Source organism: Lygodium microphyllum, chromosome 1 (genome assembly GCF_053477565.2).
Source record: "Lygodium microphyllum isolate KBCC chromosome 1, Lygodium_microphyllum_v1.1.10, whole genome shotgun sequence".
NCBI classification, from domain to species: Eukaryota; Viridiplantae; Streptophyta; class Polypodiopsida; order Schizaeales; family Lygodiaceae; genus Lygodium; species Lygodium microphyllum.
Window position 1 is genome coordinate 152,706,040 of NC_141135.1, and position 144,179 is coordinate 152,850,218.

General features: G+C 40.4%; 1 protein-coding gene and 1 pseudogene across 1 annotated transcript; one reads left to right on the top strand and one right to left on the bottom strand.

Annotated features, from left to right (window-relative positions):
• Positions 1–47,373: 47,373 nt before the first annotated feature.
• On the bottom strand, positions 47,374–51,796 carry LOC148041833 (E3 ubiquitin-protein ligase SINAT3-like). The gene is made up of 4 exons (XM_087683046.1): positions 51,481–51,796; positions 50,132–50,455; positions 48,227–48,613; positions 47,374–48,081 (listed from the first exon to the last, which is right to left on the bottom strand). Exons 2-4 carry the CDS (start codon positions 50,354–50,356, stop codon positions 47,761–47,763), a joined length of 933 nt encoding a protein of 310 aa, XP_087539172.1. The 5' UTR covers positions 50,357–50,455; positions 51,481–51,796; the 3' UTR covers positions 47,374–47,760.
• LOC148041834 (3-dehydrosphinganine reductase TSC10A-like) lies at positions 51,098–116,443 on the top strand (annotated as a pseudogene).
• The last annotated feature ends 27,736 nt before the right edge of the window (positions 116,444–144,179 follow it).

The following is a 144,179-nucleotide window of genomic DNA, read 5'->3' on the forward strand; positions in this document are numbered from 1 at the left end:
TCAATATTTCCAGGACGGATCTGGCTTGGAAGTGGACCTCCAGCAGGAGGAAGAAGGGCTTGTTGTGCCACTGGGACTTCTATAAAGAGTTCCGCAAGGGCGTCAAAGGAGGCATCTCCTGCTAGCTCATTCTCAGCTTTGATTCTTGCTTTTTCTCTTCTCATGTACCTCTGAAGTCGTTCTAGTGCTTGTCTCCTAATGGCGTCATTCATGAGGCAGTTGGCTCCACTATGTTGTTAGTGCTCCACAGAGGGATAACAGAAGGCTTCAGTCTTTGGAGGACTCTCTTGCCAACATTTCTTCTACTTCTTCCTTTTCAATGTCTCTGAATTCTGCTTTCATGCCACTACACAGAGGAAGGTATTCGGTTCTAAAGGTGTCAAAATACATACGTCTAAGCATTGTGGTGGTGCCATCATCGTAGTAATGCTAGCTTCTGATGGTTTCAACAGTGTATGCTGTAAAGAACACTCTGTCTACCAACTTCCAGTGGGTTTCCAATTGGACAAAACAAAAGATTGTCGGAACACCAAGCATCCCACGTATCTTGCTATTGAGCATCTACGAAGAAGTCCCAGCTCTGTTCCTTCTTATTTTTGTGAACCTCCACAGACCACGACTCCTGAAGCTTCTTTACTATTTCCCACTTGATGATGTTTGGAAATTCTTCAATGAAGGCCAAATCCTCCATGGATACTCATTCTCTCTGTTCTACTCTTCAGTTTTGTGGGAGGAACTTTGCACTGTGATGCAACTTTCTACAGCTTCAGAGGGTAGTGAAAACAGACTGTCATAGAGGGACTTCATCAGAATGGCATTGTGCTTTCTCCATTGGGGAATGAATCTTTTGTAGAATGCTGCCTTGGCAATGAAGGCTTGCAATTCTTCAACAGTGGCAGGAACTCTACTATCCATTGATTTACTTCTTTTTCCACAGTGCCACTTCTTCCATTTTCAGCCTCTGTTTGTGCTTGTTGATGGCAGTTTTCCCCGGCTGCGCACCAAAAACATGGAGCCCCAAGAGAGACACCAAGGAAATAGGGTTTCTACTGCAAGAAAATCTATCTTGTCATCATCAACAAGCTTTTTTTATTAGGTTTTGTATGATCACAATGAAGAAAAGAACACCAGGCACAACAAATCTTCATGCAGCATCATGTAGATCTCCCACGGATTTTATAAAATCAACCATATTCTTCATAATCTTCATAATCTCCATCAAAAGAACAATAAAACACCAAAGAAAGACACCACTTTTTCTTGGAAATACATCACATAGTATTCTTCTTTATTTTCTTCATAGTCCTTCTCTCTTCTCTCTCATGTAGATGCATTGTTTTCATGCATAAAATTGACTATCTCTCACTTCTCTCTCTCTCAATGATACTCTCTCAAATGTACATAATCTCCTCACTACAATAATCAATAATCACACATAATACCCCTCTCTTGGTCGTGGATACACCTTCCAAAAGGTATGTGTGGCATGAAGGGGCACCAGAGACTTCATAGTGTCCTGTGAGATCTGTCTTCTGTAACCTTCTATGAATCTTCAGCATTTACTTCTTCACTTCAATTAGCTTGGATAGAGCTTCCATTCATCCTTTCCTAAGACAAAAACACTTCCCAAAATATCCACACATCCATCATAACACTCAACAGAAACAACAGAACTGAACCACAGAGCAACAGAAGTACAAAACAACAGAGCTACAGAAGCTTACAGAACTTCACAGAAGATCAACAGAACCCATAAAAATCATAAAAACCAAAACAAAACCAATTCAATCTTTCATAAACCTCTTCACACAACTTCAATCATCTCTCAAAACATTCATTCAACCATCTCTACTACCAAAACAGAAACAAAATAGAAGAAAATAGAAGAAAATCAGACCTTACAGAACCAAACATCCTCATCAAAAACCATCAAAAACCCTTCAAACTTATCCAAACCTTTCCAAACACTTCAAAATATCTTCAAATTCAAACAATCAGTCATCAAAAACAACCATTTATCATCAAAAACAACAAAAAATCAGCCCAAAAACCAACATATTTCACGCTCAACAATTTTCAGCCCAACAGAGGCAGCCTTGTGTCCTGGTGCAAACACGCTGGCAGCCTGGGGAGTTCACAGCAGCAAGCTTCTTCACCAATAATGTTCAATGCCTTCTCCAGGATGTTCAATAGAGCCTTTGAGAGACTCCAACCAAGCCAGGAACAACTCTTGAGCAAGATCAAGACCAAATGAAAACAATGCATACCCTGTGTGAGCAATGGTGAGAAATGACAGGCAGCCCTCTTCTCTTTTTAACCTTGGCAGGTCGGTCTTCAGGTCTTCTTCCCACATGCACTCCACAGAGCCCAGTCATGGGTGCCCTGATACCATGTTAAGATTCAGAGACAGAGACAAGAGTGAAGAACTAAATGCTCTCTACTTCTTCCATTATCTCATAGACCACACACATAACATAAGTGTATACAATAGTACTAAGGTCCGTAGGACCATTCACACTGGGTCTAAGACCATCGACTTATTTAATGTCCCACACTTGAGCTGATACAGCTAGACACAGCTAATGTCGGTCATACATACTGACTGGAAAATAATGGGAGCTTGATATTCTAACAGAAAGCCTGTGCGAAGTAATACAGAATATCCATCTAAGCAGCAGTCACATCCACATTCGGATTTATGATCAAACTGGGGATACACTTGCGAGTGTTCAAATTAGACTGCTAATGCATAAAAGCAAGATACCAACAAAAGTGTGATGGGACCTCAAATGGGCCGGCACTGGCTATGGTACTAGCCGGACCTCATGCTCATAATAGACAAACCCACCCACATGGCCACACGGGCCAGGAGCGTCTATTTGCTGCTAAAGCACAAACTGTCCTAAAGCCTAATCTATGCGTTTATAGTTTTGTAGTCCAACGTTTCCATTTCTATAAACTCCACAGAGGGAGAACCCATACATATTGGCAATAAATGCCACGATAATCACATACATGGGAGGCAACCTCTCGGTGGAATCATTGCGGCCCCGCTGCAGCTCTCCTACATCGCAGGGATTAGCCCCTTGATGCGCTGCTCAACATATAGAACAAACGAACAAACTCCGCTCTTTCATTTTGAAAGTATTCCAAGAGATACCATGTGTCCTTACCAAATGATCCCCCAAGAAATGAACGTCTATCCTACGGCTTAGGTTGCCTTTCCACACTCAAGCATGGGTCATCGTAATCAAAAATAGGTGCCATGCATCCAGTCCTTTGTATTCTGATACCATGGTTGACATGCACATGAAAAAGTGGATGATCCTAAAGTGCTCAAACATAATTTTCAATCAGAAACGTGTTGTGCACAACCAGGCTTTCCAATGCTCATTCACTAACTCGTTGCGGCGATGCAAGGATAGCACCGAGATAACACTCGTGCTACTATCCTCTTAATTAAAATACAACAAACTCTATATCATGATATACGTCAGGAAATCAGCAATAATCAGCATGCAAATCGCACCATTCAAACATCCCAATCCCCTACGTTTAGGTATTGCTTTCGTTGCATAGGTGTAGAGGTTCATTTTGTCATGTTTTGATGTATGAAAAGCGATAAATCACGAACTTTGATGAAGAGATAGAGCAAACTGAGGCTAAACCTCATGCTTTTCCACTACTATACATCCACAAACAATCATTATGTTTTTTCTTATTTTTGTGATTCGTATTTCTATTTTTTCCCTTATTTTTTTCATTTTCTTGATTTATTTGTCAATAAAATATAGTATTTTTTTATTTTTCTTGTTCCAATCACTTCAGCATACTAATACTCAATTTATTATCCATTTTTTCCCCATAGGAACACATTTCACCCACCCGAAACGACAAAACTATCATTTTACCGCTTAAAAACCCCATTTTGGGTTCTACGGAAATTAAATAGCCCATGTAAATCATTGCAAAATCAAAATTTTCTGATAAACAGCAATTAATCATGATGCAACCAGCACTCACATAAATTTTCATCCAATAAGAACATCATTACCATCATAAAATACCAAAAACCCTTCATTTTCTTCATAAAAATTGTTATACCGTGTTTTTATGAAACCCGAGACGCATTAAATGATTGCATGACCAGCGGACGGAGCCTCCATTTCTCTCAATCCAATGCTGCACATCAATCTTCAGCATCTCCATCCATCTCCATCACCGTTTGCTTCAATCTCCTTCCCGATTCCTCCTTCAAGATAGTGCACATGAACAGCCCATAGACAGGAGAGGGAGGAAGGAGAGAGAAAGACTAGATTCTGATCTTTTCATTTAGCCAGCCATATCTTACGCGAAGACTGATGATATGATCAGGGAAGAAGGAGAATTTTCCGGGCATTGTGTGTTAGATAGGTTGCTTGTATGCTCCATTCATGATTTGTGAGAGAGGGGGGGGGGTGCGATTTTTTCGACACCATTTCTGGCGTGAAGATGCTGCCGCCACGTGAAAAAATGGGGGGGATGGGGGGGAGGGGGGGGGGGGGGGGGGGGGGGGGGGGCGGCCTCCTCCCAAAGGGCACCCCCTTTTGGTCTAAGTTTTATCCACCTTTTCAAATTTGGCCAACTTTTGGCCTATTTCGCATCCGGACTCCGATTCGTCCTCTGAAAAATCATGCACGTCCGTCTCGGCATCCCGCACTGACTGGCAGCTCTTGGCATCCCGTACAGCAATCAAAAAAATTATCAAAAATCCACAAGTGTCGCTCGGGCGCCTTTTAAAAGCCGTCTTTTACTTGGTGCTTAAAATCGTCCTAACTGCACAGCCGCCGCCTTCGATGTCGAATATTTTTTCCCCTAAATTCTGGATTTTTTGGCAAATTTTAGGCACATTCCGGGCTCAAAACTCCGCTCTCATTGGCAACCACGGGATAGGGCGACTCAGCCCGTCGAATCCCACAACAGATCTACACAAAACAACCAAAGGAAGCATCAAGCTAATACAAAATAGATACCTATTAAAACACAACACAATGCTCACCCTATTCTTGATAAAACCAAGGCATGAAATCCACAAGGAGTAGCCTAGCATAATCTAATCGACGGTCTGAGCTATCTACCTAACTAAGGACAACACACCCTAGAAGCTCCTACTAGGTGAGGACTCCTATAGCTTGATCAAGGAGTATTTTCTTTTAGCACATTTCTTCTTTTAGGTTTTTATTTTTCCATACTCGGGCATGTAAAAAGGAGGGAGCTGAGCATAATGACCCAAGGAGAACAAGGCATCGGCCTCGGGTCCTGTCTCGATACCCAAGAACCTACCAAGCCCTCGCGAGGCGACACTTAATCCTTTTCGAATGCGCACTTTTATTTTCGCTCCAACCTTCCTTACTTTCTTCTTTTCCAATGAGATGCCATCCCTAGGAAGACAAGGCATCGGCCTCGGGTCTGACTCGTCCCCAGGAACCTACCAAGCCTCTGCAAGGCGATGATCAACTGCTTATAATTTTTTCTTTCTTTTCTTTTCTATTTTTATAGGGGTTAGAATCCCTTTTTGCACACCTTTGTATATATTTATTGTCTTTGAGATATTCAGGGTTTTTTTTCCCTCTCTATCATCATCATTTTTTCCTCTGGCAGGCTTCTCTAACTGCCTCACAACTAATAAGAACTCCTAGAACGGCTGCCTAGCAGGCTTAGCAGAACAGGGTTACTAGAACTACCTTCTGAAACAGGTCTCTCGATGCCTGGCAATGTCTTTACAGGAGGCAACAACTACTCAGACCTCCCTCAAACATACCTAACCTAAACCTCGACTTCATGCCTTGGACGCCGGTCCCCAATCAAGAAAGAAAAATCCCCTATAAGTACACAAACACATATAGCATAAAAAACACGTTACTCGTAAAGGAGAGATATCACCTGGATAGGGCCATGAGAAGTCTCCGCGCGACATAGGCTCCTTCCAAGCTCTTCTTTGAACCTGTCTAGCATAGGACTAAAACAAGAAACCATTAACCGCACCCATACTAAACAGACGACTCGCCCTCTTGGCCTAATGAAATAAAGCATTTCACTACAAAAACTGATCGGCCCTCCTGGCCTAACGAAATAAAACATTGAAAACCTCGCAAAACTGGCTCTCTTGGCCTAACGAGATAAAACAGAATAGCACCTACACATCCCTCCCCGAAATAGTACAGATATACAATAATATGCTCCTTTCCAAGGAGGAAAAATAGGACTCGCAGCCCTAAGCTAAATGCATAAGATTATGACCCATCCCTTCTGCATACATAGTAAGAGACATATGCATAACATGCTCTCTAATCAGCCTATGGGTCCAGGATAACAACGGTCGATGGGTCTTGGCTACTCTTTGCATCACCCATATCAACCATCGCGTGCCATATATTGCATGCTCTGATAACATTCCCCACAAACGATCGTGTCCTGTCTCATTATTGATAGCAATATCCAAACTAGGACCACAGTTGAAGAAAAGGTCTTCTTCATAAGCAAGGTTTTCCAATGAATCCGCAAACTGATTCCAATAACGTGGAATTAGCTGAAGAGACACTCTCTCAAACTCCTCAAGTAGGGCCATGGCAGTTCGATGATACATACAAAGGATGGGATTCTGGACTATGTATGTCCCATCTAGCTAATTCAAGATCAAATGGGAATCCCCTTTTACTAACAACCGCCGAATACCACCTTGCTTGGCAATATGCAGTCCCATAATCAAGGCTTTATACTCTGCCATGTTGTTAGTGAATCCTACCCCGAGATAAGCAGCTAACTTCATCGTAACTCTACGACGGGGATCTCGGATTACTACTCCAACACTCCCTTTTTTATTAGGGCCCCTGGACGCTCCGTCAAAATATAATGTGTATATCCACAATGGGTTTACACAGCCTGCCATCACAAACTCCCCTATTCGTAATTATGATAGTCAAAATTTAGCATGTTTAGAGAATGAACTGACGGCTCCATCCCACCTTCTTCATTAAACTCAACAGGGATACTTGTCAACATTCATAAGCAGTGATGGCAGAAGACTTTGATCTCCCACACAAAGGTTCCATCCTCTTGCTCAATCTCTTTGTATCCTTTGCTCCACCAGATAAGTTTCCCTTGATGATATCTCTGGTTCAGATATGGGTGCTCCAAATAAGGAATTAACTGCCCCATCAACAAGCTTTAAGCTCTTTTGCAGGTCTCAAATCAGCCCCAGCATGGACCTGCAATGCATTTCTCTGTGTTAGCATACTTAGAAATAATAAGGTTTAATCTTATTAAGATTAATCTTATTTTTAAATTCTACTCCCTGCAGATCAGCTAGTAGAGTTGTAGACCTATTTTTCCCTATCCTGACAATCTTGTAGGGGCCATCCCATCTAGGTTCCAGCTTCCCAGGAAACAGCTCCCTACGCGCATCATAATACAGAACTAATTGCCCTTTTTTAAAGGTATACTTCTTTGCTTTAAGGTCGTGCAATTGCTTCATCCGACGTTTAGCTACCTCCTGGTGTAATAAGCTCTGCAATTTCAGCTCATCCAGGTGGGCTATGGTCATGAAACGTTCAAAGAGTGCATCCTCATCTCCCAAAGAGTGGTTAATTGCAAACCGTATGGTTGGCAACTTGATTTCGAGGGGTAACACACACTCTTTCCCATAAACTAATTTAAATGGAGTATGGCCGGTAGCTCGCTTGAACGTTGTATTGTACGCCCATACAGCCACATATAACTTCCTGTCCTAGTCTCATTTCTTTTCAGAGACTATTTTAGACAAGATACCCACAAGCTGCTTATTAGTACTTTCGACTTGCCCGTTGGCTTGCGGATTATAGGGGGGCATTTTGTTGTGCTTGATTTTCCAGGCTTTTGATCACTTTATTCAAAAAGTGGGTTCCACGGTCCAACACTAGTTCCTTCGGTGGACCGAAACGGCAGATAATCTGCTCTAAGAGGAAACTTGCAGTCTCTTTTGCATTGTCCTACCTCATCGCCCGTGCTTTTGACCATTTTGTAAAATAATCAGTTGCTACTATAATGTACCTCTTCTGAGTAGTAGATGACAGGGTGATAGGACCCACAAAGTCAATGCCTCACTTCTCAAATGGAAGGATAGCCATGATAGGCGTAAGTGGGCGTTTCCTATTCTCTCTACTATCATGTCTTTGACAGGTATCACATCTCTTAACGTACTCAAAGGAATCTTGGAAGATGGACGGCCACCAATATCCAGCTCTTAAAGCTTTTTGTGCCGTCAACCGTCCAGTGAAGTGCCCTCCATATGCAGAGTCATGGCACTCCTCCAAGATGAAAGGAACCTCGTCAGGGGGACTTACTCTTAATCTCATAATCAAACTCCTGCAAAGTGATTAACCACTTCGCTAGACGATCAGGCAGTTGTAGCTTGTTCATAAGCAATCTAAGCCCTTCCGCCTTTGTATAGAAAACTACCTTCTCATAGAGAATGTAGTGCCTAAATTTTTTAGTCGCAAAGACCATCGCAAGGCACAACTTCTCCATGTATGTGTAGTTAATTTTTTATATGCCCAATTTTCAACTAGCAAAAGCTATAGGATGATACCACTTTTCCTCCCAGATTTGGGCTAAACAGCAGCTAATGCTATGCATGGTGGCTGCTGAAAATATGTAAAATACCTCGCCTCTTTTAAGTGCTTTTAAAACTGGTGCTTTTACTAGCTCCTGTTTCACATCCTCAAAAGCCACCTTACAATGGTCGCTCCATACAAATAGACAGCTAAAGGATAATAAGTTCGTTAATGGCAACGTCCTTTCTGCCAAGGCATTTATAAACCTCTGATAGTACCCTACCGATGACAGAAAGCTATGTACCTCTTTCGGAGTTCGTGGTGAACTCATAGCGTTTATAACCTTGATATTTTCAGGGTCAGTTTTGCGATCCCTACTGAACTGACCACATGGCCTAGCAATAGCCCATAAGGTACTCCAAAGACACACTTCCATGGGTTAAGAGCAATACAAAATCGTTTGCAGCATTCAAAGCACTTTCTTAAGATAATCAATATCCTTTCCCTTATAGTGGCTACCCCCAGGTCATCAATAAATACTTTCAACTCATCTAGGGAGATGTCACCAAAGGTCTCGTCTGCTGTTCGTTGCCATGATCCAGGTGCATTGCACAATCCAAAGGCCATCACATGGTACATAAAAGTACCAAAGACAGTAATGAAAGTTGTTTTCAACTTGTCCTCTTCTGCAATTGCCATCTGGTTATATCCTTCAAAGCAATCCATAAAGGAATATATTTCCCTACCCGCTAATTGATCCAAAATATGGTCAATAAATGGCAACGGGTAGTAATCATTAATAACCGTCTGCTTATTCAACTCTCTAAAATCTACACATAGTCGGATCTAGTTGTTTTTCTTCTTCCTGATGACAACTGGTGAACACCATTCTGTGTGCTGTACAGGGAAGATTAAACCTGCTTTTCGTAACTTTTGTAACTCCTCAAACAGCCCGTCCCTCAATTCAAAAGGCATACACCTTACTTTCTAACGCACAGGACGATTTCCTTCTTTTACAGGAATAGTATGAATAGCCAGGCTAGGAGGAATGCCTCTCAGCTCATCATAACTCCAAGCAAAAATGTCGCGGAATTCTTGAATCAAGGACACATAGTCCTCCCTTTCTGCTGAACTGAGCATGGAACCTAATTTAATTGGCCGCGAATCATTCGGCGTGCCAAGGTCCAACTCAATCACATCTGCGTCCCTTATCCTATCTTGCGGCTCTATCGACTCATTTAGAGTTATCTGATAAATATCCTCTATAGTGGACCCCTCTTTAGATTCATCGCTGGATGATGTCTCACTACCAGATGGATCATCTACTGTTTCTAATTCAGTAGAGGATAAAGGAGCTCTCTCACTCTGAGGAGACTCAGGGTAAGCATCGACTATTACTCGATTAGCACCTCTACCTAGAACCACTCGACTGGCAGGTATATCAACTTGACAGTCTGTTCGTAAAATGCAAGGCCTACCTAGCAAGACTCGATAGCTAGAACGTCCTGCAAATCTTATTACCCTAAAGTTCAAGAAGCATTCTACACTTGCAACTATAACATGGACTTTAGTAACGCAACCTTCTGGTTGCCTTAGACTATCATCAGCCATTCTAAGAAGGGTGGAGCCATCTTTTTGGATGCCTAGACCCAACCTCTCCATCAACTCTGAACTCATGATATTGACGAAGGACCCAGTGTCTACAATAGCATGCTCCACTAATATTCCATCCACGTATGTTGGAACCCTAGGGCAATTCTTTTCAGCATGATCAAACCAATCTTCCCCTACTCGTGCTATGCCCAAAGGTTCTACAATATACCCAATACGCAGGATCTTCTTGAATTCCTTGCGTACTCCTGGAGATAATTTAATCAACTATAAGAGGTTTAAATCTGGTTTGACTTCGCAAAGAGAACTTGCTAAATCAAAATCATGATAGGTAGCCAAAGCTCTCTTTTCTCGCCAAACCATCCTTTCTTTTGGTCTCAGAACCGGCTTTGGTGCTTCTCTTTTAGCTCTTGCCTTCTTTCTTACCACTTTCTCATCCTTCTGAGGATCGACTTTTTTGTCAACAGGCCTTAGAGGTCCACCTTCCACGCCAAGATTCAGGACTTGCATCCCCTTATCCCCTTGCTTAGGGTTTTCCTCAACCGGTTTTGCATTATCTTTGTCAACCTCTTTAGCCTTTTGGCCTCTTGTCACGGCTCGTAGGTTAGAGGTTTCAGCACCACTGACACGTATAGTCTCAATAAGGCTGACTCCATTGCCTTGTGGCAACTCCTCTATTGTGGTCTTTCCCCTTTGCAGTATTTGTCTTGGTCCATCATTTTGCTGGAGGTTACTGCCTTGCGCTCTATGATTAACTAGACCTAGCTATTTACTCCCTTGTTGGAGGGAACTAATCTTACTCCAACATGTAGCAGCTAAGTGGCCTGACTTCCCACAAATATCACATTTAATATTTGGATAGTTTCTAGGGAAATGTTGTCCGCCACACCACTTACAGCTGAATCTTGAGGGACCACCCTCTTCAGGACGTCGACTTCCTATCAGATTCTGCTGCTTCTTCAGGAAATTGACATCAACAACTACTGACCGATATTGTTCAGAAATCATGTCAGTGTAGTGCTTCATCATATCCTTAACTTCGCCAAAGACATTAGAGGCACTCGACTCATAGCCTTGATCATCTATCCGTCGTTCCATTGGCCTAACAATTTGATTGGGCATTGGTTGTTGACTCACAGGAACAACATTAGGGTTCGAAGCTTGGCCTCCAACATTTGGTGGAGCCAACTGGCTAGCCATAGGCATAGTCACACTGGGAGGAGCTGGCAGCAAATGTACATTTGGACCATGCTTCCTCTCCCATTAGGGTTATTCATAGACATCCATTGACTTCCATTCATCAATGGTAAATTGCCTCCAGGTAGTACTAGACCCGCATTAAGATTTATTTGAGAGGAGTAGGCCATTTGTAATCGTGACTCTACTCCTTCTGCCCTCGTGATGGCAGTGTCTATATCAGCCAAAGCCACATTGCTCAATTGTACCTAAATATTGAAATCCAATCCATGCAAGAAGTATTGCAATTGGGTAGCCGGCGGAATGGGAATGTAAGTTTGTAACTTACGAAACACTTCCTTAAGCTTTCACATTCTCAACAAGGGCGTGTTACATTCAAAACGCTTTCATATTCTCATGGGGCTCTTGGCGTGTTACATTCAAAACACGCAACCAGTATTAGCCACCTCTTTCAAGGGCATACTCTCCTCGGAAAGCTGCATAAAATTGGTCGATTGTAGTGATGGTTCCAGTCTCTATGCTATGATACCATACTGGCCCTACCTTTTAATGTCATGTTAAAGAACATCATAAGATGTCCCTCATCTTGGATGCGGTAATTAAACATTAGTCTTTGGAATTCACAAATGTGAAACTCCGCATCTTCTTCAGCTAACCCATTAAAAATGGGAAAAGGAACTCCTAAAGCTGGCAGATCCAGCGTCCCTGCAAGAATTGCAATGGGTTGTGCCATGACGACAATCAGATTGACAATAGGAGTTTGGACTGATGAGATCACACCCCCACTTGAAGTGGGTTGACTTGGTGGAAGAGAGGAAGGACTTACGCTTCCTCCTGCACCTAAAGGACTATGTGCAACAGTTGGGTTACTAAGACCACTGCCTGTTATGCGTATCGGGCTGCTCCTTTGAGGAGAATAGTGTCTTACAATCTCCAACTGCCGTCTAGCCCTCTCAGCACATTCTGCTTTTTGTATTTCGGCTTGACGGTCCTTGTCAGAGGACATAAACTAACTTTTTTGGTCAGTAAAAACCCTAGATTCGAGAACCGCCACTTGTTGGCAGCTCCCAGCAGACGCACCACTGATGGGACCTCAAATGGGCCAGCACTGGCTATGGCACTAGCCAAACCTCATGCTCATAACAGACAAACCCACCCACATGGCCTCATGGGCCAGGAGCATCTATCTGCTGCTAAAGGACAAACTGTCCTAAAGCCTAATCTATGCGTTTATAGTTTTGTAGTCCAACGTTTCCATTTCTATAAACTCCACAGAGGGAGAACCCATACATATTGGCAACAAATGCCACAATAATCACATACATGGGAGGCAACCTCTCGGTGGAATCACTGTGGCCCCACTACAGCTCCCCTACATCACAAGGATTAGCCCCTTGATGCGCTGCTCAACATATAGAACAAACGAACAAACTCCGCTCTTTCATTTTGAAAGTATTCCAGGAGATACCATGTGTCCTTACCAAATGATCCCCCAAGAAACGAACGTCTATCCTACGGCTTAGGTTGCCTTTCCACACTCAAGCGTGGGTCATCGTAATCGAAAACAGGTGCTATGCATCCAGTCCTTTGTATTCTGATACCATGGTTGACATGCACATGAAAAAGTGGATGATCCTAAAGTGCTCAAACATAAATTTTAATCAGAAACGTGTTGTGCACAACCAAGCTTTCCAATGCTCATTCACTAACTCGTTGCGGCGATGTAAGGATAGCACCGAGACAACACTCGTGCTACTATCCTCTCAATTAAAATACAACAAACTCTATATCATGATATGCATCAGGAAATCAACAATAATCAGCACGCAAATCGCACCATTCAAACATCCCAACCCCCTACGTTTAGGTATTGCTTTCGTTGCATAGGTATAGAGGTTCATTTTGTCATGTTTTGATGTATGAAAAGCGATAAATCACGAACTTTGACGAAGAGATAGAGCAAACTGAGGCTAAACCTCATGCTTTTCCACTACCATACATCCACAAACAATCATTATGTTTTTCCTTATTTTTGTGAGGTGTATTTCTATTTTTTCCCTTATTTTCTCCATTTTCTTGATTTATTTGTCAATAAAATATGCTATTTTCTGATTTTTCTTATTCCAATCACTTCAGCATACTAACATTCAATTTATTTTCCATTTTTCCCCCATAGGAACACATTTCACCCACTCGAAACGATAAAACTATCATTTTACCGCTTAAAAATTCCATTTCGGGTTCTACGGGAATTAAATAGCCCATGTAAATCATTGTAAAATCAAAATTTTCTGATAAACAACAATTAATCATGATACAACCAGCACTCAAACAAATTTTCATCCAATAAGAACATTATTACCATCATAAAATACCAAAAACCCTTCATTTTCTTTATAAAAATGGTCATACCGTGTTTTTATGAAACCTGAGATGCATTAAATGATTGCATGACCAGTGGAGGAAGCCTCCATTGCTCTCAATCAAATGCTGCACATCAATCTTCAGCATCTCCATCCATCTCCATCACTGTTTGCTTCAATCTCCTTCCCGATTCCTCCTTCAAGATAATGCACATGAACAGCCCATAGAGAGGAGAGAGAGGGAGGAGAAAGAAGGACTAGATTCTGATCTCTTCATTTAGCCAGCCATATCTCATGCAAAGACCGGCGATATGATCAGGGAAGAAGGAGAATTTGCTGGGCATTGTATGTTAGATAGGTTGCTTGTATGCTCCATTCATGATTTGTGAGAGGGGGGGGAGCGATTTTTTCGGTGCCATTTCTGGCATGAAGATGCTGCCACCATGTGAAAAAATGAGGGAGGGGGGGTGCCTCCTCCCAAAGGGCACCTGCTTTTGGCCTAAGTTTTGTCCACCTTTTCAAATTTGACCAATTTTTGGCCTCTTTTGCATCTAGACTCCGATTCGTCCTCTGAAAAATCCTGCGCGTCCGTCTCGGCATCCCGCACTGACTGACAGCTCCTGGCATCCCATACAGCAGTCGAAAAAATTATAAAACATCCACAAGTGTCTCTTGGGTGCCTTTTAAAAGCCGTCTTTCACTTGGTTCTTAAAATCGTCCTAGCTGCAGCCGCCGACTTCGATGTCGAATATTTTTTCCCCTAAATTCTGGATTTTTTGGCAAATTTTAGGCACATTTTGGTCTCAAAACTCCGCTCTCAAAGTGAGCTGCAAAAGACATATAGAGGTATCCTTGGAATGAGCATGCACCTAAGAAAAATGAAGAAAAGACATCGAACATGAAGCAGACGTCTCCCAAGACCCAAGAATGAGAGGCCAGTTAAACACGAGTCCTATCCAAGAATCATGCAACGTCCATTGCCTTCAACGGAGAACATCAGTGTCATACCCACGTGTATCCAACACTTATTGAGGAGGAGGAAGGTTAATAAAATCAGTAGAAGGTGGAAGTGAAATGAGAGGGGAACATTGCAAAGGCGGATATGATAAATCATAAAAAGAAGGGAAATGAAGAGATAAGGAACATGGAAGCGACAGAAAATTCAACAAAAACTTATGAAGGGAATCTATTGAGAAAACAGAAGGAACATGAGAAACTATAGGAGGAGGTTCAGAAGGGGTAGGCGATGATGTCGGATCAGCAATGAAATGACAAAAAGTAAAGATATGAATGTGAGGGGAATCAGGATTAAAAGACAACAGATGAATAGTGTCAGGGTTGGAAGTAAGGAGGGAGATATACAACAGAAAACAATAGGACATAAGAGAATAAGACAAAAGATTGGTGGAATCTAACGGATAAAAAGAACAAGATAGGCAAGATCCTGGAAAAAGGAGTGAGTGAATAATGGATGATCAGCAATATGGCTCAATATTTGAGTTTGCAAATGTCGAATATCAAATTTGTGGAATACACCCCTGAGACAACGAGGCTCCAAAGCATCACTAATGCCAAGCATATCCTCTACACCAAGACGTCTGCTGATGAAAATTTTTCAACCCTTCAGCTAACAGAAGCTCCACTGAATGTACATACATCACAGCTTGTATCACCACATCTTCCACATAAAATTTGATATCTTTCTCATTAGGAATCTGCAAATGCCCCGTAAGATACATAAAAGACAACAATTGTACTTCATGCGATATCAGCTCATCAACAAATCTATCAAACAAAGACTTCAGAAAATCTGCAGACCACAAATTCTGCCACACCCATCATCTGGAGGTTCTAAATCCACTTTGCTCAAAGAGATATACAAGGCAAAACACTGTTGATTATACTTGATCCAGAAAGATAGTGGGGGTAACACCATCTCAGCATAATGAGTAAAATCATCCTACACACAATTTATACGTTGTTGAAGGCATTCTACCTTAGTAGAAAAACCATTACACAACTTCACCTTCTGTTGTAACTGGTCAAGCTCATCTTTGGAAGCTACTATAGAAGAAACCATAGGAGGTGGATGAATAGAAAGAGTAACAATCTTCTGGTTAAGCTCTGCAATCATCTTTTTCTATGACTCAACAGTTTCCTGAGAAGATTGTAGCTGACCGTCACAAGTACCCAGCCTACTGGCTAAGTCTATCATCTCCTCGAGGGCAGAATTCTTCTCTTTAGTCAAAGACAAGTTCTGTACTTCCAGGGTAACTATTTGAGTTTCTAACTTCTGAATGGTGGCCTTTTGGGAATCCATCAGAGTAGTAGCTTGAGTCATTTTTTTCTGAATATCAGTGAGGGCGGCTTTCTCAAATGCTAGATCCTCCAAAGCCTTACTCAACTAACTAGTCAAGGAATCCACTTTGTCTTGCAAGGAAGTATACACCCGTGTGTAAATGGACTGAAGACAAGTTGTGAATGAAGTCTCCAATGTAGCCTGGACACCAAAAACTAACTGGGGAAGCAAAGGTCCAGCTAACATTGTTTGTAAGGAAGCAAGGATCTGTTTATCTAGCTGCCCATCCCTTTGTGCTGCAAATAGATTAGGACATGACAAGAATGAAGGGAGAGAACTGGTACAAACAGGAGGAATGAAGTCCTTTATAGGAGAATCAGAAACTGAAACAGAAATAGGACTAAGTGGCCCTTTAGTACATAATCTTTTATTGCGAGAGAATCTCGTAGGGAGCTCATCCTTTGAATTAGAATCGGGTTGTAATGGAGGATAAGTTGGAACAGAAGGTGGAGGTTGCTTTGGAAGAGGAGCAGGATCAAGAACTGGCACACCACCAAGAGGAGGTGCAAGGGAGACAATCTTCTGAAGAAAAACATTGTAGGAGACATTACTGCCCTGACCTTTCCTAACTCTCTGAAAATGATGATCCATCTTCGCGAGCATGAATGCTACCCAATTGAAGTTGGCTCCCTCCAAGATCTGAATAGAAGTAGTGAATAGCTCCTTGGATAGACATTTGGAAGCAGGCTTCCCTAACATGAACCTGTCTTGCAGAAACTGGAAAAATTGTTTCCATATCGGGGAGGAGATGTGAGCTACAGAAACCCCAGAATTGGAGGAGTCTCTTATGACTTCGATGGATGTGGATCCATTATCTTTTTGCACTCCATACAATTTCAACACCACTTTATTAGGTCCTCTGCCTAGGTTTAGGGTGCCTTTGAACTAGTCTGTTCTGGCTCTTGCTTCAAAAAGCTAAGGTCTTTCCAAAAATAGAGAGTACGAGGTTTCGTAAGAATTTGGTTTGACCACTAAATATGACAGCCAATAGTCTCTTCCTGCAAGGGTTGTTTTTATGTATGGGAGAATGCCCAACGGTTTGATTGTGCTTTGGTCTGCCAATCTAATAAGCCATTGTGTAGGTTGAATTCCTTAGATCCTTCATTGTCACATCCATCATTATGTTTACTGATGATGAGCCTCCATCAATCAATGCATCTGAAATAAAGTATCCTTCTATCCATACACTAATCTCTGGGGTTCCAGGATCTAGGAAGGCGTTAGCCACATCCACTTCCTTTATAGGTTCTCAGGCTCTGTTTGACTTTGTTGTTGTTGGGGGAGCAATCCTTAGGCCCCGTCTTCTTGTCAAAATGCTTTTGAATCTTTTTCAACAACTAGGAGATAGCATCAGCACCTGTCGGGTTAGGTTTGGTTTAAAGGTGTCTAGGTCTTTGACCAAATTATACTCTCTGATAGGATCCACAAGCTTTTCCAATCGACTAGGAAATGGGGCCACGCCCACTTTCATCTTTCCTTTTTCTTCTAGGAGTGGCAACATCTGGGCTTCTTGATGAGGAGGGACTTCCGCATCTTCTATTTCCTGGACCTCTGGTATTGTCTTTACTTCTGTCTCTATAGCTTTCTATGGCTCTATAGTGCTCTGTACTTCCTTACTCTGGATTGCATTGTTCTGCTTTTCTCGAGGGAGGTTGAACTTCATAGTCTTGGTAGAAGGAACATTCTCTTTTGGAACTACGGGTTCTCCTTTCTTTGTTTATGTTATTGCGACCACTTCCAATTCCACCAAGCATTTTCTTGGATCTTTTGTTGGGTAGCAGAAGTAGACTTCATAGGGGCTAGACTTAGACAATCTTTTGCAGTGTGGCCTTCTCCTTTGCATTGGCTACATAAGGGCTTGTAATCCACAGATCCATTCCACCTCTGATCTCTGACCACCACTAGCAGATTAATGTCCTCTGTAACTTTGAGAGGGAAACCTCCTTGGACCAAAATTAAGACCAAACTCCCTAGGCTTTGGTCCAATGTCCTGCATTGTCATTTTTTATTCTAGCAAGTTAAATCTTGCGTTTTCATCTTTCTGTTCATTCATGCATCTCTTTCAGAGAGCAGATATCCTCTGTATGGTTCTTTCTCAAATAGTAGAAACAGAAGGCTCCAGGAATGGTTAGTTTTTGGGTACATTCAAAGGCTGAATGTCCCGCTTGATGGCACTTTTCACACCATGTATTAGAACTCATCACATTTCTCCCACCTCCCGTAGGAGTGGATATATTGTTGATATTCACCTTCAATGTCTGTAGCTACTCTATAATCACATCCATAAGCTCTTTCTTGATACTTGCCACTGAATTGGATAGGTAGTACTTCAGAATTTCACCTCTTGAAGTAATGGTAGTAGGATTTTGGGAAGCTTCTGTGATTACTGCATACACTGGTTGGGTTGATCCAGGAGGTCCTCTGTTCTAGTTTTGATTCAAAGCTCATGTTGAGACTTGGGGTTGCTAATTCCAGTGGGTAGGGTTCCACTGTTGTTGAGTCACCATTGGAGGAACTTCTTGAGGCCACTGTTGTTGTGGTTGAACCATCATTTGAGGCATTGTCATTTGCAACCATTGTGGATTAGGTGCATTGTACCAGGACACTGTTTGCATCTGGGGATAGGGATAGGGATAGGGAACCATCCCTAGGACTGCATTTGGTGGGTATGCCATTCATGGCATGGGAGGAGGTAAGACTCCTCTTCTTGGAGTCATTGACAGCCTTGGTTCAACTTCATCATATAGTCTTGCACCTTCCACTGCAGCTTGCAGATTGATTGGTCTTCTCAATTCCACAAACTTGCAAACTTCTGGTTGTAGGCCTTAAAGGAACACTCCTTTCTGGATGCCTTCATCCAAATGATGATTGGTCCATCTCTTTAGGATGGATTCCATTCATGAAACATAAGCTTCTACTCTTTCTCAGAGGACTGACTTAGGTTCTGACTTAGGTTCATGAACTCCTCTCACATATGCTCTTCAAAACCTTCACGCCTAAATTTAGTGAGGAAGGCCAACTTCGAGTCGTCCCATGTGCCAAAATTTCATGTTGCTTGTCTCTCATGCCATTGAAACACCACACCCTTGAAAGTGGCGGGGAAGATTGCTAACCAATGCTTGGGGGTTCTTGCATTGTTAGCCACATATGCTACCATAAACCCTGTTACATGAAGATCGAGGTCTTCATTGTACTCTCCCTTAAAGATTGGTAATGAGACAACATTTGCTAGCCTGCCATTAATATTTCTAGGATGAATCTAACTAGGAAGGGGACCTTGAGTCGCCATGGGGACTTCTGTAAAGAGTGCTTTTAGGGCGTCAAAGGAGTCTTCTGCTACAAGCTCGTTCTCAGCCTTGATTCTTGCCTTCTCTCTTCTCATGTATCTCTAGACTCATTCTAGCACTTGTCTGTTGATTGTGCTATTCATCAGGGGGTTGGCTCCAACTAGTTGATCTATACTCAACAGAATAGAATCAGAGGGGCTTCAATCTCTAGAGGACTCTCTGGCCAATATTTATTCTACTTCCTTCTTTTCAACGTCTCTCAATTCAGCTTTCAAACCACTACTACAAAGGGGGAGATATTCCATTTTGAAAGTATCAAAACTCATTCTTCTTAGGATCGTTGTTGTGCCATCATTATAATAATGCCAGTTTTTGAGAGTTTCAATAGTATATGTTGTAAAGAACACTCTGTCTACCAACTTCTAGTGGGTTGCTAATTGGACAAATAGGAGGTTGTTAGTGTACTAAGCATCCCACGTATCTTGCTGTTGAGTATCCACGAACAAATTCCAACTCTTTTCTTTCTTGTTTTCGTGAACACTAACCACGACTTCTGAAGCTTCTTCACGATCTCCCACTTGATGATGTCTAGAAACTTCTCAATGAATGCCAAATCTTCCATGGATGGTCATTCTCTCTGTTTCTACTCTTCAATAAATAAATTTCCACCAAGATGCACGTCTTTGTTGCTTCAATAGGAAGAGGAAATAGTCCACCACATAGAGCTTGCATCATGATAGTAATATGTTTCCGCCATTGTGGGATGAAGTTCTTGTAGAAAGTGGCTTTCGCAATAAGAATCTCCAACTCTTCAGTCGAAGAAGGAAATTTGCAAGCATCCATTGAATTATTCTCTTCTTGGCAATGCCATTTCCTTCATTTTCAGTCTCTTCTAATGCTTGTTGATGACAAGTGTCCCCGGTTGCGCACCAAAAACATGGATCCCCAAGAGGAACACCAAGAAAAAGGGGTTTCTACTATAAGAAAATCTATCTTATAACATCAACAAGCTTTTGTTTAATTCTTTTGAGAACCACAACAAGGAAAAGAACAAATCTTCACACAGCATCATAGTAGATATCTCCCACGGATTTGATAGAATCAACCATAAACTTCAAAATCTTCATAGAATCCATCAATAGAAGAAGAAATATAAAAGAATACACTATTTTTGAATGGAAATAATCACATAGTATTCATCTTCATTGTTTTCATAGTTTTCTCTCTCAATCTCTCATAGATAGATACATCGTTTTGATAGAATTGGCTATCTCTCTCTCTCTCTCTCTCTCTCTCTCTCTCTCTCTCTCTCTCTCTCTCTCTCTCTCTCTCTCTCTCTCTCTCTCTCTCTCTCTCTCTCTCTCTCTCTCAATCAATCAATAGTACATCATCTCCTTACTACAATACTCTATAATCACTCTCAATAATCCTTCTTAGGTCATGGTTGCACCTCCCAAGAGGTATGGGAAATATGAAAGGGCACCTGAGTCACTAAAATAACCCTTCATATCTCGCTTATGTCTCTGTCACTTTAGTCTGCACTTGAGTCTTCAGCAGCTACTTCTTCCATTTTCTTTAGCTCTTTTGAACTTAGATTCATACTTTTCAAAAGTTAGAAAATTTTTCCAAAGTACAACCTCATATCACAAAACACTTACAGAAGATCTACAGAGGATTTACAGAACATAAACAGAAACAGAGTAGGAATAGAGGCTCTACAGAAGGTCTACAGAGGATCAACAAAGGGTTACAAAAGTTCATAAGAGAACATTAGAACCTCATAACTCATACTAAAACCATCCCAAAATATAAAAACTATTCAATAAGATTTCAAAATATCTCAACCTTCATCAATCATCAATCCATGCTTCATACAAAAGAAAATCAAAACAAAACAGAAGCTAAACAGAAGGTATCAGAACCAATCAAAACCTCAATAGAACCTATTAGAACGTCACAGAGCCTCATATTTCTATTGAAAATCATCATGAGCTTCCAAAACATAATCAATATCATCCAAAAACACTTTCAAACACTTCCAAAACAACCAATAGCCTACTACCTTCATTTTGCCTAGCTCTCCTAGAGGATATGAGCGATAGCCAATTCACTAGGTGTAATCACCCCTTCCTATCCACCACCTCTCTCCACGTCCGCATGAACCTGAAAGGGTATATGATGCAGAGCCACCAATTTTTACGCAAATCCATCCGCCCTCCTTCCCCCCTCATTCCGACGATGAGAACTAAACTTGGATGTCCTGCTCCTGATGTAATACTATCCCTAAATGTATCAAAGAAGAAGAAGAAGAAGAAGAAGAAGAAGAAGAAGAAGAAAAGAAACGAAGCAAAGAAACGCACCATCACTGCACCTAGGGGTCCTTAAGTTAGGCATGTCCGGTGGCTTCGGTCGGTCGGCTCCGCTCCTAACCTCCTAGCCCTTTTTGATCCCCCACATCACGCTTAGGGCACCTCAAGGGCAGGACACACCTAGGGAGGTCACACTCACCTATGGCTAGACATGTCACCCTAAGCCACTGGCACCACACCCCCTTGGCACAAATGGGGTCCTCAAGTGTGGGATATCACCCGGCTGTGATTTGACCCACCTCCCCATTCCACTAACACGAGCACATTGCACCAACACACTGAGGACAGCAATCCCCCTAGGTAGAGCACCACACCTTTGTCTTCAGGTACACCAAAAGCGCCCAACCACCAACTTCGGAGGCCCTCGTCCACCCATGCAATCCAGTGAGCTGCTCTGACGACCATCATTCTTGAGCTTCCACAAGCACCTGAGTCTACATGTGGCCCTCACCCTTACACCCACGCCAAAGTGCCATGGGACTGGCACCCGTCTAGGAGGGGGTAATATTAACCCCAAGTCGAGATGGCGAAAAAATAGAGGAAAAAGTAAAAGGAAGATAGAAAAAGAGCAAAGACACGCAGGCGGCCTCTAAAGATGAACCGGGGCAAAAAGCGCAACCTTTAAAAAAAAGGTGCCTCAAAAAACTCGGAAAATTCTTGTAAAAGAGCGCCAGGCTCCCTCATATGCCAATTGTAAAATATTAGATGGGTGTAGGCTAGAGGCACAAGGCTAAAAGAGGAAAATGGAAAAAGGACCTTGCCACAATGGCCGGTCATGTAAAAAAGGGATGGGTGCCCATGGGATTTTAGGGTTGTGAATAAGAGATTATTCTTTGGTGTGTGGCAAAAGGAGTCCTCTTCTTCTTCTCTCCTTGTCACCTTCTTGCTTATGTGTGCTCTTGAGAGAGGAAGTGTGAGAGTGTGAGGGAGTAAGTATATGTGAGAGTGAGGGATCAAGAGGGTGAAGCTCTTCACCATATCCTCTTCTCTTCTTCTCTTTCCTTCTCTCTTCTTGCGCGCACGGCTATGGAGGATGGAGCTTGGAGGTGGAGGAGGCTTGAGGATGCTTGAGCTAGCATCTAAGATCGTGGAGCTACCGGTGTGTGGGAGAGAGGAGGCAACTCATATCGGCACTAAGGTAAGCTCACTACACTCGTAGGATCGACGGCGCATCGGCTAAGTGAGAGATAGCCATTAGAGCTCGCTTGGAACGCTTGAAACAATAAGCGGTCCATGGGTCTTGGCGGTTGAGCGAAAGCTCCCACACATGGGAAGTCACGTAGCAAATCCTGTGGCAGGAATGCAGATGTTACTTGTCACCATTGTGGGAAAAAGGGCCATATTAGGCCACAATGCCATGAATTGCGCAATGAAAGGCGCAAAGATAAGGGGAAAGACAAAGTGCAGGATAATTCTTATGATCGTAGCATAGTACCTACAAAGTCCAGTGTTAAAATTGAAGAGATCAATGTTATGCAACCTGAGAATATTGATGATGATGATTATATCCTAGCAGCTTCTTCTAGTGCTTCGCAGATGACAGAGATACACTCTATGTATGCACAGTATTGGCTCTTGGACTCAGGTGTGTCCTTTCATATGACACCTTGCCGAGAGTGGTTTCATTCATACTGTATTGTTTCAGGTTCTGTGTGCTTGGGTGATGACAGCTCTCTTGATATTGTGGTGATCTTAGGCCGTAGTTTCCTTCTGGTAGCAGTTTTGTTATGTAGGATGTAAGTCATGTACTTGCTTTGACACGCAGTCTCATATCAGTTGGATAGCTTGATGACGCAGGATATCATGTATGTTTTGGAGACTCTGCATGGAAGATCACTCGTGGCAGACTTGTGATTGCGAGAGGTGCCAAGGCTAGCAGTCTCTACCCCTTGATTGTATTAGCTTCTTCTCTTGATCATGTTTTGTCTGTGGGTTCTATCCCACATGTGTCTCTTTGGCATGCCCATTTGGGCCATATGTCTTTGAAGGAAATGAAAATGCTTTCTGGTTTTGTACTACTTACCGTCCCTTGATTATGCATGTTTTGATTCATGTGAGCATTGTCTTTATGGCAGGCAGACTAGGTCTACGCATAAGAAGTCTGGTAGGCCATGCATGAGTAAGCCCTTGGCATTGGTACATTCGAATGTCTGTGGGCCCATGCCTTGTCAGTCTATGGGTGGTGCAAAGTATTTTGTTACGTTCATCATAGATGATTTTTCACAAAAAGTTTGGGCTTATCCCATTAAGTTGAAATATGATGAATTGGCTGTGTTTTAGAGATGGCTTGCATTGGTTGAGAACCAATCTGGGTATAGGCGAAAATGCCTAAGGACAGATAATGGGGGTGAGTATGTCTCACGTGCTTTTGAGCAGTTATGTGATGAGAGGGGTATTAAGCGTCAGTTGACCACCCCCTACACCCCCCCCCCCAGAATGGTTTGGCTAAGCAGATGAATAGAACCATCCAGGAGCATGTACGCGGTATGCTTAGCCATACAAGCCTACCATAGAGTTTTTGGGCTGAGGCAGTTAGTACAGCTGTGCATGTCATAAACAAATCACCCTCTAGTGGTTTGGATTTTCAGATTGCAGAGGAGGTATGGACTGGAAAACCTCCCTCTTATGCACATCTCCATGTCTTTGGATGTGAGGCATTTTACCATGTGCCCAGGGACAAGAGAAGTAAGCTGGATCCCAAGAGTGTCAAATGCATTTTCCTTGGTTATGGGGATGCAGGCGAGATGGATTATCATCTCTGGGATCCCCAAGCGCGGAAAGTCATCCGCAGTCATGATGTAGTCTTCCATGAAGACAAAATGCATAGGCAGCCTGAGAGAGTTGTTGAGATCCGCAAGGTCATATTTCAGGAGGAGCCGAGAGCTCCCGCACAGCCAGTTGGACAGCCTACAGCTGTAGCAGATGCTCATGGTCAGGGTGTTGGACAGGCAGCTGGGCAGGCAGCAGAGCCTGCCATGAGACGGTCTACTAGAGACAGACATCTACCTGATAGATTTCAGCCCTTGATGCATTATGTCTTGGTTACAAATGCAGGAGAGCCTTTCACCTATGATGAGGCTATGCACAGGGGTGATAGTCACTCCTGGGAAAGGGCTATGCAGTCTGAGATAGACTCCCTGCATAAGAATGACACTTGGGATTTGGTTTCCTTGCCTACGGGCAAGAAGGCTTTGCCATGCAAGTGGGTGTACAAGCTAAAAAGTACCCCTGGATACCCCAAGCCGGCATATAAGGCTAGATTGGTAGCAAAGGGTTTTAAGCAGGAGCATGGTGTGGACTTTGATGAGGTCTTTTCTCTTATGGTTAAGATGACCACCTTACACTTAGTCTTGGCTTTGGTTGCTCAGCTTGACTTGGATTTATACCAAATGGATGTCAAGACGGCTTTCTTATATGGGGACTTGCATGATGAGATTTATATGGAGCAGCCTAAGGGCTTTGCAAAACCTGGCAAGCAGCACCTAGTGTGCAAATTGAAGAAAAGTCTTTATGGCTTGAAACAGGCACCTAGGGAGTAGTATCATAAGTTTGATGCCTTTATGCAGTCACAGGGCTACAACCGGACTGCTATGGATACGTGTCTTTACACGAAGAAAGCCCGTGATGGTTCTTTATTGATTTTGGTACTCTATGTGGATGATATGCTGATAGCAGGGAAAGCTCATGATGAGCTAGATGCTCTTAAGACTCGGCTCAAGAAGAGCTTTGAGATGAAAGATCTGGGACAGGCCGCTCACATACTTGGTATGCGCATTAGACGCGATATGCATCAGGGACTCCTCTACTTATCACAGAGGGAGTACATTCGTAAAGTCCTTGAGCGCTTCCGCATGCAAGACATAAAGCCTATTGGCTATCCATTGCATTTGGTTGGGTCGTTTAGTTGCTGACCTTGGTATTGATGCTATCCGTGCATTGCATTCAGATTCTATGAATGCTATTTAGTTAGCCAAGAATCCGGTCTTCCATGCGAAGATGAAACACATTGAGGTGAGGTATCACTTCATATGTGGGGTCGTTGAGGACAAGTTTGTTGATCTTGTCAAGATCTCGACTAACTAGAATCTTGCAGATCTGCTCACGAAAAGCCTCTCTACAGAGCACTTTGGCTTCCTCAGGAGATTGATGGGCATGGGATGAGATGACGTCTTTCCTCATCCTGTTGTACATGTGTACATGTTGTACTGTCTTTTTTTTTCTTTTTCTTTTCACTCTTCACTGGGGCAGATTCGCCTTTAAGTGGGAGGTTTTTGGGGGTAAAGGCGCCTCTGCCTAGCCGCCTGTGTATTACTACACTAATAGTCACCTCCACTGCACACTGTAGGTGGCGGGTACCCGCCACTGTCACTTTATTCTTTATTCTTTTAGTGACAGTTTGAATAAAGGAAGGCCCAACCACACATTGTGACTGTTGGAGTTCCCATTTCTAGCCTCTCCCTTTCTTGCTCTTGCTCTCCCGCCATAGCTCTCGAGTCCAACCTTTGATGTCGCTCCCTTTCACTTGTCATAAAGATTCTTAATTTGTGTCCAAAGCTCATACGCAGTCTAATTTTCAATCACAACATTATAGTGAACGTGGTTATAGAGTGATAAAATGATTGTGGACTTGCATAGCTCATCCAGTTTATCCCAATCCCTGGCCCCAATATTTTCGAGTTTGGCACCTCTCCAAGCTAAGCCATGGCTGCCATGAAACCTATGAACTGTAAGTATTCTCCACGAGTTGAAGCAACATTGGGGTTGAGCTCCTCAATATTGATGCAATGGCTATGATATCAATTGAAGGGAGTGATCCTGGAGTGGAAGCACACGAGTGGAAGCAAGAGCTATGGTGGAAGGACCAAGAGAGAGACACACACAAGGTGTGGGAACTCCAATAGCCACAATGTGTGACCATCCTTTCCTTGTTCAAATGTCACTAAATAAATAAATAATGAAGTAACAGTGATGGGCGCCTGCCACCTACAGTGTACATATGTGTGGTACTATCTGTGTAGTAATACACATGCAACTAGGCACCCAACAAAAATTATTGGCATGGAGGGCATGGTGTATGAAGACACACTAAAGCCTCTACTAGAGGAGAAGCCAAAGAACTCAATAAATATAAATGATGAGAGCCTTCTTGAGGATGATAAAAATCCAAACGTATGAAAGATATTTCCAAGATCTTCATAGACTTTATACTAGAGTTTTGTTGTTCTTAATGGATAAGTGACTTTAAGATTTCCATTTATTGACAAAGGAAAACTTTTTTATTTCTTATGCAGATTGAAATTGAAGACCCTAATAACTTTCTTAGAAGAGCCAAGGGCTCTAGACCATTGAAGCTTGGAAAAAGTCAAAAACTTGGCCACTATATTGGAAGCTTAAATAATCAAATTATTATAGTTTATCACAACAGATTCTCAAGCTCTCCGAGTTTACCAATGGTGGCTTTAAAATCTATTTCCACAGTCATTGGATTTGAAGTTTTCTATAGAGGAGTGGAGAATATAATTTTGGTGGAGAATGAAGAAGACGTAAGGATTTTTAGCTACATGCCTAGTTATAGTGGGTCTAGAGCTGGATACTTTAGAGTTCTTAGCTCCTATTTAGTCTCTCATGTAAGAGAAGCAAAATATTTAAAAGTTCTCCCAGGCTACAGAAAGCAAGAGTTTTTGAAATATAGAGGCCTGATTGAGTGGAATGAAGCTAAAGATTCCTTTGCAATAAAAATAGATTGAAGGATCTTAAAGAGACAAGGGTTTCTTTAAACCTATTTTTGCTTTTTCTTTGTTTAGTTTGTAACTATTCTAAAAATCTCTACTTTGCACAAGAGTTTAGATATCCCTCTTTTCTTTTTTGGTTAGCCAATTGCATAGTTTTTATCAAAGATAATGTATTACATAATGTGGTTGTATCTTTAAACTTAAATTTATGCCAAGTTTTTTGTAAAACCATTGAAATACCTCTAATAAACTATTTGCTTTGACTCTTTCTCCTCCATGTCTTGTGTGCCTGAAGCATTTTACTCTTGTCTGATAATGTACTTTTTTCATGTCTTGGGTTAACCAAATAGATAGGCTTCTGTATTGTTTGATGAAATATAGAGAATGGTTGTATAAAATATATTACACAATTTTTTAAAAAGTGAATTAGTTAAAAATCTTATATGAGTTAGACAATGAAGAAACATAACAATATATTACTATATATAGTGAGTGAAGTGTTGATTACCCCAAGCTTTTGTTATTTCCTTCTTGAAAATGTTCAATTGGTCTTTGAAGTCTTTGAGATCATCATCTTTTCATCCAATTTTATCACAATAAAAAAATACTTTATCCAGTGTTTTTCAAACTTTGGCTTTTCTATTCTGACTCTATCCATTATTCGCATGGTCCTTAATTGCATTATGTAGGGATTTCTATTTCTTATATTTAATAATTAAACCCCCATTTTTGGAGTTAATATTACCAAGCTTTCCATGAAAGCCTAGGAATCTTTTAGCTTTCACCCCACCAAAATATATGGCTTTTTGGAGATACAATTTTCATCATTATACTTTTGAAGATTTGGGTCAATAACAACATTACCTCCATACAAACCAGTTGTAGATAAAATTTGGTCGATCTTTGTTATAGCATCTTGTCTAGCTAATAAGGGTTTTAGCTTCCAAGCAAACCCTATGTAAAGATGAACAAGCTTTTCAATTATTCTGCAAAATGTATACATTGTACATATATGATCATTGGCCAAAAGAATATCTAAAACTAGCTTAAAGTGTGGGTCTTTGATATGCTTGGAGGAGGCTCTACTCCAATTGCTTGAGTTCAACTATATAGCTGGGGACGTGCAATATAGGCTAGGGCATCTAGAGTTTACTCCTTTAAACACATTGTACATGCACTTGAGTGTCTTTAAGTCACCAGCTATGTTTCATTCGACCTTGTAGTTTTCCAATCCATCAACAAACAGCTCTTCTTGTGCTTGTTAGCTCTTAATCACATTAGGTATTGAAGTTTGATGGAAAACCCAACAGAGTATATCAAAATCCTCTATGTCTACTTCAAAAGCTCCTAATGACCACCAAATATTGTGTTTAGATTGAACACTAAATGATATTGAATCATTGTAATGACTTGAGGAAAGTACTATATTCCTCGAGGTAATGGGGACCCTTTTTTAATTTTGTACACTTTAAAATCTTGCTTTCATAAAGTTTAATCATAAACATGGCTACTCCTTGAGCCTCTTTTAAAGACAAATCATAGGATCTCATCATTAAACATTGTAGGGTAGGCAAATCAAGAAAAATGTTATTAAATTTATTGTAAAGAACTTATTTCTTCTTGCTCTTGAAACTAACCTTGATATGGAAAGACTCTCCCAAAACTTTCATCACTTTACCCATTAACTCTTTGTGTGATAGACTTCATCAAAGATGGCTTTGGAAGTAAACAATTGCGTAGCTAACCTTATTTCATATTTGATGGTATCAGCTAAAAAAATTGTGTACATGCATCTCAACTAAAACCAATATTGTCCAAAGTCTTCTGCACTAGCTCAGAATCCAAATAATGATGCTTAATAAAAGAATCCAAGCTTTCTCTTTACTTTTTTGAATTTCTTCTTCTCAAGAATATCCTTTGGGATTGCTGAGGGAAAAAGATGATAATATAACTGAGATGCCTTTGAAACATCTCTCTCGCTTACATTTGGCTAAAGAAATTATGTAAATAAGATTAATATCATAACTCAGATAATATTATAATAAAAGTTATATTCAACATTTCTTACATAAAAAATATACCTTGCTATGCTTAGATTCTTTTTCTGCAACCACCTCCTACTTGTTTGAGATGCTCAATATTCTTGAGAGCTCTTTGTTGATTTCGAATGCTTAAAATAGTTTATTTTCACTAATATGCTTTGATGCATTTCTCCAGTGAATGATTCTTCTATTGACAATCCTATAGTTTTTGCAACAACTCATCTCTATGTTTTGCTAATAAGTGATTCTCCAATATAAGAATATCCTTCTCTACAATAAGGTTAAGCATATAATCTTAAAAATCCATTATAATCATCACCAATAAATCACATTAGTGAAGAGCAATCACAAAAATGAGTACTATTTTTAGAGGATCTCTAGTCTATAATGCTCTATCTACCTAAAGATCAAGATTTTTCTTTTCGTTGAATCGAAATACATGTTTCATGGACTTTAAAATAGTATTTTGTTTTGTTCTTTTCCTAATTGGTCCATATTTATGTTCTAACTCAATGTGAAAATGATAGAAAGCTCTTTTACCAGTGTCACAAGGATCATTAGATGATTGATCCATAGCTAAAGATGTAATCTGCAACTTTGAGTAGGAATACTGTGTGAATTTGAAAAAGAATAAGAATAAGTGAGTAACTAACAAGGAGAAGAAGAAGGAAAAGGGAGAATGAGCATGGAGAAAGGTAACCAAATGTTTTTAAAAATCTAATTGACTATTCAATGTTATGTCTGTCAATACCAAGTAGGAACTTCATTAAGTCAATCATTATCATCTTTATGGCAACCTACATTTCTAGGTTTGATGCAAGCCACAAGGATATTATGATAATGATCTTTTAACAATTCTGGATATATTTCTTTATCAAAATTTAAAATTTCCTAAATGATGTTTATTTCCTAAAAATATTTTCTGTCTCTAAGATCTCTTACACAGTATTTTCAAGACCTCTGAGTCTCCTCTGATGTGACAGACTTTTCCAAAAAACATGCATTTGGCACACTCTACAAGTGTTTTGTTCTTTCTTTATGCAATACCATTTTGATGAAGCATCCTTGGGCATCTCTTTCATTGAGTTAAATCCAATATGGCCTAGCCTTTTATGTCGTAACTCAACTAAAGGCATGCTATCTTCTCTTACACCATAGCTTGTTCAAGAAGGTACATAAGCAATAAGCTTGCATAAGTTCCCTATTTCATAGAAACATTAAGTTTTTCTTCTTGACTTGTATGCGGTATTTCTCATCAACAAATTCCACCCTGTATCCATTCCCTATAATCTACCCAACACCTAACAGATTCTTCATTAGAGTGTGCTAGCAAGACCATCTTGCTTATGGTATATCCATGCTTTAAGGTTGTGTGTGTGTGTGTGTGTGTGTGTGTGTTTTTTTTTCCTTTTAGGTGCCTCAAATGCATATAGGATGTAGACAAAAATCAAAGTATTTAGTTACAATCTACCTTGGGAAGCCATTAGCACAAAAAGGAACCCACACCAAGGTATGAAGAATTGTAAGAGGTTCTCGTATATCTGATATTATTATTCTTTGCTCTTTTGTAATCCATGAAAGAGAACAAGTTTGCCACTACAAGTGATAAGCACAATGCAAGCCTTACAACACTATCGATGTACAAAGATAGGCATACAATGTAAACATAGCTAAAGTAAAACATTTCGAAATGAAGAAAGCTGGTTAGCAATACAAAGAACAATTACAGAAATCTCTTGAAGAAAGTAAGAGGATATATGGTTCGAAGTGTTTAGGATCTCATTTTAAGCAAAAAGTGAGTGCATAGGCTCAAAGTAGCAAATAAAGATAGCAATCGACTAAAAGCAAAATCACGAGGGGGAAAACGGATAAGGGGCAAACTAGAAAAACGTGGGGCTGTTTCCAGAGAGGAATACAACATTGAACAAACTTGTTGTGCCTTTCCTCTCCCAAAAAATCAACTACGGGAGGCTTGGATTAGCAGTGGATAATGGAAGCAATCTCTGCATGTTTGCTGCTGGGACCAATATCGCGCTCGCCATGATGCTTGCTACCACGTCAGCGAGATAATATTCGTTTCCATGGCCAACAAAAGTCCCAGTCTCACAGGAATGAAAGGCTTTTCCGACCTGGCTAGCCTCGAAATCGTTGGGCAAATAGCCATCCTTACCACGTACTAAAATTCCTCCCTTGAAAGATATCTCTTGTTCACAAGTAGCAATCTTTGATATTCCAAAGGTTTGTCATCTATCGGCATATCTAGCCACCAACTGTTTGGTGAGGAATCGTTAAAATCCCCACATAAAAGAGCATCATGGCCCCATGCATATTGTTCACTAGATTTCCACATAGGTGCATGGCACTATCATGTGTCACTAAATTGATTGCTTATTACACATTGTTTATTTAATAAATTCATGTCAATAAATCAATAACTCGCTTTTCTTTAAGTATTGATGATGATCTAGCATGGTCATGGTACCATTTAGAGACCAATATTCCTAGTGCATCACTTAATGGAGTGATCAGATCATTGTGACGGGGATATCTGGTACAGGCAGTACAAGTTATGAAGGGAGAAAGAAGTGTCTACCAAGTGTAAGAGTGTACACAAGAGCCAAGGAGTTACACATAAATGAAGATGGATTAAGTGCTAAGAAGAGGAAGTGCATTAACATTGTATATATGTATTTATGTGTGCATCCGGGGACGCCTCGGAACGTTTACTTGTGTGTAATGAGCATTGCATTCATTTGGGATCATCCTCTCCCTTACAAGTCAAGGTTTAAGGTCTTTTCTTTCATTAAGAAATACAAGAGAGGTAATTCTCTCACTAAGAAAGACAAGAGACGTGATCCTTTGGAAGTGAGGAGAGAAGTGAATTTCTCTTTCTAAGGTCTAAAATGACAGAAGCTTTTGTGTGGAAGTCAATGTTAAGGTTGAGGCCCAAGGCAATTTAATGAACTCTCCTTAAGGTAGTTGCATGGATCACAAGTTAAGAGTACAATTTGAGAAGCTGTTCTTTTTAAAAAAGACATGGTGAATCCATTTTTAAAATATCTCGCAATAAAAATATGACCTCTAAAAATGGGCTACGCAAGTTATCGAAAATAGTGACATCTATAACTTTCGTGTTTGATGTTTTTTCATCCGAATAGCACACAAAGAGATATCTCGAAATTAGTACTCTACAGTAGGTCCTAGAATAACTACATCTTGCATGAAGATCAACTCAAGTCTCTCTCCAAGAAGAGAAGCTCTTGAAAGCCTATAAAAGAGGAGGCTCTCCTTGGGTCTGAGAGAGGTAAAGGAAGCATCACTTTGCATGCATCCAAGAGGAGAAAAGAAGATGCAAGTGTTGCGGGAGCTCTGCTAAAATCAAGTGCTACGAAAGCTCTGCTGAAATGAAGTTCCAAGAGGAGAAAAGAAGGTGTAAGTGCTACGGAAGCTCTACTGAAATCAAGTTCCAAGAGGAGACGAGAAGGTGCAAGTGCTGCGAAAGCTCTACTAAAATCAAGCGCCAAGAGGAGAGTCCTACACATATTGTGTAGGAGAGAAGAAGACTCAATAAGGATCAAAAGGTGCCAACTTCCAAGTTGTGCAAGTATTAGCTGGTTGTATACCATGCAAGGAATCGTGATCTTGTTTCCAAGATCTACAAGTAAAAAGTGGCTTATGTGTAATGGAGGAGCTTGCTCCTTGTCAATAATATAACTCCACAAGGGGGGGGACTGGCCCATCTTCCATTCCCTAGAGTGTTACCAATTTCTCTGCCTCTCTCTCTCTCTCTACATCTTTCTTTTATCTCATCTATTCTCCCACCGTGCCAACATAATATTCGCCATATATAAATAAAGTATATAAGAAAGTCAAGCGTGTATCTCGGATCTTATAGTAGTGGTATCAGAGCAGGTCTTTTTGTTTTTCTTAAAGTAAAGGCGATCCTTGCAAAAAGAAGGTAAAAATGGCAACTGATGAAGTGCCTACAAGTGAGCAATTACAGGCTCAATTGACAAAGTATCATAGCTTGTTGGAAATTCTCGAAGTACGTCAATTGATTGATAGCTTAAGGGCAAGGGAAAAAGCTACTTACGAAGGACGAAATCCTTCAAAAGATGGTGATACTGAAAGAAACACCATTGCACCAATTGATGGTAAATGTACAAAGCATCCAATTGTTGAGAAGCTTCCTAGAAGGAATAAGGACTCTCGGGTCAAGAAGAGTAAAAAGACCTCACCTTGAGTGAGGCGAATAAGGATGGAGTCATCTCCCTCAGCAACGAGCTACTCCCCTGATTACTCAAGTTTCTCCTCCTCCTTATCAACTTCTAGTTCCTACTCCCTTGGTTCTAAGTCTCATACAATCCGCAAACGGATAAAGAGGGACCATAAGAGGAGCAATCTTAAGAAGACTAAGACTTTCAAGTCTGGGGATAAGGACATAAATTTTGACTCTTACTCCGGTAAGAGAGATCATGCTAAGGCGTTAGCCTTTATCAGGCAATTTGAAGTTGCTTTTTCTAATGGTAATTTCTCAGAAAAGTCCAAGCTAAGGCATGTAGGCATGCACTTAAAAGACATCGCTAGCAATTAGTGATTGACTCTCATTTTGAAGGGAAGGAAACCCATGACTTGGGAAAAGTTCAAGAAGATGTTTTATGCTCAATTCTTGCCTCCTAATTTTGAGAATGATGTCAAGAAGGAGTGGGATTGGCTAGGCCAAAAAGAGCATGAGAAGGTCACTAGTTATGTGGACAAGTTTTGGTCTACTCTTCTCAAGATTACTCCTTTCATGGAGATCAACGATGAAGAGAAGAAAAGGAAGTTTAAAGCTGACCTACTCCCTCATTTACATAGAATCATGAAGTTGTATCCACATGAAACCTTATCTCACATGATGGAGTCTACCATCATAATTGAACGTTTTCATACACCTAGTACATGTCGAAAGTTGGAGATGAGTTCTTATAGAGCTAGACAAGAGCAACTCTATGATCAACCAAGAGACAGGACTAATCGAAGAAAATCTACATTTACCCATGACCAATATTCAAAGCCAGAGGGTAACAAGAAGAAGCGCAAGTATCTCTCACCCTCTGAGATACAAAAGTACAAAGAGAAAGGAAGGTGCTTTCTTTGTGGTGAGTTAGGGCATATGAAGCTTGATTGTCATTACAAAAGAAAGGAAGCAAATGTGGTTAAAGATCCTCCTTCACTATCCTCAAATTCTATTCCGTATGTGCAAGCTAACACTCATTTAAATGAGAAGAAAAGACAACTCTTAAAGGGTTGGAGGACCCTCAACAATCAACGAGTTTTGATACTCTTTTATCTAGGTTCCACAGATAATTTTGTATCAATGGATATTGTTGAAAGGTTATAAATTCCACTGGATCAATTGGGAACACCAATTGGATCAGGTTCGGCATTTGAAGGACTTACAACCAATTCTACTCCTATCCCGAATCTTAGAATTGGGGATTACCATGACCAAGAATCTTTTCTACTTGCACCCATTGGTAACTGTGATGTTATCTTAGACATGCCTTAGCATTACAAGATTAGACCTCTTTCTGATTTTGTTAAGAAGACCCTTGCATTTCAATTCAAGGGTCGGAACATAGTATGCATTGCTGAAGCTGGAGATTGGCCTATGCCAATGGTTAGTCATGTTAGCATTTCTAAAGAAATGAAGAAAGCTATTTTTGTATACATGATTTTTGTGAGAGAGTCAAAAGAAGCTAATGATTTAAGGGCACTTGATGATTCTAATGAACACACAATACCAACTAATGCTTCTAAGTTTCAGACTTTAAAAGAACCCCTCTCTTTAATTGATCAAGCCAAATATGATTTTGTTAAAAAATATGAAGATTGTTTTAGTGATTCACTCCCAAGAGATTACCTCCTAAGCACCCAAAAGATCACACAATTGATCGTATCCCAGGCAGTTCACCACCTAACCAACCGCCTTACCAAGTAAGTGCAAGTTAGCAAGAGGAGATCCTAAAACAAGTAAATGAACTGTTGAAAAAAGGGTTAGTTCAACCTAGCTCTTCTCCATACTGCTCTCCAGTCTTACTTGTTCAAAAGAAAGATGGTTCTTTTCATATGTGCGTAGACTACATATCTTTGAACAAGATCACAATCAAGAATCGTTTTCCTATCCCAAGGATAGATGATATCTTGGATAAGTTGCAAGGGGCTAGTATTTTTAGTTACATTGATCTCAAGAGTAGCTATCACCAGATATAGATAGCACCTGAAGATGTTCATAAGACAACTTTTCGTACAACATTTGGACTATATGAGTTTCTAGTCATACCATTTGGTTTGACTAATGCACCCGCCACATTCAATCAAATGATGGAGAGAATTTTCAAATCTCACTCAAAGTTCACAGGTGTCTTCTTTGATGACATTCTAATATTTTCACGGTCTGAAGAAGAGCACATAAAACATCTATCTACTATTTTTTAAGAGCTTCGCAAGTCTAGACTACAAGTCAATGCTAAGAAGAGTGAATTCTTCCTTTCGGAAATTCATTACTTGGGCCATATCGTTTCTCACAATTTGGTGAGAATGGATCCTGAGAAGATTCGAGCCATTATTGAATGGCCTACGCCTACTTTTGTACATGAAGCTAGAAGTTTCTTGGGCCTATGTTCATACTATAAGAGGCTCATACGAGATTTTGCGTATATTGCATCTCCTCTACATGACCTTACTAAGAAGTGAATGCCTTTTCGCTGGGGATCAAGGCAACTACAAGCCTTTGAAAAAATTAAGTTTCTTGTGACTCAAGAATTAATTCTCATAGTTCCAGATCTTCAAAAACCTTTTGAAGTTCACTGCGATGCTTCTGGGGATTGCATTGGAGCTGTGCTTAACCAAGAGCATCATGCAGTAGCATTTGAAAGCCGATGCCTCAAGAATCGTGAGCTATATGCTCCAGTATATGAGAAAGAGCTTATGGCAGTGGTACATGCTCTTCAAGTATGGAAACACTACTTACTTGGTGCAAATTTTGTTATTAAAACATATTACCGTCTAAGATACTTCCTCACTCAAAAGAAGCTCTCAAAGAAACAGATGCGCTAGGCAAATTTCTTATCTATGTTTCATTTTCAAATCCTTCATACATCTGGAACTAAGAATGTGGTAGCAGATGCTCTATCACCGCAACCTCAAGTAAATGCAATCACAACTGTTTACCATAATGAGTTCATGGATTTACCCAAAATGTATGCAAGTGATTCCGACTTCTCAACCATATGGGATCGGTTTAACTCAGGTCAGTCAATTGCACTTTACTCAACTCAATATGGTTATTTGTATCATCATCAAGCAATTTGTATAGCATTACCATTGTGACACAAGATAATGGATGAAGCACATGCATCTCCATATGCTGGACATAGGGGTATTCTACCCACCACTCAAGCATTGGAAAGATATTTCTTTTGGCCCACTCTTAGAGCTGACATTGAAAGATATATCCGCGAGTACAAGATATGCCAAAAAGTAAAGTATGATAGGCATAAACCACCTGGTCTACTAAAGCCATTACATATTCTTAATGAGCCTTGGGAAAGTATAGCCATGGACTTTATCATGGAGCTTCCTCACACACAAGCAGGCAACGATGCAATCTGGACTATCATTGATAGATTCAGTAAGCAAGCTCACTTTATACCTGTGTGAAAGACAATCAAAGCCAATCATATGGCTAAGCTATTCATTGCTCATATTTTTAAACATCATGGCATGCCTAAGTCCATTATAAGTGATCAAGATTCCCACATGACCAGCCTCTTTTAGCAAGCTCTCTTCGAGAACCTCAAGACAAAGTAAAAGTTTTCATCCTCTTATCATCCTCAAACGGATGGGCAGAGTGAAAGTGCTAATTCTATTGTTCTTGACCTTTTGAAATCCTGTCTCTAATAATCAAAGAGAATGGGAAAAGTATTTTCCTTTAGTAGAGTTTGCATACAATAATACGGTGCACTCTAGTACTGGTAAGGCACCCTTTGAGATCACACTCTAGTACTGGTAAGGCACCCTTTGAGATCATCTATGGTAAGCCTCATTTACCACCCATCCTTCTTACAAAGAATAAGATCTTTGCAGTAGATGAGTTTGTTAGAGACATTGATACAGCTTTCACTCAAGTAAAAGCTGTTATCCAAAGAACACAAGAGAAGTAGAAACGCGAAGTTGATAAGCATCGTCGTAAGTTAGATCTCAATTTGGGACAACATGTTCTTCTTAAGTTTGAAAAGCCTCGCTTAAAGAAGCAGAAATGTCAAAAGGGTAAAGTGGTTAAGCTTTCTAATCACTATTATGGCCCTTTCAAGATCATAGATAAGATAAATGATGTGACTTTTTGTTTGGATCTACCACCAAGTCATTAGAACATTCGTAATGCTTTTCATATAAGTTTGTTGCGTCCCTATATTGGAGAACCTCCAATGGAACCAATCAAGAAAGATTTACCTGACATAGAAGAAAAAGAAGAGTTCCTTGTGCCTGAAAGAACTTTACACCATCAAGACAATACTCTAAGGTCAGGTAAGGTATTATGCAAGTATTTGGTTAATTTTAAGAATTATCCCCCATTGGACGCTGAATTTATGACTGAGAGAGAACTACAAGACTTTCCAGTTCTTCTTAAGGACTGTGCATCACCTCTATAGTTGAGGTCAACTGTTTAGAAGCCAGAGGGATGTCACTAAATTGATTGCTTATTACGCATTCTCTATTTACTAAATTCATATCAATAAATTAATGACTCGCTTTTCTTTACGTGTTGATGAGGATCTAGCATGGCCATGAGACCATTTAGAGACCAACATTCCTAATGAATCACTTAATGGGGTGATTAGAGCACTATGACGAGGATATCTGGTACATGCAGTACAAGTTATGAAGGGGAAAAGAAGTGTCTACCAAGTGTAAGAGTGTACACAAGAACCAAGGAGTTACACATAAATGAAGATGGATTAAGTTCTAAGAAGAGGAAGTGCATTAACATTGTGTATATGTATTTATGTGTGCATCTGGGGACGCCTGGGAACGTTTACTTGTGTGTAATGAGCATTGCATTCATTTGGGGTCATCCTCTCCCTTACAAGCCAAGGTTTAAGGTCTTTTCTTTCATTAAGAAATACAAGAGAGGTAATTCTCTCACTAAGAAATAGAAGAGACGTGATCCTCTGGAAGTGAGGAAAGAAGTGATTTTCTCTTTCTAAGGTCTGAAAAGACACAAGCAATGTTAAGGTTGAGGCCCAATGCAATTTAATGAACTCTCCTTAAGGTGGTTGCATGGATCACAAGTTAAGAGTACAATTTGAGAAGTTGTTCTTTTTAAAAAAGACATGGTGAATTTATTTTTAAAATATCTCGCAATAAAAAGATGACCTCTAAAAATGGGTTGTGCAGGTTATCGGAAACAGCGAGATCTACAACTTTCGTGTTTGACATTTTTTCATCCGAACAGCGCACAAAGAGATATCTCGAAATTAGTGCTCCAGAGCAGGTCCTAGAACAACCACATCTTGCATGAAGCTTAACTCAAGTCTCTCTCCAAGAACAGAAGTTCTTGAAAGCCTATAAAAGAGGAGGCTCTCCTTGGGTGTGAGAGAGGTAAAGGAAGCATCACTTTGCATGCATCCAAGAGGAGAAGAGAAGGTGCAAGTACTACAAAAGCTCTGCTAAAATCAAGTGATGTGGAAGCTCTACTGAAATGAAGTTCCGAGAGGAGAAGAGAAGGTGCAAGTGCTGCGGAAGCTCTGCTGAAATCAAGTTCCAGGAGGAGAAGAGAAGGTGCAAGTGTTGCAAAAGCTCTGTTGAAATCAAGCGCCAAGAGGAGAGCCCTACACATATTGTGTAGCAGAGAAGGAGACTCAAGAAGGATCAAAAGGTGCCAACTTGGCTTATGTGTAACGGAGAAGCTTGCTCCTTATCAATAATATAACTCCACAAGAGGGGGGGACTAGCCTATCTTCCAATCCCTAGTGTGTTGCCAATTTCTCTACCTCTCTCTCTCTCTCTACATCTTTCTTTTCTCTCATCTATTCTCCCTCTTTGCTAACATAATATTCGCCATATATATTTTAAGTATATAAGAAAGTCAAGCGTGTATCTCGGATCTTATAACATCATTTTTTGGAAACATGCACTGCTACAAATATATTTCCACCTACACCATGCATTGAATGACCATCCATCTACATTGCTAATCATTATATACAAAACCTTGGTTACAAATCATGCCTAGCCAGCACGCAACCCTAGAAAACTCTAGACTGCCTACATAAAAGCTATCTTGCAAAAAAATTCTATTGCCTAGCTACTCTATATTGATTGTATTTCTTGTAGGAAAAGCACATCTGGACGGATTTACATAATTCTAAGCGTCTCCCCTTATTTATGTTACAAATCCTTGTATGTTCCATATACCACACTTTCTTGGTGAAAACATGATAATCATGTATAAGAGAAGGCATAACCACATGAAACCATTGTCATATCTTTAAGCTCGTCCATTAGAACCAGCAGGCTGCCCCAAATCACCCATTTTAGGATCATGCAACCCCTTTCCCAACAAATCAACCCATTATGTTGATGCGCAATGGCGGTCATCTTAAGTAAAATATTGTCTTGGGGATGGATCGTTTGCACTCCAGTTCAGTTGCAATGTAATCACTATCTTGGGTCAGTGCCATCCATTTGGGCAACCCCATCATGTTCTTGCATCTTTTCCCTATTCTTTTTAGCTTTTAAGGCAATATTTGGTTGGATGACACGCTCATTTACATTCTCCTACCTTAATTTTGCAGGATAGGAATCCATATGAGGCTTTGTTTGGACGAAAGCCTTCTGTGTCTCACTTTTGCATCTTTGGGTGTGATGCATTTGTCCATGTGGACAAGAAGAAGAGGAAACCAAGCTCAACTCTAAGTCGAGAAAGCTCATCTTCGTAGGGTACAACACTACCACGAAGGCATATTGGCTCTATGATCTTACAACACAGAAGCTTGAGGTGAGCAAGGATGTAATCTTCGACAAGGTTGTAGCCTCCCAAGATCTGATTGATGGTTCTAGTGCAGGTGATTCTTTGTCATTGACTACCCCTCCCCCGCCATCTATACCTTCCCCCTAGGTTACCTCTTTGCCTCCTTGGTTATTAACTCCTCGCCTACCACCACCATCTCCTTCTCCTCCTACTCCAGCTTTCCTACCATCACTGACGGGTTCCTCTACTCCTTCCGAGAGTACCCCTACCCCTTTTGCGTACCTTGAACCTTCGGGGGATTCACAACTATCAGTTGGGGAGCCTCCTTCGGCCAAGGAGGATGTACCTTCACTTAGTGAGGGGGAGTCCCTTTCCTAGATAGGTGCTTTACAGGTATCGGAGGCTCCATAGCCTCTCTTGTAGCATGATGAGCCTATCACCATTTCTCGGTGGTATCGGTGGCTCATGGAGGATGTAGGTGTTACCCATTTTCTTGCTACTCCTACAGGTCCATGCAGATCAGCTCATTTACAAGCCCAACAGGATAGTTCACTTTGTGTGAATTATGCTCTTATGACCCAAATTCTCTATGACAATGAGCCTACTTCAATTGTTGAGGCTCTTGCACAGGATGTTTGGAGACAGGCTATGCAGGATGAGCTTGATGCGATCGAGCGAAATCAGACTTGGAAGTTGGTTCCGCATCCTAGGTAGTGGAAGGTGATTCATGTGAAGTGGGTCTATAAGACCAAGTATCTTGCCGATGGTTCCTTGGACAAGTATAAGGCTGGGCTTGTTGCCAAGGGTTTTGCACAAAGGGCAGGATTGGATTATTTTAAGACCTTCACACCTACGACGTGTATGTCTACCATTCAAGCTATTTTGGCTCTTGTAGCCATCACCATTGGCCTGTCTATTAAATGGACGTCAAGTATTTGTTCTTGAATGGCATTCTTAAAGAGGAGATTTATGTCTCTCAGCTCCTGGTTTTCTTGTGCAAGGAAAGGAGGACTATGTTTATCGATTGCAGAAGGCCCTCTATGGCCCGAAGCAAGTTCTGAGAGCTTAGTACTAGAAGATTGATCGCTTCTTTCGTGACAGTGGTTTCCAGAGATCAGCTCATGACTCTAACCTTTACTATAAGGTTGAGGGTGACAAGTCTGTTTTGATTATCTTATATGTGGATGATCTTATCATCATAGGGGAGTGCTTCTACGAAGGTTGCTTGGACTTGAGATATTCTAAGACAGGAGTTCGAGATGATGGATCTTGGGATCCTCCACTTCTTCCTTGGTTTGGAGATTTATCAAATGGCACATGGCATCTTTATCTTGCATCACCGGTATATCTCCGAGTTACTTTCGGAGTTTAGTACAGCTGAGTGCCAGTCTATTTCTTGCCCCATGGACCCTAAGTCCAAGCTTGTGGTAGCAGGAGATCCCCTTTCAGATGCTACTCGCTACAGGTGCCTTGTTGGTCTTCTTTTATGAAGACTCCTACGAGGATCATTGGAGAGTAGTCTTTCATGTTCTTAGGTATTTACAGGGGACTCGATCCTATGGAATCATGTATAGAGATGGGGTTACTCTTTCTAGATGGAGTGACTCTGACTGGGGGCAGGTGATGTGGATTCGAGACGGTCCACTACAAGTTATGCCTTCTTCCTTAGGTCAGGAGCTATGTCTTGGAGCAGCAAGAAGCAGCCTAGTATGGCCCTCTCTTCTACGGAGGCTGAGTATTGCACCCTATGTTTGACGGCTATGGAGGTAGTTTGGCTCCATCGTATGTTGGCAAAGATTGGCTTTCCACATATAGGACCTAGGGAGTTGCATGTGGACAACTAGAGTACCCTTGCTTTGATGAAGAACCCAATGTTTCATGCCCGCACGAAACACATTGAGGTTCAATATCACTATGTTCGTGAGCGGATCGTGGATTTTGAGCTTGTGGTGGCCTACTGTCCCACAGAGGACAATGCGGTAGGTCTCTTTATGAAGCCTTTGCCCAAGGCGTCTATGCTTGATCATATGAGATTGTTGGGTCTTCAAACACTTGGAGGATCTAAGAGGGGGTGTTAGCCTACCCTATTTAGTCATGTCAGTCTGTCATCTCCTAGTTGTGAGCTCTTGTCAGAGTCTGACGGAGACATTGGAGCTCTAATAGTTTAGTGTGCATTTCTATGCATTTCCTCCATTTCAGGCACATTTCTTGTGAATTTCCTTTGTTTGTCAATTGGATTTCATCCACTAACAATGCCTACTTGCTCCATGACTACCTGGGATATTTTGTCATTATTTTTCCATTTGTTTGTGCTATTGGACTGCATTTATTGCAGTCATATCACCTATTTCAGCAGGTCGGTCAGATTTAGAGGCTTTTTTGGTAGTTGGCTAGTTTTAGAGGAGTTTGGCTATATGTAGCCACAACCCACACTTGGATGATCACTTTGTCTTGCATTTTTCAGCACACTTTGGCTCCCAGACACTCTCCAACTTGGATGTTGCCATCATCTCAGCTTGATTTGGTGCCCTCATTGACACCTTGGGTTACATGCACGGACTGATTAGTCCACATCATTGTATTCAGCATTCATCTTTAGTCTATGCAGTATTTCTTTCTTCATTTTTTGCTCTGTGTGTGTGTGTGCGTGTGCGTGTGCGTGTGCGTGTGCGTGTGCGTGTGCGTGTGCGTGTGCGTGTGCGTGTGCGTGTGCGTGTGCGTGTGTGTGTGTGTGTGTGTGTGTGTGTGTGTGTGTGTGTTTTCCTTCTTCCGTTGTGCACTCTCACATGATCATTTGAAAACTACAAACTAATAATCAATCTTTAATTATCCTAAACTTATGCAAATGTATAGCTTTAGAGCCATCGTAGAGACTATGTCTATCCACATACCAATTGCAGTGACTAGTACATTGAATAGTGACCTTGTGGCAAACATACTTTCAGTAAATAATACCTTGGATGCATGGTAAATACATCCGAGATCCATTACATACATGAGTTTTGCATCACTAGAGGAGTGGAAGTGCAATCTCCATCTTGAGTAGCATCATGTTAGAAGTCATGCAACAATGGAAGCATAGACAGGTGCCGAAATAAACTGTTGAACACAAGAAGACATAAGAGAAAGAAAACAAAAGAATAGAAGAACACTGCAAAAAAAGAGAACTTAGAGATGTGCTTGGGAAATGAAATCCATATATCAAACATGAGACAGTCATGTACAATAGTGAGTCACTGGGTGCACAAGTAGTGGCACTGGCTTCTCTCTCCAATGGGAAGTCCACCTGAAGAATGATGATGATTGAGTGGGAGGAGGAGAAGGTCCCACAATAAATAGGCATGAAATAGGCCTAATATAGCAGCTGATTGGTGAGCACTAAATGCTGGCCGACTGGCATTAAATGTCACAAGTGCCACACATAAATCAATAAAATAATGCAAAAAATAATTATGATGTGCCTAGCTGTGATAGGCATGCACAGACTCACACATGAGTTGACAATCATGCTAACACTCTCTCTTAGATTAGGGGTGATTTGATACAATGATAATGACTCATCACAGTCCATACAACATAGAACCCACAAGTGGAACAATGGATACCCAAGTAGTGGGTGATCAAGCCACCGCCAAGGTGCCTTAGAGAGAACTTGATGTTGATGTCATTTGTACTCGCTCTTGAAAAATAGAGAAGAACCATAGCTTCTCTGTGTTTGTCATAAATGTCTCGTAGTAGGATACAAGACGATCCTGTCAAAATTGCCTCTAAACATATGTAACCATGGATTCCCTGCCTTTGTGTCCCCTCATCTGAGCACTAGACTAGGAGCCAATCTCGTTCACTATCAAATAACTAGCTCATCATGAATCTGGATGTCAATTCCAGTTCCAGAGTTTGAACTTGATGAACTTTGGTCAATGCATCAGGGATGTTCCTCTTTGGAACTTGTATACCTGTATACATGTATAGATGAGGCTTAGTTACCCCATCTCACCACCCTCTCACACCCTCTTTGGCAGGGGGAGTTATGAGGGATGGTTGCACCACCACCTAGACTAGAAAGCATTAGAGGAAGGGGCCAACAAGCCCTTTCTGTAAAGAAATATCCTAACACAGAAACATAAATAGAAACCGTACGACAAAGCACGGACTGATAAAAGAACACAGTTGAGAGTTAGGGTAACTTAGAGACAATGAACATAGTGAATGAATGAAGTGATATGACTATTGAATATACGATGCTCATGCAGCAAATACACTGCACTGAATGAATATTGTACCTCGAACTCCTGTATCTCAAGGAACAGGGCAGGGGTAATGAGCTAGAGAGAGTATCGTATTTTGAACAGATCCTGAATCGCAGCAAGGCAGCCTCCAGATGTCGAACACCAGCAAACGTAGCAATGAAAAGATGGATCTGATGCAAACAGCAGTGAAAAGAGAGAAAGACTAAAAACGCAAGTAACAGGTGAGAGAAAGACTAAAAACGCAAGCAAGACAACTTGTGAGAGAAAGACTAAAAACACAGGCATGACGGCCTAAAGGAGAGAGAAATACTAAAAACACAGACTGCCTAACTGTGGTGACGTGGCAGGTTGTACGGCAGCAGATCTGCACAGAAATAGCACTCGCCTGGCTGGAATCAGCTCCAAATTGTGTAAATAGGGCTAAAAGTTAGACGCCAACTGAAAGAGACAACAATGGACAACTTCAACTGAGATGTCCTCTACGAACGGGGTGTGGACAGCAAGTTGAAATACATGAAATCTACAAAAACGAGATTAAGGGCTGAATGGAGGACAACATACATATTTATAGAAAGTTTGGGCCCTCCTAAGTGGGTTTGTGCTTATGGCACACAAAAACTCTCTTGGATCGCGTTTCTTTTAAATAAACAAGGCTTCTTCATTAATTAAGCATGTTTTGGGGCTGTTTAAGTAAAGCTAATGCATTTTTAGCTCAACACTTTTCTTAATCTGAAGAAACAGAGCCGATTTGCACCTTGGACTTTTTATTGGTTGGAGGATTGGAGTCGGAGTTTAAGGAAGAGGATGACTTGTCGGACAAGTTTGTATCTCGCTTTTTCTTCTTCCTCCATGAGGTTGCTGACTCCTTGCAATCCTCCACAAATGTCACTTCTTGCGATAGTGGTAACATTAGGCCTTTGACTTCTTTTACCTTTCACCCCTCTTTGAAGTTGTAAAGGCCTCACTAGATCCTCCATGATGAGGCAGAAGCCTCCCTTGTAAACGCAGCAATGCCTCATGCTCAAGCAGCAATAAAGACGTATGTGAAGCTCAGAGGTGTAGATGATATTTGCACCTACAAAGCATTTAACACTCCATCAAATAGGTGTCCAATGCTTTGCCAAGGCCCATCAAGAAAATGAAAGGGGTTCAATGAACTCGACATTTTTTGCCTATGATAATTTACTTTTTGGCATATGATACATGTCTTGACAAATTGCTCAACATCATGTCTCAAATAAGACCAATAAAAAAAATGCTCCACTAATTTAATTATAGCATCAATACCTCTATGCCTTGCATTAGGAGGACCTTATCATGCACTTCAACTTGACCATAGAGGCCTAACCAAATGCTCATGGAAGTGATTTGATACTTGAGAATTATGTATTTTCACTACTAACTAATGTTCTCACACAAGTAGGTGGTTGTTGCCAAATATGCAAAGCGATCTCTTGCAAAGACACCCCATTTCAACTTAAAATCCTTGGCATCCAATTGCATATCTTCCATCTCTATTGCTATAGATGGAGGGATTGGTTTATCCATATCTCATAACCATACAAAATCTATTTTTGCTATAGATGCAAGTATTGGTTTGTCCATATCCCATAACCATACAAAATCCATTTTTGTCGCAAGGAGGACAAATTACTAGCACCAAGAAAGTTGCCTATCCGATCCTCACACTGCCATATCAAAACTTTGATGATCCTTTGGAGATCATTCAAAGCATTTGTTTTCCCAAAATCAGCCAAGAGAGATTTGACAATTTATATTATATATAGCTCCTATAAGATGAACTCCACAAAACCCACACTCACACAAAACACATCCTTCATAAAAACATCCTCCCTAATGACTTTATACATTGGGATCACTTACTAAAGGAAGCTTTCCAAGAAAGAACACAATCACATTCATTCATGACAACTTACTGATTGATCAACCAATGTTGGGCAATTTCATTTTTGTAGTCAATAGTGGGGACAGGTTTAGTCCAGAGTGGTGATTTTGGTTGAAATCCTTCATTGAGAGTCTAAAAGACATACTTTGCATCAAAACTCTCAATATCGGCAGGAATCTGAGCATCTAGTGACCTTCTCTGTCATTCCTGTGATCATGATCGATGCCCATAGGCAATTCTACTTCTTGCTAAAATAAAAATTTGAACAGTGCGCTCACACACACTCCTGCACACTCAAAACATGCATAAGGGATGTAGTTATGAGGAGTGCGGATTTCAAACAGCAGATCCTTTACCACAATCCTTTACCCACATGTATGACTTAAATTGGTATTTTCACAGAAGTGTTGGCTTTATAACACAAATAATCACACAATTTGGTTGGCCTCTGTTCCAACATCTTCACAATACCGCACTACCAACTGAAGTTCTCAAAGAGCAGAATTCAGAATAAATGTTGAGAGCATAAGCTGTAGCTGCAGCATTGTAAATTCTCCACTGTGAGCAACCCACAAGAATTGTATCTCATCTCAAGAACACTTAACAAACTTAGTCATCAGCCAGAAGTAAAATGATGAGAACACGGTAAATCTAAGGTCCTACATGACACCTTTGAGTGGCAAAGTCTCTATCTGAAAATGTTAATTGCAACCTCTGATTCTACAGACTTTAAATATTTTAGTTGTAGATCAAAAGTGCTCTTTTCATTTAAGATACATTCTCATAAAACAGCATCTAAAGGCATACCACGTTTATAAAGAAGTGTAACATGTAGAAAAGTGGTTTATTCTTTTAAGTTCTGAAGCTGACAAGCTGCTATAGCTTCAAAGGCTGAAGCATGTGCAGACCACCAGTTCCATTTCAGGTTTACAAGCAAAACCACAGCCCTTCATAGCTGCTCGTCGAACCAAAAGTGGAGCTGCCTCTTTCAAGCACCAATTTGGCAAGAGCATACTTAGATTACAGTAAGATAGGAGACTCAGGAAGCGTACTTTCTTCACTGCTCCTTCCAAATCCTTCCTGTAACCCTGAGCTTTAGCTCTTTTCTATCACCACCTGAAAAGAATAAAGCCATGTTTCTCTGGATGATCAATCCATCGTGGCTATCCCTGACCTTTCTATGGCTGTCCCTGATGCTCCTCGGCACACCTTGCCAAATCAACTTACGGCCATTCGCACCTACCTCTAAACTGTAGCTAAAATTGTTTGCCTCGTTGTCATCCCCCATGAAGCGCAGAAATGCCATGTAAACAGGTGCCATTCCCAATTGAAAAGCTTCAAAATGGAGACAGAAGTGCTGACCAAAGCAGTTGAACACCTGGAAAAAACCAATCCATAGATATTCATATCACCACCTACTATGTAATGCTTTCCACAATCTACCTGTCATTCAGAATTTCTAATGTCGCAGAAGAAAGAGAAGACCTTCACGATTCAACATATAAAACATTAAGATTACATACCGTTAACATCCATGTTGCATTTTCCACTTCTTGAGGGTTTGACTTCACATAACGATGATTAAAAGTGCACCCATTGTGCATATCCACTTTGTGGTCATCCCTCAAGTGTGACACTAGAGTGGGTATGTCACCAGTGACTGAACACTCAGAACCAGCATAAGGACAATTGTAAGGTCTAAAAGCACACTGAGCCTCATGTTTTTGCTTGCTATAGTAAGGAAAGATTTCAGTACAGCCAAGACTATGATATCTGCAGGGAAGCTCAAGTGACTCTGCAACCTTTTCCAATGCAAGACACCTAATATTCCCGAGTTCATATCTGCAAGTTGGGCAGCGATTGTGAACGCGCACCTTGCAATTGGAGCAGAGTGTATGTCCATTTGGGCACTGCAAAACAACAAGATGAGTACACATATGTGCACATGAATTATGCTCTCTCTCTCTCTCTCTCTCTCTCTCTCTCTAAAAGAAACATAAACACGCACCAAACTGACAGCTTTCACACCAGCTGACTAGTCCTCTTTCCTCCTAGGTTGGAGAAAGGAGCTTATCCAGGGATGGGAGTTCATACAAATGCAGCCCTGCTCTTCATAGCAGATCAAGGGATCAGAGATTCCATGGTCAAATGAGGGCTTAGAAAGCCTTGGCCCAACACACACCAGAAGCTAGCATTGGCATAAGGGCAGCCAAGTCAATAGGAGGCAATCTCTTGCACAGACTTTAGAACTGAAACTGGGGAACAGTACACTATTAGAAACGCTCATGCTCAACCAACAAGAAGCAGAACTAGCCAAGTTCAAAGTAAGTCTTGCTACACTAGTAAGCAAGCTTGAACCCATATAAGGTAACAAACCCTAGAAACAGTGCACAAGTCCATATAGAATCCAGGAGAAGGCACAAAATGCCTAGAGAAATTCATGATTGCCAACCAAGATAAGATTGGTGACAACATTTCATCAAGATAAGACTTGTTGGGGGGGGTTGGAGGATTGAGGTGTTAAAACCCCAAACTTTTGCTAGTTGCATCACCATCACATATAACAAGCGTTAAGCTGCTAGGGAAGGATAGTCACATGGGACAAGAAATGAGGACAGGGATAGCCATGAATTGCCATTCTCTGCGACTATATAGTAACATGAAATAGACACGGGTTCAGGAAATAGGGATGAAAAAAGGGACAGAGGACACAAAAATGGCCCTCCTCTATGACTATATAGAGGAGTTTTGGAGTGGACAATTTATATCTAGAGGGTAGAGAAGTCATGAAATTATCTAACTACGAGCACCCCAATGACTTCGCTAGCCGCAACAATAAGATATGTAGCAATGTTTTAGAAGTTGGGCATTGCTTTTCTACTCCCATCAAGTACACTCAAAAGTGGCTTATAAGGTTTAAGTTGTATTGGTGCGTTAATCCCTTAGGACTTTGAGGCATCCCAAGGAAAAGAAGGTGGCTGGAAAAGAGAAAATGGGCAACATGATCATAAAAATTCAGAAGGCTTGAGCACTTAGGCTATTTCATATTTCTATCAATGGCACCCTAAAGTGGATTGTACTTGAGTGCTGGGAATTTGGCACTTTGTACTGCTTTGAGGCATCTTGAAGGACATTAATCTCCCTTCCTCCCACTCTCCCCACCCTCAAATCCCTGTTCCCCCCCCCCCCAGCCCAATTTTTCCAATTAGTTCTCTCCCCCACTTTTCGCACTTTCACAATCTTTGTGCAAGCTCACATTTGAAGAGAAGAAGGTAGGAAATTTGTGTTCAGTAATCATATGGTTAGTAGAGGGGAAAGGGAAGGCACGGTAGGCAACCAAACAGTGCACAATCAAGTTAAGATGTGGAAGAGCCCTTCACTACCCGCCACACATGCATGAATGGGCCAAAGTAGATGATTGCACCTACCTGATGAATAGGAGGATACATTGAGTTTGTGCAAACTGGGCACTCCAAAAGCTCATGGACACTGCTAGCAGGTGAGATGCCAGCTTTAGCAGGAGCTGATGCTGTTGCCTTCGGCACAGAAACACATCCCCCATCTGAGAGTGACAAATTGGTAATGCTTGAACTGATCTCATCTTCTTGCACTGTAGACTCTGGAACTTCCACACATACAGTCTTTGGAGCCATTCTTGCTTGTATAAAGCAAAAAGTTCTGCCCAAATGTCTGCTTTATGCTTACTTCACTTGCTGATCATTCAAAGTAGCCTTACGCTCAGTTTCCTGTACCTGAATGATACAGAAAGTACAGAGGGATTATATGGCAACTTGATCTTTATTCTGTATCTGTTTCTTCACACTCAAGTTTTAGATATAGTCTAAAATTGACCCATAATAGGTGATCCTACTTACAAAATGTGCCCCAGTCTTAAACTACTTCATTTGACAAGGTAAGCCTGCATGCTTACAGATTTAGATTTATGATGGGCAGTTACTAGCAAAAGATTTAGACTGTACCATGAAACCTTTCTCCAAGGATGCCTTCATTCAAATGCACACTCTGTTTCACAATAGTATATAGTTTATTGGAGACACAAAAGAATTGATCAAATGAATCTCTAAGTTGTCATCAGCACTACACCTAGATGGTACACAATAAAAGGACTCCAATGAAAGTTGCGCTCCACGTCGACTGATTAAAAACTGAATTGCGCTCTCCATGTAGACTCATTAAGAACCTACCCTCCATGTAAACTGATGAGAAAAACAAGTGATAATTGATCCTGGGACAAGGAATTTCATCCACATGTCGAAGCACTAATTCAACTACTGTGAGTGCATCTCCATGAGATCTAAATTCTTAAGGAGAATCAGGCAGGCTAAAATACTCTCATTGTGTCGGTAAGACTAACTGCATGAGGAAGAAACGCAATGGAGAATGGCCGAACTACATACAGCGCAGGCGTGAAATCTCATGCAAACTACATGCAGGGCAGGTACGATATCTTGTGTTACCGGTCGCAGAATCACATTGCACTACAGCGCAGGTATGATATCTCATGTTACCGAGCCAGAATCAAATTACATACAGAAAACGTGAAAGTCTATTGTTGCTGACTCAAATTACATCGAGGAAACACAAAAATCATGTTGCGGACAGCAAATCAAATTGCATTAAAGGACGCTTTACGAAAAAGGACCTCGCGGAATCCCGCGTGCACCTAAGAGACTGAATGCAGCGTTTGTGACGCAACGTTAAAAAAAATAGGGTTTCCTGTAAACAAACAGAACAGGGAGACGGTCCGACTACTCACAACTGGCGAATGCACGTATCTGCAAGATCGACAAGTAGAAGCGCACTCAGATCGCAGAAAGACCCCTATTCCCCGAAAAACTTGGGAAGAATCGGCATTCGCAAATCCGCCATCGTCAGATTCATCTCCTGGAGGGTGCACGGATGGACGCCAAAGGTCCTGAGAGACTCTGCGGATCACAGTGCCGGATATGGCGGTAACCCTAGATAATAATGATGGTGGGGATGATGATGGGGAGGAAGAAGAAGTCCATCATCTCTCCCTTCTCTCTCTCATTTTTGTATGTCTGCCTGTCTTCTGATGTAATTTTGATGTTGCTCATTATCTGTGTTATTGTTTCTCATTATTTTTGTTATTGTTATTGTTACTATTATGTGCACTCTCTTCTTTTTCTCGAATAAGGCTGGTTAAACACCAAATGGCGGAAGCCCAACCCCTACCCCTACCTAAACTGTGGGCGTGCAATTTTTGAAACTGGCCACAGACATGGGCACAAAGCCTTTACACACCAAAAGAATACATTTTTCCTAAAAGTAAAAATTATTATTTTTATACTTTTTTTGATTGGTTGCAAATACAAAAAGTTTATTTTCTTGTCTCGACGAGCAAAAAGCCCAAAACAAGCTTGATGGCCTTCATATTTAGGTCTTGCAAGGACGGACCAACCTTGATTTCAATTGTGTTCAATCCTAGGAACGGGCCAGAGCCTCAAGTTTGACCTAGCCATAACAGGGACCTTGGCATCTTATCTAAAAACTAACGCATATTTTTAAAAAAGAAAAATAAGGTTGACATTACCATTTTTGGGGTTACTATTGTTATTGTTGTGTGCACTCTTTTTTTCCCCTGTTTAAATAAGGTAGGCATTATGCCCATTGCTTGTGGCATGAAGGGCGAGCAAATAGTACATCTTTATACATTTGTGAACAGTCAGGTTCAATGATTCAACAATCACAACTTTCAACCACCATAAATAGCTCTAATCAAGACTCCATTAAACAAATGCATGCATGTGCAAAGCTACATATGTAGATGGGTACACCTTGTGGAGTTGAATGAGGGTTAAAGTGAAGTGTGTAGCACTTCACAATGTTTTCCTTGTACTAATCCATGCTAATCCATTCTCAATATTTAAATGCATTGAGTTATATCTTGATTTTAAAGAAAATGAGATGTCAATAACTATAGACCCACTACTAGCATAGATGCTAACAAGTATAGATCTATTCCATTTGAAGGATGTCTTGCTTGCCTTTTACATCCATAACTTTTTCATGTTGAGATTGGTGGGGATGTTTGTTTGTCATTGTGATCTCAAAGTCTCAAATCACATTGTCTTAATGTTGATGGGGCTACACAACATTACACACAAAGCACATTGTTTGTTGCATGCAAAGCACACAGTCCATCCTTTTTTTCAAAACAAAGGGAAGTAACCATGTTGCCTTCCCTCACCTCTCCTACCCTTTTCCCACAAAAATGTGAAGCAATTGAAGCAAAGCTTCACAATCCCACAAACCATGCAATGTGCAGATAGCGGGCCTCACTTGCTAGATAGTCCTTCTTAATTAGTGTTTGCTTTGGCCAATATAAGTTTGAGATTAATTATCAAATACATTGAGGCAAACATGCATGCGCGCACATGCACACATGTTTCATGCTCACACTTAAAATTATGAGACCATGATTAGTAGTCAAGAATGTAGATCCATCCTGCAAATAGGATTATATAAATACACACAATGTTGATCTAAATTGCAATGCATTGGACATAGGGTCTATAGTAGGAATCCATACTTGTCTAGTGCAACTTTACAAACTTCGAAATATGAGAGTCATCTCAATATCATATAAGTGCCCTAAGGCTATGGTCTGCATAATACATTTCTAAAAAACCATTAAATATGGAATATTTTTTGTAGGCTATAATCATGTTTCACAAATATAACTAAAATGGCCTCAACTTATTAACTTTTGAAACCTTTCCCAATGTTCACAATTGACTTGACACATTGATGACTTAACCTTAGTGTTTTTGTGACCATCAAAAATAAAGGTTTTGTCCTTAATACATTTATTTTTCTTTAAGTGATACAATCAGTCCATTTGCTATCTAAGATTCAAGTCAACACACTAGCTAGTCAACAAATATCGTATGTTCCACCTAAAGGCAAGTCGCTAGCTTCTCATATCATATTCTACCCATCAAACACTATCTAACCAAACCTCTTGCTTGCTTGGGGAGAGCCCCTTGGGGTTGCCTTATTAACATGTTAGCTTTGTAAAGAATCCTATGTTATACTCCAATGATCCTTTGTACTACACACAACCAAACTTTATATAATAAACACATCTCTAGGGCTATTGACTAAGATCTTAGAATGGCCAAAGCTATCCCTTTTGAAAAGACCTATTATTGTAGTTTTAGTCTTACCGTGATTTGTTCTTTTTGGTAGTGCTTGAGGTGTTGGCCTTAAATGGAGGTTTTAACTTAACGTGAAAAGAAATACTTTGTCATTTTAAATAATGACTCTGCTTGCCAATTGCATGAAATGCAAATTCAAAAACAGGGGATATGAAAGTCAAAAACCTCATCATAGTGATTAAGAGAATTCAACCTTATGGTAGTTTTACAACGATATACAACAAGAACTTGATCCCCAAATCTTTGACAATACACATTATCTCGCCATTTGAGATACATGCCTTTGTGTCCTTAGTTGAACTTTGGTGGTGATATTCATTAAGGTTTGGAAAAATAAGGGTTTGCTTTATCTTAGATTTGTTTTGGAGTGTCGTGACTAGCACCTAGGATGATGACATCAACTTTTGAGGAAGGTTTGCTCCTAGGTTAGAATGAGTACCAAGGGAGCTTTGTTCATGTGATAAGCCACATGTCTAGACCTAAGATGGAGAAGAAACCCTTTAGAGCACACAATTTACAAATCTTAGACATACCTTAATTCTAGATGAGGGTAGGTGAAATCCAAGCTAGGATTGTTGTGTAATGTTAGGATACCTGGAGATAAGCTATATAAACCTCACAAAGTTGTTTTCAAATAATTGTTCACAAAGGATTGTCGTCAATTGTTTTTGTGTACATGCCTAAAAGACTTCAATGAACCATGTATAAAGGGCTAATTAAGGAATTTGTTTTTTCTATGGACTCACATTATTGTGGTAGGGCTCCTAATTAGCAAACCAAAGATGACAAGTGCATTGGGTGGATAGTGGTCTTGATGACACTATCTTATGAATGGGTGGACCTAACAAGTTAAGTGTCTTTCTACACATTTGGTTAGGACTAGAGCCAATTGCTTATGAATTTCTAAATGTTTGATGACCATAAAAGTAGTAGGGATCCTCAAGTTGATCTTGTTGGGTGGAGACATTGACGTTCTATTATGAGGAAAACTTAGAAACCACTTGACTAACTAAGTCCCTAAATCCTATGAGATCTAGATAATGCTACTCAAGAAAGGCATCCAATCCCCTACTAAATGTTATGTCCCTTGGCCTATTTAGGGGTGGTTATGTTACATGTGGTATTTGAGAAAAAACTAGAGCATACTAATTAAATTTGCAAATGTAATGTGTAAGGTGCCCGCCCATTGGCTGTCTATGCACACTTTTAGCGGTCTATCGAGAAACGAATCTAAGCATCACTACCCGGCACTCCCATGGAATGATCCGAGTTTTGTCGCCTAGGGTTTCCCGAATCCGCCTCGCAACAAAAAGTTCACGACCGAACCCGCTAGGATCAACCTGATATTTGGGCTCCTAATGGCCAAGGTCTCCTAACAGCATTCTAGCGTCAGATCCTGGACATCCTACTTTACGCAGAGATACCCAAGGCGAAGCAAACCCATGCCGCACTTGGTTCAAAAAGAATGGGAAACAAGAGGAATGCGCTGCTCGACCTCTCTGCTCGTAGAGCATAGTCCCATTCCAGTCCCCTAAAACGGCATGAACCGGGATTCTATCCTAACAATTTCTAAGATCAAAGATGGTAAAACCTTTTGAGAAGCCTCCCAGTTCTCTCGGACCACCCTACCATAGGACAGACCCGTCGGGGGTTCCATCCACCATGATGTAATATTTCCATGCAATTAAAAGTTAGTTGGTTAGTTCGAAAGTTAGTTAGTCAAATAATAAGTTAGTAAGATTACTAACTAAAGACTAATTAAGGTAAAAACTAACTAACACTAATAACTAATAATTTTTATTTAATTAAAAATAATTTATTTAAAAAATCAAGAGTCGTAAATTCTATATTTTTTTCGGATTGACAAGAACCATAGCCACCCTTCACGTAAGTAACGAGGCTTATGAGCTATATTAATCACTAGTACTAATGTGTATCAGTTTGGATGGTCCAAAAATGTTAGATTTTGGGCAAAACTAGTATATTTTAAATATTTTAGATATTATTCTTTAAAAAATGGATATTTCTAGAACTAAATGTCTTTTAAAAGAAAAGACAAGTGATGTTTTAGTTGGTTTTGGAGATTTTATCAAAAGAAAAAAATAAAGAGAGAGATTTGCAAAATTGCGCGCGCCACGATCGCAGTCTACAGACAAAAATCAACACTTTGAACAGAGAAAAGAATAAGGAGTGAACTAAGAGCTTTCTAATCAAGTGTCTTGGAGTTTTACCCCCCTTTCGGAACCAATGGAACCATCAGATTTATGATCTAAGCATCAGATCACTGATCTTTCCAAGATCCCCCTCCACAAAGAGCTCCACTTCTCAGCCACAAGCCCTCTTCTCTAATCCACTATAAATATGAGGCATGGGGAGGCACAAGAAGCATAAGGAGACCCCAAGAGGTTGCAAGAGAGAGATAGAGAGAAGGATACCCCTCTAAGAGATTGTGAGGAAGAGCTTGAAAAAGAGAGAGAGAGAGAAGAGAGAGAGAAAGAGAGAGAGAGAAAGAGGGAGAGAGAGAGGAGTTACCCCGAGAGGCTACACAATTCTCTCTATTTCGATCCTCGACTTAACCATCTTCTCTTACACTCTTCCATCTTGAATCTATTCCACCTTCTTAATCTCTTGAGTCTACTTGCGGACGATGGCCCCCAAGCGAAGAATGTTACGTGCGGATGATGGCAATCCCATAACCAGCAATGAAGCTTCGGGCAAAGACATCACTGTTAATCCAACTATGGTTCCAGTCGTAAGTAATGTACTTCCAAATTGATAGATGCTTGTTTTGATTCTCATATGATATACGTTAGGCCCCATTCTATGATGCACGAGTATAGGTCATCAGAAGGGATAACTTTTATCTCACGTATTCAAAAGATCGAGCTTGCAAAGTGCATGTATTAAGGAAAGTTAATTGCATCTAGTTGCATATGGCTTATTCATTGATAGAGCAATTACAAGGAGGAATCACTCAAGGGTTATGAATGGCATAATCATGACATTAAAAATTATGCATACAAGTATTAAGTAAATTTTATATAGAATCGCTCTTTGATCCCAAGGAGAAGAACATATATGCAATGGAAATGTTATCGCGACTATTCTTGCATTATTTGGCAAGAATACAATTGGTTTTTTTGTTGGTTGTGATCTAACAACATCCTAAATGCTTTTACATTCAACAAGTTGTTAGTTTATTGTTTGGATTGTTCCAAGTGCTTGTGATTTATGCTAAATGCATGGCAAGAGTCTGTGATGACAAGTTGGCATAGGGATAAAGGAATGTTTTCCTAGAAAATGATATTAGGGCTGAATGCCTTGTTGTGCTGGATTCCTAAAGGATTTAATTAAGGAAGGATATATTGCATGGGTGGATCACCTCCATGATCGCACCGCGGATTAACCCAAAGAGGGCATTGCTCGATTCATGGGCCGAAGGTCGAGTGGTGAAAAGGCCAACCACGGGAATGATGTTTCGCTCCTAGACAACTTGCGGGTCAGATGGAGCTCTGGACACCCCTTGCTAGGTCTATAATGGAGTTGAAGACCTCCGTGGCCCCCAACGTTTGGGCATGTTGGGAGATCCTATTCTAAATAAAGTATTGAATTTGCGGTACCATGTGATTTGGACCAGTTACTTCTGCAGGGCAGAAGAGATACTTCTGTTGGACAGAAGGGATACATAATTTCTCCTGTATGGGCGGGAGATAAAGATTAACTTGAAGATAAGTTAAGGAACTTGTTTGTCAATAGATTGCTTTACTATGTTTTCGTGTCTGTGCTGTAAGTTATACGAACAAACCCTGTTCCCTAAAAGGCTTAATTAATGAAGCCGACTTTAAGTGTCACACATAAATGTGGTAGGACCTAATTAGAAAACTACAGCTATTAAGGGAAGTGGGTGGATGGAACCCCCGACGGGTGCGTCCTACGGCAAGGTGGTCCCAGAGAACTGGGAGGCTTCTCAAAAGGTTTTACCATCTTTGACCTTAGAAATTGTTAGGATAGAACCCCGGTTCATGCCATTTTAGGGGACTGGAATGGGACTATGCCCTACAGGCAGAGAGGTCAAGCAATGCATCCCTCTCGTTTCCCATTCTCTTTGAACCAAGTGCGGCATGGGTCTACTTCGGCTTGGGTATCTCTGCATAAAGTAGAATGTCCAGGATCCAACGCTAGAATGTTGTTAGGAGACCTTTGCCATTAGGAGCCCAAAATTCAAGTCGATCCTAGTGGGTTCAGTCGTGAACATTCCGTTGTGAGGCGGATTCGGGAAACCCCAGGCAACAAAACTCGGATCATTCCATGGGAGTGTCGCGGAGGGATGCTTAGATTCGTTTCTTGATAGACCGCTAAAAGTGTGCCTGGACAGCTAATGGGTGGGCACCTTACATAATGCAACTTTAATAGAATAAATCATGCTTCAATATCAATGCCCTAGTTCTTATTGAGATGATGACATCTTAAGTTTCCTAAGGGGAAGAGGACATAGCGTATTCAATTTCTAATGCTCAAAAGTAATGTACATCAAGACAATTCTTCATAGGTTAAAGTTTAGCTTAGTCAAAAGTAAGTTAAGTTAGTTGTAATTTAAGTTAATATGTTAGTGAGTAATGTCAAAAGTTAGTCAGGTGGTTAATACTGGGCTAGTTTCAATAGTAGTGTGCTAGCTAATTGAATTAGTTTTAGTAGCATATCGTAAGGGGCAATAATAAGGGGGAAAGTGGCAACTCTTAGGCTAGTAGGAGTCCCCCCTCCCCCCCCCCCCCCCCAAATTGGGTAATGAATCTCATATTCTCGATGTTAGTCCCCACCTTCTAGGTGGCTATATTTATCATGTGATCAAGCCTAACCTTGGCAAAAATCATGGGAGGGTATGACACCTAAATATTCATGTTTAGTTTACATAGACAAGATTCACATTAGCTCTTTCCAATCACATCCAAAAATAGACATACCAAGGCACAAAAAATTCTTCCAAGAATTGAATCCATTTCAACTTTATACCACTATGTAAACCCTACCTTAGAATAACAATATATCATATAAACACTCACTATCGTTTTAGAAAACACCCATAACATATACATTCTTCATCTTAACTATCTCCACCATGTTGGGGTTTTAAATGCAACTCTTAAGCGCAAACACCCATATCATATACACTCTTCATCTTAACTATCTCCACCATATCGAGGTTTTAAATGCAACTCTTAAGCAATCACCTACCATCTAAGGGTTTAAAATGCAACTCTTAAGAAATCATTGAATGAACCTCTTCTCTTGCAAGAGTAAATATTTGTTTGAAATGGATTAAAGTATGGGTTCCTACATTTTCATAGCACTAGACTTTGGTTCTCTTCCTCCTTGTATTAGGCCCTATAGATATATCTAAGTGCAATGTCTAATCTCATTGTACCTTTTAATTTGTTAGGTAGGTCTCATCATTGTCCCATTAGAAAGTGACTATACTTATATAAGGACTAAAATGTGATTCTTATACATCAGCATATACCTTTAGGCTAGTTCTTGGTCTAACAACCTTTGTGACTAAACTCTTCCCCTCTCTATATTAACTCCTAAGATTTTGAATGCTAACTAATTCTCTCTTTTAACTTGCCTTAACACTAACCGAAATCTTCTTCACAAAGGAGGGTTGCGCATACAAGGTTAAGGTAGTGGAGGAGAAGGTCAACTAATCTAGGTGTAAGAGGATGGTGGAAGAGAAGAGCAAGATGATTATGATGATGATGATTAAACCAATTATGATGTTGGTCATGCATGGCAACTAAGGGAGTCAACATAGGATTGGGTGGGCAAAGGGGAGAAACCTTGTGTGGTAGTAGCTCTAAGCCCCAGGTAGCAATGACATGCATGGAAGAACTTGAATCTTTCTCTCTCCACTAGTTGATGTCACTCATGGCCTATTAACCATCATTGTTCTAAAAAGGAAAAGGAGGGGGGTGAGTCTCTACAACAATTACTATTACCATTTCCACCAATTCTGCCTCTAACTATATGCATGAGAAATGCAAATTGCATCAATATTCTTCCTATTTACTTCTTCTGTGAGTAGGTCACTCTCTACATCATTGCAATTAAAACCTTCTTTGGGAGCATTAGCACTCATAGTAGTATGAAATGTATCCCCACGACTATGGTAGTGTGACAAGCAAGAATAAAGACTTTATGTTATTCTCAAACTTAATGCCTTGTGAGATAAGTTGGCTAAAAATAGAGTGGAACTCATTCAAATGAGTAGACATAAGGGTGCCCTCCTTCATGCGAAGGTCCACAAGCTTCTTCAACAATACAACTATATGTAGGAGTCTCCTTGTCATAAAGATCACATATCTTTTTCCATAAATCATATGCAACACCAGGTGTCAAAATAACATTGAAATACATATGCTTAGACAAAGAGAGTCTTCTTCTGAATTAATACCTACCATATTTTTTATTTCCAATATTGAAGTTGTTACCATCCAACTGTTCAATGTTGAAAATAGCACTATCATTTGATGCATTAGAAGTACCTACCATTATTTTTGCAAACGATAGCAAAGTACAAGAGTATGGACTACTATACTTATAATAAAACGACCCCAAAACTGAGCCAAAAAGGAAGGGTAGAGGTGGGAAACAAGGAGTATATAGCTATGCACAAATAGTAGGCACTAGAGTACTCAAACAAGGCATTTGCGCTAAAAGAAATTGCTCATAAACAGTATTTAATATTGCTATTCATACAACTATAGTAAATGCCTATACATTCATAGGAAAATGATCAATAGAGTAAGCTCCCAAACCACTACTAGGAATATCTAGATAGCAACCGAGATATATAAACTACAACTAGTAGTGTAGCAACCAGGTACCAAGAACTATCAAAACATACAGGGTGTCAGATACATTGATGTATACAACCAATGCATATCAAGCATCTACCACTGAGACAATAATAGGTATAGGATATCCCAGTGATCAAAAGCAAATCAACCCACAAGAGTCAGTGTCTGCAAGAATAATGCATATGTAGATCGACTAAGCATGTACATAAGCAAGAGACTCCCACGGTCTCTAAAGAACCAAGCTCTACAAAAAAAGTACAAGTGTTTCCCATTGGAAGTGAATTTTGGATGTCCAAGAGCTAAGCAAAGCATAATACATAATGCTCATAACATCCAGGTAACTAAGCCACATGATAAGTACATTTGAGAGCATATAGATCCAATATGTCTTCAACTTGTAAGTGAAGAATCATTGAAGCAAATGTCTAATGCCCAAATACATCCAATGGAGTTCAAAGTGCATCATAATAATAATTTGGTGGCAAATACATCAATACCAAGTATCCATATAAGAATATAGAATCCTTGAATCGCTTGTAGGCATTCAAATCATAAAGCTTCAATGTTGTATCCTTGTTGTCCAAACTATGTTGCAACGAAATCAAAAGTCTTGGCTATATTTCAATGTTGGCTTGCTTTGGTTGAGAACCAGTATGAATATAGGCTGAAATGCATCCGATCAAATAACGGGGGTGAGTATGTCTCTAAAGCCTTTGAGTAGCTTTGTGATGAGAGGGGTATTAATAAGTGTCAATTGACTACCTTGTACACCCTATCCTAGAATGGTATAGTTGAGTGCATGAATAGGACCATTTAGGAGTGAGTCCATAGTATGTTGAGCCAAACAAGCTTACCACAGCATTATTGGGCTAAGGCAGTTACTATTGCCATACACTTAATTAGTCAGTCCCCATGTACTACTCTTGACTATTAAGTTGCAGAGGAGGTATAGTCTGGAAAACCTCCCTCACATGCTCATTTGTGTGTCTTTTGTTGTGAGGGTTTCTACCATGTTTCCAAGGACAAGTGCAATAAGCTGGATCCTAAGTCTATGAAATGCATCTTTCTTGGTTATGGAGATGCAAGTGAGATGGGCCATTGCCTATGGGATCCATAGTCTCAGAAGGTTATCTGCAGCCATGATGTTGTTTTCCTTGAGGAGAAAATGCATAAGCAGCCTAAGGATGTTGTTGAGATACGTAGGGTGATATTTTAGGAGGAGCCTCCTACTATTGTAAAACCAACTAGATAGTCTACAATAGTGGTGGTTGATTCTCTAGTGGTTCGCGTCCCTAATTCTCCATAGGATGTACATGCCCCACAGCCTATTTTGAGGCAGCAATCTATAAGAAATAAACACCTACCTGAGCGGTTTGCACCCTCTATGGATTATGTTATGGTAACACATCTACTGGTAAGCCTCCTACTTCTGATGAGGCTATGCACAGAGGTGATAGTCACTCTTGGAAGTAGGTCATGCAATCAGAGTATGACTCATTGTAGAAAAATCATGTGTGGGATTTGGTTCCTTTGCCTTAAGCCGACATACAAGGGCAAATTGGTTGCTAAGAGTTTCAAGCAAGAGTATGGTGTGGAATTTGATGAAGTCTTTTCTCATGTTGTGAACATGACTACCCTACACTTGGTAGTGGCTTTGGTTGCTCAACTTGACTTAGATCTTTATCTGATGGATGTCATGACAAATTTTCTTCATGGGGACTTGCATGATGAGATTTACATGGATCAGCCTAAGGGTTTTGTAGAACATGGCAAGGACCACCTATTGTGCTGATTGAGAAAGAGCCTTTATGGCCTTAAGCAGGCACCTATGGAATGATACCACAAGTTTGATGTTTTTATGCATTCATAGGGATATTCTCGTAGTGATATGGATATGTGTTTATACACAAAGAAAGCTCATATGATTTTGATACTCTATGTGGATGATATGCTAATTGTTGGGAGTACTCTTGATGAGCTAGATGCCTTGAAAGGTCAACTCAAGAAGAGCTTTGAGATAAAGGACATGGGACATGCCCCGCATATTCTAAGGATGTGCATTACACATGATTGCTCTAAGGGGCTCCTATATTTGTCATGAAAGGAGTATATCTAGAAGATCCTTGAGTGGTTTTATCTACATGACATTCAGCCTATTAGCTATCCTTTACCTTCTCATGTGAAGGTCAATCAGGCCAATTGTCCGCAGTTTGATGAGCTAAAGGCTGAGATGGCCAATATCCCTTATGCATCCATAGTGGGAAGTTTGATATGTGCCATGATAGCCAGTCACCCTAACATAGCATTTGTAGTGGGAGTTGTAGCACACTATATGGCTACACTTGGCAGAGAGCATTGGGATGCCATCAAGGGTATCATGAGGTACCTAAAGGGCACAATAGCTATGTGAATCTGTTATGGTGGCCAGGATATAGAAGTAGTGGGGTACACTGACTCTGATTATGCAAGACATGTAGACAATAGGAAGTCCAACTTTGGCTATGTCTTCACCTTTGCTAGGGATGTTGTTTCTTAGATGTCTAGGGTGCAAAAATAGCCCTATCTACTACAGAGGTAGAGTATATTGTAACCACTGAGGCTTGCAAGGAGGCTCTTTGATTAGACCATCTAGTGACCTTGGCATTACTGATGTGGTCCCTATACTACATTTGGATTCTATGAGTGCCATTTAGTTGGCCAAGAATCCAGACTTCCATATAAAATGAAGCACATTGAAGTGTGTTACCACTTTATTAGAGAGATCATTGAGGACATTGAGCTTATTAAGATCTCAGCTGACCAAAATCCTAAAAATCCGCTCATTAAAAGTCTCTCAACGGAGCATTTTTCCTTCCTTAGGAAGTTGATGGGCATTGGATGAGATGACATTTTTCCTTACCTTGTTGTACTTATGTATATTTATACTTTTTCACTTTTTTCTTATTCTCTCCTCAATAAGGGCACATTCATCTTTAAGTAGGAGGTTATTGGGGTTAAAGATGCATGTGCCTAGCTACCCATGTATTAGTTACACTGATATTATCTGCATTGTATATTAGATATCTACACACTTGTATACTGCAGGTGATGGGCACCCATCATTGTCACTTCATTCTTTATTCTTTTAGTGACATTTGAATAAAGGGAAGACCGGTCACACATTGTGATTATTGAAGTTTTCACATCTTCTCTCTCTCTCTCTCTCTCTCTCTCTATCTTTCTCTCTCTTGCTTCTTCCACCATAGCTCTTGCTTCCACCCTTCATGGTGTAGATCTTGGAGCAAGGCTAGACAAGCCAGGAGATGGAGGACTCAATGCATACCTCGAATGAATGAATCAATGGTTGCCATGAAAACAGGGAATGGCATTCCTTAAAGGCTTGCTCTAATACTAGTTGAAAGGTGGAGTGGAGTGGAAGCATAAGTGGAAGTAAGAAGGGAGCAAGAGCTATGGAGGTTCAAGGAAGAGGAGAGAGAACTAGTGTGTGGAAACTCCAATGGTCACAATGTATGATCTGCCTTCCCTCATTCTATTGCCACTGAAAGAATAAAGAATAAAGTGATAGGGATGGGTGCTTGCCACTTGTAGTGTCTATGTGTGTAGGTATAGTATATAAGTAAATGTAGGTAGCTAGGCACAAGTGGTCTTTAACCCCCAATATCTTCTTGCTTTCTCCAAGTTTACCTTCCTCTCCTTCCTTAAAGAAGGTGGACTCTAATTCCTCCAAAGATGCATCTTATTCTAGTGGGATTCCCCCTCCTAACTACTAATGGGGTATTTGATCTATTGCAAGCTTCATTGATGAATCCATTGATAATGCATCAATGTCAATTGATTCCTTTGGTTCTGTGTAGGTGTCAACTTGTCATTAGGGCCCTTCTTAAGAGATCTCTATGCTCTTATCATGGTTTCATGGGTAATCTTGATCCATATGTCATTGAAGTTTGACCTCACTATTCCACCTATCTTTAGATCTTCCATAAGTTCCTTGAGGAATTTGCTAGCATAAGAGTTTGGTTGGATATATGTGAAGATGGTATAGAAAACGGTAGTCTTGACATATATACATGCCTTTTAAAAAGATTTGGTTGGATATATGTAAAGATGGTATGGAAAATGGAAGTCATGACATATATATATATATATATATATGTCTCTTAAAAAGCATTGAGTAGCAAACCATCTTAAGTGATATTTGGATTTCTCCACTTGCTTCCAACAATCATGGCCTTTCTACTTCTATCATATTTTTCTCCTTTTGCCTCATTCTTAGTGCTTCTTCCACTAGATCATGCAGGAATGTGATGTCGTAGGTCATTTTTCCACTGTCAATTTCGATCTTGATGGTTCTAGTTTGTGTGTCAAGTTGGCATGACCAAATGAGTTCCTAACATGCGATACTGAAAAATGGCCTGCAAATCACTTTTACATATTGCTTCAAGCTCCATTGCTCCACTTTTCTAAGGCATTTCTTTTTATTACCCTATCAATATTGCTCATCATTCTAAACTTTAGCTCTTCGTAGTAGCATAATTGTGGATCTAATTCGAACTCTATCGTTCTTCCATGGTAAAGATAATCTTGTTCTCATTCTTAATGTCTCAAAGAATTGGTCACACCTTCCTTTCTCAAACTCTCTACCTAGTGGCACTACCTCCATCCCCACCCCATCCACAACTCTTCTACAAAAAAGCAACAAAGGAAGGAAAGAAAACTAATAAAAAACAAGAGGGGAAAAAAAGGAACAAAGTATACATATCCCACATTCACTACAGATAAGGTCCTTATGTTAGCCTAGGCACCGGGTGGCTCTAGTTATCCAACTCTATCTCTAACCCCCTCACCCCTTTCCCCACAATGCATCAAAGGCACATTAAGGGTAGGATACCCCTATGTATTCTCAAAAGACTTTGCTCTTGAACACATTCGACCATACCTCCTCCTTTGTAGGTTGAACTCTCAGTCTTAAGCTATTGTCATCCTTTTATATGATTTGAACCATGGTGATTAGGAGAGCCGTGCAACTTGCAAACTAGAAAGGAGCTAAAAAGCTAATTTTTAAAATATAATTAGACAATAATAAACTAACCGTCACCTACATGCATAGACAAATAAGAATAGGAGGTTATTTATCAAGTAACATATATTATTAGCTTGTATAATATTGTTATGTTAATTATAAAGATATAAAACATCAACTTCTCATCAAAACGTGTAAGTATATGTTTTCAATTGGATGTATATTAAGTTATGTGCTATAAATACATTAATTTGGAAAAGCTAGCATAAAAATAACTTGTTTATAACTACGTCTACTTTAGAGAAACATGCATGGCAATACACACTTTTTAGCTGTTAAACCTTGCATTCCTCAATTTAAATTATGCCATTGTTTTTGCCATATGTGCTCATTGAAATGTCTCAAACCTTGAGGCTTTCTCACCATGAATGAAATCGCATCAAGAAATATTTGGAATTTGCTCACCATTTTCTTTGGCTATTCCCTCTAACATCCTTTGATATGCTACCAAAGTTAGCTCTAAAACTCACACCTCATATATATTGGAAGAGGTGGTGCATTTTGAGAGTTGGACATCAATGTTATGTGAAGCACATAGCACTTTACATGAATTTTTGGGATTGAAGCAAAGCTAACCCACAACAAAATGCACACTATGTGAGTAAGTATAGAATAAGAAAACAAAAGAAAGAAAAAGGTTGATAGAGGGATTGAGAGAAAAAGTATTAGGGGCTTCTTAGTGCTTATGCCACCTTTAGAAATATGAAATACGGGAAAGGTAGTGTGAATAGGCATAGACAACAAAAGAGAGGCATGAAAGGTGCACATGTTGAGTGTTTCTTAAACAAATGACTTAGCAAGAGTGTCTATATACTTCTACAAACAACTTTGGTTTCAATAACTTATAAGATGCTCTAGTCAATTTAACAATGTGATTCTAGTTAGTACTTAAAAAATCTTGTGATAATGAGTTATATATTCATTTTACAAAAGTTATGCAAGGTTATGAGTGGCTTTGTCCAAGGTTTGTTGTTGATAATACAATAGACATGTATTCTCTCAACAACCCTTGATTTATCCCCCTTCTTTTCATTTCTCTTCTATATCGCATGCATGGTTAGACTTTCAAAAACCAAAGAAGTCATTGTAATGGTCTTGAAAGACAAGAACATGTATTCAAGAACCATACTGGAATTCTTATTATCCTTAGTATGGGATAATTGATGAAAAGAAAGTCGATGAAAACTTAAAAGGATGCCTTGTCAAAATCTTAGTGCAAACTCATGCAAATTCCTACTCCTTTGAGGAATTCATGCATGTCACTTATCACTAGCTAGGCTATTATATAATAATGAGATGCATGGTACACACTATCTCTGACTAGTTTTGTGAGTACGATAGGGTGGGTGTCGAGAGCATCAAGAGGAGTCCACTTGAAGGAGTCAGATCTATACCCACCGTTTGAGAAGTGGAAGGTGAAAAGCAATCAACCTTTGTGGATATAGATAGCATTGAACGTCACTAGGTGGATATCATTCTCCCAGAAGAGGAGCTATTGGTCCTTTGTGACCTATTGAAGGAGAACTTGGACATGTTTGCATGGTTGTATAAAGATCAGAAGCGGATTGATCCCACAGTGTGTCAACATCACATTGACCTCAAGCTCGATGTCAAGTCTGTAAGGCAAAGACAAAGGTGCACGAATCCAAATGCCTCAGCCACCCTGGTGATAGTAGAATTGTTGAAGCTCCTGGAAGCGTATTACTTGTTAGGCATTTTAGCCATTGGTCCTTGTCTTTGGCATAGATCAATATACTTTCTCAACTTAGCCTCACTTAGATCCCCTTGAACCCTCGTGACTAGTTAGCTTAAATCTTCCTCACACACTCGATCAATGTAAAACAAGTGCTATTTGTCGATGTGTGTAGAATAATGCTTGCATGCATAAGTGAATGGAAGGTGCCCAAGAATTATTAATGAAGAAGACAAGATGAAAGTGCATCAAACAATCTTTCCATATTTTCCCATGAACATGCTCTAACAATATGTGATGTTGCCACACAAACTCAAGGGCATTAAATATCCCAATGCATGCCACCCTTGAGTAAACAAATAAAATAAGATCAACCTATATATGATATGTATGAGAATTTTATCTATTTTAGCAACATTTATCAAAATTTTAACCATTTGGCAAACTTAGAATACAATAGATATCACTAACCCTATGCTACTAAACAATCGTATCTGGACATACAACCCTTATTTTTTCATATTTTGAGAATGAATATGTGATATATTTATATTTTTTGATTTCTTAGACCATTCTTAGCATGCTACTAATTATTAATAAATTTTTACTATTTTTTATTTTTAATTTTATATCTACACATTGTCTACCAAGATTGAGATCCTTGCCATAATGCAATTGACCTCTTAACTCTTAAATTGGATACAAAAAACTCATGCCCTTCTCTTGGAGCTAATTATCTTCAAGATCTCTACTATTCCCACTTTCTTGTTGAAAAGAGTGCTGAAAATCTTTGTGCACATGTGTGGTATGGGAAAAACTCCAAAAGTTCTCCCAAGTAGCTAAAACATTGTGATCATACTACATTGTTTATTCTTTGGCCTTAGCTAGGGTTCTGGATTACTTAGTGTAACATTTATACTAGCATTGAGGTTTTGTCCATTAAAAAATAGTTCTTTTAGTGCATTATTAGGTAATGGATCAAACCTCCTTGGCCAAAGCCTAAGGCAATCATCAAAGGCAACTATATAAGACTTTATGTCATTATAAGCGTGCCTCTTAACAGCCAAAAGCATCCTAAGAACTTGATCCATATGCAAAGTTTTTTGGAACTCACCTAGAAACAAGTCATAGACCTCATGGATTGAGCTTATGTTTTTTCTACGTAGACTTTTATACCACTTTTGTGCTTCTCCTTTAAGAGTACTAGAACCACAAGAGTCTATGGGTATTATCAAACCCACTAGCATAACATATCAAGTCAAATTCTTTGATGTGTACCATAGGGTCCTCATTTAGGAAGACCATGAAATATAAGAAGATTTCAAAATTTTAGAGGAGGACACTTGGGTCTAATCTTCGGGATTAGCACACAATCATCCAATTCCTCATAAATGACCTCATTTGTAGTGGTTTGCACATTGATATGGGGATCATCATGTTCATCCTTAGTAATTACATGTGCATCAATCCCTTCCTTAGTTTTAGTATTGTTAGATAGGGTGGGAAGGGTGGCTAGCTCACATGAGGCTAAACCTGTACCTCTTGATGAATGCTTAGCCTTAAGGCTTGATGCCTCCTTCTTCCTTAGAAGGGGTCTTCCATGCACTTGCAGATTATCCAAGACTTGACATATCCTTCGAATAGGGTCATGATGTGGAAGCAAGTTAGGAATTGTAACATCATGCACAAGAGGTCTAAGTGCACTCTTATTTTGAGTCATATATTATGCAATGCTTTGACCATCCTTAAAGTGAAAATGCCATGTAGGCACTTCACTAGATTTATTTGCAGTGCATGTACAAGAAGACTTAACCCACAATGCCTCATATTTAAACATGAGCTCATTTGTGTGGAAAAAAATTAATAACATGGCCCATTGGCCAACAATAGCCCTTGCCAATCCACAAAGGATCAATATGTCATCCTAAATATTCTCAACAAACTCACCACTTGTCGGGACCTAACGTAACATAGACTCCCTCCCAACACAGTTGATTGTTGTGGCCTCTAATCACATGCATACTACCCAGTTAGGGATTTGACCCACCAATCCTTGTCTTTTGCATAGATTCATACACTTTCTCAACTTAGACTCACTTAGATCCCCTTGAATCCTCATGTCTAATCAACTTGAATCTTCATCACACACTCGGCCAATGTAAAACAAGTGCTATGCGTTAGTGTGTAGAGAATAATGCTTGCATACATAAGTGAATGAAAGGTGCCCGAACATGATTAATGAAGAAGACAAAGTGAAAGTGTAGCAAACAACCTTTTCATATTTTTTCATGAACATGCTCTAGCGATATGTGGTGTTGCTACTCAAACTCAAGGGCACTGAGTATCCCAACTCATGCTACCCTTGAGTTAAAAAAAAAACACAAGATCAAATTATATATGATATGCATCAAAATTTGATCCATTTCAATAACATTTATTAGAATTTTAACCATTTTGCACACTTAAAATACAATGAACGACACATGGGCCCCAACCTCGTGCTACCAAACTACCATATTTGGACATAAAAACCCTTAATTTTCTATATTTTGCAAATAAATATGTGATATTTTTATATTTTCCAATTGATTAGATAATTCTTAGCATGCTTTTAACTATTGCTAAATTTCTACTATTTTTTCTATTTTTCTTGGGTTTTAAATATTTATTTGATAATAAATAAAAATAGTAGGTAGCAAACATGAAGTGCTAAAAATTATGTTCAAATATTCATTTATCCAACTATGAAAGAGTTTTATTTTTATTTCCTTTACTATAAAAATTAGAGCACTTACGATTAAATAGCTTATGCACCGTAACATATATGGTACTGTGTGAAATCCAAGACTGCTTATATTTGAGATAGCTGCTAACACACGTGGGAGATCCTTCACAAACTCAGAAAATATACCATAAATATTATTTTTCATATCACTCTCACCTCTCCTTCTCTCACTCTCATAGGAATTGCCATTATGGGTATAGGAAGGGAGGAGAGAGAAAGACTAGAATGTAGATGAGAGAGAAATACTGAAAAACCAACATTTTTTTTCTTCAAATTAGGCCATGAAATTGACATCATCACGTAGAGGATGGAGACTAGGCTCCGAATATGTGATCAAAAGTGCCACATGATCAAGATTGGGGAGGAGGAGATGATCAAATCAAGCACCATAATGTATTTTTTTCTTTTCTATGTGCCTTTTTCTCCTTCTTTCCCTCTTTAAAACCACTAGGTACATTAGGAATTTGCACCCCTTTGAAGCCTAGCCCAAGTGTCCCTTCAAATTGGGCATATCCACTTGATTTTAGGGACGTTTTTGGCCTCCTTGGTTGCCCACTCTACGTTTCCCTATAATTAAATTAAGGTCTTTAGATATGAAATTCTACCTAAGATGCGCAAAAATGATGAGCAACTAATGGCTTGACACTTCTTCCTTGTTTGTAGACTTGATTTTACGCTTTGCTTCACCTTTAGCTTTAAAATGACTTGCATTATATGTCTCAAATTCTTTGAATAAATGGCCACTTTGAAGCTTTAAATCTTCAATTTTATCTAAAAATGCCTTACATATCCATAAAAAAAGTGCTAAAATCCCACAAAGTGCATCTTAAAATCCATCTCTTATATATTTTGATGGTGAAAACCTATAAGGTATTCTTGCCTTGAAACAACAATTGAACTTTTACGTTGCATCAAACTATCATATATCTTAATGGAGACAAACCTATGATGTATGCTTGCCTTGAAACAACAATCAGACTTTGAGGTTGCATCAAGGCTCTAAGACTTAGTAGCCAAGGGTGATCTCTCTATCTCCATATATATATATATATATAAAGCTCTAGAAGATGACACTCAATTCATGAGTTACGGTGATTGTACATGTCTACAAAAGTGTATCATTGGCCTTGACATCTTCCTTTAATTGAAATGCTTCATAAACCAGGCTCTCAAAGTATGATTTCATTTTTCAATATGTGCTTCATTTGTAATTTTAATTTTCAATTCTCCAATAACTAGTATAAAGCTATAGAAAATGACACTCAAATCTTGAGTTACAGTGATTGTACATGTCTACAAAGGTGTATCATTGGCCATTTGACATCTTCCTTTAATTGAAATGCTTCATAAACCAGGCTCTCAAAGTATGATTTCATTTTTAAATATGTGCTTCATTTGTAATTTTAATTTTCAATTCTCCAATAACTAGCATGGGTGATTTAGATTATGTGGTGTTATTGCAACAATTGCTAAAGATGGTGATTAAGTTTGGGTGAAAGAAATATCCTTGAAGGATGAAATTGGTAGTAAGATGCTCTTTAAAAAATGATAGAATGGCCAAGATCTTCATCCAAACGATGGGCTTGAGAAGAAGCAACAATCCAAAGGGAATTAGAAAGAACATTGAAGGGTTTTTTAAAATAGTAATGAGTGCCTTTGAGAGAAGTAATAAACCATAGCATTTGTTACATAGTTGACAACTCATGTACCTACTTCTAAGGCAAAAAATGTTAAGGTTAATTCGCTATATAGGTTGCTTTAGATGTAGTTTACAATGTGCTTTGCTCATGTTTTGGAGACCATGGTCTCTTGAAGTTAGAGTATTATTCCACTTGGTAGAGGTGGAGTCAGAGTTGAGGCTTATGAATGCACGAGTTCCAGTGATTTAGGAGAAGTCATTCCCCTTACCAACAAATGAATTATTGTCACACACTTTCTCATATTAGTTGCATCTTTCATCTTGATTTCTCACATGGAGATTGATCATATTAGTATAGGGATCTAAAAATTTGTTGTCTTAGGTCCATGTGGGATGACACTTACATGGGTAGCAATAGTTCCATTATGAAGAACACAACAACACAAACGTCCCTTGAGGTCCCTTTGATGCTTTTTTACGGGTGTAATAGTAGCCTTTAATGGACAATTGTATTTAAATTTTATTTGGTTTGTATGGAAAATCTCCATTGCATGTGTTTTCTATCATGCAACAATGATGAAACATGATGGATAAATAGAAAATTACACATTTGTAGGCTAATTATGTCAATAAATCCCAAAATTAAAGAGGTGTTGGCCAAATTTGCTGCAACAACTATTCGTCACTTGGTTTTTAATATTGTATTAGACAAATAATTTGATGAAATACATATCATATCTTATGTTATATAAGCATTCTCTTTCAATATGCCTAATTTGGTGTTCTCATTTTCATTTGTTTACATATTTGATTACTTAGTAAAAAACACCTAATGGTTTGAAAGTTCAGCTATATTTATTTTGTATGCTTTAAGACAAAGTTATTACTTAGGTCTCATTAGGCTATGTTGATTCATTGCATTAAGATGGACTTTAAGACCCTAAATGGTTATATTCAACACTCCATTAAAAAAGGGCATGCATGTAACTACGTGCCAAAGCTACATGCATACATGGGATGTATACAAAAGCATGTGGCTACATGCCATCTATAATTATGTGGTTGAGATTAGGAAAAATGATAAAATATTAGTCAAGTTGTAGGATTGAGATACATAGAAGAATGATCCTTTAAGCCCTCATTACAACTTAAACCTATATCAAATGTCCAAAAAAAAAGTGCACTTAAGAAAAGAACCCTAAGTGGTAATCTTACCTTAAACATAAACATATTTTAGAAACATTCATATCTCACTTTCAAAAAGATAGGTACACTTGAATTATGATAGTGTTTCATGCATTATAGGTACCTTGGTCATAGCCCCTTGCATGATTACAGATGTAGGTTACATTAGGTTGGGGTAGGCATGTGTAATGTACCCATCCCTTGCTAGGCAAGGGGAGGTAAAGTTTAGTAGTTGCTTATATGCCTTTCTTGAGCATAGCACTATCTAGGTCCTATAGTATTCATGACTCAACTAATCATGTGGTTTTTGAGTCTAAATCAAAGCAAAGCGTCAAGGCCTCAACCAATTAGAATTGACTTGAGGATCCCTAATACTTCTATGGTCATCAAACATTTAAATAGTCCACAAGAAATTGGCTATAGTCCTAACCAAACATGTACAAAGCTCCCCTTTATCAAGTCTAACCATTTGGAGCATATTATTGCCAAGACCACTACCAACCCACTATCCACCCAATGTACATGTCACCTCTACTTTGCTAAAATTAGAAGACCTACTATGTTGTGAAGACATATAAAATACACTTTCTTAATTATATCTTTACACATGGTTCCTTGAACTTCCTTTAGGCACGTATACAATGCAATCAAATACAATCCTTTCCAAAAAATTATTTGAAAATAACTTTGTGAGATTTGTATAGCTTCCTAACACTAAACAACACAATCCATCATGGGTTTACAAGTCCCATAATTATTTGGTAATGTTATGAAAGGTATCATGACATACCTTAAAGGCACTACTGATATATGTATTTGCTATGGTAGCCAGGACACAAGAGTCATGGGTAACACTGACTCTAATTATGCAGGACATGCAGATAGTAGGAAGTCCACCTCTAAGTATGCCTTTACCTTTACTGGAGGCACTATGTCTTGATGTCTAGGGTGTAGAAATACACCAGCCTTGTCTACTACCAAGGCTTACATTGCAACCATTGAGCTTGCAAGGAGGCCCTACAAGTAGGCCATTTGGTTGTAGATCTTGGTATGACTATGATTCCTACACTACATTCAAATTCAATGCATGCCATTTAGTTGGAGGCCTTCCATGTAAACAAAGCACATTGACATTTGCCATCCCTTCATCAGAGAGGTGGTAGAGGACAAGTCCATTAAGCTTCTAAAGATCCCAATGAACACAAATCCTACAAATCTGCTCATTAAAAGTTTCCTAGTGAAACATTATGCCTTTCTTAGGAAGATGGATATAGGATGAGATGATGTATCTTATTCATCTTGTTATACTTCTATGTATATTTTGTTACTTTTTTCTTGTTTTCTCCACATGTAGGCACATTCATCTTCAAGTGGGAGGTTGTTGGGGGTTAAGGACTGCATCTGCCTAGTCGCCTTTATTTACTTGTATATTGTTCCTATACATCTATACACGGCACAACTTAACATAAAAAAGGTCAAAGCCATAAACATTGACCCTAAAGATGAAGAGCTAATACCTCCAGCCTACCTTAGGGTCAAGCTAACTACTAAACAAGGACTCCTCATTAATGCTCTCATTGACGAATGTTCATATTGCAACATCTTGACTTACAACATATGAACTGAGCTTGGTCAACTTGAACTCATCCCCACAAATGCAACCGTTGAGCCATATGGAGGATCACCATACTCCCTCCTTGGAAGATGTGAAATTCTCTTGACTATTGAGACTAAAAGCTTGCCCATTGTTTTCTATGAGATCCCAAATCGAGAGGACATGGTGAATGAAGTCCTACTTGTAAGACCTTTCAAGCATGCAACCAGCCACATTGTGGACTATGAAGCACATAAAATATACCTGCGCTTACCAAAAGTTGAGATTGTCACTGCTTTCAGCAAAGGGTAACTTGTCTCTTCTCCATGGAAGGGCAAGCAACTTGTCTTAGAGTCAAATAAAAAACCTAGTGTGGATAGCTAGAGAGTTTTGAAGGAGGCGATCAAGGCACATGAGGACAAGAGAGAACCACTTAGTGTGAATCCCCTTGGCACCAAAGTAAAGCCCAATGTGGCTAGAACCATCACAATAGCTTCTCAAGATATTAGGGAGAGAAATTCATCTAGAAGGAATAGGAGACCTAGGGCATATAATTGGAAGCATCGTTGGAGATCTAGCACAAAGTGGAGATGGGTTCCCAAAACATTGATATGTACTCAAGGGTTTTATGTAAGAAGTTATTGGATTTGGTTGCCAAAACTAGTTGCAAAGACACCTCCATCGACCACTGCCCAAGTCCCATCAAAATCTAGAAGAAAAAGCAAATGATCCAAATGAAAATCTAGGTCCTGAACTAAGATACTTACGGAGATACAAACTAATAGGCTAGTCATTGAATAGCTAGTTCTTGAGATACCCATATCCACAATTCTAGAAGTGTAATCACTAGAAGTAGTTGCTAATCCACAAGAGGAACTAGCAATGACTAAGCAATCATCACTAAGTTAGAAAGAGGACATAAAGTAGTCACTACCTAGTGGTACTGCTCATGCTGAAATAGAAGGTTTAAGGAAGGTGAATATAGATCTCTCCAATGTTGAAAAGCAACAATCCACGAAAGTTGCTAGTCCTTCAAAACAACTAATGTCTACCAACAACCAGGAACCTTTGTCACCCCTGCAAAGACAAAATATCCAATAATAGTAGCCTAGTGCAGCTACTCACTCCATTAAAAAGGATTCGCAAGGGATAGCTAAGAAAACATTAGAGGATCAATGACCTCCCTCTAAGAGTGTCGTTAAGAACAAATCTAGAAATTTGAAGACCAAGAGTACCACCCATAAGTTTGAGTATCCCATTGTTCCATCATCTTTGAGTGACATGATTGACCAATTACTACCTCAAAAGGTACTAGTACCAATTTTGAGGTGAAGCCCACATAGTGCCAACTCTTGGCTACAACCAAACCTGTCATTTTTGCTACGGACCAAGCCTCTAGTACTTCCATCTCACAACAAAATACTAACTCTAGCCCAAAGAGCACAACAAATCCAATGATTCACAAGTCTTGTTCTTCTCATCCACAAGCTCCAGTGCATTTAAAGCCAATTAAGAGATATCTCATGGAGGCTTTAGAAAATATGGGGCAACAATAGGATCAATCCAAGGTTACGAGTTCCAGGGAACTAGATGAAACACTATTGCCTTCACTCGCTTGTGCACATGTTCATGCCGACATTGGAATTCAAAATTTTGAGGATGAGAAGGTCTTAGAAAGGCCTTTGACATGGTCAGAGCAATCACAAATTTGTTGGTATTATCTAGCAATTGTAGGAGAAGTCATGAAGAAAATGATCAAGGTAGAGCAAGAGAAGCATTGCTTGATTCCTATGTTCCACCCTAGGCACTGTCAAGCAAGCAAGGAAGACATTGTAGCATTAGCCAAGAAAGCTGAAGGTCAAAGTAAGTTTGAAAGGAAATGGTATTCTAGTCAAGGTTTAGCTACAAGATATGGCAGTCAACTAATTATGCATGATCTGACATATGTAGCACCTACATCTTTGAGAGTGCTTGCAACTATCTGCCATGCCAACATTTCTAAACTTGTTGAAATAGATTCATTATGTGACAAACTCCTTTCAAAACTTGTTGAAATAGATTCATTATGTGACAAACTCCTTTCAAAGGAAGAGCTACTCGTGACAAGTCGATTGGGACAAAGCAACATGATGATTGATGTCATTAGATACTTTTTCTACCTCACACATGGCCCACAACTTCTTGATGACCATGCTTCATTAAAGTACAATGGCAACTTCTATGAGCGGTTTATTCCAAGGCTAAGTGACACAAAATCTCATCTTTTCTACACTTCTACCACCATCCAGAGTGACTCTTCATTACATGATATAAAGCAAAGTGATGTCCATAAAACTTTTACTAACATTGACACAGTGGCTAAAAGTAGTGTGCTTGAAATTCCAAACCCTAAGGCCACAGCCGCTAACAGTTTGACCAAGTTAAGCTAGCGAAACCCCAATATGCTCCAGAGGAGGCTACTTAGATTAGTCCTACTAAACCTAACCCTCCTTTTGGTCTCAACCTTTGCTTGTTCCACGCAAGATCATGGTTGTTCGTTTGGCCAAGAAATTCAGTTCCTCTGAAACAGAATGGCTACTCCAATTTGATGCCATATTCACCACTTATGCCAAGTTGTTTGTGATGATTGATTTAGGTCTTACCGTGATGAGATGATACAAGTTGCTTCCAAATGGCACCCCATTTGGAAAGAGAATGATGACCTCTACTACAAAAGCCTCTTGGTTCAAGATGAATATGCTAAAACCGTTTCTTACAAGTAATTGCAGTCATGCTGACTTGTTCCTCTTATGCTTTTAAGACCAAACTCAAAGACCCATTAGCACTTGACAAACTTGTGTATAATTGTAATTTCTTTAGTCCATTCTTTCAAAAGTGGTTTTCTTATCAACTTGAGATTGCTTGCAATGGCAATTGTCTTATGACAATGGCCAAGAAACGTCGTGCAATTCGTACACTTCAATCTAATCCAACTTACTATGAGACCACTAGTGCACTCTATCATCCTAGCTTGAAATTTCTAAAGGCCAGCACAACTAAAAGATCACCCATTTCTTGACAAATTTTGATTGAAGAGGAATTGCATATAGCTAGTCGCTTTGTAGGACCATCCTTGCTTGATGATTTGATTATGTACATTTGTGGACTAGCTATGAAACCAATGACTTGGATGATTTTGTTGAGTTGGAGTACAATCCAAATTTCTATGACTTGTGATCCCAAAAACTACAAAATAATGACCTTGTATATAACCAACTTTTTTTTCCTTGTATATATTTTTCTTTTGTTGCATTGACAAGAGCTAAAGACCCTCTGACTTTTGAAACAATGCTCCATCTTCTATGATGGCAAGATCAAGGTATGAGATCACGAATTTTGCTCATGGTACACTAGTGAAAGGCTAAATTTTTAAAAATAATTCTTAATATCTTTTAACTTTGCATATAGTACATGGTATTCTCAAGGTTTCACCAAGTGAATGCAGGCAAATAATAGCGGACACAACAATGCAATGCACTTCATGTTTCAAGCCACCATAATCAATAGTAGAATCTCTTTGAAGCTTCTAAGATATAACAACTTCATTACAACCAGATCATTTTTGAGAGACTCTCACAAAGATGAAGACATCTGAGTGCCATCAAGACTGACATCCCAATTTCTTCATCCATTACATCCCTTGACTACAACATACAATGGTCATCTACTTCTTGAGGGGAAGTCATGCTTGCTTCATCAGTACTACAAGTCTTCATCACCTGGTACTAGTTTTTATTCACTAAGTTTATATCAACAATGCGGCAAGGTACTTTCAAGGTTCAAGGCTCAATCTTCCATTTCCGCATGTACATTTTTGTTCACAATTCTATTCTTTGAGCCAAGTCTACTATTCTCAATTGGCTTTTAGATCTCTCATACTTCCACTTTGATTTTGTAAGGTTGGTAGCCAACTTATCTGATATTGTATTATTCAAGAAGGAGAGTATAAGGAAAAAAAAATGATATTTAAAAAAGGAATAAAAAAAGCAAGTGAAAAAACAAAGGAAAGAAAAATGATATATGTACTACACTGCACCTAGAGGTCCTCAAGCTAGATACATCCAATGTCTTTGGTTTGATCAACATTATTCATCACTTCTCCATTAGGAATACTTCATTAGGACAATTCTTAGCATTCCTTGTCTACCTTTGATGTGCATGCCATGGGACTAGCACTTATTTAGGAAGGGCCTAATGTTAACAATATTTTGTGAAGGCTAAAGTCAAACAAGATCACAATATAATTGCCAAAATTATTTCATGGTAGATTATTATTTTGTAGAGCTTCATTATATTATTTTGGGCATTTGTACATTATTGCTGTACTTCATGGACATCATATTATTTAAGTCGAGCTCACTCTTGTACATATTGTATTTATCTGCCGCATTGTACTTGTCACACTCACAAGTATTGTGTGGGTTGCGCACATATATTTGTGATTAGATTAGCATGGGATTGGTCTATTTAGACTAAGGTACAAGTATGCCATGAGGATTGATTGGCCTAGATCCCACAAGGGGGTAGAATGTCCAAAAAAGGGTGCAAATCCTAATTCACAGTGGTGGAAACCCTAAAACACAAAAGAAGCACAAACCCTAAAATGCAAAGTGGGGTGTAAACCCTAACCCTAAAATGGTGTGCCATCTTAGAGAAGTGACCTAACCTTAGTCGATCCTAATTTGTATCAATATAAGGGTGGGATATCTCAATTATTAGTGCAACTATTGAAGCTTTTTATTCTCTTCTTCTATTATTTCATCTTGCTTCCATTGTTAAGAGTGAATGAGAGAGAGTGTGTTGAGTGAGGGAGTAAGGGAAGGTGAAGCTCCTTGTCATCTTCTTGCTTTTCTCTTCTTCTCTATGAGTTTCTTGACTCATTGGTGTGCTTGGTGGTGGATGTGAAGGAGTGACAGCATTGGATCGTGTTGCTTGGGTTGTGGAACCATCTTCAAGACTTCAAGTTTTTGAACTACAATGCGAGAAGGTAAGTTGGTGAGTTCACTACACCCCCTTCTTACTTTTGCTCGTGCTTCCACTTTTTCTTCACCTTTCAAAAGATATGGAAAACAAAAAAGGAGAGGAGGCAACCCAACTTACAAAGGATAGAATGAAGGAGCAGATGAAAAGGAAGATGAGTGAAAAAGGTCAACCTTTAGGGTGAAACAAAAGAAGCTAAATTTTATGCCATGTTAGAATAATCTAGAAAAGAATTCAAGGCCAAGCAAGTTGCATGTCCCAAGGAATACGAGGATACTCTCATGGCCATGAAGATATCCTCAAGGGAGGACTTGAGAAAGTATAAGGAATTCATGACCCAATATGTAGAAGTAGAATTGGTCAAAGCTAGATGAGGAGAAGGTTCTAGCAAAGGAAAGGAGATGATAGTGGAGGAAGGACCCCTACAAGTTGCTCATAATGATCTCAAAGGTTGCTAGTAACAATGTAAGAGCTAAAAAATCAAGATGATTAAGGTGAAGAAGAAACAATCGATAGAGGAAATGATAGTCATTTCTCAAATGGGGTGACCTATCAAATTGATCATGATTCTTGGGACCAACCCAGTAAAGTAATTTGCACTCTAGCAAGTGTAGCCACACTTAATAACTTGAGTAATTAGCTTAATCAAGACAATGAGAAGTAGGAGATATAGCTTCAAATAGATGATGAAAAGGCAACTCACCAAGGGTATGTGCAAGACTCCGCCCAAAAACACTTGGAAGCACAAACAAAGCTAGGAAAAATGACCAAGGACATGGAAAGAGTGAGAGCAATGATGGGGTAGAAGAGGAAGGAAGGAATAGTTCTAATGAACTAAGACCAACCACTTCAAATAAAGATATACAAGAAAACTATCAAGCCTATATGATTGAAGGTAGCCTTCATTGGGCTACAAAATTTTGGGTTGTTGGACTGTAAGTACACATCTTGGAGAATAACAAAGTTTAAGAGATTACAACTCAAAGTGTATGGGGATGTATCAATAAAAGCGAATAGGCATATATACAAGGCCTAGGGGAAAAAACCTATTAAAGAGGGAAAGCTTATCCTAACAATCCTAAGTGTGTTAACACACATCACTACTGAAACTTGGTAATAAAGCCTCCCCTGGGAGTGATGTGATGAATAAAGCCTCCCCTGGGAGTGATGTGATGAATAAGAGCTAGCACTCATCACTACTGAAACTTGGTAATAAAGCCTCCCCTAGGAGTGATGTGATGAATAAGAGCTAGCACTCATGTATAGGGAAGTGCCATGCTAGTAGATTAGATCAGTCCAGAAAGGGGACTAAGCCCACAGCTTTATAGAAAGCTTTGAACTTCTAGCAAGACAAACCCTTTGTGAATAGATATGCAAGTTTTGTCCTATGTTGGCACATGGGCCAAGTTGATGTCTCTTACATAGAGTCTCTCCTTGATATAATAATAGTGCACCTCAATAGACCACTAGATTCTATGCAACTACTAATGCACTCTAAGTGTTAGTAAAGATGGTTGGGATAAATGATTATCTAACACTAAAGTTAGTCCTATGTTGGCACATGGGCCAAGTTGATGTCTCCTACAGAGAGTCTCGCCCTGATATAATAATAGGGTACCTGAATGTGCTTAGTACATGTATGGAACACTAGATTCTATGCAACTACCTATGCACTACTAGTAAAGATGGCAATGACATATAACTTTCTAACACCCAAATTAGCCAAGATGCATCTAAGCCAAACACACTCAAATGTAGTTATAAAATCTGCTCTATACTCAACTTCACAGGTATTAGTAGCCACATTGATTTGCCTCTTGCTCAACCACAATATGCATGAGCTACCAAGAATTAAGTAAAAAACACTTGTGGATACATGAGTATTCTTAAAATTATCCTAGTTGGAATTTAAAAAATAGTGTAAAGTTAGTGTTGGGATAAGATTGAAGTGCCACACTCAAGTAGCAAAAGATCCACTTCACTATCTACAAATGCTTAGTGCTTGGACTATGCATAAATCTACTTGTCCGTGAGATTACAAACAGAATGCTAGGCCTCACAATGTATACATAATTCAAGCATCCAACATCCTATTGATAAAGAAAGATATCAAAGCAGTCTCTGACATCATGAAGGCTGAACTTCGAACCTGTCTCCATAAGAATAGTAATAGGGTTGTAGTCTTCAAGACCAAATTTAAGCAATGTCTCAATATACTTTGTTTGACATAGAACAATATATCAATCACATTGCTTAAATTGAATGCCCAAACAATGACACGATAGACTCAAATCCAACATGTCAAAAGATTGAATTCAATTCAGCAATATGTATCTCATTAGGACATGTGATGAGTAGTATATCATCAACATAAACCATAATGATGAGAGGCACATCACTTTCATGTCTAACATATAAGTGTTAGCCCCAGTAATGTTAAGCGCAGTGCAAAGAAAGCACAAAAATCAAAGAAAATTAAAAAGATGTAGGACAAAGCGGAAAAAGGTAGCCCAATGGAAAAATAGGAGGAAAAGACCCAAAATTGCAAAAAGAAAGCTCAAAATTCCAAGGCAAGTGCAAAAGGGGAAATGCACATTTTAAATATAAAAGCACACCCTAAATCATTGTAAAAGAGTGCCATGCTCCCTCCTTTGCAATTTGTAAAGGCAGAAGGGCATGGGTGAAGGAACAATGTAAATAGGAAGGGAATAGGGAAAGAGGATCTAGGCTAAAATCGCCGATAATGTAAAAAAGGGATGGGTGCCCAAAAGGAGCAAGGCATGTATAAAAGGGCAAAGAGTGAATGAAGAAGCTCATTCTTGTGTGTGACCAAAAACTAGCTCTCCTCTTCTTTTTCTTCCTGTTCTTGCTTGTGCTTATGCTTGAGAGAGGGAGTGTGAGGAAGTGAGTGTGTGAGAGTGAGGGATCGTGGTGGAGAAGCTTTGAATCTTCTCCTCTCTTCTTCTTCCCTTCTTTTCTCTTCTCTTGTCTTGCATGTGGAAAATGGAGCTTGGAGCTTGGAGCTTGAGGATCAAGCTTCCTTGAGCTTGCACCTTGGATCATGGAGCTATCGAAGAGCTTGAGGGAGAAGGCAACTTGATTGGGCATGAAGGTAAGCTCACTACACTTGTAGGTGTGAGAGTGTGTATGGCTATGTGAGAGGTAGCCATTGCACTTGGCTTGAAACAATAAGCGGTCTGTGGGTCTTAGTGATTGAGTGAGAGTTCCCATAATAAGGTGATTTTAATTGTACTATTTTGAAAACCACATCGAGTGAAGTATGCATGTATCTTATTATACCAAGCTTGAAGTGCTAGCTTCAAACCATTCAAAGCCTTTTTCAATTTGCACATGTTTTTCCTTGCCCCTTCTTTGTATAAGACCGTGAGGCTTAAAAATATGCACTTCCCCATGTAGATCACCATTTAGAGATGCAGTTTTGATGTGCAACTAATACATATTCCAACCATTATGAGTTGCTAATGTATAAATGCTACGAAAAATTGTCACATGGAAATTGGTCTCATCAAAATCAATACTCTTCTATTGAGCAAAACCCTTTGCCACAAGTCTACCTTTGCATTGATCCAACACTACTATTTGTGTTGTGCTTTAACTTGTAAAGCTAGTTGGTGCCAATAGCCTTCTTGCTAAGATGCAAATCACATGGGAACCAAGTACCATTTTGACAATCACATCATAATCAAGTTGCATAGCAGTCATATAAATTTTTGAACTTTGTGCCTCTTCAAAAGACATATGTGCATCTTCATCACATGGACTAGAAACAACCAATGCATAACATTTTGATGCATAAGAGGTAGAATGAGAGTTTTAATAAGTATGACTAGCCGATGGTGATATCCAACTTACTGTCATGCAATGTTTGCATCAACCATTTTGGCATAGTCCTAGATTGCCCAATCTCTACTCTCCCATCAAGAAGTGAATTATTCACATCTGTATATCAGAAGTAGGCTGATTTGCATTATCATGAGAAACTTGTGCAGGTTGAAAATTTGCCTCATTTTGGTACTAGATGTGATTTCGTACCACTAAAAAGAGGCAATAGAGTATCATAGATATCATGTGAGCATACATTTTTTTTTGTACATGAAAGTAAAGGCTGAACAACATCTTCCACAAAGACAATATCATGGCTATCCTATGAGAAGTAGTATACTTCATGACACCACTACCAAAGTACTACACATCTAAATCCACATTAGACATGCAAGAATCATGTAAATAAGGGTAATAAACTACATTGCTACTAAATGCCCATTCTATATCTTGCACAACATTTGCAAATTCTTACCTAGAAGGATAGATATTTGCAATAGCTATACTAGCCTCTTTCTTTATAGCCTCTTTCATAACCAATTTAGGATAGTCCTACCCACAAAATATCCAACTCTCTTTGTTCTTCTTAGAAGCTTTTTTTTTCTTTTTGAGTAGCCACAAAAGCTTATTCTAGAATATGTATAATAGACTTATTATACTTAATATTTTGTTTTGGCATAAAACAAACTCATCAAATAACAAAGCATTTAGATTGTCTTTCATCATCAAATGAAGAGTAGATGTAAAACTTTAATAAGAATTAGGAAGATAATTGAGAACAATTTGTACAAGTGACTATCTGGAAAAATTAGATATGCAACAATCATTAAGTTATTTGATCTCATATCTTTACTCTCTAACTGCTTATGCATGCAATATGGGCCTCATTTCTTCTTTGATATAAATGTGTAAGAGTATCCCAAGCATCCTTAGCAATCTTATATGAGTGAATATGTGGAATCATGGTACGTTTAGTAGACAATGCAATCAGTACACATGAGCATCTGCATCTCTACCATTCCAATGAATCTATACAAGAGTAGGTGATGCTGGTGCTCCAATATTAGTTAGAGTAGAACTGAAACTTGTAGCATCCTTTATAACACCTATCTCTGTTGCTTTTGTTGCACTTGAAATACTGCTAGGACATACCATATACAATGTTCCAAAGCCCCTTTGCAACCAATATATAATGCATCATATAAGCCCACAACAAATACTTGGTTCCATCCTGAACAACTTATAGGATACATCATTGTATATGAAACATCATATAAGCTCAAACAACATATATAATACATCAATATGCTACTAGCCATGGCTCCCATTCTTGTATGTAGCATAGTACAAAGGGGATTGTAAGGGATCTTACCTATACAAAATTGATAAGTGTTGAAAATTTGGTACAAAAGGAAGAAATAGTCTACATAGTACTAGTAGTAGTGGCTTTCTCACATTCTTTGTTAGCCTATGAATGCTCATCAAAACTTGTCCCAATTTAAGGAAATCAAGCGAATGATGTTGATGACTCTACCCAATATGTCGAAGCTTGCTTTGATACAAATTCTTGGATTTAGGATTGTGGGAATGCAAACATAGAGCTTGAAGAAGAAGAAGCTTGAGAAAGACAAAGTGTATTGAGAGCATCAATAGAGAAGCTTTACAATACTAATTATTCCTAAAAGTGAATAGGTATATGTGTAAGACTAGGGAAAAAAACCTCCTAAATAGGGAAAAAGGTACTTCAGTGGTCCTAACTATGTTCACATACATTATTGCTGAAATATTAGAATAAAAACACCATAGACATTGCCTTAATAGAAGCATGTAAGAGTGTAGAAAAGAAAGCACTAAAGGGGCAAGGCATGAGGAACAAGTTCCTTAGGAAGATGGCCATAGATTTAGCAAGTGCTTTGCAAAGAGAGAGCCATTATAAGGAGCAACTTGTAATATACGAAGGATATAACCTCAATTCAATAGGAGCTTTATAGGAATGCAATCCTATCCATCACTATGTGACCTATTGAATGTGTGGAAGAGCTGAAAGTAAATGTTTTGTTAGCCACATCAATGAGATATCAAAAGTCAATTTCAACTAGCATGTGAACTAGCTTTCTACATGTTGTACTAAATAATTCTATTTAATCTGAACTATAATAAATTTTATTGAAAACTTTTAACATCTTACACTTATTGGATGTTTGAAAGATTTAACTCTCGTAGATAGATTTAGGCTGCTTGATCATCTCGATATTCACAATGGTCACATTGAGAATCATGGATCAAGTGGAGCTTGAAGGATTGATGCATTAAAGATCATAAGACCATCACAACTTCTCTTATTCAATTAGACTATTGCAAAAGATATGGACGCTACAAAGAGTTTTCTCTTTCACTCGAGTTGAATCTTTGCATGCTTGCACTCTTGGTAGAGAATGGAGTATGCAAGTAGAGAGTGAGAAAGTGGAAAATAAAGTTACCCAAGTAAGAGGCGGGTTAAGAAAATAAAGTATAGAGCCTCACAAATAATAAAAGTACCATTGTGTTCCCTCCATTGAGCCTGAATGCTTCACATGTTGATTTCATTGTTTTGTTATGAGCATGATGGAACTTTATACTATATTGCCACTCTAAATCCCTACTAGATTGGAGGAATAAGGCATGCTATGATGGCTAGTGTTGGTATGAGTATTCTAATCTCCTTCATGGTGAGTGTGGCATTTCAAAAACCCATCACAACTTAGTTTAGCATTAGCTAGTTTATTGAGAATCAAAGTATAGATTTGATTGATTTAGAAAAGGAGGGGAAAAATCTAGACAATAAAACGTGTTTAAAGTAGAAATTAAATTATTTAGGTTTTATATAGTTTACACTTTGTATAGAATTGAAGAGTTTCTAAATGTAGGTGCCAAAAACCAAGAGTTCCAACTCAAAGTTCTCCTCAAGGCAAGATTGAAATGTTTTAAATAAAAAATTTCCATGGAAGGAAGTCCATGACAATCAAAACCTTGCTTTAGAGCTTGGATGTGTATGGAGACCTAGCCTAAACATGCAAAAGAGATTGAGTGGTTGTAGAACATAGGAAAAAAAAAGCAAATTACTTTATTGGGTGTCTGAATGTGATAATTTTACTATAATGTAAAAATCAAGATTACCTCAAAGGTCTTTCTTATTGTGTTTGTATATTGAAGTAGTTTGTTTTAGGTTCTAAGTCACTATTGATGTCAATTTGCTTCCTAACTTGCATTATAGTTTTCTTGTTGTTTCTTTTCAAAAGTCTTCCAAATGATTCATTGAGGTAAAAAAATATGATTCCAAGATCTCCATAAAGCTATTCATAAAATAGGAACCATGAAGATGAAAGGAAAATCCAAAATATATCTAAGGGAGACAATAGAGCTTATTAGGAATAATGGTTAGCATTATCTTAACTTAAAGGGTCATTACGATTAGTATTATTTTATTTCCATGTCTATTTTATTGTGATGACTCAAGATGAATGTTTGGATAATGAAGCTTGAGAGGAGTCTAGGAAAAAAAAAGATGAGTAACAAGCTAGGATCAAAGAAGAAGAAGAACAAGAAGAAGAAAAAGAAGAAGAAGAAGAAGAAGAAGAACTACTAAGAAGGGTAGCTAGAGCTTCAATAGAGCAACCAAGCTACTTTGAAGTGTTGGGTGCCATAGATGGAGCTATCACATTCCAGGACCTTGCAAGAGTGCAAAGTAGGATAAAAGCATTCTAAGTGGGGACTCACCTAAGCTTGTAGAGGGAAAATGGAAGGAACCCATCCAAGCCCTACCACCCCCACCAACACAATAAATGGAGCTAAGCATGACCACAACCTCACCATCAACTCAAACAACGTCAACAGAAGACCATAATAGAGAAGAGTTGGAATCCAAGCTAAAATATACTAAAGAAAAATCAAAGTAATGGCCCAAGGAATACTAAAGGAGGTAATTGCAACAAGATCCAAGAGAATGGCAGTTAAGGAAGCTGAATCTGAGCATAGATTGGTTAAGGATCCAAGGATTGAAGAATCCTTTATGACATTGACTCCTAGCTCTAGGACCAGTCCAGGAACTTGATGATAGATTCAAAGGGCTAGAGGAGAAAATATATCAATATGATGAGGGTGTGATGACATACTCAAAGAGCTAGAGGAGGGATCAAAATGATGAGGAGAGAAAAGTTGTAGTGGTACCTTGGAGAAGGAAAAGGAAGCCTTTGAGTCTTATAGAAAGTAAAACCATTAGGGAAACATACACATTTCAAAGAGAATTAGCCACCTTGAATGGAAAAGAACTAATTATTAAGAGGTATGTGGAAGATTAGGAGTAGAAAACTTCTCACTTCCTTGATAGTGGTTGGGGGTGGCCAATGTTAACCCTCAAACGAACGAAGGTGGAAAATCCGAAAAAGCTAAAGCAGAAGACAAAGACAAAGGCCAAGGCAAAGAGAAACAGAAGACAAAGTCACACAAGGAGAAAAGTCCTAATAAGGGAGAAAGGCGCGCAAGGAAAAGCGTAGGTCAATACTTTAGTAAAAGAGCGCAAGCGCATCATGGTTTAATTCAAGGAGCGTCAGGCTCTCACCTGTGCAATTTGTAAATATAGATGGGTGGTGGAAAGGAAGCTAGGAAGAGAGAAGGACAATGGGAAAAAGGGCCTAGGCTACGGCCGGCCATGTAAAAAAGGGGATGACCGCCCAAAAGGGATTTAGGGTTTTGTATATAAAGTTGAGAAGTGAATGAGAAGCTCATTCTTGTGTGTGGCCAAAAGTGGCTCTCCTCTTCTTCTTCTTCTTCTTGTTCTTGCTTGCTTGAGCTTGTGCTTGAGAGAGGGAGTGTGAGAGTGTGAGGGAGTGAGTGTGTGAGGGTGAGGGACCGGGGAGGAGAATCTCTCCATCTTCTCCTCTCTTCTTCTCTTCTCTTCTCTTCTCTTGTTTTGCTCGCGGCAATGGAGCTTGGAGTGTGGAGCTTGAGGATGGAGCGTGCTTGAAGCTTGCACTTGGATCATGGAGCTACCGGAGTGCGCAGGAGAGGAGGTAACTTGATCGGCATGGAGGTAAGCTCACTACACACATAGATATGGATGGTGCATCAGCTATGTGAGAGGTAGCCATTAGTGCTCGGCTTGGAATGCTTGAAACAATAAGCAGTCCGAGGGTCTTGGTGGTTGAGCAAAAGCTCCCACATTTTGGTTTCGTTGCTGGGACCAATGGATTCAAGCCTTGAGCGCTTGCGCGCTTCGAATCGAGCATTGGAGTAGGGTTTTCCCCGAACCGGTGCTTGAGGTAGATAGGTAGGAAGCGAGGGAGTTTGAAGAGGTATTCGATCTCCTTAACAAGTAGGTTTTTGATTTGTTGTTGAATATTAGAGTAGGACAATCCATCTCCATCTCTGGGTTTGATTTTTGTTGCACTAGGTTAAGGTTAGGATATGAAAAAAGAAGGAAAACAATAGGGTTTTCTGTTGCTGTATAACAGGCTGAAATAGGGAAATAGGGGCACAGATTCGAATTTCTGGCTGGAAGAGTATGAGGGACTAACCTCTGAGGTCACAGTAGGCTGGGATGGGGCAATAAGAGGCCCAGGGAACTAGGAAAGGCCACATTTGACATCCTGCCCTTTGAGAAGAGAGTGTGCTTGAGAGCCAGGGACAGAGAGAGACCTGCGGGGAGATCGTCAGTGTGCTCATTGATTCGAGCGCCACACCATTTTCAGGTACGCCAGGCGTTTCCCTCTATGGCTTTGTATCTAATTAGGAGGCACGGCACGATTCGGTGAAGTAGACATCAACCTAGAGGCGTCGCGTGCAACTCGCAGGCCGTTGGACCAGTTCATCTGAGTCCCAGAATAGGATTGCCCTATCTTTGGAGTCGGATCGCGTCCAACTCCGAAAATTGGACCTCTCCAAAAATCGTCCGACTCCGAAAATTGGACCATCCTTCCGATCCGATTCCCAGAATCGGACCAGTCCCAGAATCGGACCAATCCTAGAGTCGGACCAGTCCCAGAGTCAGAGATCGTCCGACTACTAGAATCAGACCACCCTGTCCGATCCGATTCCTAGAATTAGACCACTGCAATAATCGGACGTGATCAAAACTGGACCACTGGGCTGATCGGACCAACCCAAAATTGGACGTCCAATTCTGATAATCGGACTCCTGAAAATCGGACGTCTGAGAATCGGACAGAAAACTGTCAAAATCGGATAGGTGTCTAGAACACAAATTTTGATGCATCTAAACTCCAAAATTGACCGCAAAAGCTACGTAGAGCTAAAGGCACATCACAGATCCATCATTGGGCTGAAACCTAGAGCAAGTACTTCAAAATTTGGCTATAAATGGTCCTCCAAATTGCGCATGGTGTTTACCATAATGGCCCTGTGGGCCGGAATGAACTGTCCCCCGCGGAGGGGGCAGAGGGGGCTCTGCCCCCTCCGCACCTCCCCTAAGTAGGTTGGAGAGAAAACGCGCACCGTGACAGGTCCTCCAAATTGGATCCTAGTGTAGTAATGGCTCTACACGAGCATGGATCCTCACTTGTAAAAGAGCAACCAAAAGCCCATACCCGAACAGAGAGAAACAGAGACCCTAGAACATCAATGGGCCAAACTAGCCATCAAGGGCAAAAAGGCCACACCATGAGAACACAAAGACATTCTGTTCAAACCATGTCTAGTCAGAGCAAAATGCAACACCAGCAAGCTACAAATGCAAAGATGACTAAACATGATACTCTTGACGAGAGATGTACCTTAAGTAGCACTGCACTGACGATCCAAGATATCAATGGAGAATCCACATCTGGTCGTGCGGTTGGGGACTCAAGGGCATTTGTCAGAAGGCTTAAATTTACAAGCCAAGACCCGGAAGGTGAAGACATAATACCACTTGCTTATCTTAGGGTCAAACTCACCGCGAAAAGAGAGCATACTATCAATGCTTTGATTGATGAAGGAGCAGATTTTAATATCTTGACCTATGAATCATGGACCCTATTAGGCCAATTAGAGCTCACATCGACTAGTGCAACTCTTAGCCCTTATGGAGGACACCCACAAGCGCTCATAGGGAAGTGCAGAATCCTTGCGACAATTGAAACTGAAAGCTTGCCTATCCTATTTCATGTTCCTCCAAAAAGTGCTAGCTGCGGGAAGGAAACCCTCCTAGGAAGACCCTTCAAAAGGGCGACCAAGTGTGAGGTTGACTATGTAGCACAGAGGATACACCTGACACTACTGGGTGTGAGGATAGTCACAACCTTTAGCAAGGGTGACCTCATCGAACCTCGAGGGAAAGGCAAGGAAGGTGCTGACGTAACAATCAAGCCTACTAACGAGAGCAAGGGACTTGTTGGAAGAGTTGATACAAGCATAGGTCAAACAATGAGAACCAGTGAGTGAGGCCATGCCTGAAACAAGAAGGTCAATAGACAATGCCAAGGACAGGCTTTGGACTTACAAATATCGTAGAAGACCCTAAAAGAAGCCCAAGCCTTATAGACGAAGGCATTGATGGAGGGTCAGCACAACGCCACGATGGGTGTCCAAAGCATTGCTACTTGCTCAAGGGTATTACGTAGGTAACCCATGGATTTGGGTGCCAAAACCCCTTGCTAAATCTCCCTGGTCGGTTGAAGGCCAGATCGTATCAAGAGCAAAGAAGCGTAGGAGGAGATCTAAACAAAAAACCAAGTCTCGAGTCAACAACAGTGGAGTGACAGAGCCCCTCATGGTCGAAATCAAGAAACCAAACGGGACCAATCGGAGGGTAGATCCTCAGCCTAGCGTGCTTGACAAGCAGATGCCAGATGTAATCATTGAGGATACGTAGAAGCCGCTAGTGCCCAAGGAGCCTTTGATTCCCCAAGAGGATAGCATGGATCATAGGCACAACATTGCTCATGGCAAGGTTAAATGCTTAACAAAGCAAATAGCAAAATCATCTAACAGCCACGAGCAAATCTCCCAGGCAGAGTCAAAACCACTTAGGAGTCCCAAGTCTCCTACATCCTCTTCCCCTAAACAGACACAGGAAGTACAATAGTTGTTAAGTGCGGCTACTCGATCCCAATCTCTACCTACATCAGAGCTTCCAAATGTCCAAGAGGTAGGACACGACACCACCCTTAGCTCTCAACCTAAGGATATGCCTATGCAATCCACCATGGCTAGCTCAACTGATACTCAAGTGAATGCTCTAAGGGCAACAAAAGACGACCACTTCTAATCGACCTAAGGACTTAACACCACAATCCACCAAGAGTAGCCAGCCCACTGGACTAACCGCTACTACTTCTAATCAGGGATCACAGTAGTACAGCCCTTGGTCATGACAATGCCCCTTGCGCAACGCGTCCTTAGTGGTTTACCTATGGAGGAGGTGTCGCAACCAACTTCAGTGGATCAGCACTTCCCAAGCACCTGAAGTCTAGGCTGGAGGAGTTAAATAGAAGGGAAGGGATCAACTCTCCAAAAAGGGAGGCAGTTGTACCCTCAAACCCTAGTGAGGTTATTCAGCAAGCCACGGCTATGTCCCATAAGGACACACTAGAGAAAGAGAATGCCCAACCAAGCACATCAACAGTTGACCTAGTCTAGGGTCCTGAGTCATTGAGAGACGCACCTTCACTGACCAAGAAAAGATGAGAAAACAACAAAAACAAGAGCAGTTACAGGTGGTTGTGGACCCCAAGAACATTGACACCAAGAGCGCTGGAGAGCTGAGGAATAAAGCATCAAGTCCATCCACCAATGACCCCATTGATGCCTCTCCTAGTAGCGGTGAAACCTCAGACACATCCATGTGCTCTGAAAAATCAAAGCAGCCGTTACCATCAATGGTTGCTTTCAACACTCAATTCATCGATGATAGAACTCACATTGACCAATCAAGAGTGGATACAACGCTGACACAATAGGGTGACAAATTTATACCAGTCACATCCAAGGAGAACCATAACGCAATGACAAAGCCTCAGGAGAAACATGGAAACCCCAAGAGCATGAGAAATCCTAGTGTTGGCCAAACTTGCTCGTCTAGACCTAATCCCCTAGCTATGCTGAAGCCCAGGCAAACTCCTAGAACCTTGCATGAGATAGCAACCGAGCAAGCCCTCGTTGAACATAGAAGTGTCACAGAATGCTTAACCGAGTTGGATGCTAAGCTTAAAGTGTTCGCATGTGTCTAGGTCCTGTCAGACATGGGCGCATTCCCTAAAGTGCAGCTTGAAGATTACTTGCCATTTCCCTTATCCTAGGAAGAGCAAGAACATCTTGATGAGCACTATAACAGGCTCCTATATGAATGTATGCGACTCATCTCTGACGAGGAAGCCGATGAACTACGCTTAACTGTAACATTCAATGATGTGCTCTGCCAACCAAATCTCTTAGAGATAGAGCAACTAAAGGGACTATCAGAGGGTCGAAGTCAATTTGAACAATGTTGGTGTGAAAACTGCGTTGCAATGGCCGAACTAGGAGCCTAGATCATGACAGTCTCAGAGGAGCGATTGGCCAAATGGTAGTCTCAAAGAGACCCAACCTATGTGGCACCAACTTCCTTTCGAGTGCTAACTGCCATTCGGGGTACGGACTTAGCTAAAACTAGCCAAGAGAACTCTCTATTTGATAAGGTTCTCACTGAGGAGGAGTCACATGTTGCCAGTAGACTTGGACAAGGTTCCATGCTACTCGATGTTGCAAAATATCTATCGGTATTGAGTAAGCTGCCACGAGTACTAGATGCATGTGCCACACTCTAGTACAATCTGGAGTTCTACAATTGGCTTTTATCCTCATGAAGTGACATGGTTTCATGAACATGTACATAAATAAACAACGTGTTTTGTGACTGTGTAAATAATACCAAAAGAAGCAAAGGCCAACACACCCCATGAGCAATGATGATCGAGTGCAGGTGATACGCATCAAGTCAAAACTAAGGAATTCAGGTTGGTGATGTCTTGTTTAGCTGGACATTTTCATTATGGTTGAAGCATGTGACTTGCATGTGCTCTCACACCTTTCCAAGTGAATGCAGAATGACACAGGTCAATGTCTAGAAGTGTTTAATATCCAAGTCACCACAAGACCACCAACCCCACAAAGAACCATTATGGAGGAAGTGACAGGAATACCAAGAAACAAAAGCAATGATGGAAGCGCCACTCGATGAGAACCCAAGGACACCTCTGTAGAAAGCACATATTGCAACTGAGCATGGCCAAAGCATAATCATCGATTACCTCCTCCTTCTTGGCCAGACTCTATGTTCGGGTAGGAGCCACGCTCTCAACAAGGGCGAACGTCTCTTCATCATCTAGGATTCAATTTGCAAGATGCTCTGCCCTTGTCCTACACAGCTCACTCCAAGTACTACCTCAATTGTTCGATGTCTCACATGTTACAAAGAGGTTTGCAAAATCTCAAGTGTATCTCTTCATCTCAACAACAGTTCCTCTAGCATCAAGGTTGGTGACACAATTATCTCTGTAATATCCATTCTTCATAGCCTTTGGATCCCAACATTTCTCAACCCAAATGAAAGGCTAATAGCCTCAATGTATGGCATTGATTGTATTCATTTTTTCCACCCAAAAAAAAAGAAAAAAAAAGAGAGAAAGACAGAAAAGAAAAGAAAAGAAAAGGAAAAAGAAGAAGAAGAAGAAGCACACATGATCATAGCACCGCACCTAGGGGTCCTCAAATTAGGTACGTCTAGTGACCTTGGTCAGCTGGCTCCGTCCCTAATCCCCTAGCCCTTTGTATATCCCCCACAATTGTTTAGGGCACATCAAGGGCAGGACATACCTAGGGAGCTCACCTCGCCTATGGTTAGACCTATCACCGTGAACCACTTGCACAATTCTTTTGCACTTCATCTCAATGCCATTACAATCAACAGTGGTAAGCAAGGCATGAAAGACAATGGAAAAGTACACCATACTTTTCAAGCACTACAAGTAGCCACTAGCTACCAGAAGCTAAGACATCAAGGAGCTCAGTTATGCTACATTGCCTTGACAAGACCATAATGATGTCTCAAGCAATCTTCAAGTGTACTCCCCGTCATCATCGACAAAATTTCCATCAACTTAGCCCCTTGCTTCACTGACCCATTACTATACAAGGAACGAGGCCGACCGTAACTAAGTAATACCTAAATATGCACGTGTATTCACTTAATATTCACACTATAACCTATACACGGTTTGGGTCCTCAAGTGCAGGGCAATACTCCAGGCTTGCTTAGAGTTCGACCTGTCTCCCAAACTAATCAAAATATGTCTTGTGCACGATAAGAAGACTAGTACTACCCCTTAGGGAGAGACCACATGAGAGGTTGCCCAATTGCAGGTATTAAAGACTCCAATACAAGCGCTGTCAGCTCTACATCAACACTCAACTCTGAACTCTTGTCCTTTACTTCATCATGTAAGACCACCAGAGAATCATCATGAGCAGAATCCACCATGAGCATCCTGAGAACACCAACACCCGTGCCAGTTATGAGTGACCATTCCCAACAAAGAGTAGCCCTATCGCCACCTACAACAATCATATCACCAGCCAATTAGAATAGCAAAGTGCCACCAACGACCTTCATCCGCACCAACATCAGAACTCATCCAAGGCAAACCAAAATAGTCCCTTCCACCCATGTCTTCGGTGCAAGCTCCGCATGCTACCTTCAAAGGTGAGTGCCATGGGAATGGCACTCGTCTAGGAGGGGGTAATATTAACCCTCAAACGAATGAAGGTGGAAAATCTAGAAAAGCTAAAGAAGAAGACAAAGACAAAGGCCAAGGCAAAGAGAAATGGAAGGTAAAGTCGCACAAGGAGAGAAGTCCTAAATAAGGGAGAAAGGCACGCAAGGAAAAGCGTAGGTCAATACTTTAGTAAAAGAGCACAAGTGCATCATGGTTTAATTCAAGGAGCGCCTGGCTCTCACCCGTGAAATTTGTAAATGTAGACGGGCAGTGGAAAGGAAGCTAGGAAGAGAGAAGGACAATGGGAAAAAGGGCCTAGGCTACGGTTGACCATGTAAAAAAGGGGAAAAGGGGATGACCGCCCAAAGGGGATTTAGGGTTTTGTATATAAATTTGAAAAGTGAATGAGAAGCTCATTCTTGTGTGTGGCCAAAAGTGGCTCTCCTCTTCTTCTTCTTCTTGTTCTTGCTTGCTTGAGCTTGTGCTTGAGAGAGGGAGTGTGAGAGTGTGAGGGAGTGAGTGTGTGAGGGTGAGGGACCGGGGAGGAGAAGCTCTCCATCTTCTCCTCTCTTCTTCTCTTCTCTTCTCTTCTCTTGTCTTGCTCGCGGCAATGGAGCTTGGAGCATGGAGCTTGAGGATGGAGCATGCTTGAAGCTTGCACTTGGATGGTGGACCTTGCCACAATGGCCAATCATGGAAAAAAGGGATGGGTGCCCAATGGATTTTACGGCATGTATATAAACTCCAAAAAATGAATGAGAGCTCATTCTTTGGTGTGTGTCAAAAGTGGACTCTTCTTCTTCTCTCCTTCTCTTCTCTTTGCTTGCTTGTGAGTGCTTGAGGGAGGGAGTGTGAGTGAGTGAGGGAGTGAGTGTGTGAGGGTGAGGGATCTTGGAGGTGAAGCTCTCCGTAATCTCCTCTCTTCTTCTCTTCTCCTCTCTTCTCTCATCTCGCACGTGACTATGGAGAATGGAGCTTGGAGGAGGAGGCTTGAGGATGCTTAAGCTTGCATCACAAATTGTGGAGCTACTAAAGTGCTTGAGGGAGGAGGTAACTCATTTGGGCCTCAAGGTAAGCTCACTACACCCTAGTAGGATCAAAGGCACATCGGCCAGGTGAGAGATAGCCATAGGTGCTTACTTCAAACGCTTGAAACAATAAGCGGTCTGTGGGTCTTGGCGGTTGAGCATGAGCTCCCTCTATCGTTTTACTCCTCAATTTTCTCTCCCTTTCATCAATTACTTTGTCAGGTTGTAGCTCAAGAACTCCTTGGTTAGGTATTACAACTTTTTGATCATCAAGGATATGGTTAGGGTTAGCTACATATACTTTCAATAAGCTAACATGAAATATTATGGATTTTTATATTCTCAAGGAGTCGTATCATATAAGCGCTTGGTCCTAAGCACTTGAGAACCTTATAGGGTCCACAATATCTTGGACTTAGCTTCTTAAATTCTCCTAAAGACAAAGAACTCTTCTTTGGATGGACATGGACGAAGACTATGTCTCCTTCTTTGAAGATTCATTCTTGCCGTTTTAGATCAGCATATGGTCCTTGGCAGCTTGAATATCTTATCTGATAATCTTGATTTGATTATCCATTTCTTCTAACATTTTTCTTGAAGCTTCTACCCTTAGAGTAGGATAAAAAAAATTAAGTGGCATACGACAATCTTGACCATATAGTGCATGAAATGGAGTCATCTGAATACTTCGATGATAGGAGGCATTATTAGCAAATTCCATTAAGGGTAGATACTGAATCCACCTTTTACTTTCCTTGCTGCAATGTGCGCACCGAATATCCTCAATCATTTGATTAACTTGCTCTGTCTATCCATCAGTTTGTGGATGATAAGCAGTGCTGAAACAAAGTTGGGTTCTAATGGCTTCAAATAAACTCTTCTAGAGATGTGATGTGAAAATAGAATCATTATCACACTGATGATTCTTTTAGGTAACCCATGTAACCTAAAAATCTCTTTTACAAAAATTCTTGCAATATCTAAAGCTTTGTAATTGGTTTTTTTTGGAATAAGATGAGTGATCTTTATTAGCATGTCTACTATTACCATTATTGAGTTATATCCTCCTTGCACAGAAGGTAACCCAACTACAAAGTCCATGCTAATAAACTCCCATTTTATTTGGGAAATGTCAAGTGGCTAGAGTTTTCCTGGTAACTTGACAGTTCAAATTTTACCCTTTGGAAATTTAGACATTCAGTGGCATACTTAAGTACATCAACTTGCAGAGACAGAGCCAAAAATAGAGACAGAGTTAGAAGTAGAAGTAGAAGACATAACAGAGAGCTTGTTCTTCTCTTATAGAGCCCCCACAGAGGCAAAAATAGAATCGAAAGAGGATGAAAGTGATAGTACAGACGAAGATTATGAAAGAAAGCTAGAAGAGTCTATCCTACTCGGTAGAAGGCAGAGATGCGAAAGAAGTTTTTGAAGTTCCTAAAGTCGCAGAAGCAAAAGATCCCTTTTTGTTCGATAGAATGATTATGGTACCCTTTGGATTGATTAATGAGTCACATCATGAGCAAATCCTTTATAAGAATTGGATTAAGAAGAATAGGCTTTCCTTCAGTAGTGGCTCTTGTTGTCCAAAGTTATCCTTCCTAAGAGAAGATGATGACGATGCACCTTGCCAATTTCCATTCTACTTGTCCTATTATTTAGCCTATGCCTTAGCCTATGACCATCTACCTTTTATGATTTGCACAGAAGGGAGCATGGCGCTCTTTTACAACAATTTTAGGGGTGCCTTGCATTTAAAAATGTGCATTTGCCTTTGACTTGATTTTTGAGGCCGCCCTTGTGCTTTTAGTCGTTCCCCCTCCTACCTCCTCTTCCGTTATGTTCGGTTTCCTCTTGGGCCACCTCTTTTAAGTTCTGACTTGCACTTTTCCACTCTTTTTTGCTTTCTTCTTATGCTAAGGTTAACATTACCCCCCTCCTAGTTTAGTGCCAGTTCCATGGCACTAATGTGTAGTAGTTGGAAAGTGGGATGGGTGGAGCCAGATGGCTTTTTTTAAAGTTTGTACACAAGCCCTTGCACGGGATGGTGTTGGATGGACCGGCCCTTGAAATTGAAGATGTAGTTGGGGTGGGTCTCTTTTTAACACTGGCCTTGAGTGGATCTATCCTTTGAAATTGAATATCTTGTTGGATGGATCCTTCCCCTCATCCTTCTAGGTGTAGCTTTTTCGGACGCCCTTTAAGTTGTGTGATCCTATTGCTTATGTTTGTTTAGAATTTACCACTCATACAAGAGGAAACCTGGCACTCTGATAAAATGAATTACATTATGCCTTGTGCTTTCCTTGCAAGAGCCCTCGGTAGTTCTCCCTCATCCTTGAGAGAGCCTTGCTAGAATATCAGGTGCTTTTCCACATTCTTTCTAAGAACCTTGCTAGAATACCTGGTGCTCTCCGTCGTTTCTTTGGACCTTGCCTTCTCTTCCACTGTTTCTGCTAGAGCAGAATGAGCTTCTTCATTCACTTTTTAACGAGGGATTCCTTGGTTTTCCTCTACATTGTGTGGGCTACATGATGGTGATATCTTGTGGAACATTACCCCCTCCTAGAAAATTGTAAGATTCATGACACTGGCAGTTCTGAGTCGGTGATTGAAAAGGGTAGTCGTGCGAGTCGATGATGATGGGGTCTCGTGGGGATTGGTTTTTTGGGGGGAGGTTGATTAATTGGTTGAGATGGTGGGGGTCAAGAATATGTTGCATGGATGATGGGGCCTTGTGTCAATTGTTGTTGGTTGAGTGGATGGTGGGGCCTCCGATGTTGGTGGTTTGCAGTATCCGGCATTACCTAAAAAAAGAAGAAGTGCGCTACCTAGGGGAAGTGTCTACTGCACTATGTGGTGAATTGTGCTCGTGCTAGTGGAACTGGGAGCTGGGTAAGCTTGGGTATTGTCCCACACTTGAGGATCCATTTGTGCATAAGGGGAGGTGTAGTGCGTGTAGCTTAGGGTGACAGATCTAACCATAAACGAGTGTTACCTCCCTAGGTATGTCCTACTCCCCTTGATGTGCCCTAAGCGTGAAGTGGGGAATCAAAGTGAGGCTAGGGGGTTAGGGATGGAGCCAGCCAATTGAAGCCACTAGATGCACCTAACTTGAGAACCCTAGGTGCAGTGACTGTGGCCTATGTGGGGTAAACTGCTGTTCGTTGTGATTTCTTCGCTTTTCATCTTTGCTTTCTTCTTTCTTTCTTTCTTTCTCTCTCTTGTTTCTTTTCTGTTCTTTTTTTTTTTGGCCTTTTCTTTTTTCTTTTTCTTTTTGATTACATAGGTAGGACAAGAGCTAAGCTTCCTCATCCGGGTGGGGTAGAGAAGGGGGCCTAAGAGACTTATTCCAGAATTACCAACTATGCAAGTACCCTTTGGGGTTCAGGCGGACTTGCAGAGTGGTGGTAGAGAGAAATGGATGATTGCAACACGTAAAGCGGCTATCATTCATATCTTCTAGAAGGGATAAACAAAATGAAGGGAGGAGAGCAACGTTCATTATCAGTCGAGCCATGGAGGAACTGTCTATAGCATTGGGATGAAAATAGAGGGGTGGAAGGTTGTGTTCTTGTGGAGTGGGATTTTTCTTAAGTAGTATTCTAAGTAGCCTAAGGTAATTACAATGAATGAAAGGTTAGGGCACGGGGAGAATTCATCTACAAAATGGACTATGGAGTCACACAGATTTTTGAGGGTGAAGATAAGGGCCTCTTTAGGCTTAGTACAGTTTGTGTTGTAGATTACAGGGAAGTCGTACTGGCCATGGACATTGGGGTCAAAATCCACTCCCATTCTTCAGGGGTATGGCATGAATGTCGGGTTGTTGCATTCCGATGGGAGGGTGTTGTAGAAAGCCACCCAATTGTCCATATTTATGTCACATAGATGCCTTCTCCATGTCAGCTGGCACTCATAGCCTGGCATTGATCTTGGGACCTCAAAAACCTTGTTTTGCCAAAATTCCACATCCTCTGTGCCTTAGAGGGTGGGCTTCTATTCTCTCTTAGCTAGCCCATTTTCCCCGAGCTTGCTTCCAATGTTGATCACTTCTTCCACCACCTTGATTGGTAGAACCTTGTACAAATTAGTAGGGAATTGGAAGTTAAGATCAAAGGGGTTTCTGGAAGTTTCCTGATGTTCCTAGATTATCAAATCAGCATGGGAGCTTGCTGGGAAATTATATTGGCTTGGTGGAATAGGCACGAGTGGCACTTGTATAGGTCTAGCATTCAATCTTCTCCTTGCTTCCTCCACCATTTGTTTTCTCTTTTCCTTAGGTGCGGTCCTCCGGTCATGGTGGGGAAGGAGCTGTGGCCTAGATCTTTTTCATGGGGCCCCATCTTGAAGCTTCGACTAGCCTCATCTTGTTGCTAGGTTTCCTATTGGACCCCTTTTGTAAACCCTACTACATCTATTTCTTGTGGGGTCAAGCCTACCAACAGTAGATATCTTCGTTGCTCTTCAAGGGTCAAGATGAATCCTCCAAATTGCAGTGGCATCTACAGGCCTGCTCTCTCAAAGCCTTGCACACAATTTACAGCTTCTTCTTGATGGTTTTAACGGCCTCTCTTTCCTTCATTTGGGTGACATCAAGCAGTGTACTGAGAAAGGCATGTTGCTGGGTTTCAAAGCCCACTTAGACGGCCTCTACTCTCAGCTTTCAGCTAGTATCTTATCTTTTTCAGCCTGAGCTAGACAGTGCGCCAAGGCTTTGGCTCTCGTCTTTCATTATGCACTACCCATTTGTTTGCTCTTTTTGCCATCTCTTTGAGGCTTTTCCCTTGCCTCTGAGCTAGCATTGTTAGCCTCTATTCTTGATCTTCCATTTCTCTTCTTAGTCTTTGATGCGCTTTCCTATTCTGAGGCTACCTCTCTTTTCAATTCCTCCACTTCTCTTTCATACCTGCATGCTCTTTCCTCCCTCAGTGCCTCTAGTTCCTTTGTGGCTTTAGTGATCTTCTCCATTTCTGCTTGCAAGTCTTCATAAACCCCTATGATCTCTTCGTTGCGTCTTTACAGGTGCACTATGGTTTCAGTCTCTTCGTCCAATCTTGGTTGCCATTCAGCTTTTGCTTCTTCTTTAGCCTATAGCTGTTCTTTGAGCTCACTGATCTCTCTTTGGGCCATGGCTATTTGGCAGGTTTTCTCCAATTGAAATGTAGCCATGGCCTCTTTTTCTGCTTCTAGCTCTACCACTGCTATCTTTTTCTCTTCCTTGGCTTTCTCTAGTTGAGAGAGAAGCTCCTTGACATATTCATCGTACTCGATAGGTGGCATCTCTATTGCGGGGACAGAGGTTGTAGAGATTGCCACCTTTTGTTTCTTTGGGTCTTTTCTGGACTCAGCATCTGCTTCTGCTGCTGCCGATCTTTTGGTTCTTGCCATAGAGGTCCCTTCTCGTACTCCTTGGCTCATTTCCTTGTTCACGAAGTATTGAACCCAGGCCATTAGGTTGCTAGCATCCACCTAGGTCGTAGAGCTAGGTGTGGATATGGTGGTGGTAGTGGTAGGTGTCAGGAGAGTAGGAATGGGGGTGATTGGGGCCTTGCCATTGCCTTCTTCCACTATAGGTGGTATGAGTTTAGGAACATGGGCACTCGAGCCCGGACCCTCATCTCTAACTGGGCTTATGGGCTCTAGCTCATCCTACCTGGAATGCTACTCAATGGATTTGTGCATTGCAAGAGCTATATATTCCTTTTTCTTTATTTTTAACTCCTCCTCCTCTTCACCCACCTTTCTCTTTCTCTCCTCCTCGGCCTTCTCAGAATCCATGTGAGCCTTTTGTAAGTCTACTTTTTCTTTTTTCCTTCTCTCCTCTTCTTGCTTTTCCTATGCAATTTTCTTCTTGTCCAAAAATATAGTATCTTTGAATCATCCATACTATAGACACTGATATTAATGACTAATATGACTCATAACTCTCGTTTGTTTCAAGTCAGAGAAGGGTTGGAAATTAACAGTGTAGATCAGAGAGCTCACACAGACACACTATTATTATTCTCAATCATCACTCAAAAGAGTACAACCTAAGGTTACACTAGAACCATTCACACCAAAGACAGCTAAATAGAGCTTGAAGTCTAACACCCCCTCAAGCTCAAGACAGCATATGTACACCAAATAGCTATCCGAAAACACTGAACTTATCTTTACCCAGTGACTTGGTAAAGATATCCGCAACCTGTTCATCAGTCTTCACATGCATAAGATCAACTCTCCCTACAAGAACTATCTCTCTGATGAAGTGGTAGTGTACCTCAATGTGTTTTGTCCTGGCATGGTATACTGGATTCATGGCCAGAAGTACACTACTAAGATTGTCACATAGCAGTGTCACTAGAGCATCTACCTTTATGTCCAAATCAGCCATAAGATTGAGCAACCATGCAATCTCACATGCTGCCAATGCAACACCCCTGTACTCTACCTCAGTACTCAATAAAACAACCGTAGGCTGCTTCTTGCTGCTCCAGCTGATTATTCCGCTTCCAAACCCGAAAGCATAGCCACCTGTAGATCTACGGTCATATGAGCATCCTGCCCAATCTGCATCTGTGTATCCAACCAGTTTCAAGGGCTTATCTCTCACATAGAATAGCCCATAATCTACAGTGGACTTAACATATCTCATAATGCGTCTAACTACATCCAAGTGCAGCTTTCTAGGCTTCTGCATAAACTGGATTATAAGCCCTATAGCATAGCTCAAGTTAGGCCTAGTGACGGTCAAGTAAATCAGACTACCAACCATTTGCCTATACATAATCACATCCTCAACTTCAGCCCTAGTGCTCATGTCTAGCTTTACGTTCTGATCAAGAGGTGTATCCAGTGGTTTGCATTCAGCCAAGCCATACTTCTTCAGCATTTCCATGGCATAGTGCTTCTCCATTAGCCATAAACCATTTTCACCTGTAACCACCTCAATGCCCAAGAAATACTTCAAATCACCTAAGTCTTTCATGTCAAATTCAGTTTTCAACATCTTCATTACATGCTATATGCCCAAGTCATTATCACCAGTGTTTATCAAATCATCAACATATATGACCAGCACTACCAAGCCAGTCTTTTTTGTAAATAGGTTGTGATCAGCCCTGCCAACAGTAAATCCCAAGCTTTGCAAGTAGTTATTGATCCTTGCATGCCAGGTTCTTGGAGCCTGCTTCATCCCATACAATGCTTTTTTTAGCTTGCACACATAATGCTGAAAATCAAGGTGAACATACCCTTCAGGCTGATCCATGTAGACATCCTCTACCAAGTCACCATTAAGAAAGGCATTCTTAATGTCCATCTGCTGCAATTTCCAGCCTTTAGTAGCAGCCAAAGCAATCACAGTGTGTATGGTTGCCATCTTGGCAACAGGGATGAATGTTTCCTCATAATCAAGTCCATACTGTTGGGCATATCCTTAGCAACCAGCCTAGCTTTGTACCTTTCCACACTGCCATCCGACTTGCATTTGATTTTGTAGACCCATTTGCAGCCAATGGTCCTTTTCCCTTCAGGTAGTGGCACAAGATCCCGTGTTTTATTTTCAGCTAAGGCATTCATTTCTTCATCCATAGCTGCACACCAGTTCTCATCTTTTATTGCTTCAGCATATGTACCTGGTTCTTTGATCTCCATCACTTTTGTCATGTAAGCATAGTGCTTTGCAGAGTAGCCACTGTACGTCAACCTGTCAATAGGATATCCAACCCTCTACGAGCATCTAGACTGTGGTGCACTGCCCAATTCCCCTCTCTCATGAGGCAGAATGTACCTGCTCTGCCTCATGCCAAGTGTATAGACAATCGGAATACCAAGCTCACCGTCTAAAGTGTCAACAGACTCATATCCAGAAGTCATCCTACCAAGTGTCATCATACTAGATGCATCCTCAATAGCTTTATCTTTTCCTTTGATGTCCAAGATATCATATCTCCCCCTCACTGACATACCGTTGCCAGTGGTGGATGGTGAGCCAGAGCTCCTCAATCTACCTGTCCAAGGAGATATTGTCTGACCACTAGGACCTATCATAGCAGTACTCTGATGCAAATCAACTATGGATACATGAGTAGGAGGTGTATCCGACGGCACTACAGCCGGTGATACATATCAAGAGGCCATCTCATCAAAGATAACATCGTTGCTCACCAAAGTCTTCATGGTAGAGGGATCATAGCATTTGTATGCCTTCTTCTCCTGCGAATATCCAATGAAAACACACTTATGCGCTTTTGGATCTAGCTTCTTCCTTTTCTCATCTGGGATGTGCACATAAGCAAGACAACCAAAGACTTTCATGTTATTTACATCCAACTTATAGCCATACAGCTTCTCAAACGGTGTCATCTCATGAATACCTACAGTGGGAGTCCGATTCAAGATATACATGGCTGTCATAACAGCCTCAGCCCAATAATAGAGTGACATCTTCTTCTCGTTAATCATGGCATGAGTAGCTTCCATCAATACCCTGTTCTTACGCTCAGCCACTCCATTCTGCTGTGGAGTACAGTTGCAGGTAAGCTACCTACGTATGCCATTTTCAGCCAGAAAATTATCAAACTCTTTTGATACATACTCCCCACCGTTGTCTAATCTCAAGCAAGAGATATAGCAGTCAAGTTCCTTTTCAACCTGCTTTTTAAGCTGCTAAAAAATAGCAAACACCTCATCCTTTGTCTGCAGAATATACACCCAAGTATAGCGACTGTAATCATCAATGAATGTCACATAGTACTTCGAGCCTCCCATAGATGCATTATGGGCTAGACCCCAGACATCAGAGTGCACTAACTGCAATGGACATGTACTCTACCTTACATGCCTGACAAATGGCAACCTCAACTGCTTACTGAACTGGCAAGCATCACATATATGACCAATGTCTATGTATTGGAACTTGGATGAACATGTAACAAACAATTTTTTCTACATAATTTGCAACCTCTGCAAATTCACATATCCCACTCTCTTATGCTAAATTTCCAAATCTCTAACAGTGCTCGAACCATGGGCAAACATAGTTGAATTCAGCTCTGGAAAAGTGGCATTAAGAGTAAGCATTCTGCCATTCCTATGACCACGAGCAATCAACTTGCATCCATTTCCAAACTCTTCAATAAAGCATCCATGCTTATTGAACCTAACCTGCAAGTTTTGCTTCGACCAACAGACAATAAGTTCTTTGTTATCGATGGGACATGCAGTACATCGTGCAAATTTTTCTTTCTGCCATCATGAACCACAAGAGGCACTTTACTTTTATGCTCAATGCTATGTTGCATGTCATCACCTGTGCATACTTAGCCATGTCTTTCAGCTACCATGTCAGTGAACCAATCACCGTGAGGGGTCATGTGGTTCGATGCCCCTAAATCAATGTACCATACTGTATCATCAGTGGATTTTTTAGTAGCCTTGTCTTTCACATACTGCATGGCAAATAGTCTATCTTCTGAAGCATCACCTGCTTGATTGGAAAAAGCAAAGTGTCCATGTTGTTTGCCCTTTTGATTCCCGTGCTTTTTCTAGCAGTCCTTTGCAATATGACCATACTTTCCGTAGTAATGACAATCCTTATCCTTATTCGGATTGTCAAATGGGTGTTGCTGATGCCAAGAGCCTCTACCACGAGAGTTAGATCTCCCCTACCTCTTTGAAGTTTCCACTTCCTCTTGCATTTGATCCCTACTGGTTATTATTGCCATAGGATGCATTTTGGTGGCCTCCTCTACCAGAACCATAGCCTCTACCACGGCTGCCACAACCCCGTTGATTGGAATTAAAAACTATTGTAACGTGTCCGCTTGACCACTTGTGGGACACGTCTTAGCAGCCCATCGAGAGGGGAGTCTAGAAAGTGCCACTTGGCACTCGCAAGGAATGTCACAGGGTTTGCGATCTAGGTGGCGCTTTCTAGACTCCCCTTCCGATGGGCTGTTAAGACGTATCCCACAAGTGGTCAAGTGGACACATTACAGTTGGTATCAGAGTGAACCAATGAGATCTAAAGATTATAAGGGAACTTAATGGAGGAAAATAAAGGAAATAAGGGGATAAACAGGGGAGGGTGAGTAGAATATAGCAGTGTTTTCTATTGAAAACATTTCTTTACTCACTTATGGATGCTGGGTTGTAGAGTCACGAAGCATGGAGCAAGTTCTTGGTGTTCCAGGTAATGTTCATGACTGCAATGTATGCTTCGAATTATCGTCACAGGCTTGGCATGATGAATATTCTGGACCACATCTATAATCCTTCGCCCCTGTATGTGGAGTGGAGATGGATGGGAGACTCAGGAATATACTACATAGTAGCCCATCGACTTGCGTACCTTCAGACCAACTTGAAGAGAATCAAGTGGATGGAGGATTTAAAGATCATGAAGCTGTTCATCTTTGTCAAAGCTCGTATAAATGCAACTTTGCATGTTAGCAGTCAGCAAGTCAAGTAGAACATGTCTATGAAGAAGTGACCCGGGTAATCTCTGTTGACAAAATCAAAGTTTTAGGGTGCTATGAGAAGAACGGGTATCAAAGGAAGGGATACCCCAAGCTTCCTATGACTTAAAATTTCCTGAAAATCCATGACCCCACTCCATATTATTATTCCGTCCTTGTAGCCAATTGTAACACAATCCTATTTTTCCCAAACTGATATATCAATTAGTATGTCCTACTTATCCAAAATAAATGTACTCAAAGGGGTTATGCCTTCATAAATAAACAAGATCTTTTACAATCATCTATCTTGATCATAAATGTTAACTGAGGTGTTAAGTGATTAAATCACTTAGCTAAAAAGCTGTACTAGTCATATTAACATAATATGGGAACATATGATAAGATGTTAACATAAAGAATCTTATTGTTCAGACGCAACTCCAAGCGCAAGTTCCAAATCCGACTCCTGCACTAAGTCCAGCTGTGGTTCAAGAGAAGAAATTCCTTCTCAAACAAATTAAGCCACCCGAGTTTGATGGCAAGGGAAGGATTGTTCAAGCTGACGTCGAGATCTGGATTGAGTCCATGGAGGACTATTTTGAGGCAGTAGGAACTGCACGTGCTAACCAAGCCATGCTTGCTAAACTTAAGCTTACAGGCGAAGTGAGACTTTGATGGAAACAGTGGTGCAGAGACCAAGCAATCTGGAGGGGACAGTCACTCGGGATAAGCCTAAGGAAGATGTGCGAGGGAGGTATCTGCCACCTGCCTACTGCACACAAAAGATGAAAGAATTCTATGACTTGAAGTAGCTAGGATTATCCTTGGAAGCATATTATTCGAAGTTCGTTTCACTCCTAAAGTATGCACCCCCAATGGATATGGAACAACAAGTGTCAAAATTCTGTGTTGGGTTGAATCCACCCATAAACACTCGATTGGAATCAATGCGCCCAACGGACCTACAAGACACACTCATTTGAGCTACTCCAATAATACAGGAGGTTCAGACCAAACCAAGGAACAACAGAATTTGGCCTTACAAAGATCAGAATAAGGGTATGTCTAAGGCTCAGACTAAGAGAGTGCAGGGTCAAAATTAGGGCCAAAGAAAGAAAGCTAGGGCCAATGTTGTCAACAACTTTGTTCCAACACAAAGCAATGATCGCAACCCATGTTGCTTCCATTGCAATGAGCCCGGACACTTCAAGAGGGAGTGTCCCAAGATTGGCAGAGGGCATCACCAAGGGCAATTCCAAGGTCAAAACAAAGCCACTCGTGGCCAAGGAACCACCATTATGGCCAAAGGGAGAACCTCCAGTGTTTCCACCAAGGAGCTGGACAATGAAGAAGATCCATCCATGGAAGCTGACATTGAGAGGGCATCGATCACGCCACTCTTCACAAGAGGGGTCCGAATCGCCAATTCTCAGTGATTCAAACTCCATCAGAATATCAAGGTAAAAGCTTCAAAACCTTGATTGAATGTGGCAGTACACATTCCTTCATTTCACCAATCTGTGCAGAAAGATTAGGGACAACCACAATAGATGCACCTACTTTACCTGTGGAATTAACAAATGGTCGTGAGGTCACTTGTACTAGGCAAACTGCTAAGGTGAAATTCCTACTGGGTGGGAAGCCAACTTCTGTGAGATTCAGGGTAATGAACCTAGGTGTCCATGAATGTTTACTTGGAATGGATTGTCTCATACCCAATGATGCCCACATCCACTGTGGGAAGGGCCAAGTCTCCTTCCACAATTCTGAGGGGAAACTAGTCACGACTCAAGTTGAGACTGGTAAGCCAAAAATACAGTTGGAAAAAGCAACACGGATAATAAAAGGTGTTCAAAAGGGTCTACCTGTCTATCTAATTAAACTAAAAAAGCTAGATCAGAATCAGGAATCTAGAGAAGAACCTTCATGGTTAAAGGAATACGCAGACGTATTCTCTGAAGATCTGACGGAACTTCCTCCCTAAAGGGAAGTCGACCACGAAATCAAACTTGTGCCTGGAGTTGCACCGATCGCAAAGAGGCCATATAAGATGTCCATCTCGGAAGCTATCGAACTGAAAGAGCAACTCAAGCAACTGCTAGATCAAGGCTACATCCAACCTAGCAGTTCTCCATGGGGAGCTCTAGTGTTGTTCCAAAAGAAGAAAGATGGAACGCTTCGCCTATGCATTGACTACAGAGGGTTGAATCAAGCAACCATAAAAAATAAATACCCCATTCTAAGAATAGATGAATTACTTGACCGTCTTCAAGGGGCAAAGATCTTCTCAAAGATAGATCTCAGATCAGGATATTATTAGATAAGGATCAAAGAAGAAGATATTTCGAAGACTGCATTCAGTACAAGGTATGGACACTTCAAATTCCTAGTGATGTCATTCGGGCAGACAAATGCTCGTGCTACCTTCAACATGTTAATGCAGGATATCTTTAGGCCCTATCTTGATGACTTCGTACTTGTCTTTTTTTACGATACCCTAGTCTACTCAAAACAGGGAAACGACCATGAACCCCAGCTTTGCATTGTTCTTGAAACAATCAGAGCACACAAGCTTTATGCCAAGAAGAAGAAGTGCGCATTTTTCAAGCGGATTGAATATCTGGGATTCATTGTATCAGCAAAAGGAATTTCAGTAGATCCAGCTAAGGTCAGAGACGTTCTGGAATGGCCAACACCAATTTCTGTCAAAGAAATACGTAGTTTTCTTGGGTTGACAGGGTGGTATAGAATTTTTATCAAAGATTATGCTTTGATTACAGCACCCCTGACTAATCTACTAAAGAAGTAAGTAGCAATTGTATGGTCACCTCTGCTGAACAGACCAGCTTTGACAAACTAAAGCAAAGCTTAGTATCAACACCCATCCTAAAACTTCCTGATCTTATTAAGGAGTTTGAAGTGGTAACTGATGCTAGCACACTTGCTTTAGGATGTGTACTTATGCAAGAAGGTCATCCCGCATATTCTTCAAGAAAATTGAAGAGCCATGAAAGGAATTATGCTACCCATGACCTGGAGCTGTTGGCTGTCATCCATGCTCTCAAACTTTGGAGACATTACTTGCTAGGTAACAAATTTTCCTAAGTAACGGATGACAAGAGTCTTAAATGGATTTTCACTCAGAATGGGCTCAATATGAGGCAACGTCGATGGATCAAAGTGCTAGAAGAATATGATTTTGAAATCAAATATAGTCCTGGAAAAGAGAATGTGGTTGCCGATACACTCAATAGCAAAGTATTTCTAAATTCTCTCATTTTGCAAGATCCATCAACAACAAGGTCTCTAGCCACAAAGGTATCAATGCCAAACAACCCGATTCTTGAGCTAGCAAAAGAAGGGGCATATCATGACCCAGTCTATCAAAAAATGCTAAGGGAGATCCCATCAAGGATCAAGATCTGAAGCTAAAGACAAAGTATCAAGAATTCTCCATCAGTAATGGACTTGTCTACTTTAGGACAAGATTATGTATCCTGCAAGCCAAACTCTCAAGCAGAAGATACTTTGGGAAGCCCATGACTCCCCTTTCTCAGGACATTCTAGTTATGCCAAGAGCCTTACCATGGTCCACGAAAAGCTATTTTTGGGAAAGACTCAAGGGATACGTACTCAAATATGTCATGGAATGTTTGTCTTGTCAACGCATTAAGGCAGAACATGTTAAAATGCCTGGGAAATTGCAACCACTTGACATTCCCTAAATGAAATGGGAGTTCATTAGTGTGGACTTCATTGTTGGCTTACCCCAAGTTCAGGGAGGATATAACTCTATTATGGTTGTAGTAGATATGCTCACCAAGGTCGCACATCTCATCCCTGTCAAGACGAACTATAAAGCTTCAGACATCGCAAGATTATTCATCAATGAAATATTCAAACTTCATGGGTTACCCAGAAGAATCATTAGTGATCGTGACTCTCTTTTCACATCACACTTTTGGAGGGCTATCTTTGAGGCTATTGGAACTCAACTCTGTTTTAGTACAGCTTACCATCCCCAAACTGATGAACAAATAGAAGGAGCCAATCAAGTCATTAAATATATGCTTAGGGCATACTGCTCTCACGAACCCAAAAAGTGGATTCAATACTTACCCTTGGTTGAGTTTGCCTACAATGCTTCTTACCAACAGAGTATTTAGATGACCCCTTTCCAAGCATTGTATGGGCATGAATGTCGTACCCCTTTGAACTTCTCAGATCCAACTTTGAGGGTAGAAGCTTCAAGGAAGATGTTGGAAGACATGGATGATCAAATCAAATCAATAGGACAAGACATTCAAGCTGCCAAGGATAGACAGAAGGCTTATGCTGACTTGAAATGGCAAGACAGATCCTTCGTCGAAGGTGATATGGTCTTCATCCGTGCATGCCCTAAAAAGAGTTCACTGTCCTTGGGAGAGTACAAGAAGCTAAGTTCGAGGTATTGTGGACCTTATAAGATCATCAAGTGCCTAGGGTCTTATACTTACAGACTACAGCTGCCCACAACTCTAAAGATTCATAATGTATTCCATGTTAGCCTATTGAAAAAGTATCTACCTAATTCGAATCATGTACTTGATTATCAGCAAATTGTAATGCCTAGCCAAGGAGTCCTTGAGCTACGGCCTGATAGAATCCTAGATGTTAGGGAGAGGCATTTGAGATCAAGGACCCTTAGAGAATACCTCATCTAGTGGAAAGATTATCCAAAAGAGGATGCCACCTAGATGGACAAAAATACTCTCAACCAACAATACCCCTAGGTCTTCTCGAGATGAGGACATCTTGATTCCTCTAGGGGGGGGAGAGGATGTAATATCTCCCCCCGTACCTTCCCCATAAGAACCCCCCTTAAATTTTTTTAAATTTAACTCAAATTTTTTAACTCTCCCTCTCTCTCCCCACCGACAACATGTCGGGGAGAGAGAGAGAGAGGGGGAGTAAAGAGAGAGAAGGGGGACATGCACCCCCCAGGTGGAGGGGTGGCGGTCGTGAACATCCGTCTCCCCCCATAAACCACCTCCTCAGCCATCTCCCCCCCAGAAACCACCTCCTCCCCCTCTATAAAAGGGGAGCCCTCCCGTCCCTCGTTGCCTGGAATGTAGCGCCTCCCCCTTGGTCGTCAGGCAGGGCCCCCCCTCATCATCAGGAAAACGCCCCCTCCCCCCCTCGTGATTAGCAGGCGCCGCCCCCCTGGCCCATGATTTCAGCGCCCCCTAGAGAGAGAGAGAGAGAGAGAGAGAGAGAGAGAGAGAGAGAGAGAGAGAGAGAGAGAGAGAGAGAGAGAGAGAGAGAGAGAGAGAGAGAGAGAGAGAGAGAGAGAGAGAGAGAGAGAGAGAGAGAGAGAGAGGGAAGCTTTTGGAGGGTTCTTCTTTCCCCTCCTTAAAGAGAGGTCATATGCCCCCTCTAATATTTTTGAAAATACACCCCCCTTTCGTTATCTTTTCTCCACTCAAGGAGAGGCTGCGAGAATTTACTTAAAGTTACATAGGAAGTGTGAGAATTCTATCTCTCGTACGCACATCTTCGAGTATGGCCCCGAAGCGTAGATCTACAAGGATAGCCGAAAACCCCTCAAGAGTGGATGGCGGCTTGAATCAAGACTGTACTGCAACCACTAATGGTTTATCATCAGGGGTAAATACCACTGGAATCAAGACATCACTCCAAACCCAGGTTGCTCTATTATTAAATCATAAATTATAATTATCATGGTGAAAGTCATATTCACATGCATCACATTGATTGCGTAATTGATGGGTAATTGCCTTGGTATGAATTTAGTTGTGATGTTCGTAACAAACAAGATAAATTTAGTTGTAAGATGACATCATAATAGGTGAAATTGATTAGGTAATTGCATCGTAAATTACCCAAAAAAATTCTTGCATAAAGTGCATTGCTCCTTGCACAAGTTCTTGCAAAATACATTTCAGAGGACATCGAAAGAAGCAAAGTGCATCTCCATATTGCAAGATGGATTCTAAGGTACATGTAATAAACTGCAGAAAAGATTAAAGTGCAGCTAGACTCATACAATAATCACATAAAGTTATAAAGATCAAATAATTCAAGAAGGTTATAGATCGTGTAAATAATTACATAGAGGATAATGTTAAGATTGCATGCATAGAAAGTACCTTTGCATGTGTGGCATAAAATATCGTATGGATTATATGAAAATTGTAAGCATTGAAATGAAGGCATGGCATTACGTTGCATGCATTAAAGTTGTTGGAAAAATTCAACGTTGTTTGTAATTTACCAAATGGACTGAGATCCATGAGTCCCATGTCAAAGTCCTTGGTGACTTCAAGAGGGATAGGTAAAAGCTTAGTGCATGTGAGCATTATTAAGAGGGCTTAAAGAAGTTTTTTCTGAAGACAGAGTAGGAATTGTTCTAAACAGAACCATCTTGACCAACATGGTCAAGGGGATAGACAATCTTGATCAATTAAGATTAAAGATAAAGGTACATAGGTACTACAAGGGATCTAGGAGATAACCAACAAGTTGACCAACCAAGGACGATGGGGTTGTCCATGATCTATTTTACAAGGAGACCTAAGGTAAGGATAATTAGGGTCGGTAGGGTACAAACCCTAACCCAAAGAAAAAGGGAAAACAAGCAATCAAGCTTGCCAAGTTCCTAAGTTGCCTAAGGTAGGATAATTAGTGCCTAAGTTGCGTGAAGGGACCTGTGTTTAAATTGATTAATTAAGGTAGCTGCTTTTGCATGTCAAACATAATGTGGTAGGTAATTAGATAACTAAGCAACCCGAGGAAAGTGCGGTGGACGTGACTTGGGTCCGTCCTATGGAAGGGTGGTCCCGGTTAGCTGGGAACTTTTCTCAAAAGACGTGATAACGAAATTGTGAAGACCTAGCGTCAGTAGAGTTAGAATCCCGATTTGTGCTATTTTAGGGGAGCGGAATGGGACTATGCCTTACGGGTAGAGAGGTTGAGCTTCGCATCCCTCTCGTTTCCCATTCTCCATGAACCAAGTGCAGCATAAATCCGTTTCGACTCTGTTGTTCCTACGCAAAGTGGTTCATCTGGAGCTTGCTGCTAGCTACTTCCTAGAGATTTGGCTCATAGGAAAGAAACCCTAACTTCAGGTCGGTCCTAAGTGGGAACGGTTGGATACTTTCGCTTCGGGGTAGACTCGGGAGGACCTAGATTGCAAACCCTGTGACATTCCTTGCGAGTGCCAGGTGGCGCTTTCTAGACTCCCCTCTCGATGGGCTGCTAAGACGTGTCCCACAAGTGGTCAAGCGGACACGTTACAACTACATCCTTGCTTTTTGTACTACTAGAGCCTGTACCCAAGCCAAGTTTAACCTCCTCATGGATAAGCAATGAAACCAATTCATTGAAATTAGGCATTTTAGCCCGCACATACACAGAAGTATCAAAAGACTTATACTCAGGCCCCAATCCATTCAAAGTCATAGCAACCATGTCTTCATCTTCAACCTGTGATCCAATAGATGCTAGCTGATCTGCAATCGTCTTGATCTCTTTGACATAATCCTGTATAGATATGCTCTTTCTCTCCATATTGTTAAATTTCTGCTTTAACTGGATCTTTCTGGCACTTGTGGTCGTGCCTTGACCAGGATGTCCTAAGCATCCTTAAGAGAGTTGTAGCTCATTATCTGCATTACCATGGCATTTGATATACATAGAGATAGCCAGTGCAACACCTTGCAAGCTCTTTTTGTCCAAGCTCGGTGTAGTCGTCTTTGATCAACTGTAAGTCTCTCTGGGAGCTGAGGTTCGGCTTCTACTCTAGTCACCAACTCCAAATATCTTTTCCCAATTAAGAAGTTCTCCATGCGGAACTTCCATATGGTATAATTATGGCTGTCCAATTTCTCCCCCACAATCTGGGTAATATTGTCTGTCATGTCAGCATTTGCCATGTCGTATACTCTTTCCTGACTACCTATAAGCCAAAATCTTCCTAACAATTCAGTTTCAACCTACATCTATTTATGACAGTTTTTAGCACTCTATGTGCTCAGACAGTCAGTACTTCAACCTGAAAAAACAATGGTACATACACCTGTTGACACTTGGAAATCACCTAGGTATTATATCCTGCATGTATATAGACTGCATTCAATGCAAAACCAGCATGTATTTGGGCACCCTGTTCATGTACAAACAAGCAGTCTCTAGACTAAAAAATAGCTGTAAACAACATCTCCTCTTTGAGCTCAACACAGAGGGTATGTGCCCCAAGAACACTTACATCACTTCAAAGATCTATCTCTGCATATGGGGTTCTAGACATGTCAGTCGGCACTAAGTACATCATGTACTCAAGTACAAGTGCAGAATATGCAAATTTTAGTTAGCCAAGACCAGCTAATCACAATGTATTCCAGTCCACAAAAAACTCCTTATAGTGTCACATGCATTCTTCTATTTGATAGAAATGCATGCCTCTCTCATCAATGAACAGTCCCCTCTCTGCTTGGTCTCTTTCGCCTTTCTCTTAGGAACATTGCTTCCATTTTTAGTATTGCAACTCAAGCAGAATTGGATACATTCCTATTATTTAAGAAGCTAGGATCAATCTTCTTTCGATCAAGCACACTCCATTTCAAGAGTATCCACCATTTTGAAGGTGGTCTTTGTGTGCAAGGAACTACATCTTTGTTCACAGTGCTATATATGCTCAAGGTAGCAAGAGAGAACAATATTGGAATTTGAGAGGCAATTTTCAGTAGTTTAAGAGGCAAATCCCAGCTGTACAACAATTTTGGATCACTGGGTAGACTTGTCCATTGCAGGAGAAGCCAACTTTTGATGCTATTCCAGCTAGCTTAAGATCCTTGAAGCTTGCTATCACATTGTCCACTTGACTTCTTTCCTTCTCATCATTGCCCTCCCAATTGCAGTGCTAGTGTTGGCTCTCATATTCACACAGAGGCGCCATTCATGGCCTCCTTAAACAAGAAGCATGTGTTCATAACCGGGGGATCAAGCGGCATAGGGCTCTCCATAGCCAAGAGGGCTCTGCAAGATGGGGCAAACGTGACACTGGTCTCAAGAAGCATGAGCAATTTGAGATTAGCTCTGTAGAAGGTCTGACAAGGAAAGTGCAATGCAGCCCTGATAGGATAAGGTGTGAGGTAGCAGATGTGGGTGATTACGAGGTGATCTCGGCTGCACTGACAGTAGCATGGGAGTGGAAGCCCACATATGTGTTGGTGTGCAATGTAGGCCTAACTAGGGGGTATTTGGGGGAGGGTTCAGTGCAAGACTTGGAGATAACATTGCAGACCAACCTCATGGGCACTGTGAATTTCCTGCATGCAGTCGTACCATAGCTCAAAGAGTGAATCCGGAGCCACCCCATCTCTCTTGTCATCACTGCCTCCCTGGCTTCTCTGTTCTTTATGTATAGGCATTGCGTGTATTCTGCAACAAAATATGCTGTGAGAGGACTTGCAGAGGGTCTCAGATTCGAGCTCCTACCATACAAGAATATCAGGATTAGCTTGATTTTCTCGAGCTTTATTAGCACCCCTTTTTTAGATGAAGCTGACAAAGATAAGGAAATCAAAGCTTTGATACCATGTTTCAAGTCAGAGAAGGGTTGGGAGCTTAACAGTGTAGAGTAGAGAGCTCACACATACACACTATCATTATTCTTAGTCATCACTCAAAAGAGTACAACCTAAGGTCACACTAGGACCATTCACACCAAAGACAGCTAAGTAGAGCCTGAAGTCTAACATTGTTCATGTGGTAACTTCCGTGACGGGTAGCCACAGTACTTGTCAATCTGGAAAAATATCAGGTTACGATCCTTGATTTTTTTGTTCAATATCTTCTCTATTTAATGATTTTAGAGTTCTTCGAGTCTATTTTTCTAGAATTTGGGAAGATTTTAAATCAAAGTCGGGATATCATATCCTCTCCCTCTTAGAGAAATTGAGATGTCCACATCTCGAATGAAACTAGGGATATTTGTTACATAGTGACTCATAGTCAATCCAAGTGGCATCCTCTTCGCGGTAGTCTTTCCACTAGACAAGATATTCTCTAACAGTTCTTGTTAACTTCAACACAAGAAGAAAGCGAAAAAAAGTGGAAAATTTGCAAGTCAAGACCTAAAAGAGGTGGCCCATGAGGAAATTGAACACAACAAAAGAGGCAAGAGAGGGAACAACTAAAAGCATAAGGATGGCCTAAAAAATGAGTCAAAGGCAAAAGCACATTTTTAAATGCAAGGCGCCCCTAAAACTGTTGTAAAAGAGTGTCACGCTCCCTCCTATGCAAATTGAAAAGGTAGATGGTCATAGGCTAAGGCATAGGCTAAATAATAGGGCAAGTAAAATGGAAATGGAAAAGAGGAGCTTGCCACAATGGCCAGTCATGTAAAAAAGGGATGGGTGCCCAAGGGATTTTAGGGCATGTATATAAACTCCAAAAAGTGAATGAGAGCTCATTCTTTGGTGTGTGGCAAAAGTGGACTCTTCTTCTTCTCTTCTTCTCTTCTCTTTTCTTGCTTGTGAGTGCTTGAGGGAGGGAGTGTGAGTGAGTGAGGGTGAGGGATCTTGGAGGTGAAGATCTCCACCATCTCCTCTCTTTTTCTCCTCTCTTCTCTCATCTTGCGTGTGGCTATAGAGGATGGAGCTTGGAGAAGGAGGCTTGAGGATGCTTGAGCTTGCATCATGAATCATGGAGCTACTAGAGTGCTTGAGGGAGGAGGCAACTCATTTGGGCATTAAGGTAAGCTCACTACACCCCAGTAGGATCGAAGGCACATCGGCTAGGTGACAGGTAGCCATAGGTACTCACTTGAAGTACTTGAAAAAATAAGCGGTCTGTGGGTCTTGACAATTGAGCATGAGCTCCCTCTACATTTTGGTTTCGTTTCCAAGACCAATGGATTCAAGCTTGAGCGCTTGCGTGCCTCAAATCGAGCATCGAAGTAAGGGTTTCATCCCGGACCATTGGAGGTTGAGTTAGATAGGAGGTTTTGGATTTTTAATTTGTGCTACAAGTATTTTTGGTTTTTGATGATTAGTTGAGTGGGAGAAATCATTTCAATACTTTGCTTTTGATTTTTGTTGCATTTAGAGTAGGTTGTTAGATCGAGAAATCGGAGTGGAAAGCTTAGGGTTTGTTGCTGTAAAACAAGCCTAAATAAGGCGTAAAGATGAAAAATAAAGGGAAAAATGTGTGCTTAGATGTGTTGGAATTGCAAGGGGAGTGATCGAAAATATTAAGGTTGTGCCCAACAAGGGTTTAAGACCCCGTGAGGCAAGGGAAAACTTCATTTGCAATCTTAGCTTTGAGAGAGAGAGAGAGAGAGAGAGAGCTTGGAGGCCACGAGCTTACATCGGATCGATCGGAGCGCACCGGAGCTTTTTGCAAGATTCAGGTATTTGAGGCCCTTGCCCTACACCCACATTTAATTTCTAGAAAGTCTTACCACAACGATCGTAGCTTGAACTTGTAGATATTGATCAAATTGTAGTCAAACATGTGTTTCGATTGTCAAAATCGGACGGGTTTACCAATGTCTGGTTCCCAGAATCGAATGTTCAATTCCATAGAATCGAATGCTCAGACCAAAGGTCTTGTTTGATTATAAAAATCAGGCTACTAAAATCAGACTCTGCCATGTCACCACTCGGACCATCCTATCCTATCCGATTTCAAGAATCGGATAGGTGAGAATCAAACTCACTACCTAGCCAATCGACGTTTGATCCTAGAAATCAAACACCTCCAAATCAGACCAGACACCCCATCCGATCGGACACAGCCTGTTTGATTTTGACAATCTGACACACACCATGTCCGATTTTGACAATCGGACATACCTAAATTGGACACACCTGAATCAGACCAGACCAAATCAGACAATTGGTAAATTGGACATCTGATTTCCAAAATTGGACCCTACACAATCAGATACACATTGACAGACAAATTTGGGAATCTGACACATCCCAGACAACGTAGAGTACAACCTACACCAAGAGAATCAACTAAATACCTTACATGCAGTTCCAGACCTAGAAATTGTAGTCGAACGATCGAGAACAGTGCTGACATACTTAACAGTAAATTCGACATGCTTAGAGCCGTAGGCTGCTGACCAACAGACCCCAAATTAACCTTGAACAAACTGAACAACATGACATTGATCGTAACAAGTAGTAAAAAAGGCAAGGAGCCAAGTTTAGAGCCCATTCAGGCCACGAACACAAGTGGGAGTGCGGAAGCTGAATAGTCATCTTGTTTTTGCACTCGTATTATTTTTGGCACTTGAAGTACACTTAAGAAAAGCTGAAAGCCTAATTGTACACAGTACACAAAAAAAAGTACACACACACACAAAGTGACTGTAAATAGAAAATCGCTTCTAATTAACAAGGAACTCACTCGAATGTAATAACTTGACGGAACCCACCAATAGGAGAGGACCTAGAGACATAGTTGGGTGATTGAAATCCCAAGCATAGGACCAAGTTGAAAATGCAATAGAGAAGCCAGGTGCAGCAAGGACAATCTCCATCGAGGAAGTGGATCTACCCGATCTAATCAGTCTCATCGACAACCTAGTGGAGCGCAAGACCACAAATATGGCAGAGATGAGCTCAGATGGTAGATGCAACGAGGAGCTTGATCTGGGAGGTTTCCCATAGAAGATCTAGCAAATGGTGAACAAGTATGACACTCAAACTCAGCTAGATCACCATGGTAGACATGTGGAGGCTGTCATAGCAGATCTCGAAGAGGAAAGAAAGCTAGCATGCAAGGCTTTGCAGGGCATAATGGCTTGTAACCAGGATCAACATACTAGGAGCTTATGCTAGAACATGGAAATGCGAGAGATATAGCGAGTGCTAGCCCTAGGGCAAGCAAAAATCAAACAAGACCTGACACAAAAAGAGAGAGAGCACTAGAAGGAGATCTCACATTGAGCAAGCTTCTGACAAAGCAATTGCTAGATGACACGTTAGCAGAGAAGAGTGTTGCGGCACTAGCAACATCACTACTTGCAGGACTAGGAGTTAACCAAGGCTCCAAGTGTTAGATATGATCAATGCCCCACCCTCATTAGGTGCTACCAATGATCCATGGTGCTCAAAGTTGTAAGGCCCCCATTATGAGGAAAAGCCAAGTGTGAGCCCGGACATTGGTTGAGTCCTGACTTGTATATTAGATGAGGTCTATGTGACCGGATGGCAAAAAGGTGACTGTTGTGGGTCTAATCTTTGGGTTAGACGGAGTGGTTAAGCTGGTAGCAACTCGAGGCGCATTGCATCGAGTTGCGGTGTAAGGGAGTTAAAAGGGGCCCCTATTGTGGGGTCCGGGGGCCGCGGAATATTCCCTGGCCGACTAGTGGAGGCTCATATGGTAGGTCGGTCAGCAGGCCGACCTAACGACCTTCGCGGGCTATAAAAGCTAAACCCCTTCGCAGCCATCTTACACTCATCTTTCACCCAGTCAGAGTTGTTGTTCCAGCTAGCCTTAAACTCTTCACCTATTTTCTATCTAGATCGCCATCTAAGCTTCACACAGTGGAAGCGCACGGGTGGACAGAGCCATCTTTGTATCAGTTGTTTGGAGTTAAAGAATTTACTGATTCTCCTATTATCTGTTGTGTACTCTCTATCTCTTTCTCAGATTCTGTTCGCTGCGCCGTGTAATATTTTACATGGCATCAGAGCCCAGGGGGCTCTAGAGATTGGAGAGCGTGCAAGAGGCAAAGGCTTCAACAACAAAGAGAAACGATGTCGACTCTGGGAAGCAGTTCTGGCGCATCGGGAAGCGGTGCAGGAGGTGGTGCTGCTGTACCGGCTATTCAAACACTGAGGATTCGTCCACCAACCTTCAGCGAAGGCAAGTTAGATGGTACAAACTACACCTTGTGGAAGTTCAAAATTACAACTATCCTTGATTCTTATGAGCTTCTGGAGACTGTGCTGGGGACTGACGCAGAACCACAGCCTACCCCCGACCCATCAAATCTTAGTGTGATGATTCCTCCGAATGCAGATCTTCTACGAGCTTGGAAACGAAGGAATGCAGATGCATTGTGTGCCTTAGTTACAAGCTGTTCTGACAGTGTTTTGACTCTGATTCAGCATACAACCAAAGCGTCAGAGGCTTGGAATGTACTAAGGAGTCAGTATGAAACACGAAACCAAACAAGGATTCAAAACTTGGAGAATCAACTAGCAGCGGAGAAGTTTGCTGAAGGAGAGACGGTTGAAGCATTCATCACTCGGATTAAGAATCTGCGCGATCAGATGGCTGGCGCTGGGATACAAAAGACTAGCGAAGAGCTAGCTCGGAGGTGTCTTCGGATTTGTCTACAAAAGTTTGATGGACTAGTAACTGCCCTTAATACTCAGGTGAGACCTCAAGCTTTGACTTTTGAGGAGTTTTGTGCATTATTAATGGAGGAGGAGTTGAGGCTGAAAGCCCGAGAAGGAAGCAACAATGGAGATGCTGCATTCTCTGCCAATGCAAAAGGAAAAGGTGTTTCCTCCACCAAAAATGATGGTGACAAAAAGAAGAAGGGCGGCAAGAAGAAGTTTCAAGGAGAGTGCTTCTACTGTAAGAAGAAAGGACATGCAATTGCAGATTGTCGTGTCAAGAAGGCAGATGAAAAGAATGGTACCCTTAAAAGTAAAGGGAAAGAGACAGCCAATACGGTTGAAGCAGAGTTGGAATTATTCATGGCGACCATTGAGGAAGTGTGCTCCTCGGCGCAAGAAGAATCTACCACTGACTCATGGGTGTTGGATAGTGGGGCCTCCCGTCACATGACCAACAAGAAAGGTCTATACAGTTCTATGCAGCCTCTACAAGAATCCATCATTGTGACGGTTGGAAATGATGCTAAATGCCTTGCTGCGGGCACAGGTACTATTTCTTTTGTTGCTGCAAATGGTGAAGTCAAAAAGCTTTCAAATGTGTTGTATGTTCCCGAAATCAGGAGAAATCTCTTATCAGTTGCTGCCATAACTGATCTTGGTCATGAAGTGAGGTTCAAGAAGACAGGTGCAGAAATTATTGATAGTGCTGGCACAATTGTTGGCAAAGGAGGAAGAAGGAACAACCTGTATGAGCTAAGTGCTCTTACAGCCACCGCTGGAGTGGGCACAAGTAAGCTTTGGCGTGAAAGGTTTGGACACATCGGATTTGCAGTATTGAAGGAGATGCAAAAGCAAGGTATGGTTGCTCACCTACCTACAATAACTGAATTGAAGGAACCATGTGAAGCTTGTATGATGGGCAAGCAACAAAGAAAGGCATTTCCACAAGAAAGCAAGAATAGAGTACAGGCTCCTCTAGAGTTGGTGCATGCTGACTTGTGTGGTAAGATGCCTACACATGCCTTGGGGGGATCTTCTTATTTTATGTTGATTGTCGATGACTACAGTAGGAAGATGTGGGTGTACTTCCTTCGTGATAAGGCTCAAGCTTTTGGTAAGTTTAAAGAATGGCTAATACTTGTTAAGAATGAAACAAGGAAAAGTGTGAAGAAATTTAGAACAGATGGTGGTGGTGAGTTCAACTCAAAGGAGTTTGAAGGCTTTTGCAAGAGCAAAGGGATCAAGCGTCAATTGACGACGCCTCACACACCTCAGTAGAACGGTGTTGTGGAACGCAGGAATCGCACCATTGTGGAGATGGCAAGATGCATGCTAAAGGGCAAGGGATTGCCTAACCATTTTTGGGCTGAAGCTGTTAATACTGCAGTCTACATTCTAAATCGGAGCTATACAAAGGCTCTCAAGGGAAAAACACCTCATGAGGCTTACACTGGTAAGAAACCATCTATTTCACATTTCAGAATTTTTGGATGTGAATGTTATGCACATGTTCCAGATGAGAAGAGAAACAAGTTACAACCAAAAAGCAGAAAATGTATCTTCTTGGGTTATAGTGATGAGCAGAAGGCTTACAAGTTATATGACCAAGAGGCAAAGAAGATCATCGCGAGTCGTGATGTGGTGTTCAAGGAGGAGCCGCATACAGTGGAGGAGGAGAAGGCAAGTTCTTCCACTTTATCATCAAGCGAAGAAGTAGTCCATTATGAACCTGTCTCGAGAGCTATCCCTATCCTTAAGGAGGAGGAAGCATCATCTTCAGATGATGAGGAAAAAGTTCACCAACCTGACATCACCCCACCGGAAAAGCCATTGCCGCGCTGGGTGAAGCAGCTCTATGACCACAATAATCCTATGCCTGCATCTGTTGAGGAGAAGGCAGACGGACCAAGGAGGTCTCAGAGAATAGAGGAGCAAAGGAGGGCTTCTGCTCACATAGTCAATATGGCCTTGATGGTTGAGATTATGAGAGAAGTAAAGGAGCCAACTGACTTAGAAGAAGCACTTGCAGATCCATCATGGAAGGATGCTATGCAGGTGGAGTATGACAGCATAATGAAGAATGACACTTGGGAGCTAGTGGATCGACCAACAAAGCGGAAGGTTATTGGCACCAAGTGGATCTGGAAGGTAAAGTACAAGGCTGATGGTACCTTAGAAAAGTACAAAGCTAGACTGGTTGCCCAAGGATTTTCACAAGTTGAAGGGTTTGATTTTCAAGAGTCATTTGCCCCAACTGCCAGAATGACCACTATTCGCACAGTACTTGCAGTGGCTGCCCACAAGAAGTGGCCAGTGTACCAAATGGATGTTAAGTCAGCGTTCTTAAATGGTGACCTCAAGGAGGAGGTGTACGTGGCTCAGCCACCAGGGTTTGAGGCCCCCCATTCTGAGAACAAAGTGTGTAAACTGAAGAAGGCATTGTATGGGCTGAAACAAGCCCCCAGAGCATGGTACCAGCGGATAGATAGGTTCTTTTTAAACCTAAACTTCAAAAGATGTGCCTCAGATGCTAACTTGTATGTTTACAGGGATGGTAAAAAGTCTGTAGTGATTGTCCTATATGTGGACGACCTTCTTATTACAGGTGACTATGAAGATATGATCAACCAAACTCGAAAGGCTTTGAGTTCTGAGTTTGAAATGACAGACTTGGGCTTGTTGCACTATTGTTTGGGGATTGAAGTTTGGCAAGAGCCAGGAAAGATCTTCATCTCTCAGAAGAAGTATGCATGGGAGATCTTGAAGGCATTTGGCATGATCGAGTGCAAGGAGATAGCTACACCTATGGAGGTGAATGCAAAGTTATCCGTCGAGGATACATCAGCATTAGCAGACATTGGGAGGTATAGGAGGTTGGTCGGCAGTCTGATCTACTTGTGTAACACCAGACCAGATATCAGTTTTGCTGTTGGTGTTTTGAGCAGGTTCTCAAACAAACCTCATGAGAGTCATTGGAAGGCTAGGATGCGGGTGCTCAGATACTTGAAGAAAACTCTTGACTATGGTATCACATACAGTTTCGGAACTTCTCTTGTGGGGAACTGTGACTCAGATTGGGCAGGAGACATTGATTCCAGGAAGTCAGTTTCTGGTTATTGTTTCTCTTTGGGTTTAGGAATTTTCTCTTGGATTAGTAAGAAGCAACCAACAGTGGCATTGTCTTCTACCGAAGCAGAGTACAAGGCAGCTTGTTTTGCTGCATGTGAGGCCGTATGGTTGAGAAGGATTCTATGGCATATGGGAGTGCAGGATGAAGAACCAACTGTGTTGAGATGTGACAATCAGAGTTGCATCGCCATTGCCAAAAATCCAGTGTTTCATGCACGCACCAAACATATAGAGATCCAGTATCACTATGTGCGTGATTTGATGGAGGATGGGATAGTGGAATTGGTCTACTGTCCAACAGAGGAGAATGGAACAGATATCTTCACCAAAGCACTTACGAAGGATCTGCTTCAAGTTCATCTTCAGAGACTCGACATTGGGCCGAGGAGATAGTTCACCTATGGGTGGACATTGAGGGGGGGTGTTAGATATGATCAATGCCCCACCCTCATTAGGTGCTACCAATGATCCATGGTGCTCAAAGTTGTAAGGCCCCCATTATGAGGAGAAGCCAAGTGTGAGCCCGGACATTGGTTGAGTCCTGACTTGTATATCAGATGAGGTCTATGTGACCGGATGGCAAAAAGGTGACTGTTGTGGGTCTAATCTTTGGGTTAGACGGAGTGGTTAAGCTGGTAGCAACTCAAGGCGCATTTCATCGAGTTGCGGTGTAAGGGAGTTAAAAGGGGCCCCTATTGTGGGGTCCGGGGGCCGTGGAATATTCCCTGGCGGACTAGTGGAGGCTCATATGGTAGGTTGGTCAGCAGGCCGACCTAACGACCTTTGCGGGCTATAAAAGCTAAACCCCTTCGCAGCCATCTTACACTCATCTTTCACCCAGTCAGAGTTGTTGTTCCAGCTAGCCTTAAACTCTTCACCTATTTTCTGTCTAGATCGCCATCTAAGCTTCACACAGTGGAAGCGCACGGGTGGACAGAGCCATCTTTGTATCAGTTGTTTGGAGTTAAAGAATTTACTGATTCTCCTCTTATCTGTTGTGTACTCTCTATCTCTTTCTCAGATTCTGTTCGCTGCGCCGTGTAATATTTTACACCAAGAGCCAATAAAAAATCCCCATTGTTGCGAAACAGCTAGATAAATACCAGTCGAATGACGACCTATACAACTTTGTGGAACAGTTCGAGCAGGTTTGCGAGGCCAACGGCCTCACTAACCTCACTTAATTCTCACAAGCATTCAATCTATGCTTAGGCAACAAGGAAAGGACTTGGTACACAAATCTAGATGCTGCTAAGCGAGCCAACTTCAATAGCCTTAAAAATCTCTTCATTAAGAGATTTTCCGAGCCAAGATACTCTGATAACCTGCTAGTTGGCTTATGAATGTCAAGCAGAGGGATAAGGAAGTTATCCAAGATTATGTGACCGATGTGAGGAGTCTCTTCAAGAAATTCCAACTCGTGAGTGACCAACCAAAAGAGCAGTGTCCACAGTATTCATTGATGGAATACAAAGTGAAGAGCTCTACAAGGCCTTGGTAGGCAACTCGAGCTTACAGCAAGACGTGATGGCTAGGGTCTTTGAAGAGGCCATTAGAGTAGATGACCCGCTCTCAAGGAGAAAAGCTCCAAGAGCTTGAATCAAGAGGAGACTACCTCTAGGAATTTCGAGAGAGTTTCTACAACAAGTGAAAGATCAGGCCCAAGTACTCAAGGTAAAGGAAAGGGAATTGAATCAAGCCAAGAGCTAGTGGAGATAAAGATGGAGCAAGAGGGGAGAGGCCGTTCTTAGGAGTATAGAGCAAGAGGGAGGAAAAGAGAGGGAGATAGAAGGATTACCCCCCCTGACAAGAGGCTGCAAGAGGGAGCTAGAGAGGGGGAGAATTAGAAAAAGAGAGAGAGAGGAAAGAAGATCATAAGAGGTTGCAAGAGAGGGAATTATAGAGGGGGTTAGAGAGGAGACTAATCACCTTAACCTCCCCATGTCTCAGTCTTCAACTCGACAAGCTGCTCTCATGCTCTCCCATCCCGAATTCGTTCCACCTTCTCTATCTCTCGAACTTGCTTGCGAACAATGACTCCAAAGCAATGAGGTAGAAAGACCATGAAATCCACAATGACCGATCAAAGAACAGGTATTGCCAAAGATATAGAAGTGCCCGAGGGTGCCAAAATTGCCACTACCAACAGAACATCGGGTGTGGTGGAATGCAAGCGCAAGCAAAGAAAAAATTCCCAATGACATCGTGCCAAACCAAGTTGTTCACAACTCAGAAGTGGGCTATTATTTTTATATCACCACATAAAATAATAAGGTTTTTTTTAAAATTAAATACATAAAATGTTAGCTTTTGCATTTACACTTATACAAGATGTCAATTTCATCTAGAGAGCATATTAATACACACACAAACGATTAACTACTACCAATGATTTGTAAATAGATTAATTGAGACTATAATTCGTAAAATCATGATGAAAATAGTTGCAGGAGGTTATTGCACAAAATGAGTAAAGAATGTTATGCGCTCTCGAGATTAGTAAAATAACTCGATATATTCCTTGCCAAATGCAACAATGGTTAGAAATTGATCAATGCTTAATCATTTTGTTAAATTATTATCGCAACATTTTTCTAAGTACCAACTGAAGGAAATTTACTTTTGTTGGATAAGTTATCCCTAAATGGAAAATTCGTGTTTTGCTTAATAACATTGAAAGATTTATACTTAACACTTCTTTATGGGAAGAAGAATCCTCGTTAGAATGTAAGGTTACCTTGGGTTAAGGATCTACCTTAGCTATGTGAAGCTGTGAATTGCACGATGGTGTGATTGTCATTGTTTGAAAGGATTGTTTGTGTTTGCTAGAATCTAGATCTCTGATTAAAAACATTGACAAATAGGATAAAAGGAAAGATTGCACTAGGCTACCCCCAAGATAGATGCGAGACCCTACTCTAAGGAGGCCATGATTATTGCTTTGAGAGGCTTAGAACGACTCCCTAACGGAAAGGTCTGTTTGTAGGGATAATCTCGAGTAGTAGGAAATGTGGATGCTAGGGGGAGACTATGGCTGTAAATTCCGCATTACTCCTAGAATCTAATGAGCCCCTTCGCAACGACCCAAGATGGGATCCTGGAACCCTAATACTAGTTACAAGGGAGGAATCTTGGTGGACAGAATACCCTCGTGGAATTTTGTATATCTTTCACTTCACAAGATCAGAAGGATGGAAAATTTAATAAACTTCCAATACAATAAAGAAATTTATTTTTTATTCAAGGGTTGTTTGAATCGTATACATGTCTGTGAAATAAATTACGTGAAGGAACCTGTGATTTAACGAACTAATTAAGGAAGTTGGTTGTATATGTTTTAATAAATGTGATGTAGGTAATTAAAAAACTAAATATGATATTGTCATCCAAGGAAAGTGGGTGGGCAAGTCCTCGACAAGTCTGTCCAACAGTAGGGTGGTCCCGGTTAGCTGGGAACTTTTCTAAATCGGCAATAGAAATAGAAAGACGATAAATTGACCAACTAGTCATTAGGTAGAACCAACTTGCATTGTTATAGGGGGCCGGGATGGGATTTTGCCTTATAGGAAGGAGGGTTGATGTACCGCACTCCCCTCCATCTCCCATTCTCTTTGAACCAAGTGCAATGGCAAGTTCGCTTCAGTTTGAGTAATCCTGTAGGAAGTGGGAACTCGAAATTACTGATGCTAGCTGGCTGTTAGGAGTCTCATCTGATTTTAGGAACCCAAAAAATTCAAGTCAATCCTAGTGGGTTCGACTGAAACTCTTCCATTGCGATGTAGACTCAGTAGGGCTAAGTGACAAACCCCGTGATACTCCAAGGGAGTGTCAACGGGCGGTGTCATTTTGGAAAACCTACTGATGGGCTACTAAAAGGTGCGCCTTGGATTGAGATTGGAGGACACCTCACATATAAGGTATCAAAAGTGGTCTTCCATTGCTCACTCTCTTGCATGTAGTGCTTGTGCTCTCTCTCCTTGTGTTGCACTTTGGCCTTCTCCTAAGAAAGCTCAAGGTTGTATTGAGTTAGTCAATTCAACTTTTTGTTTACTCAGCTTTTCATTATTCCTTCTATATTCTCTCAAGTATATCTTTTTTGTTTCAAGCTCTTTGGCGGTTTCTTGTTAGATAGCATCCTTATATTCTAGCTATTTTTGAATGTCTTTCTTTAGCATAGATTCCTTCCTATTAGTTTCTTGGGTTTTCTCCAGCAAGGATTCCTCTTTTTTCTCTAACTCCTTTTGAAATCCTTCTCTTAAGGAGTTCTCCTTCTCTCACCACATCTTTTGGAATTCTACATGTAAGGAGTCCTTGTCTTGCAGCACTTTCTAGAACTCTTCACTCCATATGGCTTCTCTTTTGTTGAGTTCCTTGATTTTTCCTTGGAGTTCAACTTCCTTTTCTTCTAGTTTCCTCTAAAACACTAAAGACTGCTTTTTTGCCTAAATGATATAGTTTTTATATTCCTCTTATGTCTTCTCTAATTTCTATTGCATTTCATGCTTCTCCTTAAGTGCATCTACCTTGGCCCTTTTCAACTCCTCACATAGTTTTTCAAAGACTCTATGCTTCCCATTTTACCTTGCAGCTTTGAGTGCTCTTGTGTGCTTCTAGTGGATTCTACGTTTTGTCACTTTTCTTTCTACATGTCGATAGTGGTTTCTTGTGGGGACTGTTTTTTGGTAATTTTCAAGATATGAGCTTGTAGCTACTCCATTTTCTTCATCTAAATTTGCATCTACTCCATTTGCTTCTTCAAGTTGAGTAGGAGCACTGATTTTGTTGACCCTTCATTTGCATTTTATTTACCTTTTCTAGAGCTTGACTCGCCACTTTTGGCCAAGATCATTTGTTCTTTTTTAGCCTCCCTTTTTTCAAATTTGAGCTTAGATAAAATTCAACCTTCTCCACTAGCCTCCTATCTTCTTCTTCTTCTTCTTTTGCACCCTCTTCCCTTTTCCTCTTCTGCTACTTTACTTGCTCTTATTTTTCCTATTCCTCCAAGCTAGATGGTGGGTGAGGTATTAATTGGGCTCCACCAATACTTGGAAGGAGGGTAATCAAATGAGTTAGTTCTCTACCATAATTAATTATGGTATTTTTAGCCTCCATGTGGTTCTTCTTGGAGGTGGTGTCCCACTCAAAGACCTTGTGGGACTTGGTGAGAGACTCAGTAATACACTTCAACCATAATGCATTTAGATCCTGATTTTCAATATTCCATGTCATAATGTCCTCCATGAACCATTTAGGTACCTTGAGTTGGCTGGTTCTAGGCTTGTTGCAAGTGAAGAGGTGGTGGAGCACCTATGTCGTAACCTTCAATTCCTCATCCTCCACACCTAGCAAGAGTGCCCCCTTTTGGGTTACATCTTGGTCCCTCCATTGCTAGGGAACCACTACAAGCTTCTATGCCTTGACATACTTCCCTAATTTTCTTTGTATACCTATTGCTCTTTCCATCATCAGTTCAGGGATAAGTTCAATGATGGTCTCATAGGTTTCCTAATTATCTCCATTCTTTGCATTGAATCTTATTTTGAAGGTTTTCCTTTCTACTAGGTAGTAGTAAATTGCAACTTCATAGGTTGAAAAATGAATGCAGGTGGATGACACTCTAACAAAGGTACCCAGATCACACTTTATTACTATCTCTCTAAGTGACTAGTGATGCTTTATCAGGCTATTGATGCTACTGGTGCTTTTGAATCGATATAGCCTACTTTGTACATGCTTACTTGATGTCAAAGTTGGCTCAATGTAGGGACATGAAGATGCCATTATCCTCATTGAGAGGATCCCTGATGAGGATGGGTTTGTTTCCAATCCTTGGTTGTTCCAATTCCTAAAAACCACAAAAATGTTAATGAGTTGTTTTTTGACATAAAATTCTCATCATGATTTTATTGCTAGTAATTTTAACCAATGATTCTATACCTGAGCGTTTTTTGCAATTGAAACTCATAGCTTACCCACCTTCTTACCATCTCATTATAATAAATTATTACTTGTTTATCAGTGCTATTCTGACTGGATGGTCTTGGTGAGTTGCTTGTTGGTCGTTGCTCAGTTTGATCATTGGTCAACATCATGGTTATCAGTCTTCGTTGTTGGTCATTGGTTGGCATTGGTCTCCCTCCCTCTTACAAAAGTGAGTCAAGCTTCCTAGCTTGGGAGAGGGAATCAAGTGTGTGTAGCATAAATTTTTAAGAGTTTTATGTTGTTACAATGTTATTGTTACAAAAGAATGGTTTGTTTTATTTTTGTACAACATGAGAGCGTTCTGAAATCCACCAATTATAGAAATCTAGATTGTACTCCAATTTAGTAAGAGAGACTAGATCGATAGGTCAAATAAGAATCTTGCAAAGGTTTAAGATAAGGTCATCTAGGACTGACAATCCATTGAAGTGAGTAGCAATGTGGAGTTCTTCATTGGACAACAACTTGTCAAGGAGCAGCAGATGGTGAAGCAACTCTTTTGGTGGAGTTAGTGCACGAGACTCGATGATGGCGCAAAGAGATGTGGCCTTAAAGTATGTAGGATCATACTTCATGAAGCTTACAATATTTCTATATTTGGCAGAGGTGATGATCTTGCTTCCAAGCATGGTAGTTTCATGTTAAAGGATATACCATTTACTCAAGAAACAAGCGGTAGAGCTACATAAATATTGTAAACTACTAATAGCTCAAGGGTCCTTAAGAATTGTAATTTTCACATATGATGAAAGTATTTGGCACATTTCTAGATGTTTTTGTGGGATTTCTTGTGTTGATTGATCCATAACTATTATACTTTCAAGAAGTGGTGCTCATGTTCTTCCCATGTAGGATGGCACTGAGATGTCAACAAGAGCATATCATGGTTAGTTAATCCAAGGTCCATCAGGGCTAAGAGTTTGACAAAAGTGACAAAAATAGAGTCTGGTTGCACAAAGCAATTTGAGATTGGCTTCTTGGAGAGTATCAACAAGTCTTCAACCTTTTTGAAGATTGATTGTGGTCTCTTAATACATGTTAATCCTATATGGGGTAGATGTGTAAATATCAAAAAGAAAAACATCTTGTGAAGGTAGTGGATGTTTTTCCAAGCATGTAGGCAAGGTGGGTGTGATGGCAACAATTACAAGTGATGGGTTTGTCCTCTTGAGGGAGTGGAGTAGATGGAGAAGTAGAGCAAGACAAGATCCCCCTTATCAAAATATCTTTATTTGATATGTTGATTAAACCAAGCTTTACATCATGCCTTCTCAACAAGCAAGGCTTGAGTTGCTAGTAGCTAGCTCTCTACCAAGCACTCAAGTTCTTCCAAGCACTACTACTAAGCCTTGGTGTCTTCCCATTGCTCTTGGACAACAATGCACAAGTAGCAATCTTATAGGTTGTGTAATAGGCCCAAAGTACTACCGTGAGTTTGTGATCCCAATCTAATCGTGAATTTGAAACTATTTTTGTCAAGACATTAGCAAGGACCTTGTTTCTAGCTTCTGCCTAGCCATTCCCTAAGGGTAGTAGGGGTTGGAATTTTGATGGATAATCAATAACATAAATAAGAGATGTTGAATCATTTCATTGAGGAAGTGCATCCCTTGATCACATGATCTCAATGGGGCATCCAAAACTTTAAATGACATGCCCCCAAAGAAATCGAGCAATGGTTCTTGCATCATTTTTATAGGTGGCCCTAGCCTCCACCTATTTTTTCATATAATCCATGCCACAATAATGTATTGGGTCTACGAGTATTAAGTGCATAGGTTGTTAGGTCCCATAAAGTCCATACCCCACTTCTCGATGGATTAGCTCGAGATTACTAGTGTGAGTTCCATTTTATCATTTCTAATGGGTAACTTTGTTCGTTAGCACTCATCATAGTGCTTGACAAAGTGATAGCGTCTTTAAATAGTGAAGGCCACCATAAGTGTGATTCTAGCACTTTTTAGACTATGGCGGTTGTGTCAAAGTGCCCTCCAGAATGCCACCATGTGCCTCTTGTAACATGGCCTCAATTTCATGTCCATAGATGCATCTCCTAAGAAGACCATCTTGACATGGATGATATGGTTGACTAATCGATTAGTATGGTCAGGTTTTAGTTAAGAGACGTGCAAGTGATGCTTTCTTGATTGGTCATTCAAGTAGACCTTTCTCAAGGATATGAATTATGTCATTTGCCTAATGAGGCATCAAGTCAACCTTGAAAAGTTTTTCTTTTAGATGAATGTAGAATAATTGAACATGTAGAAGTTGGTCATCAACTCTTATAGCATTTTTGCCATCATTTATCCCATTGGTCATGTGGGATAAGTGATTTGCAATGAGGTGTCATTTTCTTGCTTGCATAATGAAGTGTCATTTTTGAGTTCACAAGATAAAGCAAAGCTTGATGGTCCAAAGAAGGTGAATGGCATAGCAAGCAGATAATGGTGAAACTTCTTGATATCATAAAGCATTGCTAAGCGTTTGTGTTTTGTGGTGGAGTAATTGATGCCAAGAGGCATATTTCACGGTGGATTCCATGCCACGGTGGATTCTGTGAGGTTTTGCAGTGGATTCTGTAAACTTTTATTACCGGGGCTCATACACAAAGTGGATTCTTTGTGCAAGAAGTCGATGGGGGCACCTATCCTTTTCGGGTGTTTTGTTAATTTTATGTGTACATGGGTGATTCCATAGCGGGTGATTCCGCAAAATACATATTTAAATTAATAAACGTTTATGAGTTTTGAGTGCGCACTCGTGATAAATTAAGGTTAGGATTGATTTCTAACCAATTTATTTATGTAGCTGAAGACTGCTAGGTATTCACTTTTGTCAGTTTAATTGTATTATTTTTCTAACAATTGTGAATGCTTCAGTTGATGTGTAGAGCGAGCAGTGGTGGCAGTGGGAAGCATTGGATGTTCTTGGGGACCTTCTGACGCTCACTACACGCACATATGGCGACTGATTTGTGCACCAGTGGTATCAGAGTGAAGCTGAGATCGAGAGCTTCCAATCGCTTACCATCTTGCGCGAAGGCGGAGCTCCTGGAACGAACGAGCTCTACAGTCAGTTTCGTCGTGAAAGGTCGATACCAGTGTATTCCTGGCGGTCAAGAACCCCCTTCTGCACTCTCTGATCGCGAAGGACCAGCCTCTGTAGGCGGAGGACCACGTGGACATCTTCTTCTTCATGTCGTTTTCAAATAGATAAACAGTAAGCCTCCATAGCCAAAAAGCTTAAAAGCTTTATCTCAAAGTTTAAAAAGCTTAATAGTAAGCTTTAAAAAGCTTACTCCACGAATTTCTCAATCGGCGGCAAGAGTATGTCCAGAACGGCGCCGATTTCGTCGCCAACATCCTGACGTCCTGGAAAATCGACTTGGTTTCCTTAAGCTTTTTAATACTAAGCTTACTTACTCCTGCAAGTCACCTAAGTCACAGAGGTTAATAAAGAATTACTCCAACAACTCTCATAGGGGCAGTTCACACGCAGAAGCACAGAATCAGCCTATTGCTCTCTCGTAAACCCTATTCACACTTGCAGACTTGCTGAACCAGTTTCAACAAGAACAAAAGTTCATACGCAGGCCATACGTAGATCATACGCTGTTTCTACGCAGACGGTTGTGACAAGGAATACCGCAATCGCAAAGGACAAAGACCATAAAAGCCAAACAAAATTTACAAGCCTTGTATACCTGCCTAAGAGCTACGCTCATCCCGCTAATAAGATTTCGAGAGTGTGAGGTCTTTTGGATTTTACAGGATGACTGAACAAAACATGGACGATCTTATGGGCTGAAGGTGATTTACCCGAACCAACGATGGAGCAAAAGTTGGATTTGATTATGATGCAGCTCAAAGAAGAACGAAGAGCCCGACCAGATTTGCAAGTTCAATTGGCCAATTTGCAACGATCTACCACCGACCAAGATGGACCGCAACACGAAGATCTTATACGAGGTACCATCGATGCGACACTTGAAGCCCAATCCATCCGCAAAGAAACAAAGATAAGTAAAAGAAACTTCAAATTTCGTACTTCCAATGGATCACGTGATGGAAAGACTATACTTACTTTTATCAGTCAATTTGATGATTACTTCCATGAAGAAACATATGCTGAGAAAGACAAAATTAAATGTGTCACTAACCATTTAATTGATCGAGCATCCTTATAGTGGATTGTGGTCCGCAAGAGCATTGATTGTCCCACTATCTGGGAGACTTTCTAAAAGAAGTTTTTGCAAAATTTCCTTCCTCCTCAATTCCATGAAAAAGCCATCAAGCAATGGGATCTTCTACAACAAAGAGATCGGAACCTATTTCCCAATACACTGAACATTTTTGGAATGCCCTACTGCAACTCCGAACGCTCGAAGATGTACCTGAATCGACTCACAAACGCAAGTTTATGTTTGGTCCACTTGGACATTACTATGCTGAAGTCAATATGTTCAAGCCAACAATCCTTGAAGATGCAGTTTCCTTGGCTCATGACACTGAATACAAGATTCGTGGAAGAGACAAGCGACTACAACAATTTCCAACTAATGGTAACTATGGTTCCAAACAATTCAATTCAAATTTTCGAAGATTCAATCAAAGTCATTTTCTTCCATCTTCATTCCATAAGTCTTGGACATGATCACCTGCCTTGCCATCAAACACCAATCCAAACCCTAAGCCATCCTCACAGTCAAATCCCAACATTCCTAAACTTCCTGCCATTACCAATATGTATCTAAAGCCAAACCCATAGTTTGTTACAAATGCCATCAACCTGGACATCTAGCAGCCAATTGTCACATATCAATTATCTTGGCGCAATGGAAGAAGAAGAACGTGAGGAAATGCCTAACTTTACGGAAGATGACGACGACATTGGTACTACTTCGGATACTTTGCCAGGTATGCCAACTCCCCATTCTTTGTTAACAATGAAATGTTTTGTGCATGGTAAAGAAAAGACTATTTTACATGATGATGGGTACACACATGACTTTATTTCTGCAAAGTTAGTCAAAGAATTGAATTTACAAACTGTTTCTACACATTATCGCATTAAAGCTGCATTCCTAGGCACGAGATATAATGGAACACAGGAGGTGCATAATTTAGAAATTAAAATTGGTTAATATACTGAATGAAGAAATTTCCTAGTTGTACCTTTGCAGTCTAGTGACATTATCTTAGGAATGCCTTGGCGTCATCAATATAATCCTGACATAGATTATTCTATGCATTCAAGTAAAATTTATTTTCAAGGAAAACAAATCACATTGCATGGTATGCACGCTTCTAATAACTTTCCACTGCTTACTCATACTCAAGCTAAACGTGCATTACAAAAAAGTAGCAAATCTTATTTAATATGGGTGAATGAACTTCAAGCTAAAGAAAAACAGATGCATCCTAGGAATACACAATTTCTTGCACAATTTCAAGATTGTTTTGCTGCTGATTTACCACCTGGACTACCACCTTCACGTCCTGAAGATCACAAAATAGATTTAATTCCTGGAACACAACCACCATGTAAAGCACCATATAGACATAACTAAATTGAACATAAAGAAATTCAAAATCAAATAGAAGAATTGCTTAACAGAGGATTAATTAGACCTAGTAGTTCTCCATTTGGTGCACCTGTTTTATTAGTGAAGAAGAAAAATAATACTTATCGCATGTGCATTGATTATCATGCCCTAAATAAAATTACTGTTAAGAATAGATATCCGATTCCTAGGGTAGATGATCTTATGGATAAGCTACAAGGATCTGCTATATTCAGTAAGATAGATCTTAAATCTGGTTATCATCAAGTAAGATTGGATAAATCTGATATATTCAAAACTGCATTTAGAACACAATTTGGACATTATGAATTTCTAGTTATGCCTTTTGGTTTAACTAATGCACCAGCCACATTTAGTCGTATGATGAATCATATATTTTTGAAACATCAGCATTGTGTCATAGTTTTCTTTGATGATATATTAGTATTCAGTAAAAATGAGAATGAGCATTATGAACATTTGTCTCTAGTTTTTAAGTTGTTAAAAGACAATCAATTATATGCTAATCCAGAAAAGAGTGAATTCTTCCAAACAGAAATTGAATATCTAGGACACATTGTTTCATCAAAAGGTATTAAAGTTGACCCTAAAAAGATAGAAGCAATTTTAAATTGGCCCATACCCAAAAATGTGCACGAGTTACATTCTTTTCTAGGTCTTGCTAGTTTTTACAGAAAGTTTGTGAGGAATTTTTCATTACTTGCATTACCTTTGACAAAACTTTTGAAAAAGGGTATTGTGTATAATTGGTCTGACAATCAACAAAAATCCTTTGATTTATTGAAACAAGCTTTAACCCATGCTCTTGTATTACAACTACTTGACTTCAATAGACCATTCTTTTACTGACGCTAGTGGATCTGGAATAGGAGCCGTCCTTATGCAAGATAATCATCCCATAGCCTACTCTAGTTGTAAACTCAAACCATCTGAACTTAAATATTCTACCTATGATAAAGAATTGCTAGCTGTAGTACAAGCCTTACGTCAATGGAAACATTATTTAATGGGTTCTGAATTTATGATCAAAACTGACCAACAAAGCATTAGATATCTCCTTAGTCAACCACAAATATCTGACCGACACATTAAATGGGCCGCTTTTATTCAAAGTTTTCATCCCCTTATACAATATCAACCAGGAAAAGAGAATGTTGTAGCCAATGCTTTGAGTAGAAGACTGACAATTCATAATATTTCTGTGATATCATTTGATTTCCTTATCCCTATGAAAGATACTTATCATTAGGATTTTACTTTTCAAGTTGATTGGAATAAATTAGTTGCAAATAATTGGATTCCTATTGATTCAATGTCTTATAATAATGGATTCATGTTTTATGAAAAAAGATTATGTGTGATAGTTTCATTTCGATCATTTGTTTTGCATGAAATTCATTGTCCTCCATATCAAGGTCATAGAGGAATTATATCTACTTTGCGTACATTGACTGAAGATTTTTATTGGCCACATATGGACACTGATGTATCTAACTTTGTATCTGAATGTTTAGTTTGTCAACGAGTTAAAAGACACCATGGTAAACAATATGGTTTACTAATGCCATTATCTATTCCATCACGACCATGGGAACAGATTTCAATGGATTTTATCACTAGTTTACCTAACACTAAAGCTAACCATGATATGATTTGGACTGTTGTAGATATGTTTAGCAAACAAGTATATTTTATTCCATGCAAGAAAACTTTAACTGCATCTCAAGCTGCTCAATTGTTTTTGAAAACTGTTTTTACTAACCATGGTTTACCAAAAAATATTATTTCTGATCGTGATTCTAGATTATGTAATAATTTTTGGATTACTTTGTTTGTTAACTTAGGAACAAAGATTGATTTTTCATCAGCATTTCATCCTAAAACAAACGGTCAAACAGAAGCTACTAATAGTACTATTTTAGATCTTTTACGTGCTTACACCATTTCAAAACCACACACATGGGATACACATCTACATTTACTTCAGTTTGCATATAATAATACACCACATACAGCTACAAAGAAAGCACCATTTGAAGTTATTTATGGATATAGGTTGCCTACACCTGTTGCGTCATTATCAAACAAAATTCAAACTGCTCATGATATTGCTAACATGCATGCTACTATCTTTGATGAAGTTAAAGATATGATTGCCAAAGCCCAGGAATCATATACAAAACAAGCAAATAAGAAAAGACAGGCTATGAATTTTAAAGTTGATGTGATTATGTTTGGTTACGCATAGAAAAACGTAGATTACGAAGTGTAGATAAACACCCAGTTGTGAAATTAGCACCTAGATTCTACGGACCATTCAAGATCATACACAAAATCAATGACAATGCATTTAAACTAGAACTACCACAACATTGGAAAATCCACAACACCTTCCATATCAGTTTATTACGACCTTTTAGAGGCCAATTACCTGTACACCCATTTATGAAAACCCTCCTTTACTAGATGATGAAACTGAAATCCTTGAGCCTGAAACTATTATAGATACTGACTTCATGACCACTAGAACTGGCCGTAGATATTCTAGATATTTGGTCAAGTTTAAAAACCATCTTATTGAAGAGGCCCAATGGATGCACGCTAGAGACTTAAATGCTTTCCCCACTCTGTTAGCTCCACATTGAGCTAATAGCAATTGAGGACAATTGCTATCCCACCCCAGGGGTATGATGCCAGGAGGCATATTTCATGGTGGATTCCATGCCACAATGGATTCCGTGAGGTTTTGCGATGGATTCCGTAAACTTTTATTACCGGGGCTCATACACAAAGTGGATTCTTTGTGCAAGAAGTCGATGGGGACGCCTATCCTTTTCGGGCGTTTTGTTAATTTTATGTGTACATGGGTGATTCCATAGCGGGTGATTCCGCAAAATACATATTTAAATTAATAAACATTTATGAGTTTTGAGTGCGCGCTCGTGATAAATTAAGGTTAGGATTGATTTCTAACCAATTTATTTATGTAGCTGAAGACTGCTAGGTATTTACTTTTGTCGATTTAATTGTATTATTTTTCTAATAATTGTGAATGCTTCAGTTGATGTGTAGAGCGAGTAGTGGTGGCAGTGGGAAGCATTGGAGGATAGCGTGTATTCAGATTATCGTCAATATTTTGATGGGCACGTATCTTAGGTATGGCGCCTATATTTTGTCGCGCTTATTTATCAAAGCGCTTGATATTTATTTATTATTTTTGTATACGCATGGGCGCATGATTTAGATATTTGTATTGGACATTGTATTTGGGTACGCCTTACTTCTTGGGCGCCCATTAGCTTTAATTCTTTATTGGCGCAAAAGTAAACTCAAAAGCTAAAGCATGCTATTTTGTAATTTGGCCTATTATTTGAGCTTGAAGATGAATAATATATGAAATACATGCTTTGTGGAGCGCTCACACAAGGCATGGGGGGAGATTGCACCCAATTGGTCTCTTGTTCAGGTCGTGCAAGCTTTCTACATTGATTTGTGTGCAAAAAGTAGAGTTTTTTTTGTTCTTGGGGACCTTCTGACGCTCACTATGTGCGCATACGGCATCGATCTGTGCACCAGTAATTCATTTCTATTTGAGTGAGTTTCCAATTGGAAAAGCTAACAGAAAAGTCCATGTTATGCTCTCCAGGCTAGCACAATACTGTTTCAATTGCAATCTTGGAGGAGTCGATGTGTATGTGAAATATGATTTTCCAGTAGGGGCTTGTAACATGGCCGATGTCATTAGAGCCTTCTTCAATCCTTCATAGAAGCTTGGCATTCCTTGGTCCATGCCCAAATAACTAATAGCTTATATAGTGATTGAGAAATCATTGTATAATTAAGTACAAAGTGATAGTAGTACCCAGTGTAACCAAGGAAGCACTAGACTCCTTTAAGATTAGTGGGTGGTGGCAAGTTCATGATAACCTTGGTTGACCCAAAACTAGCACTTTAGGGGATTCAAGGGTAATTGACATTGATGACATCTTTCAAAGACAAGTTGAAGTTTCTCAAGGTGCTCCTTTCAACTAGAATGGACGTAGAGGTCATCAATGAACACCTCAAGCCACTTCTATGTCTTTAAAGATGTTGTACATGAGCCTTTGGAAAGTTACAGTGCATTAGTTAGCCCAAACAACGTGATAATGTATGCAAAGACTCCCCATTCTATGGCAAAGGTATTTTTGGTCTATCATCCAAGTGGACTTGTACCTAGTTATACCCTAAAAATCTGTCTAAGAAGCTGTAAGCTTCCTTTCCTACTACACATTCAATCATATGATTGATATAGGGCAAGGGGTAATGATCTCTCATGATTATAGCATTTAATTTCTTGTAATTGATGCATACTCAAATCTTGCCATTCTTCTTGAGGACCACAACAATCGGGGATACCTATTCTATATACTCAACTTCATAGACGAAACTTGCTTTTTGTAATTTCTCAATCCTTTTCCTTACATGATGGGCATATTGAGGATTCATCTCATAGGGCCTCTACTTCATAGGCTTAGCATGGAGCTTGAGTGGAATGGTGTGTTTAATGACTTGCCATGGAACACCCTTAAGGTCAGAGTAGTTCCACATGAATATGTCATGATATTCCTTTAGCAAATCTACAAGAGATACTTCATCCTTGTTAATGAGGTCCTCAACAATGTACACAAGCTTAGGGGATTCCCGAGCTCAACAATGTTTAATTCTTAGACCTTTACTTGTCTCTCAAAGGGTTCATTGGATGTGCCTCCATGTTTAGCTCCAAGCAATGCAATTAGTTTATCGCTTTTCTTAAATTTTTTGAAGCGAGGTCATAGGTCTTATGGTTTTTTTTGGTTCTATGATTTTGACTTGACACTGCATGCATCCTACTTCAAGTGTTTTCTCCTCAGATGGATTAGGAGTTTCGTTTTGGCTTTCATAGCTAGGGATAACTGAGCAATCTCTAGGTTAAAATCCTTATCTTTTTCTTCATTAGAGTCAAAGCTAGTCATAGTGTCCTCCTGGACTTTCTCTTGGTCATGTTCAGCTAAGAATACCTCAAGGTTAGGACATGGTCCATCACTTTGATGCCCAGTTTGTTCATAATCTAGAACTTTGAGATAATCTAGCCATTCCAATTTGGAAGTCACTTTGATGATTCCAACATCGATGAGTAGGGCCTCAAATTGTGAGGGTTTAGGATCTAGGAAATTTTTTTCAATGATATGACCATTAGTATCATAATCCACTAAGTCTGAATCAGAGTCTTCATTATCTTGAATCGATAGATAATCCTCAAAGTCACTTATCTCCTTAGCATCTATGCATTACTCTTGCATTAGCAAAATGAAGAGGTTTTTGTGAAAATAAAAAAAGACTTGTTGCAAATCTATCCATTGCCATGTGGGGTTGTTTAAAAGGTCATCAAAAATAGTCAAACTAGCATCCGATTTGCTATAGAAACATGGCCTCCACTACCTTAGGATCTTACATATTGAATGCTAAAATGATTGGATTTTTTGGTTTATTTTTGTTATTTTTGAGGTCTAAATGGTTGATTTTTGATGGATATTGAATGATTTTTAGTTGTTTTTGAAGTTTTTGAGAGTGTTTTGGATGAGTTTGATTATGCTTTGGAAGGTTATGTTGTTTTTCAATAGAGATATAAGGCTCTATGATGTTCTAATAGGTTTTGTTGAGGTTCTGATAGCTTTTGTTTTGTTATGTTTTTCTTCTATATAAAGCATGGAGTAATGATTGATGAAGGTTGAGGTTTTTTGAAATCTCATTGAATGGTTTTTGATAGTTAGAATGGTTTTTGAAATCTGTAAACCTTTTATTGAGCTTTTGTAGAGCCTCTTTTTCTGTTATGTTCTGTTTTGTATGTTTCTATAGGTGTTCTGTGGAATGTATGTGTGACTTGGAAAATTTTTTCTAGCCTTGGAAAGAGGTGAATGTAAGTTCAAAACAGCTCAAGGAAGTGGAAGAAGCAACTGTTGCAGACTCAAGAGAAGACTGGAGTGAAGTGACAGTGATGAGTTGTGAAGAGTCACTATAGTGGCTTTGGTGACCTTTCATATCAAACACACCTTTTGAAAGAGATATCCATGATCAAAGAAGGATTATTATGAGTGATTATTGAGTATTGTAGTGAGGAGATGATAAACTATTGATGGAGAGAGAGAGAGAGATAGAGTTAGAGATAGCCAATTCTATGTCAAACAATGTATTTACATATGAGAGATTGTGAGAGTAAGTTGTGGGAACTTTGAAGATGAATCATATGTGGATTTTCCATTCAAAGTGGAGTATTCTTTCGTTTTTTTAATGTTATTAAAGAATCCTATGAAGAATATGAAGAGAATGATGGATTTTGTTAAAGTTAAAGTCGTGGGAGAATTATTTCTATGAAGTTGCATGAAGATTTCTTATTCTTGGTGTTGTTTTCTTTGTTGAGATCATATAAAAGATGAAAAATATGGTTTTTGATGTTACAAGCTAGATTTTATTGTAGTAGAAACTCTATTTTCTTGGTGTTCCTTTTGGGGCTCCATGTTTTTGGTGTGCAGCTGGGGAAAACTACCATCAACAAGCATTAGACGAGGTTGAAAATAAAGGAAATGGCATTGCCAAGGAAAGAAGAATTCAATGGAGTTTGCAAAGTTCCTTCAACCACTAAAGAATTGGATATTCTCATTTTGCTAAAGCCACTTTCCACAAGAAGTTCATCCCACAATGACGAAAACATATCACCATCTTGATGCATGCTCTATATGGTGGACTATTTTCTCTTTCTGTTGAAGCAACATAGACGTGCATCTTAGTGGCAAATTGTTTCCGAACAAACTGAAGTGTAAAAATAGAGAGAATGACCATCCATGGAAGATTTGGCATTCATTGAGAAGTTTCCAGACATCATCAAGTGGGAGATTATGAAGAAGCTTCAGGAGTCGTGATCAGTGGAGGTTCACAAAAACTAGAAAGAAAAGAGTTGGGATTCATTCGTGGATGCTCAATAGTATGACACATGGGATGCATGGTGCACTGACAATCTCCTATTTGTCCAATCAACAACCCACTGGAAGTTGGTGGATAGATTATTCTTCACAATATACACTATTGAAACCATTAGAAGCTGGTATTACTATGATGATGGCACAACAACGATCCTTAGAAGAATGAATTTTGATACTTTCAGAATGGAATACCTTCCCCTCTATAGCGGTTTGAAAGTTGAATTTAGAGACGTAGAAAAGAAAAAATTAGAAGAAATGTTGGCCAGAGAGTCCCACAGAGACTGAAGCTCCCTCTGATTCTATTTTGTTGAGTACAAACCAACTGGGTTGAGCCAACCCCTTGATGAATGACACAATCAAGAGGCAAGCACTAGAACGAGTCGAGGCAAAAATCAAGGCCGAGAATGAACTTGTAGCAGAAGCCTCCTTTGATGCCTTAAAAGTACTCTTTATAGAAGACCCCATGGCAACTCAAGGCCCCCTTCTTAGTCAAATCTGTCCTGAAAATATTGATGACAAGGTAGCAAATGTAGTTCCATTGCCCGTTTTTAAGGGAGAGTACAATGAAGATCCTAATCTTCATGTAGTAGAGTTTACGGTAGCATGTGTGGCTGACAATGCCAGAATCCCCGAGCATTGGTTAGCAATATTCCCCGCCACTTTTAAAGGTGCGGCATTTCAGTGGTATGAGAGACAAGCAACATGAACTTTTGGCACATGGGACGTGGCCTTCCTCACTGAATTCAAATGTGAAGGTTTTGAAGAGTGGATGCAAGAGGAGTCCATGAACCTAGGTCAGTCCTCTGGTGAATGAGTAGAAGCTTATGTTTCGTAAATGGAATCCATATTGAAGAGATGGACCAACCATCATTTGGATGAAGGCATCTAGAAGGGAGTTTTTCTCAAAGACCTAAAATTAGAAGTTTGCAACTTTGTGGAATTGAGAAGACCAGTCAATCTGCAAGCTATAGTGAAAGGAGTAAGACTGAATGAAGAAGTTGAAGCAAGGTTGTCAATGACCTCAAGAAGAGGAGTCTTACCTCCTCCCATGCAAGAATGGTATACCCACCAAATGCAGTCCCACCAAGGACAGATTCCTACCCCTATCTCCAAGATGCAAATAAAGCCACAGTACAGTGCACCTAATCCATAGAGCCGTAGACAATAGTGCCTCAAATGATGGTTCAACCACAACAACAGTGGCCTCAAACAGTTCCTCCAATGGTGACTTAACAACAATGGAACCCTACCAATTGGAATCAACAACCCTAAGTCTCAAGAGGAGCTCTGAATCAGAACACAGAGGACCCTCTAGATCAAC

Bases quoted from the DNA above. Each gene is read 5' to 3' on its own strand.
- LOC148041833 (XM_087683046.1), bottom strand. From the start codon at position 50,356: ATGGCTCCAAAGACTGTATGTGTGGAAGTTCCAGAGTCTACAGTGCAA. The intron at 48,614-50,131 runs GTAGGTGCAATC...GTTGTTTTGCAG, and splicing joins TGTATCCTCCTATTCATCAG to TGCCCAAATGGACATACACT. The intron at 48,082-48,226 runs GTATGTAATCTT...GGTTTTTTCCAG, and splicing joins ATGCAACATGGATGTTAACG to GTGTTCAACTGCTTTGGTCA.